The 143,273-nt window shown below is 32.2% G+C and overlaps 10 protein-coding genes and 1 non-coding gene across 26 annotated transcripts in view; 8 read left to right on the forward strand and 3 right to left on the reverse strand.

Moving 5' to 3' along the window:
* LOC103500218 (CASP-like protein 4C1) overlaps positions 1 to 693 on the forward strand; it is a 13,842-nt gene extending 13,149 nt beyond the window's left edge. For both annotated transcript variants that reach the window (XM_008463449.3, XM_008463448.3), the window contains exon 4: positions 1 to 693. This exon is cut by the window's left edge and continues 47 nt beyond it. In XM_008463449.3, coding sequence (XP_008461671.2) covers positions 1 to 163 — 163 coding nt within the window. In that variant the 3' untranslated portion in view covers positions 164 to 693.
* A 1,774-nt stretch (positions 694 to 2,467) lies between these two features.
* On the forward strand, positions 2,468 to 6,142 carry LOC103500214 (UDP-glucuronic acid decarboxylase 6). Of its 2 annotated transcripts, none has more exons than XM_008463444.3 (13): positions 2,468 to 2,611; positions 2,999 to 3,111; positions 3,751 to 3,837; positions 3,934 to 4,021; positions 4,132 to 4,223; positions 4,314 to 4,378; positions 4,485 to 4,573; positions 4,662 to 4,739; positions 4,835 to 4,928; positions 5,006 to 5,072; positions 5,181 to 5,244; positions 5,332 to 5,372; positions 5,658 to 6,142. In XM_008463444.3, exons 2-13 carry the CDS (start codon positions 3,022 to 3,024, stop codon positions 5,835 to 5,837), a joined length of 1,035 nt encoding a protein of 344 aa, XP_008461666.1. In that variant the 5' UTR covers positions 2,468 to 2,611; positions 2,999 to 3,021; the 3' UTR covers positions 5,838 to 6,142. The 2 variants fall into 2 exon arrangements, with proteins under 2 accessions (XP_008461666.1, XP_008461667.1); XM_008463445.3 differs by lacking the exon at positions 2,468 to 2,611 and adding an exon at positions 2,727 to 2,838.
* Positions 6,143 to 10,296: 4,154 nt separating this feature from the next.
* On the forward strand, positions 10,297 to 42,446 carry LOC103500216 (uncharacterized). Of its 6 annotated transcripts, XM_051091388.1 has the most exons (19): positions 10,642 to 10,772; positions 11,679 to 11,879; positions 14,403 to 14,482; positions 21,198 to 21,248; positions 23,183 to 23,701; positions 23,858 to 24,115; positions 24,940 to 25,050; positions 26,050 to 26,229; positions 29,351 to 29,402; positions 29,501 to 29,785; positions 34,330 to 34,440; positions 35,235 to 35,423; positions 35,787 to 36,062; positions 37,430 to 38,053; positions 38,658 to 39,160; positions 39,263 to 39,323; positions 39,423 to 39,491; positions 41,018 to 41,644; positions 42,009 to 42,446. In XM_051091388.1, the coding sequence occupies exons 2-18, from the start codon at positions 11,724 to 11,726 to the stop codon at positions 41,102 to 41,104; spliced, it is 3,612 nt and encodes a 1,203-aa protein (XP_050947345.1). In that variant the 5' UTR covers positions 10,642 to 10,772; positions 11,679 to 11,723; the 3' UTR covers positions 41,105 to 41,644; positions 42,009 to 42,446. The 6 variants fall into 6 exon arrangements, with proteins under 6 accessions (XP_050947344.1, XP_016902743.1, XP_050947345.1 ...); XM_051091387.1 differs by lacking the exon at positions 11,679 to 11,879 and having other exon boundaries at positions 10,297 to 10,772; XM_017047254.2 differs by lacking the exon at positions 11,679 to 11,879 and having other exon boundaries at positions 10,298 to 10,772; positions 24,940 to 25,005.
* Positions 42,447 to 44,331: 1,885 nt separating this feature from the next.
* Positions 44,332 to 49,312, forward strand: LOC103500219 (ras-related protein RABE1c-like). Its single transcript, XM_008463452.2, has 9 exons — positions 44,332 to 44,490; positions 44,588 to 44,695; positions 45,394 to 45,466; positions 45,759 to 45,859; positions 46,637 to 46,702; positions 47,915 to 48,012; positions 48,218 to 48,280; positions 48,564 to 48,656; positions 48,776 to 49,312. Exons 2-9 carry the CDS (start codon positions 44,623 to 44,625, stop codon positions 48,857 to 48,859), a joined length of 651 nt encoding a protein of 216 aa, XP_008461674.1. The 5' UTR covers positions 44,332 to 44,490; positions 44,588 to 44,622; the 3' UTR covers positions 48,860 to 49,312.
* A 602-nt stretch (positions 49,313 to 49,914) lies between these two features.
* LOC103500220 (protein INVOLVED IN DE NOVO 2) lies at positions 49,915 to 57,399 on the reverse strand. 2 transcript variants are annotated; one of them, XM_008463453.3, is made up of 8 exons: positions 56,935 to 57,399; positions 55,280 to 56,225; positions 54,961 to 55,142; positions 53,717 to 53,806; positions 53,341 to 53,619; positions 52,731 to 52,958; positions 50,791 to 51,037; positions 49,915 to 50,480 (listed from the first exon to the last, which is right to left on the reverse strand). In XM_008463453.3, the coding sequence occupies exons 2-7, from the start codon at positions 56,205 to 56,207 to the stop codon at positions 50,813 to 50,815; spliced, it is 1,932 nt and encodes a 643-aa protein (XP_008461675.1). In that variant the 5' UTR covers positions 56,208 to 56,225; positions 56,935 to 57,399; the 3' UTR covers positions 49,915 to 50,480; positions 50,791 to 50,812. The 2 variants fall into 2 exon arrangements, with proteins under 2 accessions (XP_008461675.1, XP_008461676.1); XM_008463454.3 differs by having other exon boundaries at positions 49,915 to 50,477; positions 56,935 to 57,354.
* Positions 57,400 to 69,339: 11,940 nt separating this feature from the next.
* Positions 69,340 to 76,586, forward strand: LOC103500221 (AP3-complex subunit beta-A). 2 transcript variants are annotated; one of them, XM_008463455.3, is made up of 11 exons: positions 69,340 to 69,792; positions 69,943 to 70,019; positions 70,244 to 70,493; positions 70,696 to 71,322; positions 72,041 to 72,214; positions 72,884 to 73,010; positions 73,079 to 73,188; positions 73,514 to 73,714; positions 73,953 to 74,926; positions 75,229 to 75,498; positions 76,047 to 76,586. In XM_008463455.3, exons 1-11 carry the CDS (start codon positions 69,577 to 69,579, stop codon positions 76,414 to 76,416), a joined length of 3,396 nt encoding a protein of 1,131 aa, XP_008461677.1. In that variant the 5' UTR covers positions 69,340 to 69,576; the 3' UTR covers positions 76,417 to 76,586. The 2 variants fall into 2 exon arrangements, with proteins under 2 accessions (XP_008461677.1, XP_008461678.1); XM_008463456.3 differs by having other exon boundaries at positions 69,733 to 69,792; positions 69,943 to 70,024.
* A 2,681-nt stretch (positions 76,587 to 79,267) lies between these two features.
* LOC127151526 (small nucleolar RNA snoR143) lies at positions 79,268 to 79,418 on the forward strand. Its single transcript, XR_007824575.1, has one exon. It is a non-coding gene; the product is annotated as a small nucleolar RNA snoR143 (small nucleolar RNA).
* Positions 79,419 to 82,338: 2,920 nt separating this feature from the next.
* LOC103500224 (expansin-A4) lies at positions 82,339 to 85,164 on the reverse strand. Its single transcript, XM_008463457.3, has 3 exons — positions 84,949 to 85,164; positions 84,067 to 84,385; positions 82,339 to 82,966 (listed from the first exon to the last, which is right to left on the reverse strand). The coding sequence occupies exons 1-3, from the start codon at positions 85,100 to 85,102 to the stop codon at positions 82,657 to 82,659; spliced, it is 783 nt and encodes a 260-aa protein (XP_008461679.1). The 5' UTR covers positions 85,103 to 85,164; the 3' UTR covers positions 82,339 to 82,656.
* Positions 85,165 to 106,362: 21,198 nt separating this feature from the next.
* Positions 106,363 to 107,579, forward strand: LOC103500225 (NDR1/HIN1-like protein 6). Its single transcript, XM_008463459.3, has 2 exons — positions 106,363 to 106,729; positions 107,086 to 107,579. The coding sequence occupies exons 1-2, from the start codon at positions 106,413 to 106,415 to the stop codon at positions 107,483 to 107,485; spliced, it is 717 nt and encodes a 238-aa protein (XP_008461681.2). The 5' UTR covers positions 106,363 to 106,412; the 3' UTR covers positions 107,486 to 107,579.
* A 20,431-nt stretch (positions 107,580 to 128,010) lies between these two features.
* On the forward strand, positions 128,011 to 132,306 carry LOC103500226 (telomere repeat-binding protein 4). Of its 4 annotated transcripts, none has more exons than XM_008463462.3 (10): positions 128,011 to 128,328; positions 129,034 to 129,172; positions 129,260 to 130,076; positions 130,203 to 130,418; positions 130,524 to 130,580; positions 130,683 to 130,762; positions 130,950 to 131,194; positions 131,337 to 131,654; positions 131,743 to 131,806; positions 131,887 to 132,306. In XM_008463462.3, exons 2-10 carry the CDS (start codon positions 129,092 to 129,094, stop codon positions 132,076 to 132,078), a joined length of 2,070 nt encoding a protein of 689 aa, XP_008461684.2. In that variant the 5' UTR covers positions 128,011 to 128,328; positions 129,034 to 129,091; the 3' UTR covers positions 132,079 to 132,306. The 4 variants fall into 4 exon arrangements, with proteins under 4 accessions (XP_008461684.2, XP_008461682.2, XP_008461683.2 ...); XM_008463460.3 differs by having other exon boundaries at positions 128,013 to 128,328; positions 129,257 to 130,076; XM_008463461.3 differs by having other exon boundaries at positions 128,013 to 128,328; positions 129,046 to 129,172; positions 129,257 to 130,076.
* A 443-nt stretch (positions 132,307 to 132,749) lies between these two features.
* LOC103500227 (actin-related protein 5) lies at positions 132,750 to 137,785 on the reverse strand. Of its 4 annotated transcripts, XM_008463463.3 has the most exons (12): positions 137,533 to 137,785; positions 137,362 to 137,432; positions 137,035 to 137,159; positions 136,651 to 136,695; positions 135,816 to 135,918; positions 135,494 to 135,603; positions 134,949 to 135,058; positions 134,772 to 134,862; positions 134,239 to 134,679; positions 133,999 to 134,126; positions 133,458 to 133,800; positions 132,750 to 133,385 (listed from the first exon to the last, which is right to left on the reverse strand). In XM_008463463.3, exons 1-12 carry the CDS (start codon positions 137,631 to 137,633, stop codon positions 132,891 to 132,893), a joined length of 2,163 nt encoding a protein of 720 aa, XP_008461685.2. In that variant the 5' UTR covers positions 137,634 to 137,785; the 3' UTR covers positions 132,750 to 132,890. The 4 variants fall into 4 exon arrangements, with proteins under 4 accessions (XP_008461685.2, XP_050947315.1, XP_050947316.1 ...); XM_051091358.1 differs by lacking the exon at positions 137,533 to 137,785 and having other exon boundaries at positions 137,091 to 137,159; positions 137,362 to 137,403; XM_051091359.1 differs by lacking the exon at positions 137,533 to 137,785 and having other exon boundaries at positions 135,816 to 135,923; positions 137,091 to 137,159; positions 137,362 to 137,402.
* Positions 137,786 to 143,273: the final 5,488 nt, after the last annotated feature.

A 143,273-nucleotide genomic window follows, 5' to 3' on the forward strand; every position in this document is an offset into this window, starting at 1 on the left:
GGTTCTAAATATATGTAACGATAACGAGCAGTACATGGAGAACATCCATTATATGTACAATGTTCTTATTGTACCTGCTCTAGTTCAAAGGAGACGTCCTCTAGTGCAAGAGTCCAATCAATTGGAAGAAGTTGTCCAACACGTGGAAGAAGTGCCTCTGTGACACAAACACAGACACAAAGCGAGCATAGTTACGTTAGTCCAGTAATGATGATGCCAACATTTGGAACGACATATTATGATTCAGGAGTCAATCAATCGTCAGACTTTGGAAGAGGATATTACAATTCAGAGGCAGGTCCATCATCAACGGACTTTGGGCAACAATACTATGATTTAGGGAGCGATCCATCGTCTTTATACATGCATGGTCACGGACGTGGTCGTGGAGAACATAATGAATATTTGTACTACGAAGTGCTTGCAGCGGTACCCGAGCAATCAGATGAGCAACAGCAACAAGAGAATGCAGCAGTACCCGAGCAATCAGATGAGCAACAGCAACAAGAGAATCAGGAGGAAATACAACAACAAAGAGTTCAGAGTCGATGACGACAACCAGCTAGAAATCGTCGACGTCCAGGTTGTGGAACACATTGATTTTTTTTTCTTTGAATGAAAATTGTTAAATTATTGTATTAAACATTTTCATTCATATTTAATTATTTTACAATAAAAAACACTTACTACAAATTTACGGCCTCCAATTAATAGACAAATATATTTTTATTTTTTGTATAGTGAAGAGATGCATGTAGAGTATATTAGATCATCTAAGTTTATAATACGAAATCCAAAACGAGCCAAAAAAGAATTAGAAATTTCCAAGGTTTTGATTAATTTCTAACTCTTCAAGATTTTGATTCATTTGTTAAACGATAAATATATATTTTTCTATTGAATATATACATATGTAGGGTTCAATTAATAATGATTTAGAATTTTGACTTAATTGGATGAGCTAAATAATAGGCACAACCGAATGGCAAAATAAAAGTATTATCTAACTATTCACTACAATGTTCCAAATATTAATTCCAACATATATCAATTCTCACGTATTATTCTTTTTATATATCTCCACTTTTTTTATAACAAATTACAAACCCTAAAATACAAACATAATTATATTATGATCCGAGATGTTTTCTACTTTTTTTTAAAAAAAATATACAAGGGCGAGTCTCGCCTTAGTTCAAAAAAAAATTTTAAATCAACAAGGGCAAGTCCACTCGCCCTATTTTTTTATTTTTTTTCTTTTAAAATATATGAAGGCGAGTCTCTACCTTTTTTTTTAAATCAACAATGGCGAGTTTTCAAAACTCGCCCTACTAAAAAATAAAAAAATGTAAACAACATTATTTTGGTAATAAGTTTTCAAACAAACTTATTTTGGTAATAAGTTTTAAAAATAACCATATTTTTGGTAATTACTCTATCAAGAATAAGGCAACGTAAAATATTTGGACAAAAGTAGGATGACAAAGTGATGTACCCATATTATGCAAAGTCACAGATTTGGTATACGACCCTAAAGTATTATACATGCGTCCTAAAATGTTACAATGTTAACTAATCTAAACAAAACGTTTGAGAACTTATACTCAACATTTCAAACCTAATTTTGAAATATAATTTCTTTATAATTTGGAAAAATTAAAAAATCTAAATGAGTATCAAACCATTTTTAGTGCGTAGATATTAATTTAGTCAACGCGGTTATTATTAATTTTGTTTTAAGAATCCAATTACCCACGAGATTGTGAAAATAAAATATTTGATTTCAAATTAATATCTAAAATATACAGATAGTATCAACACAATCATGTAGTGTTTTTTATATGTGGAATAATGTTTCAAATCTAAACAATCGTGTTGACCACGAGGAAGGATTGTATTGATTATGGTTAGTGATCGTTTAAATCATATCTACATTCATACAATGATAAGTGTTCATATCCATACAATCATTTATACCATTTTAAATTGAAAATTACCTCGAATTTAAAGGATCTTGATATTTTTATAAAGAAATATGGGATGGAAGATAAATAAAATTAATCTAATATTTATTTTTTGAAAATGTCTAAAATATTTTATACTTGTATAATTAATATTAGGTATATTTTGAAGGGAAGATGGGTAAAAATAGGACCTTTCGACAAAATTCAATATCTACATAGTTTGGTCAATATTTTATATTTTCTAAAAAAACTCATATTTTAATTATAACAAAATAAATCAAATATTTACTAATAATCTTATTACGCTTAAAAACGAATCAAAATCCACAAAAATTGTTTCTAATATATTTTATTTTGATCTGACTATAGTTTGGAATCTATAAAAAACAAAAAGGCAATATGTGAAGAAAAAATATCTATTTTAAAAGTATATATATCACAGATCCTTGTTAGCCAGCCAATCGTCGGATGACACGTTGACAACTACGACATGTTATGCCGTATAAAAATTTCCATAACGCGTATAAATATGGCATCATCCTTTAACCTTAACCCTTCTTTATTATTCGTCTAATTCGTAATTATCTCAAAACATAACAAAATCCTTAATCTCCCTCGTGGTAAACCCAGATTTCTATCTCTCTCAGGTAAATCCTTTGTTGTTGAATGGAACTTTTCTTAATTCTCACGTTTCTTACTTTCCTTTTTTTACAACTCAATTTCATTAATTTTAAATTTTTGTTGCTTTTTATTTAATCTTTTTTGGTATAAAAAAAAAAAAAAAAGCCTTTGATGTGTTGCAATTTCGTTCAGAATCATATATTATAATCAACAATTTTCTGGGCATTGCAATTTCGGTATTTGCTTTTAAAGGGTAACATAAGATGATTTTTCACTTTTCTTAAAACCCCTTTATGATTTTCCTTTGATTGGCCCATTTTGTTTGAGATTGAACAATAGTTGGGTGGATTTTGTTTTTGACCCAATTCAGGTTTATTTTGAGTTTCTATCTTTTGATCAATTTTTTTTTTCAGAAATTTGAAGAGAGGTCTCAGCAATGGCTAAGCAGTCTTCAAATGGAGATTTTAATACCTCTACAAAAGCCCCTCCTCCCCCTTCCCCTCTAAGGAGTGCTAAGTTTTTTCAGGTAACTATTTCTTAGCCTCGTATGTCTGTTTGAATGATGAGATATCTATGATCAGGTTGACTTTTTTTATGGATCCTTTGTTGAGTGTGATTGATATTTTTGCAAATGTAGCTTTTTCCTTCTCTTTAAGAAACTTCACTTGATGATGTTGCCATTGAAATTTCCACTATGAAGTAATTGGATTGAAGTCTCTTTGTTTGTTGATCTTAGCTTGTTATTGTACATTTTGGGATTGAGTTTGAACGGATTTTTTTTGGGGGTTTTCATAGAGGTTTACCTCTAACAAGTTTGGAGAATACTGCTAAGAGAATTTTGTGATTATAATAATAAATTGGGATTCAAGCATGTCTGGGAGTGACTGGCTCGATGTAGTGACTGCTGTCAAATGACATATCTTATCAATCTTAACAATTGATATGAAGTTTTTTTTTTTTTTTTTTTTGAAGAAAATTGAAATTTGATTGACTGGGAAGTTTCTAGAACATCATCTTGTGTTTCCATTTTCATTTTTACTGTTATGTTAGAATCATATGCTCTGCCTTCTTTTTTGTCAGTGTCCAAACCAATAAAATCCTTGTATCACGATCATCTTAGTCGAACTCTGTTTTGATGATTTAATGTTTTGTGTTTCGATGGCAGGCTAATATGAGAATTTTGGTTACGGGAGGAGCAGGATTTATTGGCTCTCATCTAGTGGACAGATTGATGCAAAACGAAAAGAATGAGGTATAGAAACCTCGATGGGAGGAGTTTTAAGCAAAAATTACTGCGAACTGTATTGTTTGGAAGTTCATGTTCAAAGTCTGTTTTTCTTCTCTTCAGGTTATCGTTGCAGATAACTATTTTACTGGTTCGAAGGACAACCTCAGAAAATGGATCGGCCATCCTAGATTTGAACTCATACGTCATGGTACTAGCATCTGTTTTCTATCTACATACTTTGTCATCTTTTATTTGTTTGCCCTTTTCTGCTTGTTACCCATGATTTATGACGACTCTTCTTCCTTGTCACAATGCTAGATGTCACTGAACCATTGCTGGTCGAGGTGGATCAGATATACCATTTGGCATGCCCCGCCTCACCCATCTTCTACAAATACAATCCTGTTAAGGTACTAGAATTTGAACAACTCTTTGGGAGGTCAAATTGTTGCATTCTTATTGAAAGCCTGATGTTTTAACTTTTAACTCATGGTGTTTAGACAACGAAGACAAATGTCATAGGCACATTGAATATGTTGGGACTTGCCAAGAGAGTTGGAGCAAGGTTAGAACAATGACTTTCATGGATTGGGATTAGTCATCTGTATCAACTGGTTTAGTATATTTATATATTTTCTTTATATCATTAACCATATAATAATGAAAATTAGGATTTTGCTTACGTCGACTTCAGAGGTATATGGTGACCCCCTCGTTCATCCTCAAGACGAAAGCTACTGGGGAAATGTCAACCCAATCGGTATGTTGGATATTCTCAAAACTGATGTCTGAGGATCAATTTAGATGTCCCTCGCTGCCTTGTAACTTGAGTTCTATATACATGAAAGGTGTTAGAAGTTGCTATGACGAAGGAAAGCGTGTGGCGGAAACATTAATGTTTGATTACCACAGGCAGCATGGGATTGGTGAGATTTATGGTCTATTTTTATACCAATATTGTGTTCTTACTTCATCCAGTTTGATGTCAACTTAATAACTGAAAGAAAATTTCTTGTAAAAGAGATAAGAATTGCTAGGATTTTCAACACATATGGACCGAGAATGAATATTGATGACGGTCGTGTTGTTAGCAACTTCCTTGCTCAGGCAATCCGGTAAGTTTCAATGGGCTGGAATCTCTACTAGTCTGCTTTGCGTGAATTCTCACATACACATGCTCTTCGTAATGCAGTAGCGAACCATTGACTGTTCAGGCGCCTGGAACACAAACCCGGAGTTTCTGTTATGTTTCTGACATGGTATGTGATCAACAACTCTGAAATTTAGTTTTTTCATTGGTTTTCCCTTTGTGTTTGGATATGGTGCGGGCTCTCGACTCATGGTTTATTACTTTTTAACTCACCAAGGTTGAAGGACTAATCAGACTCATGGAAGGAGATAATACTGGGCCGATCAACATTGGGAATCCAGGTTTTGTATATAACTTAACATAGAACTATGAGATCCAGGTAGGCAACTGTTCAACTGTCGTTAGTAACCCTATCATTGTTGTCTTAGGTGAATTCACCATGCTCGAGCTCGCTGAAACTGTGAAGGAGGTATGATATGTATCTCTCTCCCTTCTTTCTCTAAAGCGAACAAAAAAAGTTAAAAACAGGAAGACAATCTAAACAATCCCATGTGAAGAAAACATAAAGTGCATGTTTGAATTGAATTTCCAAGTGTTTGTAACTCATAAATGTAAAAAAAAAAAAAAAAAAGGAACCGTTTATAAACGCATATAAAGTCAATCCAAACGCACTAAAAGTTATATACAAGCTTATATTGCCGAAGCTTTCGATTCATTGCTTTAGCTAACTCCCAATGTCATTTGGTTTTTGCAGCTCATCAATCCGAATGTCGAGATTGTCATGGTTGAGAACACCCCGGACGATCCAAGACAGAGGAAACCAGACATTACAAAAGCAAAGGAGGTTCTTGGATGGGAACCAAAGATCAAGCTGAGAGATGGACTGCCTCTGATGGAGGATGATTTTAGGGCAAGGCTTCAGGTGCCAAGATAGGATGAGTAAATGGCATTTTCTTAGGAAACAAACACTATTTTTCCCTTTTTCTTTTTGTTTTTCCTGTGGCCTTTTTCATCAAAATCTTTGCAGCTGCTTCATGGTGAATGGGAAACATGGTTGAGAGCTAAGTGAAGATGTTTTGATGATGAGACTTTGTCTTTTACTAGGTTGTTAATAAGAAAGATTATTTTCAATTTTATTTTATGAAGTTAATTCTTCAAGGAGAAAGAATAAAACATTTATCATTATGGATTGTGAACAATGTTGGATGAACGATGAGTTAAAATGAGGGGCGTTATTTATGTGGATTCTCTCCCTTTCCATTCATTTGCTTAACTAATTTATTTTTCTTTTATAACTATTTATCTTTGACTATTTTTTTCTCTTTCGATGTTTTACAAGTCATGCCAGTACTTTGACCCAAATGGTAACATAAGACAAAAAATTGTTTAATTTTTTAAACGTATATCTTGTACATTTCATGCTTCCTAAAATAACACAAAATTTAAGGGTAAAATTCCTAACTCGGATAGATGTAATGATGCAAAAAATTTAGTATGAACATATATCATGTTTTATATCTATAGTGTTATATCATACTCATGTACTGATTATATATATGGGTTTATGTGTTGCACTTTTTACCATGCAATTAGTTATTTTAATGATTTCATATATTTTGTGAGATATAGTGGACACTTGATGTAAATGTGTGTATTAGTCTAACATATTTATTTTTTTATGGATTTTAGTCTGGAAATGGATCAAAATTTTTATCCTGATTGCTCTTAACTATGATACCTTAAATTAAATTAAATTAGAGTTGAGAGAAAATTTATCTTTGTAGCTCCTAATTTGTCTGAAGTCTTCACACAAACCCGGACTATCATTAATGATGACCCGTTATTCTTCGGACTTAAAACCGGTTGTAGGATCGGATGAGTGAATGATTTGAGACCTGGTGAGTGAAGGATTTGATAGAAATTGTAACGCCCTGAGTTTAGGAGGGGACATGAATGAATCGATATCATATTTGAACGAGAGGGATCATAAGGACATGAAAGTAAGATTAAGAAATACTTTAAAATAATTATTAAATGTTGGTACCTATACCAACAATGTGCACCTTTCTTTTCGGTGGTTCGATCATAGAAACTTCAGCGTTAAGCGCGGAATAATTCTATGTTTGGTGACATCTTAGAAATTTTCCTATGATGCATGTGAGTGAGGACAAAGCATACTAAAAGGTTTTTCTGTTGGTTTGTGGAGACAACTTTCACGATATATGGATGAAACTTTATTATAAACAATTTACATGCAATTGATTCACCAAAACCCGATATCTCATAATCCACTATCTCTTAGTGGGTTTTAGTGGGATTAGTGTTGATGCTATATGAAACTCACTCAAGCCCATTGAGAGTTAATAGAATTATCCAACAAAATGTGGCATTTTCCCACTAACTTTAGTCGGAAAGCAAAATGGTCTTTTCACCATTCTAATCAAAGTCAAGCCAAGAGTTGGCATTTTGAGTTTTTACCATTTGTCCGTCTTAACTAATCCCAACCTCTCGAGCATGAATCCACATTCATTTTCTGAAATTTAGATCACATTCGAATATAAAATTGATTAAAGTTTAACTTTTCAAGATCGAAAGTCAATCCTTTGACTTTTTACAACTTTAACAATTTCCGTAATTTCTAAGCTTCCAAATATGAATCCACACTCATATTTTTTATATTTAAATCATATTTAAATATAAATCTCTATCTCTAGACTGATAGCCGACCGCTATATCACATATACTCGTCGGTTTCTCTCTCCTTATCCAATTTAAACTAATCAAACATACTGTTCTAATTAGTTCCATATGAGCTAGCATAATAACCTAATGAACCTATAGATCATCGACTCGAACAATCCACGATTAAATAGTTAAAGCCTTTTAGACCGAGTTAATCAACATTTGTTAACTAAAAGGTCATTTCAATAAAGTTATGTAGTTGCACTCCCCTCACTGTAAACATATTTGTGTTCATATGGTATAACCATGATTGGTAAGTTAATATTTCACAGGTTGTTTATAATATCGACTAGGTCAAAATTGTCGTTTTACCTCCAAGATTACATCTTGTTCATTAAATCCCACCGACCCTCTAATGAACAATTAGTTTAAGGTCCAACATATAAATTGAATCCCTCTCGAGCCAATGAGAGGGCATGGTCCCTTGTTTAAGACCTAAATTCAATGCTTATGAGAATAACTTATCTACTAACCCTATAACTAGTAGGAGTAAATTCCGTATTGCACCATATGTTCCTAAGTATCGACATGATCTTACTCTTGAAATTGGGAGACTTAATGGGCAAACACCAATGAATTATCATCACCTATGCAAATCTAAAGATAATATTGTGTGAACAGAAGTTCATAGTTAGCTCGAGATTAGGATTAAGTTATCTAGGTCATTAATAATCGAAATAGTCAACGTTATATATGCAAAAGTGACTATTTCATGGTTCAAATCTTATGTAAACTCTTTACATAGTATGCTCCTCCTTTCATGTCTTCACATAAACGATTTAGACTCATATCGTTTGTACTAATTGCAGAGTGGACCGCATCTATAGTATCTCCAAAATAAGGCTCCCAACCTTATTCCCATACTATAGACCGTTTAGGTTATATATTCGAATTTGTTCCACATTTTATGTTTCTACATAAAGTTCAAGCTTACTCAAGATAGCCTAGAGATCTTAGTTTATTGGATTCAAGATTATAATATTCAATTTTACAAATAATTTTTCGGTAATAACTTTATTAAACATAGTTTGATTTTAAATTACAAATAATGAATTTTACGACATAAATTCCAATAGTCTTGATATACCAAACTAAACATATTTTACAAAAAGTTTATCATATCAATCAACAAAATGTTTGGCGTTTGAATCTCCCTTTGTATGTACTCAAAATATATTATCCATTTCAAAACTTATAAAAACTACAAAAAAAAAAAAACGTGTTAATTGAACCTAAGAAGTTGATTCAAACTATTTCATAGTTACTTAACAACCCTTTTAAATATATGTTGAATTCTCATATTACATTACAAATTCCTTTGTAGTTTGTAAATATTTCCAAATTTCCTATTTCAATAAATATGTCCAACAAACAAATTCTTAGGCATCATGAAGACATATAAACACAAACATCTAAATATTTAAATTTATTAAAATCAATCATTAAAATTGTTTATGGATTTCCTTAATTGAATAATTAAACATTGAGGTCTAATTAGCAATTAGAGAGTGTGTACGAAACCACCCTTAATTAAAATGAAACATACTAATTAATGAAACAACAAAAACAAAAACTCTACACACTTTAACAAGAAAAGTGAACAACTATAATTAGATCGAATAAAACCATGATTAATAACAAATTGACAAAGCCATTAATAACTATAAATTGAATTGACAACATTTATATTTATTTTAATGTTATACTTTTTGAATAACAACGGCTAAAAAAATGTTTTCTCGATTTATTTTAGCAATAACCATATACTATATCATATTTATAGCAATCACCTTATTTTAAATACATATGAATAATAAGTAACAAAATGCAAAAATACCCATGTAAATGTAGTTATCCAATTCAAAACAATTGCAAACATAACCCAATAAAGGAATATGTAAGTATGACAAAATTTTAGACATAATTCTTGAAATATTTCGAAGATAGATTATACACCGATAGAAGACTATTAATGATAACCGATAATGTTTATTTTGAATATATTTTTCAATATTTGTAATTATCTAAAAATATTTTTTTATCTAGTTGGTATATCTAAAAACGTTATTAAATACAATTTTATCTTAATAAAAAAAAGTTTAGCTAAATTGGTATTCGAATATACCAAATCTCAATTATTATAGTCAATAGAAAAAAGCGGTAAAATGGCATTACAAATTTTTGTCTATACTTATAGTTTCTAACACATTTTGGTAAAATAAAGATTTTAAGCATGGTGAATCTTTCTTATTTTTCAAATTATTTTCAATTAAACCAACGTGTCGTATTTTAATTTTAAGATTAGCCGTTGGATTTGATTTGGATAAAAGTTAATTAGGATGAAAATAGATCAAAATTGAAAGTTAATAAAATTTCTGCATTTCAGAAAATAGATAAATGGAAGGAAATGTGTGTATATGTATTATATATAGTTTTTTAAAAAATGTAAATTAAGAAAGGGCATGCTTGCCAGCTAATAAGCTTCATAAAATTACGCCCATACGGACAGCTAATTCCACTCTCGCGAATTTTAAGATTCTTTTTTCTTCTTCTTACTCTCTAAATTCTTTCATATTCTTTCTTTTTTTTTTTTTAATTTTATTTATTTATTACAATCCTTCCTAATTTTCGAACTATTTTTTTTCTTTTTTTTTTTTGACAAAATATTTTAATTTTCTTCTTCTTCCCTTTCCATTTTTTCACTCTCTCTTTCTTGTCTGAAACTTTCTCACCGGCAGCGAAGCCTCAAACAGTTTCCTTCTGATTCTGTTTCAAATGTAGAAGAAACAATAACACTTTCCTCCGTAACATCTCTACAGCTTCAACTCCTTCCTTCTTCTTCTCCTTCTTCTTCTTCTTCTTCTTCTTCTCCTTCTTCTTCTTTTTCCCTTTTTCTTGTGTTCTTATGTCTTCCACCTTCAGTCCTTCTCGGAGCCCAGGGAGTTCTCGGCTCCAACAGTTGGGACCCGTATCTGGAGTCTCTCGCTTGAGATCTTCATCGCTTAAGAAGCCTCCTGAACCGCTAAGAAGAGCCGTCACTGATTGTCTTTCTTCTTCTGCAGCTAATTCGCATCATGGTGGTCCTTCTGCTTCTGTTCTTGTTGCCGAAGCTTCCAGGACCCTCCGGGTGAGTAATTCTATGGTTTTTTCTCTTTATTTCTTTTGGATCTTGTAATTCTGCTTGGATTACTTCATTATCTGCGTTTTTCTGATTTGTTTTTTTTTTTTTGTTAATTGTGACTTTCTGTTCGTTTGACTCGAGTTGTTTGGTTTGAGGGAATTTTGTTGGGTCTGAGCTTAATTTTTTTTTGCCTTTTCCTTGTTGAGAGATGGGGTTTGTGAACTTTGGTGGGTCTTGTGACTATGATTGTTTGTTTTGTTTTCGCTATTGAATTGTGCTGATATGAATCTGGGCTGGTGTTTTCTTTCGTTTTTTCATGTTGGTTTTTTTGGGATTGGACATTGGGAGTGTCGTCTCAGTTTTTTGTAGCTTATTGCTGACATGAGAATAATTGCAGCGTTCAAGTGGAGGTGTAATTATGGCAATTTACTTCTTTTAGGTGAATGTGTTCCCGTCAATAAATTACGTTTAGGGAAATAAATCACAACTGAAATAGGACGTTCAAACACTCATGTCGTATTGCATTATTTAAAAGTTGTGCTCATTTCTGCTGGGGTTCATTTGCATCATGGGTTAATTCTCCTATTTAATTATTCTCCAGGTGAATCGGTATTATTTTCATCCTCCTACATTTACTCTTTTATTTGTTTAGTTTATGCATTTTTATATCTGCATAGAATTGTGCTCTCTCTAACAATGACATAAAATATAAAACGGTAGTGAATGCTGTGATGGCTTAGTAGTACATAGATTTTGATTCTGGTTAAGAGGCAAATTCGGTGGATTAGAACCAATACTGCTACTGCTCAGTTTGGAATGTTTGGGAATTTCAGACCCTGTCAATGTAGGGACAAGTGATTAAATGACATGTTCAAACCTCTCATTGTTTATTCCAATTGCTCATCGTTGCAGCAGGGTTCACTTTCATTAGACTAACCATGGCCAATCTGTAATTGAATGCAAATGATTTGCATTACTTATCCTGTCTTTACCCATCTTTCTACAAAGATTGCCGCTTCACATCAGTTGAAATTAGCTGAGAATTCATCCAGTCACAACCTGACCGACCTTTTTCCTTGTAGTTTGTCTCAGTATTGGAACTGTTTGAAGAAGGTACCCTCATTACCATTCCTTTTTTTACAATTTTGATGCCTTACTATTTTAGCTAAGCCATAGCCACTCGAAACTCCTGCATTTGGACTTTAGATTAGTAAATCAGCTAGCCTCAGTAGTTGCTAACAGGTCTGTAATAGCATGAACTTTAGATTTTATTAAAGTTTCTCTAATTTTAACTTAATGAGGATGATTTCTTTGGAGTTTTATAGTTTATCACTTTTGAGAAGGCAGAGCTTTTGAAGGTTTTTTTGTTGGGTACAAAACATAGATGGACAGATATTTTAGCTGAAGATGGAACTATGAGTTCACTAAGAAGTCTAGTATATGAATGCTGTTGATCAGTCCTTCTGGGATGGTTGTGTTGTTTGCCTCAAATCCAAATGTTGGCAGTGAGTTATTAGAAGTGTTTCAGCCAAAGACTGATCTTCGAGTATTCAGTTGGAAAAGTTAATGCATAAAAGATGAGCTAACTTAGATCCTCACTTCAAAATACCAGAAAAAGGATCAGTGAAAATGTGTCAATACCGGGCTACATAACAAAGAAAAAATTTGGGCGTCATGACTTTTGTTTGGAGAGCCAATTGTCAAGCATTTGGGCTGGCAATGATGCTGAATATACATACTAATTAACGGTAAGTTATCAGCAAATTGGATGGATGTGGCAGTACTTGCTTACCGCATTTCTAACTTTCAAAAACACCCTACAAGAGGCTTTCAAATTTTTGGTTTTTAGCTCAACACAGGGACCTCAGTCGTATGGTCGAGGGGTTCCTTCTCCATCATCTCTTTTGTGAAAAGGGTCATCTTCTGTGGTTTGCAGCAGTGTGTGCAAGTTTATGGGTTGTTTTGGGGAGCTGAACAACAGTGTATAGAGGGATGTAATAGTTGGAACCCCGTTTTTGGTGGGCTTGGCTTTTTGTATATCATTGTATCATTTTTTCCAATAAAAATTGGTATTACTGTAAGCCAATGAAATTATCCTGCTGTCAACAACCAATAGAAAGGAAGATCATTAGTTGAGGTTGGAGCCTGAACTTCAACAAAGACAACTGTGGGTGCACACTTGGCAAGTTAGTGACGAATATGGTCATTTGACTTCCGCCTGTTATTATTGCTTTGATGGATCTTATGCAGGAATACAATGACATCAAGCCAACAAGGCAACAACCCATATAGATGCATCAAATTTAATTTCAAAATTCTATTGGTGTATTAAGTGCAAAAAATCCTAATTCTACTAAATCAAAGATACTAATCCTAATAAACCATGGAAACTAATCCTAATTCTAATCAATCAAGGAAATTAATCCTAATGCTAATCAATCAAAGATTTGACAAATATACCCTAATTCATTCTAATCCTACTACATTATTCTGTCCCTAAAAAAAAAAAAAAAACTCGTCCTTGAGTTTCAAAAAGCAAATGAAAAAGACAGAACATTTTTCTTTTTCTTCTATGAGTTGTAAAAATCCTAAATAAAATAGTTGGCTTATGGAAATCTTGCACTGCAACTACAAATATCGAACGAGCCTATAAAAATCAAAGAACTATAGAGCTTGACCCTCATCAATTTTTTTTGTTGGTTGCTAAGAACTATATACACTCCTGCCACCAACATTTTAAAATGGAAACAAGACCTTTACAAAAACTTTAGCCAAGTTGGAGTACTAAAGCAACCAATAAACCAGGATTTGAGCAAAACGTCGAAAATGGGGAGGACCTAACATGGGTTGGGTTCCTACAAATTTGAAGGGTTTAAATTGCATGCAACATGCCAGGATTTGAGCACTAAACGTTGGGTTGGATCGCGTGGGTCGACTTCAATGGGTCATGTTGATATATCATATAGCCTAATTAGTTTCAAGGAATAAACCTCCAAGAATCAATCATACGAATAGTTTATCAAAGTGATAAATTGTTTCATACAAGAGGGTTATGCTATTATTGACTGAGGTGCTCCCAGGTTAGCTTCTTGGCTATATTATGGGGAGTTTGGATCGAGAGAGACGGCAGGATGGTTAGAGAGGTGGAGTTGTGTGGTGAAGTCTAGAAGGTTGTGAGTCTCATATTGGTTTGCAGTGAGGCAATCATAATTTGTATGGTGAGGTTTGGAAGGATGAGGTTTGTAACTATGATCTTAGATTGATTTTGTTGGGTCGAGATCCCTTTTTGTTTTTGGTTTGGGTCCTTGTATATTCTTTCATTTCTCTCGATCAAAGAATATATAGTTAATTTTTTGTTTTTGGCCTTGGGTAGGATTTTTTTTGTTGACTAGATTCTTTGTTCTGTTGCTTTCTTAAAGGTGTTTGTCATTCCTTGTGGCTCTTGTCTTGACCCTTTTGGTTGGTTAATTTTTTTCTTTTCTCCTATTGAAGGCTGTTTCCTTGAACTTCCAGTATCTTTTCATCTTTAAATGAAAAATTATCTTGGTAAAAAAGAATTGCATATTATTAATTATTAACAAGCCATCATCTCATTAGAATTTAATTCTAACATCAAAAGTTTGATCAAAATGATAGGACTATTTGGCCGCACCTGCAACAACAGACCTAGCATATTGTGTAATCTTGGAACACACAATTGCAGAGAGGGAACGAAGGTAACCAAATTTTTTAATGATGCTGATCTAACTAGACTTATGAACTGTCTTTTTTGCTTAAGATGGTGATTCCTAATGGAAGATGATTTTGTACTATATATCATAATTTTCACATTCTTTTTAGTTATTGGCAGATGAATGCAAGCATCAGGATTTTTTTTCAAACCATGTTTTGACAATTACAATTTTTTTAATTACTTTTGTTGATAGAGTATGCTAGTAGCCAACTTTCAACTATTTCTTTGCAATGCCATTGCGTTTGGAGGATAGTGAATATTTTCTTACCTTTTTTTTTTTTAAAAAAACATTTTTGTATGAGCACATGTGTGAACCCCAACCCAGGTGAATCCAAGAGTCCATGCAACTCTCTCATTACAGCTAGGCGTGGTTAATACCAAGATCTTAAGAAATTAATTTAGTTTAATGGCATTCGCTAGGGGGAAAATCTTTTGTATTCTTCTATTAATATTTCTTACCAGATACATCATTGACATGGCTAGATAAAAAGACCAATTAAAGATCATCTGTATTCTAGTATTATTATTACTTTGCTAGATACTTCATTGCCATGGCTAGATAACGGCAACTGTAATTAAATATTTGGAAATTAGAGAACTAAAATGATGTCTGATTTATGCTTGTATTCTGAGAAGGCATTATATCAGTTACCTATATACTTATTTTGAATAACCATGGGTGTTAAATGCTAGCTAACACACATTGCGTATTTGACTAGCCTCTTTTTCATAAAAACAATTATTAAATTACGAATTGACCCAAAAGCTTAAGCTAGTGGGGAAGGGTAAATTTAATTATATATCACTAACATTACCTATTAACGAATAAAGACTGTTGAAATGCTACAGTTACTGTATAGTTGTTAAACTGTTAGATTGTTAAATTTCTGTTGTACAACTCTTAGTTAGTATGTTAGACTGTTATTAGCTAGCTAAGCCCCTACCAAGAATCTATATATATCAAGCTTGGTTGATGTAAATAAATCACTACAGAGAATAAAGAAACTCACAGCTATTGGTGAGATTTTCCCAAGTTCTGCTTTCTCTATTATGGTATCATAGTACTTTCCGCAAAGAAGAATTGCAGAACAGAACCCGTACGCCCTTCAAATCTTGTGCAGCCCATAGTGATGGCAACACCAGAGACTTCGACATCTGGCAGTTCCAACCAGTCAGTTCCCATCACATACCCTGACCTTGATCCCCAATTAAACTCCTTCATACTTCACCATTCCATCACCCCGACTACCAAACCTTGTTTCTACACCATTACCTATCATGGAGCAGAGCAATGATGATGACCTTATCTGGAAAGAACAAAGTTGGATTTGTTAGTGGCGCCATTAAGTAACTTTCAGAAGGTAATATGCTATATGCCTGTAAATGTAACAATGATGTCATAGCTCTTGGATTATCAATTCTATTTCAAGGGAGATAGCAGCAAGCCTAGTTTATAATGGAAATGTAAAGGCGATGTGGGATGAATTGAAAGAAAGATACAAACAGTCCAATGGACCTCATATATACCAGCTGCGAAAAGATCTAGTAACTACTACACAAGGGAGTTTATCAGTTGAAATATACTATGCAAAAATTACCAGCATATGGCAGGAGCTTGTGGAATATCGACCTATGGACGAATGCACCTTTGAAGGATCAAAGAAGATGATTGATTTCTTGAATGCTGAATTTGTAATGACCTTTCTTATGGGGTTAAATGAGTCCTATTCACAGACTAGAGCCCAAATCTTATTGATTGATCCTTTACCTCCCATAAACAGAGTTTTTTTCCTCATCATCTAAGAAGAAAGACAAAGATCTATTCAGTCTTCACCATCCATTGAAAGTATCACATTGATGACTAATTCTGAAAGAAGATTCAGCTATGATAAATCCAAGAAAAAAGATACAAGACCTATATGCTCCAACTGTGGCTATAAAGGGCATATTGCTGATAAATGCTACTGACTACATGGCTACCCACCTAGACATAGACTTGCCAATAGCAACAATTCTGTTCATCAGAGGCAAAACCATACAAATCAAAATACAAACGAGAAAGAGACAAAAATTTCTAAGAGCAATCAATCTACCTTTTTTGCTAGTTTTAATAGTGACCAATATACACAACTTCTGAGCATGCTTCAAACTCATCTCAACACACCTCAAAATGGCGAGAATCTAAAAAATGAGACTACGCATATAGCAGGTACTTGCTCTAACTCGCTCAATGATTCCTTAACATGGATTATTGATTCTGGTGCCTCTTCACACATTTGCCACAATAAATCTATGTTCACAAATCTCCGTAGCACTCAGAACATGTACGCTATCTTGCCCACTAAGACCCGTCTAAAGGTTGAGCATATAGAAGATATTTTCATATCAAATGAGCTAGTCCTAAAAGATGTACTTTATATCCCTAACTTCAAATACAACCTGCTGTTAGTAAGTACACTCCTCAAGGATAAGAAATTTGCGGTATCATTTTCTGATTCTAATTGTCTTATTCAGGACAAGTGGCTTTCGAAAATAATTGGGAAGGCTGAATTAACTAACGGGCTCTATCTACTCAGAATGAAGAATGAAAGAGTAAACTGCATTTAGCATATTACACTAATGTGTAAAGCCTCAGCTTCTATATGGCATAAACGGATGGGACACCCCTCTATCAGCAGAATAAAGGAATTAACTAAAATGATAGAAATTTCTGACTTTACAAACTATAAAGAAATGTGTCACATTTGTCCCTTACCTAAGCAAAGACGTCTCTCTTTTCTTGCATTGAATAATATTGCTGAAAATACATTTGATCTTGTGCATTGTGATATATGGGGTCCCTTTAATACTCTAACACATGCTGGCCGTTCATATTTTGTTACCATTGTAGATGATAATTCTAGATATACTTGGATATATCTTTTGAAACATAAGAGCGACATCCTACAAGTCATTCCCAAATTTTTAAACTAATTGAAACTCAAATTTCAAAAGTTATTAAGATCTTTCGATCTGACAATGCTCTAGAGTTGAATTTCAGGGAAGTTTTTGCCAAAACTGGAACAACTCACCAGTTTTCATGTGACTACACTCCTTAACAAAACTCAGTAGTGGAGAGAAAGCATCAACACCTTCTTAACGTGGCAAGAGTTTTAATGTTTCAATCAAAAGTTCCTTTCAACTTCTGGGGAGAATGTGTTCTAACTACTGCATATTTGATCAACAGAACACCTATGGTATTATTGTCAAATAACACTCCCTTTGCTACCTTGTTCAAGAAAGAAGCAGATTACAACATCATCAAGACCTTCAGATGCCTTGCCTATGCCTTTACTCCCTCAGTAAATAGGTCTAAATTTGATCCTAGAGCACAACCTTGTGTTTTCCACCAGGCGTAAAAGGCTATAAACTGTTTGACATTGCCAAGAGAAAGTTTTTCATTTCCAGGGATGTTCTATTCTTTAAGAATTGTTTCCCTTTCATTCTATCAAAGAAAAGGATATTCCCATTTCCCATGTCTTCCTTGAGCAATTTGTCATACCATGTCCCTTATTTGACTGCCGAGAAAAGGAAGCTATCACCAATCCGTTTACTGATGCAAGACCTATGACAGAGGATACCCTTGAAGAAAGCCACGGTGTTGATGATCAAAATCCATATATCAGTAACTTAGAAGAAACCAGTAACACTAACCAGGCACCAATTCCCACCATGACCAGAAAATCCTCTCGGCCACACCATCCACCCTCTTATCTAAAAGACTTCCATGGTAACCTTACCTCCCAAAACTCAACTCCCTTTCCCCTTAATCAACACCTATCCTATATGCCTACTCCCAATACCATAAAAACTATATGTTCAATGTTACCTCCATTTATGAACCTACATACTATCACCAAGCTATGAAGCATCAAACTTGGAGAAGAGCCATGGCCGAAGAAATAGAAACTAGGGAAAGAACCAAGACATGGACCATTGTATCTCTTCCTAAAGATCATCACACCATTGGTAGTAAATGGGTATATAAGGTAAAGTACAAACCGGATGGTACCATTGATAGATACAAGGCAAGGCTTGTAGCAAAAGGGTATAGCCAACAAGAAGGAATAGATTTTTCAGACACCTTCTCTCCAGTGGCAAAAATAAGCACTGTGAAAATATTCTTAGCCCTTGCTACATCTTATAATTGGTCCATAAGCCAAATGGACATAAACAATGCCTTCCTCAATGGAGACTTATTTGAAGAAGTGCACATGACCCTACCATTGGGTTATCAAACCTCTTAAGTACCAAAGAAAGGAGAGAAATTGGCTTGCAAACTAAATAAGTCCATTTATGGTCTTAAACAAGAATCAAGGCAATGGTTCCTAAAATTTGCAGCAGCAATATACTCACATGACTTTATTCAATCCAAGGCAGATTACTCCTTATTTATTAAGGGAAATGGAAGCAGCATTATTAGTATATGTTGATGGCATATTACTGACAGAACTGTCTCCTTCAGTTATCAACTCAGTCAAAGATACACTAAAGGCACACTTCAAATTAAAGGATCTAGGGCAAGCAAAATATTTCTTGGGTTTGGAGTTATCAAGGTCTCAACAAGGACTTATGCTTTCCTAAAGAAAATATTGTCTTCAAATCCTAGAAGATATTGGATTTCTTGATTCTAGACCAACTGCAGCACCTATGGACCCTAATATGAAGTTATGTAAACCTGAAGGAGAACAACTATCTAAGGAAGACGCCACTTGCTATAGAAGACTGATTGGTAGACTAATATACTTACAAATATCAAGACCTAATATTTGCTTCACTGTCCATCTGATGGAACTCCAAATTCAATTGGTAATTGCTGACTTTATTGAATTACTACAGCTCAAGAATAGGATTGTTGAAGTTACAATCCTTGAATACAATGCTATATTCTGTTCTTCTCTCAACCAGAAGAATTCAGAATTAACTCTCACAATTTCCCTCCAAAAACTTGTCTGCTACTTCCTACTCACGACACTGACTTTATACACTAATTCCCGCCCAAAAGACAACTGTCATTCCTCCTACTTTCCCGCCCACCGACCTATTTAAATCACACGTGTGTTTTTTTACTAACAAACATCTATTTCCTCACGTGCTCATTAAAACAAAATCTATTTCTTTCTTCTAGTATACACTTGTTTGATAAGGGGTCTAACACCATCGCTTAAGCCAATTCCTGCACAGCCTACTAAAAACCACCTAGATGCTGCTCATCATCTATTGAAGTACCTTAAGGGCTCCCCAGGACAAGGTATCTTAATAAAACCTATCAATTCATTTCATCTAAAAAGCCTTTGTTGATGCTGATTGGGGATCGTGTCTCGACACTAGAAGATCAATCACAGGATTTCTGTATTTTCCTAGAGGATTCTATAATCTCTTGTAAATCCAAGAAACAAGCAACTGTCTCAAGATCCTCTGCAGAAGTTAAATATAGAGCCTTGGCAGCAGTCACCAATGAGCCAATATGGATCACACAGCTCCTTACTGATTTTAAAGTAAAGACCTTAATGGCAACCACTGTCTTTTGTGACAATCAGGCAGCCATTGCTATTGCTTCTAATCCAACATTCCATGAACGGACAAAACATATAGAAATTGATTGCTATTTTGTCCAAGACAAAATAGTTGGAGGATTTCTAAAGGTTTTACCTATCAAAACTAGCCTACAACTAGCTGATATGTTTACTAAAGCACTACCTTCATCTACTCTGAACAAGCTTATATCTAAGTTGGGAATGGAAGACATCCATCGTCCAACTTGAGGGTGAGTATTAACAAATAAAGACTGTTGAAAGGCTATAGTTTAAACTGTTAGATTGTTAAATTTCTGTTGTACAGCTGTTAGTTAGTATGTTAGATAGTTATTAGCTAGCTAAGCCCCTACCAAGCATATATATATATATCAAGCTTGTTTGATATAAATAAATCACTACAGAAAATAAAGAAACTCACAGCTATTGGCGAGATTTTCCCAAGTTCTGCTTTCTCTATTATTATCCTCACTTGTAGATTTGAAATATGAGAAAGACCCTACAAGTGGAAATGAATATTAATTGGAGAGGAACCAATATTCGAAGGACTTGAGAACAAGACCTCCTTATATCACCTGTTCTGATAGACTGATACTGTCTTAAATCACCGATTCAATCCAAAAGCTTAAGCTCATGGCTAAGGATAAATTTAGTTATATATCACTAACAACAAAAGGAAAGAATGAACGGACAACAAAAAAACCCAGCCCAGGGAGCAACTCTCCAAAAAGGGCCTCTAACCCTGTATAATAATGCCTTTCAAATAATTATAAAAAGTCTTTGTAGCTGAAGCTCATTTGACTAGTCTCGCCGAACAATTACATGACCCAATGACCCTAGAACCCCTGACATCAAAAAACTCGTGAGATATGACATGCTATGTAGGTTTCTATAAGGATTAAGCCATGGCCTGAAAAGCTTTGGGTTGGAAGTTCTTTTTGATCATTCACCATTATCCTATTTGCGTGGTTACTTGCTAGTAATTTTTGTGGAAAACATTATTTTTATTCTGCATGCACAATTGTGTTAATTTTTCTTGTCTCCAGCTTTTTCTTTGAGCATAGATGTTCTGCATTTCCAGTGCTATTGCTGCTTTACAACTCATTTGGCTTTTTCTGCATCCAGCCCAGCTGTAGTTGCAAGGTCTGTGGCACTTTTGAAACGCTACCTTCTTAGGTATGTTATCAAATCATCTTATATTTCAGTAATACTCTAATACTCATTGAACGGGGTTGAATGTCATCGTGAATCCTTCTTTTTTTCCTTTTAATTTTTTTTGGGAAGCAACAAGGTTCTTTATTTTATCAATGAATACAAATACAAATCAGGAAAAATATAATTCCTTCTGCCCACGGTGGATTACAGAAAAAATGATCTCCCAAGAGCGTAGTCTTCCACCTAGGTCATGTGTTGGTGTAGATGTATATTTGCACCAATAGCTAGCATTAAAAATATCCCAAAAGGTGAATTTAAATAATTGAAGTTCCTATTATTTCTCACACCAAAGGATCTATCCGAAGGGTTTCATTATCCGCAGAAATTGAATAAAGAAAATCATGTATATCGTCCTGCATTACCATCTAAAATAAAAAGGTCATAAAATCAATTTCCAGAAGAAAAAATTTGCCTGTGATGGACTTTATTCTCCTTCAATATAGGCATTTCATTATTTTAGCTCAAAATTTGCTTCTTATATCACGAATTTTGGTCTACCCAAGCCGGGATACGTTAATGGGACTACTCACTGTCCAAGTCCATCATGTGTTTTCTTTTTCTTATCAAGAACAGAAGATAAAAAAAGGGGGTGAGATGAGATATTCTCACGCACCAAGTTACAAAAAAGAAGCCCAAATGGTGTGTGTAAATATGAGTTTGGCTAAAATTACAAATTAGTTAGAAGTAGAAGACAAGTAGAAGCAGAAGTAGTGACTAAATCCCAACATATGTCCCTATATGAGTAGTGACCATGAAAAGTTCTCGAAGTTCTTTCATACTATAGCTTCCAATGAAGGGCGAAAACTCCATTAGACCAAAGAATTTTTGCCTGAGCATGAATACAGGGACCTTCAATAATCTGAAGAAGGGAAGGGGCTTATGCCTCGTCTTGAGTGTTTGTTAATAGACTCTTTCATAACCATGATCTTGCTTTGATTGTTCGATATTCCCCTTGTTTTTTGTCTGGATGTTTATTGTGCTTTTAACTTAAATTATTCTTTTCTTCTGGTACAAACTATAACTTCTCCCCCTCAAACACCCCCCTTCAAATTTGACCCGATCAAGTTCTTTTTTCCCACAAATTAACTATCAAATAACTGTCGTCAAAACTTTTAAAATTTAGTTACATCATTTTTCTTTAAAATGTTATCAATTTATTATGGTAAAAGTATTTTTTTAACTCAATGTATGCATACGAGAATACTTTTTTAAAGAAAATTAATTTAAATGACAAAACTGCTAAAAATATTTACAAATGTAGCCAAATATCACAGTCTATTTGCGATAGACTACTAACTGTGCATGTCTTGAACGATAGATAGAGATAGTAGTTTATCGCGGGGTCTATCATAGATAGATTTTGTGAATATTTTTGGTTCATTTTGATATATTTAAAAACAACCCTTTTTAAATGTATTTTCAAATGAAAACTTATTCAGAGGTTAGGAATTGCAATAGTTTTTGAAGTTTAAGGTCAAGATTGTAAACTTAACTGCACTCAGCTGCAATTTGGTGAAACCAAAAGTTTAGGGAAAAATTGATATAATTTGACCGTTCAAAGAATGGACATTAATTTTTCCCCAAAAAAATCAGTATGGCTGACTGGAAAGAAGTACTATTTTTGTAGCATCTCAAATGATGCAAGGCTGGGTGAGCTTAACTCTAGATGAAAACAAGTCGTTCTAGCTTCCTACCTGACAATTTGCAGCAGTTTTTTTTTTTTTTTTTTTTTTTTTTTTCCTGTTCTTTTTTCTTTGCATTACGCAATTCTACTGCTCCTGGATGCTCTTCTATTCTCTAGTTCTCCTTAAATGCCTTTCTCAACTACTCATTTGTTGGAGGAGCCGTTCCTGCTGTTCTTTGATATGAATTTATGGTATACTTTATTTTTGCAGATACAAACCCTCTGAAGAAACATTAATGCAGATAGACCGGTTTTGCTTAAACACAATTAGTGAGTGTAGTTTTAGTCCAAATCGAAGGTCATCACCATGGTCTCAATCTTTGAGTCAACCATCTGCTGCACCTACAACCTCTTCTACTTTTTCTCCATTGCCCGTATCAAGTATTGCCTCTGGAGCTCTTATAAAATCACTGAAATATGTTCGCTCCTTGGTGGGACAACACATACCAAGGAGATCATTTCAACCAGCTGCTTTTGCTGGTGCACCTTCTATGTCGAGACAGTCGCTACCTGCACTGTCATCTATGCTGAGTAGATCGTTCAATTCACAATTAAATGCTGCAAGTAGTGCAGAATCTTCAGAGCATAAAGACTCTACAGTTTTATCTATATCAAATTTATCTAATATTGAAGAAGTTGATGGTACGGTTGACCTTGAATACATTTCACTTGATGCCTTGAAATGGCGATGGCTTGGGGAACAACGGTCATCTCTTTTTCAAAGAGAGAGGTAATTGGCTTGTTAAATAAGCTTCATTTTCTTTATGCATTTTATGCATGTCGTATAAGTTAATATACTTATCTTGTTTCCTCTTCAAAAGAAAAAAAGTCAGGATGTTTATTCTGCATTCGCTAAATTAAATGCTGAATCTGTTTGATGGTGCAGTGATAATTTTGCTAATACCCAAGACTTGAGAACACGTAATCTTCTAGAGGTAGGTGCAGCAGCACTTTTAGTGGGAGATACAGAAGCCAAAATGAAAGATCAACCTTGGAAATCTTTTGGAACAGCTGATATGCCATATGTTGATCAACTATTGCAGCCTTCACCCGTAGCAACTATAACCAATTCTTCCTCTGCCCGTCTTCACTTGAGGGCTATAACTGCATCAAAGCGCACAAAACCAGGCTTGCATCAGATCTGGTATTGGTTTTTTGTCTTACTTTTATTCTTGTTTCCATGTATTATACTTAGCTTCCTCATGCTTGCTAGTCTGTACTTAAAAGATACACTAGACATTGGCTAAACTGAAGTTCTGGTTTCCCTACTACTACTAGAGGATGTCCACGTCCCTGCCCCCGTTTATGGATCTTAGTTTCCTTTCTAGCTACTTTATTTTGTTGCACTTTGGTCCTTGATGGCATGTCCTTTGGCAACAATAGCTGTGATATTTAATAGAATAACCATGGTTTTATTATTTAAAATGTTGGATGAAGATCCAAATTGGGACAACAAATTATTAAAAGATACTGCTGGAGACTGGTAAACATAAGGAACTCTGGACAAGCGTATTCATAAAGAAAATGTTCACATACCAAATTTTGGTCTTCATTGAGATTTAAGAATTGTATCTAGAAGTCAAATGGTCAGGTGGGAAACACAATGGACATCAATCAGGAGGATTTTCATTCTGAGTTTACTTTATGCCTTTATCCATATCAAGGATGTTGGATAGAATACACTCTGAAATAGCAAAGTTGTTAGAAAAAATACGAACTAAAATACTTTAGATTTCCAGGATCCCACTCCTAAAAGTTGTAAGAAGTACAAAGATGGGCTATGGATCTCCCTTTTCTTGCATAAGTGTCAAGTCTTAGGCTGCATTCATCATTAGCCTGGAAAAAAACATTTTTATTAACTATAGCTCTCCATAATTGATATTAACCAAATTATTTAATCAAATTATACTTAAAGAAAGGTTTAACTTTTATAAATTTGTTTCTTGATATCTTAGTAATGTCATTTAGGGAAGATTCTCCTGGGAGTACGTTTCGACCAAAGGCTCGACCACTCTTCCAATATCGTTACTACAGGTACAAAACGGTATATTCTGACATGGAACCCTGTAAGTTCATAAGGTATAGAAAATCATTAAGCCAGTACTTGCTTATTTCAATTTGTAAAGTCACATAGAGTGTAAGTTCCATTTTTTAATCATGCAATTGATCATTGCTAACATGGAGTTGCTTGTGAATGATGGCCTTGTTATTACAAAAACTAGTGGTCTCATTTTCATGCAATATATGAAACTTACATGCGTTTTGACTTTCTACATTAACGCTTTTGCTTTCTGTTTGATATCTCTTCCAGGTTTTTAATTTATGATTGTATGGTATATCAATGAAAAGTTTGGTTCATTTTAAAAGAAGGATGATTTTGGTTCATTTTGTAATTACGGCCTTTCCATGATTTTTAACAACCTGGAAAGCTCTTCTACATTGGTCTTTTTGGGTGGGGTTTTCTCAACCCTGTGCCGTTAGGTTCTTCTCTACACTTATTCTGTTTGAAAATATATCTCTTTGTTTCCTATCAAAAGTTTTTTTAAAAGAAGGATGTTGTATGTTGTTGTTGAAGTGGTATGCTGGATGCTACCATATCTTAGCGTCTGTTTCATGCCATTATTATTATCCTTTTTTTTTTTCAAGGAATTATGAGGGTCTGGCATGAATATTGATTTAAGATACTGGTGCACATGAGTTCTTTAACACAATTTCAACTAGCTATGACATATTCCATCATCTAAGAGGTCATTTGTTCAAATCCCATTCTCACATGTTATTAAACTCTAAAACATAAGCTCTTTAATATTTTGTTCAAATCCTCATTCACACATATTATTGAACTTCCAAACATAGCTCTTTAATCTGAGGCTCTGAGCAACATATGTGCATATAACATTTTTGCTTTCTTGAAGGTATATTGTGAGGCTCCACCATGTAATTATTATTAAACCTTTTAATATTACCCAACAGTTGAAAGAAAAAAAAGTTGAACTCAAACAACTAGTTTTTATTAATCCTATTCATAACATCTAGTAGTTGCATTGTACCTCACAAAATTAATTTTATGCCCATCAGTGAACAGCAGCCTCTGAGACTGAATCCTGCTGAGGTGTGCGAGGTTATTGCTGCAGTTTGCTCTGAAATGTCGTCACCCATCGCTAATCCTCTTACAGTAACATCTAGGTTAAGTACAAATAGCGGCAAGCCATCAATGGACGTGGCCGTAAGCGTTCTCGTAAAGCTCATTATTGACATGTATGTTGTTTTTTTTCTTTAGATGCTTAAATTAAATTACATCAAATGTTGCATATTTTCATATACTACTTCTGTATTTTTGTTCATAGCGGTAAAGAAAATAGAAACCTAGTTACGTGAAAATTTGAGTACCGAGAGAAAAATCACGATTTGACTTTCTTATTAATGTCTCATATAAACAAAAGATACAAAGGGGAAAATAAATAGACAACAAGCTTATGATAAAAAAGAAAGGAAATTAGGGTAAATCCTTCCTTGGGCCAATCCCACTAGTTCTAACATTTTTCAATCCATGGTGGCCACCTACATAGGAATTAATTTCCTACGAGTTTCCTTGACACCTAAATGTTGTAAGGTCAGACGGGTTGTCGCAAAAATATGCTACTCATTATTACTCATTCATTTGATCTTGTGTGCTGATATGTTTTTATTACTCATTTAATTCCCTCATGTGCACATATTTGGCACTCGCACCAACAATCTTTTGTGCTTAAAATGTTAGATAAAACCGTTATGGAGTTATGCTGTAGTATCAAATAGTCATGTTGTACCAATAGGATAAACAGTCAATATTGTTTGCTTATGTTAGCAGGAAAAGAGGAGATATGGAACTTTGGCCCCCTGTTTGGTTCATTGGACTTGTGCTTAGGTTTTAACATGGATAAAAATTATCTAAGGAAAAGGATGGAACTTTTTTCCATAGATATTTTATAAAGAGGGAGAGTTAAAAGTGGGCATGGAGAGTTAAAATAAACTTGATTTGATGACTTTGATCTTATATGTTTAACATGTATAGATTATTTTGTTAGGGGAGAGTTGAAAAATAGGCATAGAAAATTTTGATGCCTTTGATGTGTTTCCTCTTCTAATTTCATTCCTCTTCCAACAAATGAGTTTTTCAATCTGGATCCTTGCTTGAATGAATGGCTCCATGGTTAAGAGACAACAGGCTTTGTATAATGGCCATCCCCACTAATAAGAGCAACAAGTATACGACAAAGCAAAGGAAATGCATTAGAGACCTTTTGCAATTATTCTTTAGGTTTGATTCTGCATAGTTGGGGTCCCTTATTGTAGAAAGTTGCCTCCTTTTTTGCGGGCTCGGTTTTTTGTACGTGTATTCTTTCATTTTTTTTCCTCAATGAAAGTGGTTATTTTCATTAAAAAAAAGGGAAATGCCTTAGAGAAGTTCAGAAACTAGAATCCTTTATCTCTTATGAGAAAAAAAGCTAAATTTATTCTTAGGGAGGGGTCTCTTTCGGCTTGATTGTGGTTGTGTCTTTTTGGCCCTCACCATGCGTTTGTGGATGTTTGCTACATACAAAAACGTCAATTTCCCTCCATCTTGGAAACTGTTATCTACCTCCTTGGTCTCAATCAATATGGTTATTATCTTGATTGTTTTTGACCAATATGTGGATCTTTTGGAACAAGTTTTTGCTTCTTTTTCTATGGGGTGCTTCTGTTTGAAGATCTTTGGATTGTAGTTTTGTTTAGATCGTTCCCATCGTTTCATTGTTGGGTTGGCTTCTTGCTTCATCAACCCAGCTTTCATCTTCTTTTATTTAATCACATTTTTGTTGTTTCCCTCCCCATCGGTTTATTTTATATCTTTTCTTTTCACATGGGTTTCTTCTTTGTATCTCACTGGATATTTTCATTTATCAATAAAATTGTTTCTTATAAAGCAAATATGTATATCCAAACACATACATTTATTGTCCTATACATTTCTTGTGGGCCTTTGGTCTTGCCAAAAGAAATATCTGGTATCCTGGCATTAGTTGCATATCCAAATGTATGTGTTTTGTTGCATAGTTGGAGCCCCTTCTTGTAAGTAGAGATCTCTCCTTTTTTTTTGGGCTTGTGTTTTATATGCCCACATATTTTAAATAAAAGATGTTATTTTCATTAAGAAAAAAAAAAATTTAGTATCTTGGCATTAGTTTTTGTGGGTCATCCCTTCCATGGTAAGAAAAAGACTTTTTGGGTGGCCTTAAATTGAGATTTCTTTAGATATCTTTTGTATAAGAGGAATGCACACATTTTTAGGCATATCTTCACAACCCTTGACTGTCTTTTTGAATTTTGATTTTATTTCATGTTTCTATTGGTGTGAAAATTAATACTAATGTTAGTGATTATAGTCGTTCTCCTACACTTTCCCATTGACACGGTTATTAGTACTTTATATTTAGGTGTTGGGATCGTTTTAAGCTCCCTTTATATTATTCATTAATGGAGTTTGTTTATCTTCTAAAAAAAAAATACATTTTGATCTCTCGCTCTCTCTCTTTATGTTTATTATTTATTATTATATAAATACTAATTATTTTTTATAATTGTTTCTTGTGACTAGAAGGCTATTTTCTGTTAATTTTACTGGTAGAGGGTTGTCTCTTCCCCTTCTTCTTTAGGCACTTTCTAAATTTTATGTTCTTTATATATCTTCAGATTTATTATTAAAAAAATGAATGCTGATGTTGAAGGACATCTGAATTTATTTTGCCTTTCTTTATTCTTGAATTATTTCATTTGTACTCATCTAAATTCTTAGGTATAACAACGTGAACTGTTCCTCTTATTTTGAGATGACTTTATCCAAGAAACAACCTGATAGATCAGAATTTTACCGTCTCTCAGGAATATAATGATAACCTTAATCCATGTTTCCCTGCATTTCTTAAGTTCAAGGGTTTATGAATAATTTTTATTGAGCCAATTGATGTTCGATGTATTTTCCTTTTGTATGCTTTTTATTCTTTTTGAAGGGGAGACAAGCCTCTTTATTAATAATAATAATAAAGCGAGACTAATGCTCAAACTACAAGAGAGTTATATAGAGAGTAAAAGGGCTAAAACAGATACAAACAATAGCTAAATCAAACTCAACAATAACAACGAGCTAGACAAAATCCTCTATCCTGGAAGCACAGATGAAAACTAGAATATAAACTAGGTACAAAGTAATCAATTAAAACAGAAGTCAAAAGGAACCCAAATTAAGCTGACAAAATGCCCGCATAAGCTTTGAGATGAGTGAAGAGGGAACACCAAGAGTTTTGTATACTTTTTTGTTTGTCAAGCATGAATGAAATTATTCAATAATTTTCTCGTACAGGTATGTTCTGGATTCTGGGATTGCTGCACCTCTCACTTTATCCATGCTTGAGGTGAAATATCAGTTCCGAATCGATTTATGATTAAAAAGTTATCCAAATAGCATATTACTTTAACATTATTTCTTAATATTTTTTTTTTCCTCTTAAAGGAAATGCTCAGTTCTCCAAGATCAACCTGCAAAGTTCGTGCATTTGATTTAATCTTGAACCTTGGTGTTCATGCTCACTTATTAGAACCAATCACGCTTGATGAAAATTCTACAATTGAAGAAGAGTATTCTCAAGAATCATATCTTGCAGAAGAAGCCCAATTAAATTCACAGGGGAAGAAAAATCTTGATTCTCCTGACAACATCAGTGCAACTTCATCTATTAACAAATTTGAATGTTGGATTCTCAATATCTTGTATGAGATACTGCTTCTTCTTGTTCAGGTATGAGTTTATTTCACTTTGCAAAAAAGATTCTTTCTTCAATTATGACAGCTCAGTCCAAAAGTACTAAGATGATTTTCAACATCAGCTTCTTTGAGGAAATTTGGCAGAAGCTTCTGATTTTTGGAATGTTCTGGAATTCAAATAAGTTGTTCAACAATTGGAAGGCTCGCTTTTTTTTTTTTGGGGGGGGGGGGGGGGGGGGGGGGTGCCCCTTGCCTTTAGGTTGTTCTCCCCTTTTTAGTTGGACATATATGTGTTTCCTATCCGACAAAAGAAAAACTGAGTGCTTTGTCAAATGCAATACTAGCCGTTCTTGTGGGAAATTTGGCTAGAATGAAATCTCAGAAGTTTCAATGAAAAAGCTAGGAGTCTCGAGATTTTATGGGAGAAAATGTTCATTGATTCTTTTTCCCCGAGCCCTTTAATAAACTTATAAAAAAGCTCTAGTCAAGAGTAAGGACCAAACACCGCTGTTAGAACTCTTTGAAGATTCTGCATCCTCTTGTATTATTTTTTGTGTGCTCTTAGTATTCTTTCTTTCTTTACTCCAAAAGTGAAATCTAGTCATCCGCTCCTAAAAACACTTCAAAGGACAAAACAATTTAGCAAAGGTTACGCACCAACCTTCCTTAGATACTGAAAGCACCCCTCACAAAAGGCAATATATCTCTATTGGAGCAAGTTAGCGTTTTAGGCCGCCCAACCTACCTTTGACAATGGCATACAAAGAGCTCTTTGTATTTGTGTAAAGGGATAGTTAGTAGCAAACCACCCACACTAATCCCCTTACTTCACCATCTAGAGGAACGGAAAGTTGAATGAGAATCTAGCGAAATGTTATTGTGCGCCGAACAATTGACCGATTTGATGATTTTGATAATAACATGGTAAAATAGTGCCTAGAGAGTAAATACAAAAAGCCTTTGAAACCAAAGCGCTAAGAGAAACATGAAATGTCACCAAAGACCGAACTTTATTAGGGTCCCTCTCCACACCCTTAAACACTTTATTGTTTCTCTCTCCATAGATCCCACAACAAAGCACATACCTTCACAAACCAAAGAAAGCACCCTCTCTAGAGGGTGGATGAAGAAGGAACTCCCTTTGACTAGCTAGCAAGACATCAAACTCTTGCAAGAAATAGTTCCAAATGAATCTTGCAAACTAGCACTCCAAGAGAAAGTGATCCAAGTTTTCCTTCGCCAAAGAAGGCAACAAAAAGGTTTTGTTAACAAAGAAAACTTTCTCAAAACCTTATCCATTCTGTTCTCACGACCAAGCAAAACTTGCCAAACAAAGAACCTAAGGGGGTGTTTGAGCCTTAGATTTGCAAGGAATGAAATAGCCCACTTCCTGTTTGGGGCCCGCTGGTATTAGGGTTTCTATAATCCCCGTATTTCCTCTCAACCCTTCCCTAATCCTTCGTGTATTTCCTCTCAACCATTCCTGTAATTCGGTTCCTACGCCCTTTAATCCTTCGTGGTTTTTGGTGTAATCCTTCTCCTTTCTCCCTCTTTCTCTTGTTCTTTCTTTTTTCTCGTCATTTTCCTCTCTGAATCTCATATCTTCGTTATTGGTTTTGTTGAATGGTCCGTTTTCAACCCTTAACCTCCAATTCCCTTCTCCTTCTCCGTCAATGGTTTGGTTGAAGGTTGGGTTTCTAGACCTTGCCTCCGAAATCCTAATCGTTGTCCGTCGTTGTTTCGTTGATGACTTCGTTTCAACGCGTTGTCTTCGAATCCTTTCTCCTTCTCCCTCTTTGGTTTCGTTGAATGACTAGGTTCCACCCGTTGCCTCTGAAACCATTCCTTGCATGTTCGAAGAGGCTTCTTGATGAACATGCAAGGATCTCTTCCTTGCTGCTTTGACTTCCCCCTTGCTGCTACTACTTGTCCCCCTTGCTGCTACTACTTGTACCCCGAATTTGAAGTTTATTAAACACTCGGGCCAAATTTGCCACGAGAGTCCTTTAGTTGAAAACATAAGCATTTAGGTTAATTGTTCTCAGGTCATTGTGACCCCGAGATGCACCAAACTGAAAAGGAACAATTATGTCAATGATCCCGGACCAAAGTTGACCCGAGATGGCCCCGAGCTAAAGAACATAAGCATTATGTAATATGCTCTCGGCCTAAAGTTGTCTCGAGATGTCCTCAAGTTTAAAAACAGAAGCTAAAATGGAAACTAAAAACTAAGACCTAAACACTTTTTAGTCATTTTTAGGGAAATATCTTAGCCATAAATTAAAGAAGATGACCAACGTGGAAGCTCCTCCATCAATTTTTATTTCATGTACCATATATATGCATGCAAAAAAAGAGTAGTGAAGAAGCAAGATTGAAGCTAAATTTATGAAATGAACATTGTAGTTAACAAGATTAAATAAAATCATTTCAAGAAAAAAATTTATTTGATGTACCATATATATGCATGAAAAAAAAAAAGAGTAGTGAAAAATCAAGATTGTGGCTAAATTTATTAAATGAATATCATAATTAAAAAGATCTATTAAAATCAAGTTAAGAAAAATGTATTTCTATGTACAGTATATATGTAGAAAAAAAAGAGTAGTGAATTCATATTATAATAGTCTTCACCCCAAACACGGCTTATTATACAGATTATCATAATCTATACCCCAAACACAGCTTATAATAACACAGATTATAATAGTCTGTATCTCAAACGCAGACCATTGTAATACCCAGACTATTATAATCCCCAGATTATTATAAGTCACTCCTCGCCCCCAACGTTTCCTAACTTCTTTTAGAATCTCAAGCCTCCATAAAACATCAAACACTGACCCAACAATAGTAAAGGGATCAACTAAATTCCTAAAAGAAAACTTATAAGAGGAACCCTGTCAAATTCCTAAAAGAAAACTTATAAGAGGAACCCTGTCGAATTAGGACTCCAAACTCGAACATTTCTTCTCCTCAATCTAAAGTTAAAACCATCAATCAAAGAAAGAACAGAGGCCACCTCCTTTGATTCCCTATGGGACTAACACTTGATGGAAACCAAAGGAGAAAGAAACCGAATTCCTTGACCAAACGAAAATATTTGACATGAAACAATTTTTCAAAGAGGGTAGATGGTATGGCCTAGGAAACACTGATGAAGAGGGGTCTATCCCCCACCCAATGATCCTCCTGGAAGAATGTTTCCTTTCCATCCTCCATAACATAGAAACCAAATGAGAAAAATCGAGAAATTGAAAAGAAATGTCTTTCCAAAGATTTCGTGTGTTCCTTTTAACCCCTTTTGCTACCCACTCAAAGGGATGGGAACCATGCTGCTCACGATAATTTTCTGCAACAAGTATTTGGGCTCATGGGTAAAACGCCAAAGTCATTTAGCCAACTGAGCTTTTCTGCTAACTTTAAATTACGGATCTCTAACTCCCTTGATTCACCGACTTCCCCTCAAGTTCCCAGCTAACCAAATGAGACCCCTTCTCTTCTGCCACCCCTTCCTAAAGGAAATCCCTCGTGATCTTCTCAATGCTCTTACAAACCGAAACTAGCGCACAATAAAGAGAGAAGTAATAATTGGGGATATTGCCAAACACTAATCTGATGAGCATCAACCTCTCAGCTTTGCAATGAAAGCTTTTCTTCCATGAAGCTAATCTTTTCGCTTCCATGGGGATGTCCCAAAAAACAGATAGCTCTCAAATTGCTTCCAAGGGGAGGCCAAGGTGGGAGGAGTGGAAGGAACCAACCTCACACCCAACCAGGTTCACTTATCTACTAAGTTTATCATCATCACTGTTAATATCCAAAACCTGACATTTGCTCCTATTAATTTTAAGCCCTGATGTTGCCTCAAATAACTGCACAATGTAGTTAAGAATAAAGAATTCCTCTTTGCTAGAGCAGAAGAACGTAGTGCCATCCGCAACTCGCAAATGCATAGAGCCACCTCCTTAATCCCCACCTTAAAGGGCTTAATGATGCTTCCATCCTCCCGCCTTATATAAATGATACTGCTTAACACGTCCACCACCGAAAGGAATAACTTATTGAGCCCTTCAGAGAACCATTAATAAGGATCAAATAATTCACATTCCTAACACAAGCCTACATCCACATTCTCCACTTGTATCCATAACCTTTTTTCTCCAACACCCTGACTAAGAAATCTCAATTGACATGGTCATAAGTTTCCTCAAAGTCGATTTGAAAGATCACCCTCCTTTTTCTTGGCTCTATTATTTTCAATAGCCTCATTTATCTCAAAGAAGTTCTATTTTACCTATTTGGAAACTCTTTCTTTAGTGGGGGGTTTTTGTGGGCTTGGTTTTTCTGTACTGTATGCCTTTGTATTCTTTCCTTCTTTCTCAATGAAAGCAATTGTTTTTATTAAAAAAAATGACAAAATTTGTGCTGACATAAAATTTGTTTAAAGGTTACTTCTTAGAAAAGGACTGTGATTATATGAATAACCCAACATAAGATGAAATGGAAGATGTGTAACTACAATAGCTCATGGCCATTATTTTGTAAATATCTAAAACATCCATTTTGTGATTGCAGATTGAAGAGAAGGAAGAATCTGTCTGGACGTCTGCTTTGAGCTGTCTACTCTACTTTGTTTGTGATAGAGGCAGACTCAGGAGAAGCCGACTAAAGGGCCTTGACATAAGGGTGAGTTGTTTGTTAACTTGCCTCAGATATTGTAGGAAAAAAGAAAACATTGGGGGGTGGCTGAGTGTTGTATCTGAATTCCTCCTTTACTCTGGAGAACGATTGTGCAGTCTGAATTTCAGCCTTGAGCTTGTTGATTTACACACAAAAAAGATACAGATAGTTGTGTGAACATGTAAATATTTTATCTTCGATTTTCCTCACGTATGAAAAGGAATTGCAATATAGCTCATATCAATTGTTTTGGTGGGGGGGGGGGGGGGGTGGATTTGGAAGAATGATATTGTTTTTCCTGTTAATATAAATATACTTCCCTAAATAGATTAGGGTTGAGAGGATTAGACCAAGGAACTCAGTCTCACTGGTGGACAAAATAAACAGCCATATGCTAAAAAACTAATAAAGCTTCAATACAGTTCCTTCCAATTATATTTCTGTGGCTCTTTTTGTTTCTTATGAAAAAGCTTAGCAGGTGTATAACCCATGTAGTTCATGTGTAAATTATACCTTTCTTCCTGTGGCAAATACATTGTGCCTACTGGTCTGTTCGCAGTAAGGAAATGTAAATTGTATAATGCTATTTGTCATTAACTTGTATAATACAAGTGGCAAAGACATCAGACCCTCCCCTACTTTCTTGTGATCTTGAAGTCAGTCATAGCCATTGGTTTGTTGTCAATGGGGAAATGTACATTGTAATAATGCTATTCTTCATCATTCTTGTGCTATTTTTATTTAGCTACATTATTGAGAACACGGATATGATGCTTTATTTTCTCTTTCTTTCCTTTCAGGTTATTAAGGCATTCCTGGAAACTAGCAGAAGAAACTCTTGGGCTGAGATAGTTCATTGTAGGCTTATTTGCCTGCTAACAAACATGTTTTATCAAGTCTCAGAGGATCCCACAGAGGGTGCTTCAAGCCCCATATTTCTTGTAGATCAAGTGGATCTGGTTGGAGGAACTAAGTTTATTTTCTTAGAGGTATGCCAATTTGTTTACAGTTCAGCAGTACGGTAGACCGACTCCTGGGAAGAAATTTTGATGTACTTCAGCTAATGATAACTGCAAGAAATCTCGTTACTGCATCCATGTTTGTTCTTGGGAAGTTACCTTAGAGATACCCCAAGTTAATCCTTAATTTGTTAGTTTAAACTTTAAGATGTTTACTAGTTTGTCGTAAGTTAAATTGTTTGACTGGCGTGTTGACGGTCTAGTTATTTAGAATTTCCTCTAGACTAGAAGTGGCATTCATTCCGTTTTTTTTTCTTGTTTGAGAAGTGATGATAACTGATAAAAAATGATGTAAAACTGTCTGACTTTTCTAGAGTATTTTTTTTAATGCAGTATTCTCTAGCAAACTCAAGAGAAGAGCGGAGAAATCTCTTTCTGGTGCTTTTTGATTATGTTTTGCATCAAATAAATGAATCTTGCATCACTACTGGAGTTATGGAATATGGTGATGATGAGATACAGCCCCTTGCAAACCTGTTCACTCTCGCCAATGCACCTGAGGCTTTTTACATCTCAGTTAAGCTTGGAGTGGAAGGTGTTGGAGAGATTTTGAAAGCGTCTATCTCATCAGCATTGTGTCGATATCCTAACAGTGAGCGACTAAATATGGTATGGGTGTCAGTGTAAGGTGTCAATTTGCTTTGGATGAAAACAATTCTTCTTGGGATGGAGTTATAAATTTATCTGGAATCGCAGTGGTTGCTTGGCATGCATATTCTTGGGAATTTCTTGCTACATTATTTTAAATTGTTTTTACTCGATGAACATATATATTAAATATTTATTCAAACCCTTTCGATCCACTTCTTTTTACTTCTAAGTTCTATCTCCATCTGTCAACCTCCACCTCCCATTTATTGACATCTGCTCCCTCTCGCGCTCCTCTCTCCTTGTCTTTCTGTTTCTGGAAGCAAGAAACTTTTAGGTATCCACGTTCCTGCACTCAAAAAATACAGAAATACTCCCAAAAGAACACGCAAACACCACCCAACCGGGGGGTATTGGCCTCCCTGTGCAATACTATTATATATTCACAAATGGTGTTTTAGAGTTCAAGATCTACAAGTTCAAAATAACACTAAAATCAGCAAGAAATATAAGAGAAAAATAGCAAGGAACTCCCCAAGAAAATCGGCTATTTGAGAGAGCCGCCTTTCCTATACTTGAGCTGTCATTCCCCAAAATATTTTACCTTCACACTATATTCCAAAACCCTACAAAAACCCTTTTTCTTCCATAAGCTTTCATAATAGGAGGTATTGTGGAAACCTATTTGCATATTCCATTGGATGAAGGAAGGAGGGAGAGTTGGTCAGTTGGAAGACGGATGAGGATTTGTAGTGTGATTGGGGTTGAGGAAGGGACATTTTAGAAAATTTCCCATCATTATCTAAACTTATTTTGGTATAAAATTATGAACAATTATGATGGGGACAATGTGGAATGCAAAATCCAAAGCAAATATTTATTAATCTCCTTTAGTAATTACCATTTAGAAAGAAAGGGAGTTCCTATATGCAACATGGACAATTAAGCTAGATTGAACCTGTTCAAGAGTAGTCTGTAATTATGTTATCGTGAATGTGTACTCTAGCATCTGTAAAATGGGAAAGTAAGGTACTGCGAATTAGTTATTGGTGCACGTTGCTTATATATGTCAGAGAGGGGATAAAGGGAGAATATTGGTTATTTTGGAAGGAGTAGCATCTTGGAGAGTTCTCAGCCTGCCCTCTTGAATTGACTCAAGGTCTTGTTGGGTGATTTTCACCCCTTGCTCTTCTACAAAAAAACATAATAGTGTATGATACCTATAAGAATGCTATCTTATTAGTCAACTGAAAGTCCTCTTGTAAATTCCCTGGCTTTAGGGTGGTACAAATTATTCTTGTTAGACTTTGAGATCAAATGCATTTTCCTCTTAATTTTAAGTAACTTAATCTTGACAATGACATTTGATTGTTCGTCTTCTTTTGCAGCTCTTGGACAACATAATGGAGAAATTTAATACAATAATCAAATCATTTACTCATTTGGACAATGAGTTCTCTTATATGATACAGATAACCAAATCTCTCAAACTTTTTGAAAGCATTCAAGGTTCTATGTTAAGAAATGGTGTTAGCATGAAATCCAAACTATCATGGGCCACTCTGCATTCCCTTCTTCATTCAGAGAGAATTGCTTATCGTCAAAATGGTTATGTTTGGCTAGGGGATCTTCTTTTTGAAGAAATAACTAGTGAACGGGATGAAAATATGTGGACAAATGTGAAAAAATTGCAGCAGAGAATCACATACGCTGGTGTAAATGATTATTCAACTACTTCAGACATACCCCTTTCGATCTGGCTCATGTGTGGACTTCTAAAGTCGAAACACCCCATCATTAGATGGGGGTTTTTATTTGTTGTAGAAAGACTTCTAATGCGATGCAAATTTTTGTTGAATGAAAATGAAATGCGAAATTCTGGCAGCAATGATCTTGGCCAGGTATCCAAAGATACCCGTCTTGAGAAAGCTAATGCAGTGATAGATATAATGTGCAGTGCACTTTACTTGGTCTTTCAGATCAACGAAACAGACCGCATCAATATTTTAAAGGTACTTCTTTAATGGTATTTACAGATCATCAGCATATGCTCTTTGCTCTACATATTAAAGTCGTAAAATTGAAAAACTGAAAAACTCTAGAGAATGATGCACCTATGAAACGTCTGACATCTATGATGCTAGGTAATATATTCATATAACTTATTGCAAGATCTAGCAAACCTTTTAAATGTTCTCTAAAAGAGTAAACCTTTTAAATGTAATTTTGGATCAGAGAACTCCTTATAAGGAAAATTCGAGTCTATTACATATTTTTTCAGCATGAATGATCTTATTTCTAATTTTGGTATTGTTTTAGATGTAATATGCTTTTGAAATTTGCAAATGGATATGTTCTAATAATATCATTTCTGATCCTGCTGGAGCATTAGAAAATTTTAAAGAAGTGATGAGTATATTTCTTCTGTATAATCTGTTGTGTTCTTGATTTTGATATTGCTGACCATTTGACTTTTATATAGCATTTCGTGTATGTGGTGCTCATGGAATCTGAACCAATATTTGTTTATTACACTATTTTATGGGCCACTCCAGTGATGGAATCTTCTTTTGCACCCTTGTTATCTGGTACTTAACTAGTGTTTTTTGTGGACAGATGTGCGACATACTCTTCTCTCAATTATGCTTGAGAGTGCCACAAGCTTCTGACTTACCAATTGGAGATGATCTGCCACACGGCAGAGTTATAGATTACTCAGGTGAAAGTAAAACAACAGGAGTTTTTGAATCTGAAGCTAAACTGGATGGTAATTTCTTTGGTGAGCTAAAGGAGGAGAAAGGCAGATACAGTAAAACTTATAACAATCCTCTTGATCATGAGACAGCCTCCATGGCAGCATTGCTGCTTCAAGGACAGACTATCGTCCCCATGCAATTGATTTCGCATGTTCCTGCTGCCCTTTTCTACTGGCCATTGATTCAACTTGCTGGAGCAGCAACAGACAACATTGCTTTAGGTGTTGCTGTTGGAAGCCAAGCAAGAGGGAACCACCCAGGTGCCGCCTCTGACATCCGATCAGCTCTGCTCTTACTCCTAATTGCCAAGTGCAGTTCTGATTCATGTGCTTTCCAAGAAGTGGACGGGGAACAATTTTTCAGGTGATTCATCATAGCTTCCCCCCCCCCCCCCCCCCCCCAAATCTGTCTTCTCTGTGTGGATATGTTTGACAGTGTTTGTGTTGCTTTGTTGGGTTTTTACAGAGAGCTTCTAGATGATACGGATTCAAGGGTGGCCTATTACTCTTCAGCATTTCTGTTGAAGGCAAGGAAATTTCTTTCCACCACGAAATATATTTGTATGATATTTCAAATTTCTTTTTCCTTCTGTCAATCAATGAAGATTTTTTCATTTTATTTCCAGCGTATGATGACGGAGAAACCTGAAAAGTACCAACACATGCTTCAGAATCTTGTAATTAAAGCTCAGCAGGTGATGTTATCACGTTTGTTGTCAAATGCAGATTCTAGTTTGATTTATGTATCGGCAGAATATCATCGATCTATTTGTATTAGGCATTCACATTATCTTTTCTATTGTTCCTCTGCATAAACAAAATGTTCCTTCTTTCTTTCTTTCTTTGTTATTTTTTTTCCTTTCTCCTTTTCATTTGAAAAAAAATGAAGGGAATACAATGATAAGCAAAAGTCCCCAACAAAAAACTGAGGGCAAGAGGCAGATCAGATCATTTACCAAATGAGTGGGGAAAAATAAATGAAAGAATTTTCGGTCTTTAGGGTAGATGATGCACACAAGTGAATGAAATACTTCAAAGTCTTATTCAATACCCCAAAATGTACAACATGCTGCCATATTCATAGACTGGCACAAACGAATTGGGATAAAACTGGCTGTGAAGGTAGCTGCTTGGTGGATTAAATATATCCACCAAAAATACAAGAACTTGACCAAAATCTTAAAGAAATAAAACTATTCAAATAAAGCTTTACAAGAAACAACAGAAGAACAAACAAGAATGATCAAGAAATGCCAAGAATATGAAGATGTCGTATTTTGAAAAATTTAGGCTTCACATATCTTTAAAGTTAATTTTTGCTCGCACAGCATTACCTGAAGGCAGTGGTGTGCCTTTGTCCTAGCAGATTCTTTGATTTGGCTGCAGCTTCACGTCTCTTTCCCTGTGCAGTTTTTATTTTTAAGGATAAACAATACTTGTATTTATAAGAAAAGGGGGAGGGAAAGGAGAAACCCAACCGTCCCTCACAGAACTTGGGGGATTGTTTATTTTTTGTTTCTCTTTTTAATATATATATATATATATATGGGTTAGAAACCGAGCTTTCACTGAGGAAAATGGAAGACTGTATAAGGACATACAAAAAACAAGTCCACAACTACCTACAAGAGTGAACTCCAATCCAAAAGAATGATATTTAACTGATAAAATTACTAGTCTGATAAACATACAGCCACAATGAGACACTAAACCTCTTCCGTCCAAAGCTCCTCCAAAAACCTCTTCATCCCTCTAAAAACTGTACTGCTCCTCAATCCACACTTCCCACGAAATAGCTCGAGTTTGCCACAAGATCCTGTCCTTATCACGAAACAGCGAGTTCATCACAATCTCTTCAAACAAAGACCTCTAGAGGTTTTGAGGATCGGTGGCAGTGCTCTCTGGTCTTAAGAGTTCCCTGAAGAAATGAAAAGATCAAAACTTAAATTTGTACGTAGTAATTGATTGATAAATTTAATTCAACTGTATACTATTTAGTTTATATAAAAATTTAATTTGTTTGTAGTAGCAAAAGAAAAAAATCTACATCACATGCATCGTTGTCCGACTTGATTTTTTATCTTAATTCACGCATGTCAAATACACCTTCAAGTTTCTCACTGTATTGCTAGAATTACTTTTAACCAAGATGGTCTCTTCGTTTGATAATTGAGCTGAAAATTGCCGACATGCTTCCTTGCTTTCTTTTCCCACCATGCAGAGCAATAATGAGAAACTGCTGGAAAATCCATACCTTCAGATGCGTGGTATACTTAAGCTGGCAAACGATATGGGTGTTGAGTTGTGATTTACTCTGATTTTCTGGAAGCATTCTGTCTGGATACATCACATTTGGCGGTGTACAGAAAAAGTTTTGATTCGCATGGTGTTTCGATCTCTTGCTTTAATTTATATCTTTGGAGCATATGAAGAAATGCGCCTGACAAAGTGTACATGACAGAGCTCATGTCCTCATATGGGAACTTAATTTAAATCATGCTAGGAGAATGACTATCCGTTGAGAAAGGCGATAGTGAAATGACGGGATGATCTTGTTTATTCATAGTTTTATCTTACCACTGTACAGTTGGTTCTTGAATTCAGCCATCAACTCTGTTTTCTTTGCTAAGCGCTCACGAAAGAAGATGGTGAGCTAATTTGATGACTGGCCCTGCAGATTAGCTTTTGTAGAGATCCATCCTCGGCTATGCCAAATAACTTTCCTTTTCAACCACACGTCAAGGAGAAAGCAACTAAGGCATCCGGGAAACCCTTCTAGATTACTCATTTGTCTCCCCTCATTCTCCCCCAAATCATTGGAAATGGAAGTCTTTTTATATTTCATCAGGTACGACCTATTATCTCCATGCTTATCTTTTCTTTTTTTTTCATTTTCCCAAATAAATAGTCTTCTTTTTGTGTTGCAACATGGAATATCAATCTTCTTTGAGGAACTATCACTTGTTTTCAAAATGGAAAAGTACTTGACTGCATCCCAAGTCTAGCACACACTTATCTTTGTGCATTCTACCAAATTGTCTTATCATAACTTGCCATTTAGCAAATTTTTCGTACATCTTTCTTTTTATATATCTATTTTGTGCTTGATGAAAGTTAGATGCATAAAGATAGGTTCGTCTTGAGATGCACCCAAGTATGGCTTCTTTTCAATATTTCTTGCACTAATACGTCTTCTTTTTGGTGAAAAACAGCTGTATGTTGTGTATAATGTTTTCGGACGACTTGCAAGTGAAACTTGAGAAGATTCATTTCATTTGTACAGAAAACCACATTACCTCCAACAAGCCTTCTTCTGTTTTTGTCATTCCTGAAGGCAATCTTTTAACCATGTTTTTTTCCCTTCTAGAATCTTCTTTGTTTTTACCAAGTTTGTAAAGTCAGCTTAACTGATGGAGAAAATATCATCAAAATGTATCCCACCATATGGCTCACTAGTCTCATTTTTCAGAGCATTGCAGGTGTCCGATATTTTTAGGACATTTAATTGCCTGCTTGCCTGGTATGGGTTTTTCTGGAAGCTATCTTTTGTGATAATTATTATTTTGCTTCTTTAACATTTAAGTTTTTTTTCTGCTAATTTTTCCCCCAGTCTTAGTTCTTGGTAATCGAAATTTTCATTTTTACTCTCTTGTATTATTGTATTGTTATGTTGCTACTCAAAAATGTTAACCTGCAGTCTCCACTTTTTGTCTATGTAGAGAAGAAGATTAATGCTCATTTTTGGTTTTATTTAGATATTTATACTGCTGTTAATAATTTAAGTTTCATTAATGTATTTGTATATGTATGTGTGTATATATGTTTATGTATTTATAATGGGCTTGTATGGATTAGTTTCGCTCTTAATTTTCGAGTCAAGTTTTGGAAAATGAGAATGATGATGGTTTGTAAAAAGTAAAAATTCAATTGTCTTTGGAATTTGGGTTAACTTTCCTAAAAATCAAAACACACCTAAGGGGTGTTTAGATGCTCGTAACATTCCAATGTAATGTAATAAAAATTATTGTTTTGATTAAGTGTTTCGAATCCGAATTGTTATTAAAACTTATCCTGTTCGTGACAGTTTTCAATAAACCATATTGGCTCTTGTTTTAATGCTTTACACAAATGGTTTTCAGAGTTTTCTTTCTTTGACAATCTTTCAACAAACTATTTTCCAGGATGGCGAGCTCAGTATTTGGGTATAGTAAGTAAATGAGTTTACAATGTAATCGACTACAAGAATGAACTATTTAACGTTCAATTAACTATCTTTTCAATGTCTGTTAAATGATTGCCTTTCTAACTTGACTATTTTTTCATTATTTTTAAACTCTATCATTTCATTTTGTTTTTTTATTTTTGGTAATTCTGATTGCATTTTGACTCTCTAAAAATGTGATAAATCCTTTTTAATTCTTATAGTGATATAATGTCACTGAACAAAAAAGAAATATGATAAAGATTTGCTCAGCAAAAAAAAAAAAGAAAAGAAAAAAAGAAAACACTTGCATATGTATATAACAATTGGGTAATTTTGTTTAGTTTTTCTTTTATTTAAAAAAAAGCTACAAATGTATTATGTATTTGGGTGTATACATGTATATATCATGTGTATAATTCTACTGTTTATAATTTTAATGTAACCTTCACTTTAGCTTTCTATGCCTTGTATTTTGTGTTTTAATTTGTCTCTAATATCATGATTAGTCCTATAAATTCTTCTACTCATGATATCCACAAAAGAAGAATCTATTCAAAAACTCAACTCTATCAATCGATACGATGTTTTTTGTACATTGGTTTAAAACTATTTAACAACTTGTTGGTTTTTTCATTATTCCTTCAATTCTTCAAAATCCACAATGATAAATATCAAATTATACAATTATTAAACAGGCCATAAGTTTTAGAAAAAGCACTTTTTAAATTCCAAATGCCCATAAAAGAATTCATATTTGTTAGTTAGTCTTCTCCTCTAGAAAAGAGTTGTTTTGCTTTAAAGGTTTTGAGGTTACTTGACTATAAGTTCATCTATTAATACTAACAATCAAATAAAACTAAAGGTACAATAAGCATATTCCAAAAAATGAAATGCAAAATAAAGAGAGATTCTCCTTGCATAAATTAACCATGACATAATTAGGTGAATGAATAAACAAAATATTACATCAAACCTCTTTTTTGCAAATAGTTTACTCACAAAATGATATGTTAGAGTCAAAATGAACATAATGCAACTAACATAAGATATTACCATTACATATATAAAAGATTGCTATGAACTTATGGGCAAGTATAATACTTTTTGAGACAGAACTTATGGGTAAACTCATTTTTTATATATTTAAAGATGAAAACACTTAGATATATGTTTTATTTTTAATTGGGCAAAAGGGGGAAAAAGTGATGCATATTTTGTTTGTTTCTTCTTGGCAGTTAATTAATGAAAATAAAAATGAAGAAAAAGAATTAGAAAAACAAACCAATAAGGTAATGATAATCGTGTGTAGCCGAGTGTAGGATCAAAATCAGTGAGCTCATTTGGTTAAAAGAAAAAGCGCTTTTGGTATAACACGCGTCTCGGTGCAGTCGATCGGTCCCAATCGGCCAATCTCCGCGCGAAATCATAGAATCTGTTTTTCATTTCTCTCTGCGTTCGATGTCGCCGACGACTTCCTAAGCTTCGTTAAGGTAATTTCTCTCTTTTCATCTCTCTGTCTTTGATCTTTTGACGGTGGTATTGTTTGATTTCATAGAGTCATTGTTTGTTTGTGTCTGTTCCTTGAAGGGAAATCAAATTTCGTTTTAATATACTGGAAACCGATGGCTGCACCACCGGCAAGGGCTCGTGCTGATTACGATTATCTCATTAAGCTTTTGCTTATTGGCGATAGCGGTATTTTCTCAATCCTTGATTTTTTTTTTTTTTTTTTTTTTTGAGTTTTGAATTTTTGTGTTTGATTTGCTTGTTGGAAATGGGAATGGAAATGGGAGCTGATGTGAAAGATCTGATCAGTGGGTTGTATGTAGTGTGTTATGGGATTTGGGATTTGGGATTTGTTTTCATCAATGTGATTTTGAGATTCCTTGTTTGGGTGGGGGTAAATTTGTTGCATGTTCTCGGTTTGTGTTTGGATTTCTCCTTTTGATTTGAAAATGGTCGATTTGTGTTGATCTCTCCATTTATTTGGGACGATATTTTGGGCTTAAGTTTGGCATTCTCGGGATGTTGTGTTTTACGTTTAATCTTCTGGTAGAATGATCCTTGGTTTTGTCTGTAACGACGTTGTATGCCTGGTTAAAAAGGCTGTGATTTTTTGACGCCCAACAAGGGAAAAAGCAACATTTTTTCTGATCGCTAATATTGAGTTTTATGCATAATCGACTGATGTTGTGGCTCCCCAAATGCTTAGTATGATAAAGTTGTGGGTGTAACGTTTGGTCTTTCTGCTTCTGGCTGATTTAAGTTCTTTCATGAAAGAATAGCAAGTTTAATTATGGAAATCTCATGCAAATCTTGTGCCAGATTTGTGTGCCTATCCTTGTTGCATAGTTATAATTTTCACGTAAGCTTTCTCCGTTTTTGTTTTGCAGGTGTGGGCAAGAGTTGTCTGCTTCTACGTTTTTCTGATGGTTCTTTCACAACCAGTTTTATCACCACTATTGGGTGTGTAGCCTGTGTACCCTTGACGTTTGCATGTTGAAACAAGTATTGGATCAATTCAAAAATATTCAAAAGGTTTAGTAATGGTCATAGACTCGTGGTTAGGACTATTAACTGAAATTAGGTGCTAGGGTGGTTTGGAACAATCAATATCAGATAGCTGGTTTGACATTTTTATACACTGGTAATCATCTGTATGATATTAATAAATCTGCACAATGAATTTATATGTTTTCTAAGTACGAGTAGTATGGAAGCATCTCTTTAATATCAGATAATGTGCATCTTATGGCAGTATTGATTTTAAGATAAGAACCATTGAACTTGATGGGAAGAGAATCAAATTGCAAATCTGGGATACCGCTGGTCAGGAGCGTTTCCGAACTATCACAACGGGTAAAAATCTGATATTTCCTGCTGTTTCTTCTAGATATTGTTTTGGGACAGATGCTCCTCTATGAATGAGGAGCTTCTGACTGTATGATCGAACTTTTGTATCATTTGAATGTAGAGAGGAAATTAGGGGTAATGTTGGCCTTCTTAAATGTAGTTGGGGGTGTACTTCCAAAAAGTTCTGTAACCATTCAATCTCTTCTATTTTAGCCCATTGGAAACTGGTTTGGAATAACGTTTGAAAGGGGAAGTGTTAGTAACCAAGGTAGTATGGTTGTCTTTGTCCTACATTGGTTAGAATGGGGTGGCCAATGTAGCGTGACCAATGTGGCACCTAAGTGGCTTGACCTTCCACCACAATAACTGGCTTTTAGGGTGTGGTTCTCCAAGGTGCTTTAAGTACCTAACAGAAAGCTATAAATTTTTAAAAATAGTTTGATTCATCTAGGGAGAATAGCTTATTTCAATGTTTATTTTGACATTAAAACATTTCCATTTTTCAATTTACTAATGAACGGGATTTCTCTCCTTGTACTTTTATTTATTTATTTAACATAGTAGTTTCTTGTTTCTCAAGTGTCCTGATAAGTATGAAGGAAAATAGGAAATAAGAGAGATATGGATTTTTTTTAATAATGCGCTAATTTCGACTTGTGGTAATGAAGTAACTCCCCTAAGACCTATTTTTATTTCAATGATAGTGAGGTAAAAACTTTATTTTGTCTGTAATTTTGATGATTATACTTTGAATGTTTGTTGTAATTTTGTTTCACCCTGTAGCTTACTATCGAGGAGCCATGGGAATTTTGCTGGTCTATGATGTCACTGACGAGTCATCTTTCAACAGTGAGTTATTTTATTGTCTATTTATATAAAGAATTGATTTCCAATTGCTACACTATATAAAATCTTAAATCTTTGACCTTGATGGGCTCGTAATTCATTCTGTCTACCATTTCATTCAAGATTTTTCCAACTTGGTCAAATTTGTTTTATAGCCATCAATTTTCGTCAAGGTGGATATGTTTTACTCTTTGGAGCGTTAGTTAGAGCATTGGGGGTTGTTAAAAACAAAGCAGTTAGTGCCTTGGGGGTATTAGTGGATTGGGTTTTTGTCCTTGATGTCAGATTAACCTATGTTTTTAAGAAAAATGACCTGCCACCAAATGGATCAAAATTGGGTTGAACCAACCACAACTGACCATCTATCAAAACCAAATCAATTAAATGATTTTATAATTATATTTATGTATCAAACTGAACTGATTAAGACATATTGTTCAACTCCAAACCAACTAAGAGTGTTTGGCTTAGCTGCTCCGGGACTTGGGATGGCAAGAAAACATTTTTTGAAAAACAATTTGCAAAATTTGGCAACAAATAAGTTAAGTTTTCGAAAAACCTGATTGCTTTATACATTTTAAAAGAAATACCTTAAAGTTTCAAAAAGTAATATTTAAGTGATTTACTAGGGATCCCTTTCGAAATCCTTTTTAATAATTTGATATGAAATCACCTTAAGACGAAGTGACCAAACAAACCTGGGATTGAATTTCACTCTTAGGAAAATGTAACCAAAGAAATAAGTATTCTAATTAAAACAACTTTTATGAATTGGGGCAACAAAGGCTAAATTGGAAAAATTACAAAGAGGGGAATTGTCAAAAATAGTATAGTGGACAAAATATTTACATTTCATAGCAAAATCAAGTGAAGTGAATTTGTCTTTTGCTATAAGTGTAAATAGTTTGTTTTTTTATTATTTTGGAAAAAACCCTAATTAAAACCACTTTTAAAAAATAAAATAAATAAAAAGAAAGAAAGAAAAGAAAAATATTTTCTTTTTGTGAATTTCATTGAGGAATTTCATTCCTCAATGAAATTTAAACTAAAAAGTATGTCAAGCTCACGCTAAACCAATTTATTTTGGTTGATATCTTGGGAGTGTCTCTGGATTTTTTTGGGTTCTCAATCACACCCTTAACTTTGGTGGTTTATATCCCGTTCTACAATTTTGCTATAGAAATCTTTTATAAAATGAACTCTCTTTTTATTCAGACATTAGGAATTGGATCCGCAATATTGAACAGCATGCATCTGATAATGTGAACAAGATACTCGTAGGAAACAAGGCTGATATGGATGAAAGTAAAAGGGTAAGCATTTTGTATAGCTCGATTGCTCTCCAAAGTTTTGTCTTTCCCATTGTTTGGCATCAAAGTATTACAAGTTCAATAATTTAGAATGCTCTAAAGTTCGTACTTAGCCTTCAATGTAACAAAGTAGAAATTAGTTTTAATATTTCACAGTTGATGTTATCCTTTATTTACCTTGTATCTTTCTTTTTTAATTTTGTCACAGGCTGTGCCTACTTCTAAAGGTCAAGCTCTTGCTGATGAATATGGAATCAAATTCTTTGAAACTGTAAGTTAGAAATGCTTCAAGATCAAATCAGTATTTTTAAAAGCCCTCCCAGGCGCAGTAAATGCAAAAAAAAAAAAAAAAAAAAAAAAAAGGAATCTTCATAGTTCCACTTTAACTGTGATCTCTCTCTTTTATGTAGTACTTTTACATATAGTTCTCCTCACAAAGAAAAAATCTGCACTTCTTTTTGCGCCTTGCGTTGGATCCCAAAAATTCTATTTTGGATCAAATAAAGTTAAAATGTTTGTTTGTACTTAGTTCTTGGATTTAACATATTCTGCAGAGTGCAAAGACAAACCTGAATGTCGAGGAGGTTTTCTTTTCAATTGCCAGGGACATTAAGCAAAGGCTCGCCGACACTGATTCGAAGGCAGAGGTATTTACTTTGTTGTTTTCAGTCCTAGATTTCTTTGATGAATGTTCTTTAGCCCTGTATGAAGAAATTGTTGTCACCAATTAAAACCATAATGTGGATGAGATCTGTTGTTAATACAGCCTCAAACAATCAAAATAAACAAGCCAGATGCCGCAGCCGGGGATGGTCAAGCTGCCCAAAAGTCAGCTTGCTGTGGCTCATAAAATGGTAGAAGAAAATCAAACCGATTGAAAGAGCGAAAAAAGATAAACGCTCTTCATATTGCAGTGGTGTCTTCTGGGAATGAAATCAAAGCCTGGTGAGATTTATGGTGGGCTTGTTCGTCTATCCCAGCCGTCGCTACTGTGAATCATCATCATCAGTTTGTGTGTTGAATGTTTTCTTTTTGTTCCTCTATTTTGGCAAAAGACAGTCTGATTTTCCCTTTTCTTCTTAATTTTATATATTGGAGGTTGGGATTTAGGACTCTTCAATTATTTTACATGTGTTTGGTGTAGATAGATAATGAGGATTATTAAAGCATGTTCTTCCTTCGAGGAGCAAGAAAGAATGTTGGTCTCTGACTTTCTGCATCGGTCGGCTTTGTAATTGGGATTATAAGACCTTCTTAACGCCCAACTCTAATTGGAATTATTGAATGTTAACTTTTGCTACCATGGTCAAGCTACGCAATTACTTTTGTTGGCCTCTTGGATTATTCTACTTTGAATTGAGTGCTTCTTCAGGAGCGAGAGCATACGTCATTTGTTGTGGAACCGCCGAAGTTCGTTTTCGTGTAAATTGTTATAAATCATTTACATAAGCATTATTTACCAAATTTACAAAAGTTCAAGACTGACTATGAATCAAAATATTTTGGAGTCGCCTTTGCTTTTGCAATTTGCCTAAATGATTATTACAGTTTAGGAACTATAATATGTATTTGAAATATCAAAATGAAATTATAATTCAATCTTCACGAATGCTTACCCTTTTACTTTCATCCATATCAGCCTTGTAGTTCCATACTCCCTCTCGCAAAGATGAAAGTAAAAGGGTAAGCATCTTGTAATTTTATGGACACAAACAGCTACAAGAATTAAATGGTTAAAAAAGAAAGTGAAAACAAAAAGTTACCAAGAATTAAACTACGAAGAATGAATGTATCAAAATCTTTAAAAAGAAAGAAAATTATCTTCAAAGCAGAAACCGAAGGGTTGCAAACCATATAATGACAAGATATGAAACCTTATTTTGGTATGAACAACGAGCATAGAAATGCACCAACCATTATCATGGAGTCTTTCTTTATTCGGACATAACTTAATTTGCATAAGTTCGAAGAAGATCAAAGTCGTCCTCATAATCAAGCTGAGTTCAACAACAAATGGCTATCCAAGCTATTCATAAAATTGCTCAGAAGCACTTACATTATTGAATCATGAATAAGATAGCAGCAATCACTCAGTCTCTAGACTGGACATTACATGTAGGTTACAACGGTCGAAGACGAAGTAGTTTTAAAGGTTTTTCCGAACAAATTAAATAGTAAGATCAGTAACTGATAATAGATAAGCAGTTCTGCATTATGGAAATCTCTACGATCTGGAAATAATTGATACACAGGAGAGTATGACTTGAAAACATACACTGACATGACTTATTTGGCTCATATTCCATCTCCTGCTTAGACATCTTATAATTGCAAAGAAGTGAACTTCATCTCCTTGGCCCGTTTTTGGATTTTCTGTAAAGAAAGACGAAACTCCATACGAGAATTCTGACCCAACAGAACGCATTGCGTTTTATTTCATGGCAATGATGTTGGTTTGATCGTCATGGCTGCTGCAGCAGTTCAATAAATCTGATGTTATTGACAAAAAAATGCAAAACAACGGCCAAGCAAATGACTTCAAGAGATTAATGTAAGAGTAGGAATGCCTTGAAAGGATTCATACTGACCAAACAAGTTCTAATTTGAATGATCATGTTGTAACCAGTTTGGATATAATATATTCAGCATTCGCACACAAAATTGGTAACACTGCGTTATTTAGCATTATGTACAAAGTGCTAAAGCTTCTCATCTGCAATTTTATTCTAATTTCCAGCAAAAAGACAGTAAATTTTATCAACCACAACATTGAGTACCAACCTTCAGGGTGTGTTCCCCTTTTCTAGTTGCTTCTATTCAGCTTGTCGAGTAAAAATCTTACTCCCTCTCGCAACGTTGCTTTCCTGCCCTCTTGGTAGTTCCATAGCTCTGATGTGATGTATCGTCCACTGGGATTGTATTCATTTATCTCCATTAAAGCTGAAATCACAGCCTTGCAAACTTCCTCGCCATAATCCTTTTTCAGACCTTTCAGTTTCTCATCTTCATCATCCAAAATTTCAATTTCCTAAAACAGCATAATGACTAATAGTTAAACATAAGCATCAAACGGCATCTTCAGGTAAGGAAAATGTATGTAGCTCGAGAATGCTGGCAAAGAAAAGCATGAAAAAAAGCCAACATAATCGCTGATTTTCTTCTACGCAAGCAATGAATCGTCCCAGTGAGCCAAAAATCAAAAGATAAAATTAAGAATCTCTATGAACACATAAATGTACTAAATATGAAGCAAACATCAGATATTATCGCTGTTGTGTGTAACATATATTACAATGATAAACATCCTATCAGCAGCTCTGTGTGCCACTAAGACAGATGACTGGAATAACATTGACTATGGCCAGAATTCCATACTAGTCTGATTTCAACCTATCAGTAATATTTAAGAAAATTTTGGACCCTATGGACGTTATACCATACTAGTTTGATATCAACCATATCAGCAATATATAAGTACAATTTGGAGCCTACATAATAAAATAATATACCAACTAGTCATGTGGCTTAATATAAGGTGGGAGGAGGCCATGCAGTTGTACTATAAACTTTTCCCCGAAAGATGCAGAGATAATAATATGCCAAGATTACAGTGTATGGAGTACTATTTGTTAGTTATTTGTTTAATTTTAATAAATAAAGTCCAAGCTATCGTTGAGAAAATGAGAGATGTACAAGGGCATACAAAAAAAAAAGTCCAACCCCAACACAAGCTACAAGAACGGACCCAAATTCTGAATTCAAAAATTGGACCAAGCTGATACTTCAAATTTGTTGAAGCTATTTTGATCATTTTGGGTTTAAATTGAAGATGGAATTTGAAGCACTGAAGAACACAAAGCAAAATAAATTACTTGCACGGGTTTTCTATGCATAATTGATTCCCTTGAAGATGGGATTTTTAGAAAAACATGTACAAAATAAATTAGGCCCATTTTGTAACCATTTCGTTTTTTTTTAAAAAAAAAAATTAAGTCTATTTTTCCTCCGGGACTAACAATGATTTGCATGTTTCTTAAATACAATGGTTTAATTCTTAGCCAAATTCTAAAAAAAAAATAACTTTTTGAAAGCTACTTATTTTAGTTTTCAAAATTTGGCATGGCATTTTAAACCAATGGTAGATGTAGATAACAAAGGAAAAAAGTTGAAGGTGGAAGTAGTGTCTATAGGCTTAATATTCAAAAATAAAAACAAAAAGAAATGGTTATGAAACGGAACTTTATGTTACATTTCTGACAAATTAATTTTTAATGGAAATTTCATTTGTTTAAAAAGTTTTAACATTTAGAAAACCAGAATCCAGCAATGATTTAGTAGGAGGACAACAAGAAACAGAATAGTCTCTGCGTGTAATTACATTTCTATTTCTACAGCAACAAGAGACATACATATCGAGTTCTTCTTCCATTTTTTTCTTTTTCTATTTTTCTTTTTTTCTTTTTTTCTTTTTTTTTTTTTTTTTTTTTTTTTTTGTGGGGGGACACTGGGAGGTTGTGAATTATCTAATTAATGAAAAAGCAATACTGGCACCTAATATGTAAGAAAGATAAATCCAAGATGCATTTGCCTAGGGATGGCATATGAAACAGTAAACTCACTTGATTCTAAATACATATGCAACGTCAGGTCCCACAAAAACATGCATACATTTCTGAGTTGCAATGAACAAAATTGAAGAAAGGAACTAGCAAAAGAATCACCTTTTCTTTTCCGTCTGGAGCATCTTTTGCTTCTACCTTAATTACTCTGAAAGGATGCCAGTCTGGGTCCTTGAGATATTCTGCCCACAATGAGCACAGCTCTGAAGCTCTCTCATCTGCTTCATCCTCATTATATATTTTCTTCATTGCTTCATGGAACGGTTTTGTATCTAATTCGCCCATTCTCTTAACACGCAAGTGCGAGCGGCCAGGCAAATCTTTAAAAGCCTAAGAGACGAGAGAATTAAACAGTATCAGGAGTTCAAAATTTTTAACTAGAAAAAAACTGTATTTTAAAAACAGAAGAAAAGATATCTGTTCAGCTACATGAGTATAATTATATAAAACTCATGCTAATTTTAGTTGGCAAAATATAAAACTCCAGTAGATGCATTGACACAAAAGATGAATCAAGTTGCGTGCAACCTCCCTCATAATCAATTCTTTAAATTCATATTTGAAATATATCAGACCTTTATAGGATGACAAACACGGCCACCAGACATGCTGCCTATATGGTAATTTCAAGTTTTCCCACTAGTTAAACTCATCGCTTTCTATCCTGTATGCATGACTTAGAAAGTACTTTGCAGTAAGAAAATATTCTTACATTAATTATCTCTTTACGAGCTTCTTGGAGTTCGTCATTACTCTTGCGCTGCTTTACTATCAGTGCTTGGTTAAGGTCATCAAGCTCTTCAAGGTCTCTTTCCTTTTCACTCAATTCTTTAAGTATTGACTCTGCCTTCTGGACATCCTCAACATCTTCCATGTGTTTCATAACATTCAACGTCCCACGTAGACGCTCAATTTCCAACTCTAGTGCTTGCTTGGCATCCAGTTGTTTTTCCAGTCTGATTATTCTATTATGTAGGTCCTCCTTTTGTTTCTGAATCATTAGAAATCATAAATAAGTATTCCCTATTCTCTAATTTTGATAATGAAATATTCTAGTGATTAATATGCACACGCACACAATCACAAACCTTTTGATCATCTGCCAGCTTCATAAAATCTTCGTCAGCCTTCTGCTGCTCTAGCTCAGCCAATTGGAGAGAACTATTTCTCACTTCATACTGAAAAGAAAAAAGAATACAAGTTGAATGGTAAGAAACCTCTCCATCCCCGATGAGTGGAGACATATATTTCACATAAAATAATAAAATACAATGAATTAGTACCTCGTTGAAAACTCTAGAAGAGGACACACCACCGCGCCCCCCCCCCCCCCCCCCCCAAAAAAAAAAAAAAACACACACACAAAGCACATACACGAAACAATAACACATTGAGTCATACAGTGCAGCACTTTGTGTCAGGTGGGTTATCTCGTGAGATCAGTCGAGGTGCGTGTAAGCTAGCCCCACAACTCACAAATATATAAAAATATTAAAAAGAAAAAAGAAAAAAGAAAAAAAAGTTTCTGAACAACATGGACCATCCCTAGAACATTGCTTCAGGCATCAGCACAACATAAAACCACCACCGTGGTATGCAGCCTGATTTTGGATTGTGTAGAGACGAAGTTGCATAAACCTAAGCTTATACTATCCGTGTTTGATTTGTGAGTTTGGAAGTTGTAACTTCTGAGTGTACAAGTGCAACATAAGCAATGGATATAAGATGGTTGAATTTATGTTGTAAAAAAAATGAGCACTGCACTAAGTAGTGAAGCTAAAAGTGAGAAGCAATTGAAAGAACCATAAGAAACATTTCATTGATTTGCTAACTTATAGATGCAATCATGCAACCCCTTTGCCAACTGTGAAGACCATGGGGTGCAACAAAGATCTTGCTCATAACATTGTTCAGCTGTAGTGCGATTGAAAACTATGCTTAAAAAAATAAATGAGTAAACAACTGGGGAAAAAATAGGAAAAACAGAGACGTCAGGTATTAATTTATTTGAAAACCAAAGTTCAGGCAAATTGGAATGATTGTTCAATATACAGTAGCTCCTAAAACATGTCTGACAGTCAGATTAATGACTATCTCAAGCTTTCACATCCATAATTGTCATAACTACCTACAAAAGCTGTTGAAAGATGAGACACCTTTTCAAAGGTGACACTCGTTTTTCCCTTCATCACTGCAAATCATGAGCATAAGAATAGTTGCGACAGAATCAATCATTAAAGAAAGTACCTTTTCTTTTTGTAATTGCTTCACACTATTTAATGCATATGTTATTTTCTGCAATTAAAGGAGAAAGAAAGAAAGAAGTATGTACCTTTTCGATTTCTTCAGCCAGATACTTGCTCTCATTTTCATTTTGTGCTTCACGCTTCTCCAATTCTCTTCCTCTTAACTCAAATTCTTTTTTCTGAGATTCCAGTTGCAACTTTAGTTTCTCGTGATCACTGAAGATCTTCTTAAGGTGATCCCTGGCACCCAGTTGGATCTTTTTTATCTCTGTACATGTGAGAAACATTATGTAAATTCAATGGTACAACTTGGAATATCCATGAAAGAAAAAGTAATATGTAATGGAAAACATTTCCTGGTTTTGAAAGGCAGGAAAGATCATTTTAAAGCTCTATATAAGAAACCTTCGTTATAAGCATGAAGTAATTTCTCTCTCTCCCCCATTAAATTGTTAAGGGTGGTGGCGGTTTCAGTGCATCTTTTCTCCATCTCTATCAAGTGTTTGTTCTTGAGCTCAATGATACTTGTAAGATTGGACACAAGTCTATCTTGTTTCCGTGCTTCCTCCTGAATAATTTCAGATATGGTCTTGAGGTCTCCAATTTTACGTAAATGTTCCCCAACTATATTATTTGTGTTGTAATCATCTGCTCGAGCAACCCAAGCATAAATTCCTAGTTTCTCAGTAGTACCATTAGCCAGCCAATCCTTTTTCCCATGACGATCTGCCTCATAAGCCCTCTCAAAAGAAATAGCATTATGCAAACCAGGCCAATCTTTGTTAAATTCCACAATAGCACAACCTGAGTGGCCCCGATAATTCCACAAAGGAGTAACCCTTGTGGGATTAAATCCTCTTTCTTTCAACTCATCCCTAAACTTCGATCCACTTCCTCCCACAAATCGCCCATCATCTGTACGCCTAGTTGGAATGTTTACCACGATTCCTCTCCAAGGCCACACAAACTTTTCATCATGATTGCAATCCATAACAGGATCTTTATTGCTAGCAGTCGCAGGTTTTGATGGACCAACAGTATCAGCTAGATCTTTCTCCAAATATTTCAATAGAGCTAAATGATTAGCTTTCTCTTTGGTACTCCGTTTATTTGAAGGACTATTTCCTACCCCAGAAGCATGCTGCAGGAGATCCTTGTATAAGAAATCCCTCTTTCTTTTTTTCGTACAGTAGGGGCAAGTAAATGTCTCGTGCGAGAGCTTCACAATGCGTTTTCCATTTTTCAGTTCATCATATGACTTGCTTTCCCGCTCATCCATTTCGGATTCACTCACATCCGTGTCTACATCAGAATCGTCGGTCGAACTTTCCATAAACTTGATGAAGAGCACCTAGAGGTAAAAAAAAATCTTAGGTGACATTCATATTTATATGTAATTTTGCGGTGACAATTGAATCAATGCAATCAAAGACGGTAGATGGCACATTTGATGCTTCACAGATTATAGGATAAAACTGTGAAGCAGAGAGAGAGAGAGAGAGACATAGATAGAGCAATTTTAACTGGAGGCTCACATCACTCGGTCAAACATTAAGGTTTCACCATGCTAAATAAACAAAACACACGTTCAAATTATACTGATCATAAGGAAAAGAAAATTTCTCTAGTGAGCTCTTACCACTACAACAAACCCCTAACCCCATTAAAGCCATCCTAAACCACAATACATTGATGGAAAAAGTAGAAAGAGATCTAGAAAATGCCACAACAACTGAATCCACACTTCCCACATGAAAGGAGGAAAAGTAAACCCAGCAATGACAACAAAGCCCGAACACCAGAGCAAGATCAGTCAAAAAGAACAAGAACGATGGGTTCCAACCCAAATGTCAAACATCGGAATATACACGAATCTCAAACCCCCAGCTCAAAAGAGAAATGCATTGTAATTATAATCATGCAAGAGAAGCAAAACCATGCATGAAATGCTTCAGGTAAATCTAAACTCAATAATCCACCCCAATTCAAAAAGAAAAAACAAACCCAAAATCCAGAAAAGGGTAAAAACAAGAACAAAACTTTCACAACATAGAGATCACCTGACAACAATCGCCTAACCCAAAGGAGTCTGATGAAGAAAAACAACCAAGTGAAGCGTTCTCTGAGCTGAGAAAGAAAAAGGGGGTAATTGAATTCGAGAATTGAGAGCGAATCGAAGACTCGGGGTTGAAGTAAGGACTGAGTTTAGACAGTGGAAAAAAGTTGAGTCACAGGAGAAATGCGACAAAGGCAAAATGAGGCCCGGGGCGGGGTCCGCAACATAGTAAGCAGAGGCTTAAAAATGATGAAAATGAGACGCGCATGTGGGCGCGTTGGTTTAGGGAAAGAAAATGAAGAGAGAGACTCAGCTCAGACTCCAAAAGCGTAAATCTCCATGGCTGAAGTTGTGAGCTCTGACCATGAAAGTTGAACTTATTGACTTCTGAGCCTTACGAAGTGGCGATGCGAGCCACCATTAGGACTTAGGCTTGCGCCTCAAAAAGAAAAAAACAAATATATATATATATAACTTATATTTGGAGGATTGCGGCCTGCACGCAATTTAATTGACTTCAATAATTGTCCTTCAGCTTCCCCGTTCTTGACCACGACAATTACTATTTACTCCTCCATTTAAATATTAGATTGAATTATATAAAAAATAATATATCTTCAATTTTGTCGTTTGCTTAAAACGATATTACACTAATTTTCACAAACCATTGTTTCAAAATATCGTTTGAGTATAAATTTTTTACCATTTGAATTAAAGTTTAGATATGAGATAGTGTAGAAGGTGATACGAAACCAAAATTCCAATCATCACATTATTTTAGGTCATTTGTCACATAATTCTAAATTTTTGTTTTTGTTTAAAATTTTATAAAAGTTATACTTCAAAGTTCATAAGAATTTAAGGGTGATTTGTAACGGTTGAATGATATAAATATTTTTTAAATTAAAAAGAAGATGCAAAATATATGTTATAATTTAGTCGTTTAAATATTACCCAACTAATTACAATACATATGAATTTTAATCTTTGAGTCTATTCACTGTTTGTAAGATTATTTTCTACTCAAGTCTAAAGGTGGAAGGTACTAATATAATTTTTTATAAGATCGTTTAGTATCTTTAAAATAATATACTAATGGTTTTAGTTAGTGTACTAATAATAAGAATACTCCTAACATTTTTCCTAACTTTCGTGATATTATTAAAAAAAAGAAATTTGTTTTAAATGACAAAATTGCTGAAAGTATTTACCAATATAACAAAATTTTGTAATTTATCAGTGGCTGATAGATATTTATTAGTGTCTAAAAACGTCTATTACTAGAAGTCATCGGTGTCTCTCAACATCTGTCGGTGATATTTTATTATATATCTAAATATTTTGGTTCATTTTACCATATTTGAAAATAAATGTATTAAAAATATTGAAAATTCAAATTTATCTTTAAAAGTAAATTCTTAATGGTTTCCATCCAAATAGACGGTAAGAGCGTTTTTTATTTTTTTCGTTTTAAGTGTATTAGGGTTTAGGTATATATTAAAACTTTTAAAAGTAGGTTTGAAACGAATATCAAAGTGCATTCCTGCTTACATTGATTGATTGTAAGTGGGTAATGATTGTAACTTTGGATTACCCACTTGATGATGTAATATTAGGAAGAAATAGACAATTAGTTGTCAATGTTAAGAATATATTCACGTTTAATTTATATATATTTAATATTGGATATCTCTTAAGACGTTGTGTTTAACAAAATGAGTTGAGTTGGTATATTATATCAACTCTTTGTTTGGCTCACCAACAATGTTGGTACCAACTCACCCCAACTCTCCACTCTTCCATTATTTTCAATGCTCCATTTATTGGCCACATTCAACAAGAATCATTATCTCACACTTTGAAAACCAACTCTAATGACCACTTTCACATGTCCAATTTCAATGACCAACTCGACCTTCTGACGACAACTTCGACGACTAATTTCAGGCTTCGACAATCACTTTAATGACAACTCAGGCAATTAACCATTTTCGTGTAACCTATCTCAACGATCAATTATTGTCCACGACATTCATCTTCGACAACCAATTTTGGGCTTCATGTTACCAAATTTGCTGACCAAGTTTGATGTTTATTTCTTGTGCACGTTCAACCCATATGTTTCTATGACTCTTAAAATGTATTGTCTAATTGTTGATTATATATAATTGTACTTTGTCTACTATAAGTGCAATAGCTATATGTAAAATGAATAGTATTTGGAAAAGTATGTACATAGTATAATGGTGGAACAACAAATTAAGAAAAAACAAACAAAAACTCAAAACAAAAAATAACAACAAAAAAACATTTTCTAGCAAGAAATAATGAAAATCCTAGATAATATAATCCTCCAGATAATTTGGAGGAAATAAAAGTTAAATTGCTGAAAAAGAAGAAGAGTAATATGACGAGTGAAGAAAACTTTAGAATATTTCTTTTTTCTTTGGTTTGCCATTTTGTTTAACTATATTCCCTACACAAAAATCAGTTGGTTAATTTTTGTTTTTGTTCAACACAGAGGAAAAAAAAAGGATAAATTTTCTAAAAATTTGCAATTGGTAGAATTATTGAGGAAAAAAAGTTTCAAAACAAAAATAATGATTGCAAAAACATATTAAGAAAAGTTCAAAAAACTATACTAAACTATATCAGTTCAACCCTCCAAACAACACCTTGAAATCAGAGAAATAAATATATTATTTAAAAGGAGTCAAGAGGGATAGAAAAGACTAAATATCACCTCTTTTTTTTTTTTTTTTTTTTTTTTTAATACTCGTATTACACCATGAACTAAAGCGTGCATATGTAAGAAATCCATTCAAATAATGTACGGTTTTTTTTAGTATGAAAAGTAAATATAGAATTTTGGGTCATTCAGTTTGTTCCTTTTTGCTCTTTTTCCCCTCCCTTTTTTGAAAAGTACTGTGGTCTCCTTTGCTTTGCACAGTCATTTAACTTACTTTAACCAATGAGGTACAAAAATATATTTTGAATACGACGCCCTTTCAATGAATATAAATAAAATCTCTATTACCTCCTCCACCAATGACCTTCGTATCGCTTTTGTGTTATTCAAAAGTAACAATAATGAATAAGAAATATTGCATAAACAATCAATTGGTTACAATGTCACTCATTCATTTTTCAATTTGCTTAATCTGTAGCCTTGTAGTTTTTAAAGGGTTGCAATCATGAATCCCTCTCTACATTAATTTTTTTTTTTTTTTTATTGATTTAACTCACACATGTTAGGGAGAGGTAAATTTAATTTGTAATAGAAAAAAACTTGAAAGAGAGGGCGAAAGAAGAAGAAGAAAGATGAAGAACATTTTCAGCCACAGATCAGATGAAGAAACAACACTTTCAACCACAAAAGCCTTCTAGAATTCCATTTTTCATAACAAATATTCCAACAAAAAGAAAAAAGAACGCTTACGGAAATATCTTGAACATGCTGGAAAAAATGTCAAAAATATATATAAAAAAACTCCGATTTCATCCATTTACACCAAAACTAATCGGGCCGGATTCAAGATCTTAAAAGTAAAAAAAAAAAAAAACCCAAAAACTTGATAAGAATAAAGACTCCGAAGATGGCGATGCTGGTGGTAGCAAACTCAAGGTACGACGGTGGTGATAGCTGGAATGGATGTGCAGAATTGGTTGGAGAGAGAGAGAGAGAGAGCAAACAACACTCCCAAAAGAGAACCTCTCATGACCGTAAGTCTGCAACGGCATATTACGGCGTGACTAAAATGGAGGCGACTATCAAGGGAGGCGGTCGGGGATTTGAGCGGCGGCGGCGAGCGTTGAGGTGTTGTGTATGGAAGGGACTCAAGGGAGAGAGAGATCATGTTACAGGTTTGGTTCTTCAACTTCTCCATGTTTCATTTTTTAATTTTTATTACAATTGTAACTGACCCCTCCATTCACGTATGAGTTTAATTGTTTGTTATTCATATATTTTAAATAGTTTTACAACTTAAAACAAATGGCCAACAGAAAAATGGTATTTGTGAAGCTAAGTGTACCCTAACTTAATTTTGTTCAATCTTATTTAAAATTAATTTTTACTTTAATTTAACTCATTTTGAGAATTTTGTGGTTACCTACATTTTTCCTATAAAAAAAAAGGTATTATTTAATTATTTTTAAAATTTTGTGGGCGGTTAGAGTAACTTTTTTGAATTTGGTATTGTTAATAAACGCTCTTTGAGTTGTATGTCAAAGTTGTTATTGTTTCAAATTAAAACAAATCTCACTATTTTGAATTTTTAGCCATTTGAAGAAGCATTTTTTGCTATAAATAACTCCTCTTCTTTATCCACACAACACATAGAGAAAAAGCCACAAAAAAATAAAAATAAAAACCCTAGAAATTCGAAATTTCTACTACCTTCACATTTCTCTTCTTCATCTAAATCTCTACTCTCCGTAGCCACTACTTCTCTTAACCTTCATATGTTCTTTAAATAAAAAAATAAAAAATATTTACAATATCCATTTTATCTTCTCTTATAGCAACTCCTAAATCTTCATCTTTCTCCGTACCAAGCCAAGAATCCAACACACACACAAAAAAAAAACTCTAACTTAGTTGGAGGTGTATAGTAAGGCTTTGATCCCAATGATCCAAACCTCAAACAACAAGTGAGTTGGGTGTGTTGAGATTTCAACCTTTTTTTTATCATCTTCTTCTTTTTAGTTGGTTTATTTTACTTCAAAGTTCTTTATTTTTGTTTATTCTTACTATTCTCATTATTTTATTTTTTTTCAAGCTTCCAAAAAATGCAAAAAAAAAAAAAAAAACTAAATGATTAAATATTTACTTATTATTATTGTTTTTATTTCTCTTATAATTATTTATTCATTATCTTGTAAGCTTTTCTTTTATAGTTTTTATTTATTTATTACATATTTCTTCGTACTTTGTTGTTATCTATTTTTTATTTATTATTATGTCCTTCTTTTATTAATTTGTTCTTTAAGCTTTATTTTCTATATATTATTTTTTTACTTTTTTATATATAATTAGTATTTTTATTTATTTAATTTTTTTTATAACATTTATTATTGCTTCATTAGCATTTTCTCATTTTGATTATCGTTTCTTTAATATTTTTTTCATCTTGATTATTGCTTATTTAATATGTTCTTGTCTTTTATATGTTATTTAATATTTTGTTTTTTTCCTTTTTGTGGTAAATTTAATATGTTATTGCTAATAATTTTTAAGTTTGTTAACATTTTAAATTATTTTTCTTTAAAAAAAATCCGACGATGGAATCTAAGAAATTTGGGAGTCCAATTTCTTAGAATTTTTTAGGTGAGGAAACCGATTCTTTGGAAGTCCGAGATCGATTTTCAATATGTTTTTATTAAAATCTCAATATGTTATTTTGTATTTGCATAATTTATTATGATGCTTATGATCTACTCTTGTTTCTACCTATCTAATTTTCATATCAAGTCTCATTTTATTTCATATTTAAAATTTTCAACTCTTTCCAATTAAATTTTACAAGTTTTAAAATCCTTCTAATTTAAAATTCTCCAAGTTTTAAAATCCTTCCCAAAACACTTTTTTTTAAATCATTTAGAATTTTTTTCTTTTAAAGTTATAATTTTTCATGTGTTTCAAACATTTAAAATTTAACTTGTGATTTCATAAGGTTTATTAATCAATCTTTTCTAATAACTTATACCGTTTTTCTTAAACAAAATCCTAAGACGAAATCTAGTAAATTTGGGAGTTCGATTTTCTAGAATTCTTGAGGTGAGGGATCACATGTTTGAGATTCCAAGATTTGATCCCAAGAAAAAATTATTTTAATTAATGTTTTTAAAAAAATCTCTTTATTAGAAGGTTATTCCTAAGACGAATTTTGAGATTATACTAATTTCTCACTTTCTTGATGTGAGAAGATTTTCAAACATAGTCTAATTGATTGAACGTTTTCCACTTATTTTATGAGGTCATTGATTCAAATATTTGAGCAATTAAGGGTAAAATAACACATTAGTTTTTAAAGAAATTAAAGTATATTTTCAATTCAAGATTTGGACTTTGGCCAGTGTTTTCTAAACAGGTGTTGTGGGGTGTTAACACCTTCCTCATACACAAATGACTCTCAAACTCAACTCTAGTTTTTGTAGACCAATTTTTTATGATTTTATTTTCAAATTATTTACTTTATTTCGGTATCCAATCACACCGTAAAAAGGATTGTTTGCGACTCCTATTTTGTTTTGAAATTAACCTATTTGAAGGACATCAGCTGCTACGCATCGTTTCGGACAGGTGACGACATGTACTATAGTTAGGTAAATGTGTATATCTTCCACCAAAAATATTATGGCTCCGAGTGGTTGGGTGTTTCTTTAGATGAGAATGTTTGTTGGAAGAGCTTTGTCCATTTTAGTGGGAATATCATTTTTCCTGATATCTTTATTACTTTCCACCTTGCAAATCAGTGGATTTTTTATAATTATTTTTCTCATGTAAACTTCTTTTTATTTTATTATTATTTTAACATTTTCTTAGACATTTATAAAACTTTGAACCAAACGATTTCAATGGAGGTATTTGTTTTGAGCGTTAGGATTGGATGGATTAGACATCCTAAATATAAGCTCAACCTTTATTTGGACAACATTTTAGAAGTAATAGCTTTCTACCCACTTTTCCATGGGTTTGAATAGAAACCTATGAGTTACCTTTTGACCATTGACTCTGACAATCATTGTAGACCAAACTTTGATTGCCTCCAATCAATCTTAAAAATATTAATAGACATACTTTTAGTATATTACAAATCAAATAAAACTTATATATAAGTATTTTTAGAAAACAGCTCCCAAACACATTTGTGTTTATTTGAACTTCTGGTTAAGTTTTTAAATAAAAATAAATCTATGAAAAAAAAATCTAAGAAAATCTAATTAAGTTCCTAGTTTAATCACAATAATAATTTTTAAATTAATTTTTATAAATATAACAAACTACTAAAATATTTACGGCATGTATAACAAAGCTCATAAAGTTAGACATTTTTTAAACATTTCAGTTTTGTCATTTTGTCTTTCCTCTTCATTTTACTGATATTTTTTTAATCATTTTTCTTCCTTTCCTCTTTTTCGTTGCGATTTCTTTCCATCGTCTTTTTTTTTTCTTTTTTTTTTAACGTCATTTAGATTTGGTACAAATCTGATTTTTTTCTATCGTTTTTCTTCTTTTTCTCTCTTATTTTCGCTATGATTTCTTTTCATCGTCTTTCTTCTTTTCGTCATTTTTTTTACATTGTTTAGATTAGGATAACCAAATCTAAAATATCGTGTATAAAGAATATTGAACAAATCACTTATATTGAAGTAAAAAGATAACGATTGTGTATCAAAAGAATTTTAAAAAAATCATTTAGCCAAATCTAAATAATCGTGTACCAAAAAATCCTGAAAAAATAAACGATCCTGTACCAAAAGAATTTTAAAATTTTTCGTTTAGCTAAATTTAAATGATCTTGTACCAAATTTGGAAAAAAAATCGTTTAAGTTTGACAACGATCTTGTAACCAAATCTAAATAATCATATAACCAAATTAAACGATATAATTGAAAAAAAATATACCAAATCTAAACGACCAACAATCATGTAAACCATTAGCCAAATGTGTACCAAATATATTAAACTCGTTATTGATATCGTGGTTGACGAGGTATTTTTTGTATTTTCCATTATGGGCTTATGAACTTTTTCGTTTTCAAAATTGTTTTACACAGTGTAAATATTTTGTTGATTTGTTATATTTTATTTTTTAAAAAACATTTTCACTTTTTTCTATATTTTTTTTTCTTTTTGAGTTTTTTACCGTATTGTAATAAAGTATCTTTTCCAATTATCTCACTTAGCTCTTTGTTTTGTTTAAAATCAATGTTTCTTGTCTTGCAGGAGATTTTGTTTATATTTTCTTATATATTTCTCTCGATCACTTATCTATTGCAATATTGTCTATAAGTCAAATATATTGGTAATATAGTGAGAAATGTAAATATATATTGCATATACTATTGTTTATGTTTTAATTTAATAACATTTTCATTTGTTCGTTGATCAATTTAACTAGAAGACTCGTAATTAATTTTAATAGTGAATTTTTAAAAATAGAAAATTTGATAAAATATTTACGCTTCATAGAAAAATTAATATATTTTGTGTGATTTTTGAATGAAGTGTATATAAATTATCAATTTTCCTATTTTCGAAAAAAAACATTTTCTTTTTAATTTAAAGATTAAAATATTGAAAGCAATTTAGTGACTAAATAAAAATAAAAATAAAAATTCATACTTTACAATTACTTTTCACTAAATTGAATAATTATAATGAGTATAAATTTTTAAAATAATTATTAAATATGTAGCTATATTTTAAAAAATTTGTAAATATAGCAAAACCTATCAATAATAATGATAGATTTCTATCATTAATAGATTTTTAGGGTCCGTTTGGTAATGTTCCTATTCTCTGTTTCTTGTTTCTTTTTCCTTGTTCCCTGTTTCTTGGTTCTTCTTTTTTTAGAACAAGAAACAATAATGCTTTTGATAACTATTTCTATAAGAAACAGAAACAAAAAATGTGTTTGATAACTATTTCTTGTTTACTGATTTTCTTCTAGATTTATTTTTTTATTTTTCACATCTACTTCAATTAAACATTAAGCAAAAATATAGGTCTATCCATCAAACATAAAAGATAAAATTATCAAAAGTTTATTCATTTAATACGAAGAAGTATCAATGCACGAATAAAAATAATAACATAAACATTAAATTATATTTATCCTTCAAACGTTGCCAAATTTGATTGGCAATATCATCTCTTACTGAGGCCATTTATCTTCTTAATCCATCAATTTCAACAACCTCATCGTTATTTCGTGACATGTAGAATTTAATATTAATTTTAAATTAAGTTATTATGTCTTCAATATTCAGAATTGAAAGAAACAAAACAAAATTTAACCTTTTAACTCTACTACCTATGATGCTTTAGAGAAAAACCCACAACGAAAACCCAGATTTGCACAAAGAGGAAGACAAAAGCTATGGATCCGACGAAGAGGAACAATTAGGCAAAAACTATGGATCCGACGAAGAGGAACAGTCTAGTGAAGAGGAAGAGTTCAGGTTGTCGAGGAAGACGATAAGAGGTGAAGAGGAAGACAGTGTGCAGAGAAAAACGATGAGTGAAAGAGGAAGAGGATGATTATTTGGGAAAGACGGTGGAGATAAAAGAAAAAGAAAACCAATAACAATAATTAAGAAAAAGGAAAATGAAACAAATAAAAATAATTGAAAAAAATAAAAAGGAAACCAATAAAAATAATTGAAAAAAGGAAAATGAAACAAATAAAAATAATTGAAAAAAAATAAAAAGGAAACCAATAAAAATAATTGAAAAAAGGAAAATGAATCAATAAAAATAATTGAGAAAAAAAAAGAAACCAATCAAAATAATTGAAAAAAATTAAAAGGAAACCAAAAAAAATAATTGAGAAAAAGAAAAATGAAACTAATAAAAATAATTGAGAAAAAGAAAAAACCAATAAAAATAATTGAGAAAAATGAAAGAAAACAAATAAAAATAATTGAGAAAAAGGAAAATGAAACAAATAGAAATAAATTGAGAAAAGGGAAAAAATATAAGCAATTGATAAACAGAACAGAAAAAACTATTTTTTTTTTGTTTCCAATAATTTATTATAAAATGAGAAACGTTTATATTTTTTAGAACGAAAAACAACGAACGTTATCAAACATCTCTGTTTCTTAAAAAATGGAAACAGAAACAAGAAACAGGGAACAAGAACATTACCGAACGGACCCTTATAGTCTATAAATGATAGATCAACATTTGCTATATAGTCTATGAATGATACTTTTAGTATATAACAAACCAAATAATTAATGTGACAAAAATCTATAAAATAATATTATTATTTGAGTCAAATCTCTATTTTAAAACTTTGAGAAAATATATATTCTTTTTGTTTATTTAAATTGAACTATATTTAATTTATTAAGATTAAAATTAAAATAATTTAAAACCAAAACAATGGTTAAATAAAAAAAAATTATATATTTTATAAACTCAAGAATAAAAGATATATGCACTCCATTTTCAGGTTTTTCCTGCTCCAAACACAACCCTAGTAATCTAAATCTACCCCACAAACACGTGTTTTTTTTAAATCCAGGTTACCTAAATCTTTCAACCCAACCTTAGATTTAATATTTCAAACATAAATATTATTGCAAATTTATTATATATTTTGTGAAGTTATAGAATAATATGTATGATGTGAACAAATAAAATGAAATTTTCAAGTGATAAACCAAGGGCTGTGACTCATGTAAGAACATAGTTATTTGAGATCGTAGTGTTGAGTTTTATCCTATAAAAATCGTGTTCCCTTCTTTAAATGCTTGATATTTGGCAATCTTATCATTAATTACTTGGCATGAGAAGTTTTCAATGTCTGATAATTTTTCCAATATTCCTCTCATTCTATTGTGGGAGAAGATTTTGCTGGATGAGATAATGTTATCATTGCAATTGGTCATGGAAACAAGAGTTCCTAAGTGAAAATATACATGTTGAATAGAACTAATATTAAGTGGATGTGGTTAAGTATTGAATTTCGATGGAACACAGTTCAATAATTTAAAGACCACAAAGTTTATAGGCAAAGGTAAACGAGAAAATAATTGGATCTGATTGTTTGCTCTTAACAAAAGAAATACTGTAAAAACATAATGTGAGAACAATAAAATTCAAAATTGTTTGATCTCAAAGAAAAATTGTGCATGTAATTAATTAGTTTGCTCAATTAAACTTTGACACATTCGATATGGCATGCAACTAAGATTTACTTGCATATTCCTTTTTCAAAGTGATATAGGTTAAAGTACGTAGTGATATTGCAAACATGAATCAAATTCAACACACACTTTTGTTGGATTTGATATCTTAAATCTCATATATCTCATAGTTTACATTTTGAGTTTGTCTAATAAATTAAGAAGTATTTTATTTGATATTTAAGTTGTATTAATTCAGTCCAATAAACTAAGACTCAAGTTATAACCTAAGCTTTTGTAATCCTCAAATATTTAATTATAAAAATTACATCCTTAAATTTTTACCAATGTTAAAATTAAACTCTAAGGGTGTGTTTGGGGTGGGGTTTTAGGGACAAAAGAATTAGGAAATTGGGTCAAACCGTGTTTGACCCAAGGAATATAATAAATAATCATAATCTCTAAATAACCCTATCTTATCTTATCTTAACTTTATTACAACTCTACATTACCCTGCCCAAATAACCCAATCTAAATTTTATTATTATTTTTTAAATTACTACAATTATAATCCTTCCCCAAACACATATTATTATAACATTTCTATCATAATTTCTTCCCCAAACACATACTATTATAATACTACCTTTTATATTATTTCCTCCAAACACATATTGTCATAACACTAGGATTATCATAATTCTAGGATTATTATAATCTTTTTCTCCTGTAACTCTTTCTCTCTCCCAAATGCACCCTTAAACTTATAATAATTGTAGAAATTAGATGTACATTTAATAAAGATTGAATCTCAAACTTATATAAATGTTAAAAAAAATTATATGTATATGATTAAACTATATAACTATATAAATTTGAAGATCTAATTTAATCGAATTATAAGGTGCGAGGATTCCATTTTAAAAATTAAGGGAGCGTTTGGGGCGTGAAGTGAGTTATTATAATCTGCGGGTTATTATAGTTTGTGGGTTATTATAATCTGTGTTTGGGTGTAGATTATTATAGTCTGAGTTATTATAATATGTGTTTGGAATGTAGATTATTATAGTCTGTCAATATCAATAGTGTTTTTTTCACTTTTTTTTTTGCAATACACATTTTATTTCAAAATTATTTTATTCAATCTCATTAATTATGTAGTTCGTTAAATAAATTTAACTATAATCTCTATAATGTAATTTTCTCATTCATTAATAATTATGTAGTGTTTAACATAATTAATTGTAGACAATCGAAATTATATATTTAGTAAACATCATAAGAATGACATAAATTTAGAGTGTTCTTAGTGCATACATTTCACAACACGTTAGCAGTTTAGAACATATGACAAAATAATTTCAAGCGATGATAATAATTAAAAGAATATTAAGGTAACAAAGTTTATGGGCTAAATACATTAATATATTAATATATAGAAAGAATTAACAAAGCAAGATTAAAAGTAGAAACGAGTAGTAGGGTATTGATCTTTACAATTTCCTATTTAGATTTAACTGTGACGTTAAAAAAACCATTATTCTTACCCAAAGATAAAATAAAATAAAAATCCATCGTACTTCCACTCTCCCTTGCGGCAAGCCGCGCGGTTTCTTCAATAAACTCAAACGCAATGGCTCAGTAATACAATTCGTTCTTCAATTCACCCAACTGACCGTAATTAACTGCCATCGCCGGCCAAATTCTCAATCCACTTTCGTGATCTTGACCCAGTTTCTCTTCAGATACTTTGCAATTCGTACGCTGGAATTCGAATCTAGAAATGTTCACTCAATTTGGATCAACTTCCGATACGCTGAGTAAGGCTTCGACCATGGTGTTTCGGATCGGCACAGACGCCCACCTCTACGACGATCCCGAGGATGTGAACATCGCTCCCTTGCTCGACAGCAAGTTTGACTCCGAGAAATGCGAGGCACTCAAGCGCTTACTTGCTCTCATTGCTCAGGGTTTTGATGTTTCCAACTTCTTTCCTCAGGTTCTGTTTAATGAAGCATAAGTTCTTTCTTTCTATAATTATGAATTGTATTCACGCTCAATTTCTTCAAATTTGGCAGTTAATCCGTTGAGCTTTGGGGGTCTTAGTGGTTATATATTCTGAATACGTTTGGTTTGATTGCAACTTCAGGTTGTTAAGAATGTTGCATCGCAGACATTGGAGGTGAAGAAGCTGGTTTACTTGTACCTGTTGCATTATGCTGAAAAGTATGGTATATTTCGGATTCAAGTTTCTGAATCATAAATACCTTTCTTCTTTCATCTAGAGTAATGGTTGTGTTGTGGACGATTGTGGCTTAAAATGTCATAATTTTAGTATGTTAATATGGGCTATATTCGATCATCATGAGGTGCTTGTGTGTTGTGATTTTTTGTCCATTGGTGAATGTTTGAGGTGTGATATTTACGTAAGTTATGTTTTGCACTTTTAGGCGTCCGAATGAAGCGTTGCTGTCTATTAATTGTTTCCAGAAGGATTTGGGGGATACGAATCCTCTTGTGAGGGCATGGGCTTTAAGAACCATGGCAGGAATTCGCCTCCATGCCATTGCACCTCTTGCTCTTGTGGCAGTGAGGAAAGGTGCTAGGGACCCTTCTGTGTATGTCAGAAAATGTGCAGCCAATGCTCTTCCAAAGCTTCATGATTTGCGCTTGGAAGAGATTTCCTCGGATATTAAAGAGGTTTGCTTGATTCTTGACTTGTCAAGTAAAGTGTCTGTCATTATATCATACATGCTTATTAGAAGGTCAAATAAAGGAAGAAGTGTACATATGTTTATTCTTTACTTGCTCAACCCTGATCTTCAGTGTTCCTACTCCTAAGAAGGTCATTATGTTTACTGGATGCTACTGCACTTTTAATTAAGTTTGTAATATTTTGCAGATTGTGCTGATATTGTTGGGTGATTCCTCCCCTGGTGTTGTTGGTGCCGCCGCCGCCGCCTTTGCTTCTATCTGTCCAAATGAGTTGACTTTGATTGGAAAAAATTATAGAAGGTTGTGTGAGGTCTTACCTGATGTTGAGGAATGGGGTCAAATAATCTTGATTGGAATCCTTTTGCGCTATGCTGTAGCAAGTATTGGGCTTGTTAGAGAATCCATTATGTATTCTCTGCAATCTGTAGAGGATTCTAGTTCAGAAAAGAATGACGTTGCAAACAATTTTACATCAGCCAATGAAGATAGTGAGATGAATGGATTTAATGAGATGGCATTAACAAATATGATATCCAGATGTTATAATGAAGGGCCAGATGAATATTTATCACGACTAAGTTGTTCGAATGAAGTTTTTCCTAAACTGGATGATGGACATTTTGTGTCTATTGAGGAGAATGATGATATCAGGATCTTATTACAGTGTACCTCACCTTTGTTATGGAGCAATAATAGTGCGGTGGTTCTTGCTGCTGCTGGCGTGCACTGGATTATGGCTCCAAGGGAAAACATAAAAAGAATTGTTAAACCGTTAGTGTTTCTACTCAGATCATGTGATGCTGCAAAATATGTGGTATTTTCTTATTCTTGATATTATTTATCTAAACTTATTTTTCAATTGGGAGGCCAAATATTATAAATAGCTTCATTACCTAATTAAGTTCATACACATACTATAGTCCACTTTGAGCAGCTTAGACGATCCTCCAATAAGTGAATTATATACACGTTCTTCAATCATGATTTTCATTTGGAATAATGATAAAGTCTAATAGTTAAATTAAATGACACCTCCAAAGTCTGAAGATCTCGATGTTACATTTGTATAAATCCATATGAAGATTTGAGATGATGGTTCCAGACTTCCAGGGGATGTTATTTTCATCTCAATTGGCTATGCTAAAAGGGATTTGGAAAGATGGTAGGGAGTGAATGTGCTGCAAGCTTAAGTTATTGCTTTTGCATATTTTATCATGACACACACATTGGGTTTTTCTTTTTTAATTCAACATGTGGAAATGGGGACTTAAACTTTTGATCTCTAGTTGAGAATTTAGCCCATGACCAATTGAGCTATATGTTAGGATACCACATGACAAGAAACTACAATATAATATAGCCTTTTGAGAGTAAGAAATCCCCATTAATTTCAAGCTATATTGTAGTTTCTTGATATAGGAAGATCATGACAAGAAATATCATCCAGTAGATTTGCTTGTGTTTAACTGCAATTTTATCATCCAGTAGTTTTCCATTGTCAGATGGTAAGAAATATCAATTGACCTCCACAGGTTCTCTGCAATATTCAAGTGTTTGCTAAGGCAATGCCTTCACTCTTTGCGCCTCATTATGAAGACTTCTTCATCTGCTATTCGGATTCGTATCAAGTAAAATCATTGAAGCTTGAGATACTATCATCTATTGCTACCGATTCATCTATTTTACCGATCTTTAATGAGTTTCAGGTAATATTTATGCATTTCCTTCCTTTTTTCACCCACCATTTTATTTTGTTGTTGTCATGTGGTGATTATAAATTTAGTTTACCTCCTAAACTTTCGTAACAAGAAAGAAAAGAAGACAGGACTGATAAGAAACCACATCCTCAACATCACCAAGAAATAAAAAAAAAGTCTCTCCAATTTTCTGGCATTTAAGTAAATGAAATTTAACAACCTTGTGAGAAAAACCATCTAGAAGCTGGAAATAGAGCTGGATGAAAAATACCAGCCAGATTAAATTCACGGTAAGTCACTATTTCCAGATTTGTCTAGGGGGCCAATTCCTTGGCTAAAGCCCTCTCTTTGAAAAGCTCCTCGAGATGAAATAAACCCCAAAAAAGGGTTGCTTATGAGAGCTCTAACTCGGAAGCTAAATACTGAATATTAGTGATAAAGATACATGAAGTCCCTAACATATGTAAGGTCTGGCAAGCAGTAATTTGTTGGGGATTAACGAAGTAAATTGGAATATCTAGTTAGTTTGTACCTCTTGGTAATAGTCATTTCCCATCTTCTCTGCTTCATTATCATTGAACCCAAGGAATTTCAGTTGTTTATATTGAGTTTTATTTTCTTTGGTTGCGTAAGGCTTCAGACATTTGATGTTCACAAACCTTTCTCTTTTGTTTCTAGGATTACATTAGAAACCCAAACAGAAGGTTTGCTGCTGATACGGTTGCTGCAATTGGCTTATGTGCTGGGCGGCTCCCAAAAATAGCCAAAATGTGTTTGGATGGGCTGTTGTCTTTAATAAGACAGGGTATGCAATTCTGCTTTCTTTAAAGTTTCTTCCTTTTCTTGGTCCTACTCTGAAATGAAAGTTTACAGACACTTCAACTTGTGACAATGGAGCCATGGATGAAGAGGCAGCTGTACTGACTCAAGCAATTACATCCATCAAGTTTATTGTAAAGGAAGATCCAGCCAGCCATGAGAAGGCACTTATCTATCTCTTTGAGCTATAACCTTTTGCTTAATATCACTTTATTATTTTCTAACTTGCTATTGACTATGTTGACATATAATATACATTAACAGGCCAGTCATTTCATTGCCGTTTATAGTCTGGTAGTCATTCTGGTTTTATGATTGAATTTATAATTTTTATAATTCTTTTCGCATGAATGATAGTCTTGGAAAAATTTCGTCAATTTGCATGTGGAGGAACTTCAACTTTTTCATACCTATTTCTTGTATGCCCTCCTTAAAAATGCATAGTATATTATTTGAAATCTGATTTCAAGTACTTTACACTTTCTGCAGGTAATTATTCAGTTGATTCGTAGTTTGGATTCGGTCAAGGTTCCTGCAGCCCGTGCCATGATTATTTGGATGGTAGGGGAGTATAGCACTTTGGGGGATATTATTCCAAGGATGTTGGTTATCGTGGCTAAGTATCTTGCAAGATCATTTATTTCAGAAGCACTGCAAACGAAGCTTCAGATACTGAATACAATGGTTAAGGTATTTTGAGAAATTGCATTTGGCATTTGCAGATTTTGTTTTTCATATTTTATTTTTGAATCTATATATCTTCTATAAGCCACTCTTCACATTTTGAGTTCATCTAGTTCAAGGGTTGTGTGAGAATAAGATGAATGAAAATGTTAGATAACTATTTTTGGTCTACTGTTAATCAGTTTAAGTAATATTAAACTATTAATTACATAATATCCTTTTATGGATTCTGCATTTACTGTAGGTCTTATTGCGAGCAAAGGAGGAAGACGTGCTAACCTTTAAAGTAATTTTAGGCTATATGCTTGAAGTGGGAAAATGTGATTTAAATTATGACCTTCGTGACCGTGCAGCCTTTATTCAGAAGCTCCTGTCATCCCATTTGGATATGGAAGCTCCTGAAGAGAGTCTATCCAAACCTAGAGATCAGTCATGGGAACTTGCAGAGCGCATTTTTGGAGGACAACTAAAACCAATACAACCTGAACCTATCAATTATCGATTTTATCTTCCGGGTTCTCTTTCACAGATAGTTTTACATGCAGCTCCAGGTTATGAGCCTCTTCCAAAACCATGCACCTTGGATGAAGCTGCAAGTACATCAGGTGATGGGGCAGTTGAGAGTGATTCATATGAGACAGATAATACGGAGTCATCTTCTGGATCCTTGGATGAGGAGGACAGTGCTTCAGATTATAGTTCTCAGCATTCTTTGAGTGGTTCTAGTGGCAGGGATGAAAGTTACGGGGCAAATCATCAACATGAAAATGCTGGTGCTGATCCTTTAATCGAACTTTCCGATCATGGCAATACTCATAAGATTCAGAATGGAGCCTCAGCCTCTGGTTCTGCAGAGTTGGATGAATTGATGTCAAAGAATGCCCTAGAATCATGGCTGAATGAACAGCCAAATTTAGCAAGTTTAAGTACCTCAGAGAAGGCTGAAGTTCGAAGATCCTCTGCTAGAATATCTATAGGAAATCTTGGGAAACATGTAGTACGTAAAAACTATCAACTTTTGGATCCTGCTACTGGAAATGGCTTGAAGGTGGAGTACTCATTTTCATCTCAGACTTCAAGCATATCTCCTCTTCATGTTTGCATTGAAGCATCGTTCAAAAACTGTTCTGCTGAGCCAATGACTGAAATTATGTTGACTCATGAGGAATCCGACAAAGTTGTAGATTCAAAAGAAGAAATTCTAGTGAGAAGTGAGAGGTGAGATTTAGTTTAACACGTTTTTTGGTCATTCATATCATCTAATAAAACTTTGCTGTCAGATCACGTTTTCAACTACGGGCTGCTTCTAGTTAGCATGGATAAATCTACATATATATTAAGTTGTACTTGTACATGCATGTCTTATTTGATTTCTATGCCCAAATAGTAGTGAGGCACTCTACAACTAATGCCTAACTTCTTTAGTTCAATCATGATTGTAATTCATCTATTCCTCTACGACCCTTCATTTTTTTTTTCCACACAGAGCCTAACTTCTTTAAAAATCGTTAATTTTGCAGCTCCTCAACATCTAATAACACTGTAACAACACCAGTTTCCATGGAAAATATTACATCTCTGGAACCTGATCAGACAATCAATAGAATTCTTGAGGTTCAATTCAATCACCACCTCTTACCTATGAAGTTAAATTTGTACTGTAATGGGAGGAAGCATCCCGTTAAACTGCACCCTGACATTGGATATTTTGTGAGACCACTGCCTATGGACATTGAAGCTTTCACAGCTAAGGAGTCACAGCTACCAGGGATGTTCGAGTACATGAGGAGGTTAGTAGATTCTGACCACCTTTCATTTTACCATTAGCATAAAAAATAAATTGAATCGACAACATGCATTTATAATTTTTTCTTTTCTCTTTACCCTCATTTTGCTAATTGATGATATTTAAGTATTGTACATATTATAAGCATGCCAACCATCGATGTCATTGGTGGTAAAATAAAAGGTCACATATCACATATACGTGCATGAATAAATGGTTACCTTCTTTTAAGCTGGATTTGCAAGATCCATCTTTCCTCTTCTTGGCCTAGTTTTTCTATGAAGCCCCTGCGCCCCTTTTTGATTTTTTAGGTTCTTGTGGTATTTATATTTGTATATGTTTATGTTCTACAATTATTTCCCTGCATTCTTAAACTTTATCCAACTTTGAACCTCCTATCTCGAAGAAGTATTTGTGCATCCGATAAGATGAGAGAACAAAAGAAATTGAAGGTGGCCTGATTTTAAATTTTATCAGTATTTTAATTCTATAGCAAATGAAAGTTGTCAGGAATAAGTAGATGATTTAACTCGGCTGTTCTGTGTTCTTCAGATGTACATTCACTGACCACCTTGGGAAGTTTAACGATGAAAAGAATGAGGGTCCAATAGAAGAAGATAAATTTCTTCTCATCTGCAAGAGCTTAGCATTGAAGATGCTAGGCAATGCAAACATTTTCTTAGTATCCATGGAACTCCCAGTGGCCAACTTTCTTGACGACGCAACTGGTCTGTGTCTTCGGTTTAGTGCAGAGATTCTGAGCAACTCAATCCCGTGCTTGGTTTCACTGACCGTTGAAGGAAAATGCTTAGAACCTTTACATGTAACTGTGAAAGTAAACTGTGAGGAAACTGTATTCGGGTTGAATTTGTTGAATAGGATAGTGAACTTCTTAGGCAACCCATCTGCCCCCAACCAATAAACGGCAAGTCTTCAATTATTTGTTAATCAAAATTTGTGCTGTTTAATGTTTTAGTTTGTTCGAAATGTTGTTTTTAAGAAGGATAAGTCTTGTCCTTTCACCTGTACCATATCATGTCTTCATTCGTTTGTTAAGTTCTATTAATATATATATTTTTAGAATTTGATTTTGATCGGTGGATTCATAATCATATGCTATTATAATAAATAATTTTCTCTAGGGAAAGGGAGGAAAATGGATATTAGTTATCCAGGGTGCTAGTAAGTTTATATTGTTGAATGTGTGAGATAGAATGGCAAAAATTGAAAGGAGGATGTTGGAGGATTTCATACATGTTTGTCCTCCATTTTTTAATGAGTTATTTTTTATATCCAATTTAAACTTTAAATACGGTAAAATAACTGAACTAAACCTATAGAGTTTGGTTATTGTTATGTTAATATATTTATTAAAGTTAATAAAAATTTTGATAGGTACAAAAGGCAAGACAACAATTCACCATATAGTCAAGCTACTCTTAGCTAATTGCTTGTAGCCAAAGTACTCTAAAACATGATTTAAATAAATTAAAATCGACTTCGTTTTAAGAAAATTGTATTTAGAATTGAAAATTCTAAAATACGGTCATTTTTAGTGGATAAAAATGTGTGGTGTTTTATAGTGATTTTGAATATGACAAAAGTGATTTTGATTATTTTAAAATTATTCCCAAACATGGTGGAAAAAGTTTCAAAATAATATTGTTTTTCAAAACATTGACAAAAATATGATATATCTAAAAAAAATAAAGGGTTGAAACGAAATTATTACCAAAAGCAAAGTCCTGTACTCCGGTAGATAGGAATTGAAATGGTGATTTCAATTTTAATAGAGAAACATAATTTTAGGATTAAAATTTGGGATTGGAATATTAAATAATATATATATATATATAGAAAATTAAAAAAAAAAAAAAAAAAAGAAAGAAAGAAGTTTGTGAAAATGAGAGAGATAAAAGGCAAGTAGGTAGTAAGAGTGAAGGTACGGGATACACGACTTCACTGACCTACTTCATGGATTCTTTCTTTTTTACTCTATTTTTGTCAATAAATATTAAAATAACATTATTTCAAAGTAAAAATATTGTAACATGGCATCCTCGTCTTATAATACTCTAATATCATTTCCATCATATTTAAATTACTTTTCTCTATTATTAAAATAAATTGCTATTGTTACAAAAAAATTTATAGTTATAAATACGCTTCATTTCATTTTATTAAAAAACTTTTGTCAAAATTAGTAATTTTGAATTACAAAAATATTTCTAACCATTTTTCTCCACAAAAATCTCAACCCCAAAATTTCACCTTCAATTTCTATCTCTCAATTTTCTTCACTTAACGAGCTTCATTATGCGGTTATGAGTCTAAAGAAGAGCGGATCAACACTAGTGCTTATTCCCGATTCAAGTTTGTGAGCAAATTTTAAGGAACGAGAAGCTATGAACGTATTTCCTTTAACCCAAATTTAGTCTAATTAGAATAATTTTTAGTGTTACATGTTAATTATTCAATAATTTGATGTAATTAGAGTAAAATAGTTCATGTTTTTTTTTTCTGCTACGCATGTCTCATGTTCAATCACGTGGCTCAATTGAAATAAAATTCTAAAAAATTACTTAATTTTTTTGTTTTCAGTAATAACTAGGTGAAAGAACATAATCTTATACCACCTTTATATCCTAAATACAAATATTTTTTTTAAGTCATAATTACAAATGATAGAAGCTAAATTCTTACCTTCTTGAACAAAATTTTGTAATTTAACAAAAATTAGAAATGTAACATTAGTATATATATGTGTATAATTGCAATAGTGCAACATAACAAATTCTACAAACAAGATAGCTCCACTAGTTTCTTGCTTGTACTTTTAAGATAAGAAAATTTTCAAATCTCCCCATCTACGTATTGTCAATAATAAATAAACATTTTTAAAAGAAATTTAAAAAAACAAACATAGAAAAATCAACCAACTTTTTTTTATAAAAAATATAACAATAATTTGCTATATTTTTAGCAAAATTTCCCAAAATTTCCATCAGAAATAATAATAATAATAATAATAATAAATACATATTGTGAAGAATAAATAAATAAATAATTCTAAAAAAATAATAATAGTAATAACAATAATATTAAGCATACCGGATCTGTCGTTCAGCAATACCGGTTAAAATAAGAAAGAGTCCAACCCAACTATTTCGACATGTCGTCAAGGATCGTGAAAAAACCCTAGCACTTCAAATTCGAGCCCAAAACTCTCTCTATTTAATCTCAGTTTCGCCGACTTCTTCAACACATAGCAAAAAGCTTTCAATCTCAGATCTCTTCTTCTCCACTCGTAATCGCCATTTCTTTGAATTTCTTGCTCTAATCTGCCATTATTCGGGCTTCAACTTCTTCTCTCTCTGTTTTTCCCAGACATGTATGGGCTATGATTAGAAAGAGAGAGGCTCGAGTGGGATTCGAAATTGAAATTCCTCTTCCGACTTTTTTCCGAGAAAAGCGATCGATAGAGGAGAAGAAGATTGGTTCAAGGTGCCGCCGTCTTCTAATGATGGCTTTGGTATCTTCTGAACTTTCTTCTATCTTCTTTCGCATCTGTTTTCTTGTGATTTCTTTTGGATTAGGGTTTTCTCTCACAGTGACGGGTTCCTTTAAATTTCTATACACTTGATATGAGCCCTAGTTGTTCTGTGTTTTGATTTGATTTGCATTCGTTGTGTATTATATGAGACAACGAGATTTTATCTGTGGGTTTTCTCATTGAACAACGAATGCTATAACGAAAGTTTGATTGCTCATTCTCCCTTGAATTTTCTCGGGAAAGTAAAATTTTCCGGGAAAGGAAGCAAGGGGTTTGGGAGATCAGGCAGCGGCCAGACAACCGTAGGGATGGTATCCACAGATGATGGGTTTCTTTTATCCCATTTTGTCTACTGATTCCATCTCATATTTCTCTCCATTTTCCCCCTTCACTTTGGGTTTCTTAATAGAATTCAGATTCGTGAAAATGCTTTTTGGGGTTCTTAGTTTTTATAAAAATTTGGTTTCGTAAATGTTATAATTTTTACTCTCGAACTTCTGTTGGTTTAAAATTATTCGTTCTAAATCTCGATTGAAGTGCCAATCTTGAGAATGAGTTTTGATTTAGGTTTTAATAAGAACTCTTGGTTCTTGATTTAAGCTTCAAATTTGTGACAATAATCACTAACTAAAAAATATCATGTTAATTTCTTTTACAATGTGTACTGTATCATGGAGAATTTTTATTCCCCATGTTATATGCCATTGTTCAGAAAGAGTAAGTTGAACTTGTTGAGCTCGAAATCTGAGGGACCCGAATGCAAAACCAAATGAACTCCATGGACCAAAATTTCCATTTTTAACAAAAAGTAATTATTTCCCATATCAAGATAAGTAAGCTTCCACAAATTGTGAAATTAGTAATCCCCTCAAGACAAGCAGAAGGATAAAATAAAAATGAAGAACTAATTGGAATTTTAAATTCTCGAAATCATAACAATTTCATATTCTTTGTTTTGCTTTGGTTTTAATGTGGATATGAAAGAGCGATCTATGTTAATATTATGGAGGAACCAAATTTGAGTAGTGAAGTTAGTATTAATCTTAATATTGGCAAAACAAAAGTTGTTAGATTTATTTAATATCTGAACATGAAGGACGGATGAATTCACAACATTTTTCTTTTGTAATACAACCTTTGGAGGGTAGCCATTGACATGAATTATCTCCCTTGAGCGTTGGGTGGAGTTGGGTTCTAATTATGCTTAATTGCAAATATAGCAATATTTTTAAAAATTTGTAAATATAGAGAGATAATGCATGACAGATATATGATAAACCAATTTCTAAAAAAATAATAGATTACTGATTAGTATAGATATTGAATGTGACTCACTAAATCCAAAAAAAAGACAATGTTAAGAATACAATGCAACAATCAAACAAAATATCATCTACCAAACTTTAATATGAACTTTCTCAAAAATAAAAAAGGAAGATGTGGACTAAGAAGAAGTAACCATATATTTGTAAAATTAAATGACAATTATTAATATCGACACTGAAATGAACGTTGAAACTGGAAGGATTTTGGCTCGACAAGATTGTTAAATGTTTTCATAAGAACTCCAACTTCATTAGATTGTATAGTTGGCCATGTTTACATGTCATTCAGATAAAAGGATTAGTTGAAAATTCAAAGTACAATTAGTAGTGACAATCTTGAACATTTAGTCTTAAAAGTGATCTATTTTACAAAATATTGTGCTAACCGTTCAAAATAGATTTTAAAACAACTTCAAAGTTTATTTTAAATTTGACCATTTCAAATTTAAGTTATTACTCTATTAACATCTCACCTTTGTACTTGGAGGTTAGAGATTGAATCTCCACTTTCTAATTGTATAAATTTTTGGTTTCATAAGGAAGTTATAAAATATAGTGCATTTTTAAATAATGATAAAATAGGGTAGTTTTGTAAATATGATAAAAATAAGGTAGATGGTGAAATTATCGTAAAAAATAAGGTAGTTTAAGAGTGGAAAATTTATGATTTAAGTACGTAATCTAAATTAGAAATTGAAGTTTTTTAGTCAATATTATAGTTTAAATACTTCAAGTTATAAATATAGTCAATATTACAAACATTTGAAATCATAATTAAATTTAAATTTATTGAATTTATTTTGCATCCAGACATACATGAAAATTCATTTATAATAAACACCTATAAACAAGAAAGAGAAACCTAAAGTCTTTTATCATCGTAAACCATTTCCCTCCTACCTATCCTTTTATCATCACAAACCATTTTCCTCCTACCTATCCTTTTATCATCATAAACCATTTTCCTCCTATCTATCATGTGCTCCTCCTTCCTCTTTCTTTACCTTTGTCCTCCCTTCCAGCAAGCTCAGCGTCGTCGTCGTTTCTGACTCTCAATTGATTTAATGCTTCCATTGTCGTTTGTGTTTCTTCTTGCAACTTGTTTAGTGAAAAAATAGAGGAGTTGTATTGACTTTTTTTGTTTTGATTTCTTAAAACGAAATCGTGTACTGTATATACAACTTCATGCATCCATTTTACACGTAATCGGAGTTGAATTAGAAATGTGTACATCATAGCGCACTAATCCTACCCATAGTTGAATTAGAAATTAAAAACATCTTGTAATGCCTAATTATATATTCCATGTTTACCAATGATTACATTATTAGGTGGCTTTTTTTTTTTTTTGTGAAGAGTAGTAGTTTTCCGTTTGAAAATTAAACAAAAGATTGTTAATCTAATTCTTAATTACAACTTAAGTTTTGTTATCGAATAACAAAATTAAAATAGTTCTCTTATCCGAAGGATGGATGAAAGATGTGTTCAATCTACCTTCTACTTCATCTTAATGTTATTGTCATTCTCCATTTTGGTAAAACTTTTAGGTGTAAATCACTCCAAACTCCCAATCATATATAAAATTAAAGTTGTAATTTCAAACCTACTCGTAGTAAAGTACAATTGTCAGTGTGTTATTATGTTCAAAATAAAATATCATTTTACTCCATATATTCTAAGTGTTACTCTATTTTAGTTTCTATACATCGAAGTACCAAACTTAAGATTAAAATAAAATATCTAAAAAATAGAAAGAACAGAATGGTATTTAACTTCCCTAACATTATAAATGTCTAGTAGGGTATGTGAAATTAAAAAAACAGAGTATACGTTAATTACCATCACATGCAATAACAAATTTCTAGTAGGATATATGAATTTAAAATTTGTTTAGTACAAAAAAACAAAATAAATGTGTAAAGAGTAACCACAGTAATAACGAAGGCTATTAAACAAAAGAGATGCCTTAAAGCAAAGAGCACTATTGTATATATAATTATGTTTATATAATAATAATAAGGAAGCTGCGGGCTATACTAATTTAGCAGCCACTTTCAGCCATTTTCTCATTACAACAAAGTAACAAACAACAACAACAACAAAACCCCCTTTTTTTACCTTTTTCTTCCCCCTTTTCCCATAATAACATTCCCATTAACAAAACACACACTCCCATTTCCTCCAAGTCAAAAAGTATCCATCTCCCCAAAACTACGCTCACTTTTCTCTCAATTTCTCCCACTTTCTCGCCCTTTTAAGAACAAAGAAAGTAGAAATTTTGAAATTAGACTCTGAAGTTCTTGCCGGTGAAAGTTTGGCCAAATTGCCAATTGGAAGGGACGATGTTCCAAGAAGTGGAAGTGCGACGGTCACTGGATGTTACCCTAAAAGAAAGTGACTGACCTACCAAAATGGCGTTTGATTGCCAGTTTTGACCCCAATTTCTGCTCATGCTCATCCACTCTGTTTTGCTGCCTTTTACGCTTGCTTTCACGATGTCCCCTGCTCCTGCCACGTTTGTTATTAGTATCAAGTTGAAGTATCGGAAGCCGTTGATTGTGAATCTTATTCCTCCTTTCTTCCGGCATGGTACCCTGTCCATTCATCAACATCCATCAAATTTCCTATTCAAGTGATTAGAATGTGACGCACAAAGATCATTTGTAAATAATGTATAATCTTTCTTTTTTAGGAAATTTAGAAAAAGAACCACACTCATTCCATGTTTCAATTTCTATATAAAAATGAATCTAAAATACTTTTTTGTCCAGAATTCAAAGGTATTCTTTTCAATTTATACATAATACTTTCATCCTTTTTCTTTTTCCTATCAAATCACTATAGTTTTGACCATATGCTGTAGAATGTAGAAAAGTCACATATGGTCACAGATGAAAAGCAAATTAACAAGAACATGAAAACGTTGAAGAACAATGGACAAAAGGGATTTTAACATTTTTATCAATATGGTAAAAATGGAACAGAGGTTGGGATGATCTAAAGACGAAATGGCCAAAAATATATTTAATGGGTAGACTGAAAATCCCGAGCCCATTTTTCATATCAAAAGCAGAGATTCGGGCTGATTGTGGGGCCATGTACATCCATGATGGAGAGGCATGGGACAATAAAGTCATGAACTAACTACAAATTTTTCTAAACTATAGTCAAATGAACCATACTTTTACACCAAGAGTAAAGAACCTAATACCCTGTAGTACCAGAAATCTTTTCAAAGAAAGACAAGACAAACAGATTTAGATTGTATGGATAATAAAATTTGTTGAATACACTTTTACTATTTTGAATTAGTACAATACTCGAGTCCATTCTAAGATACACTTATCAAATGGCACATTATGATCAAATAATTTTATAGAATTGACAAAAACAAATGCCATCCAAATCCACGTTTTCGTGCAAAATATTTAGGTGTAATACATCTAACTATTCAAATCATGTAACAATTTTTGGGATGCATACAGATACATGCATCAATGCATTACCCTTCTTTGGTGTACCCAATTTTCTAATTTCAATTTACGTTGTAAGGTACCAAAACCCAGTAACAGCGAAAATCAGACGGTTGAGATTTCTCCAGTTCATACACAGATCTGATTTCTCGCACGTGATCTATGAGTATCTAAACGACGCCATTTAGGTACTGAGAAAGAAAAGGAGTGTTTCTTTGTACCTGCGGTAAGAGACGGGAACGATTCCGGCTCTGTACTCGGCGATCTTGAGAAACATTGGCATGGCGAGGTCGAAGTGAGGACGGGGAGGGTTGCACCAGCCGCCATTGTCACTTGGAAGAGCGTAGTTCGGCGGGCAAAAGTTTGTGGCTGTTATGAAAATCGACGGACTCCCGGAATGGCACCACTGCGGATCGTTAGCGCACTTAAGTTCGAAGCAGGCTCCGCAGCTCAAACCGTTGTTGAACAGAGCAGTGCTTAGCGCCGCCGTGTTTACGCCGTAGCCTTGGCTGTATAAGTTTCCGTAACCGCAAGCTCCTCCTGAATCAATTAACATTCACAATTCTCTCTCAAGTCAATTCAATCCGTCGTTCGTAATTAGGTTTCCCAGAGAAAATTAATTTGATCAAAACATCAAACGAACAACACTTGAATCAATTATACAAAATAACTAGGTTAAATGCTCTTATAATCAATTCAATTTGAACGATTATTCTTCACCAAAGAAACTCAGATTGAAAAATGAAAACACAACATTCGAATCAAACACACAAATTCAAATTATCATCCACAGAATCATAACTAGCTAGGTTTCTCGGAGACTATTCCATAGTAGAAAGGTAAAAAATAAACGAGTACGAAGAATACTCTAACTATTCGGATGATTATTCTTCGCAGTTAAGTTTCTCAGAGAAATTCCAATTGAACAAAACACACACACACACACACACACACACAAAATACGAACTCGAACAGGGTCTCAATCACAACTAGCCAAGTTTGTCAGAAAATGAAGGGAAAAAAGAAATGACAAGATATTGAGACAGAAGAGGAAAGAAAATCAAGAAGAATTCAATGGAAGTAAGAAGAAAGAGCGTAGATACCCATAGTTCCGGAGGCGTCACTGCCGCCATAAAAAGTAGCATGAGCGCTCTGCCACTGGCCACCGGAGTAAACTCCGGGGATCCGAGCGTGAACGGTGAGAAGAGAGAGGAGAATGGGGAGAAGAGTAAGAGGAAGAAGGGGAGGAGGAGGCATTGTTAGAGGAATGAGAATTGGAAGTGAAGCAAAGAATTTTGATTTGAATGTGAAAGTGAAGAATGGAGGGTTTGGTATTTATGGAGGGAAAGAAAAAACCAGAAGAGAGAGAAAGTGAAACGTCAAAAAAGATGATTTGAATGGGGAGACGACATAATCACCCTTGATTAATGGTGTTTGGTCTCGCCGCTCGCATTACACTAAACTCTACATTTCTTTTTTCTTTTTTACTTCTTTTCCTAATTTCATCCCTTTTTACCTTTATACTCATTCTTATTTAATTACAATCTAATCTTAATCTATACCATTATACAAACTCCATTTCACAACCAAATCCAACTTTCTATATAGAATTATATTTACCTCTTAGTAATTAGTTTTTTAATACTTTATGTTAAATTGAGTTACATTATGTGATATGGTCTCTCTTTTATGTACATTTTGGGTTCCCTTCTAATTCTAATTAAGTCACTACTTTTTTTTCTCTCATTTTTTAAAAACAATTTTCCCTCTCTTTTTGGTTTACGGTTACTTTTCTTTCAACGGTCATTATTGCGATTTCCTTATTAAATATTTCCAAGTTCACCCAATGAAACAAAATCTCACAAATTGATATCATAATTATATTACTTTTTAAAATTTCTTCGATACTTCCAAAATTCTAAATTTGGCAAACACACAAACATAAGAAATAACAATGTTATAAATTTATTATTTCTTTTTCTTTTTCTTCGAATGAATAAATTTAGTTAAGAAAGTTTTTGTCAGACTTTTGTTTATGCTTATGGCATAGTTAATTGATAATTTGAGTTTTGTTGAGATTAAAGTATGTGAATAAACTATGTTGACTTTGCTTTTATTCTTGGACTTTAGATTAAATTTATAAATATCAAGCAATTTCAACGTGTGTATATGATTCGACTTTATAACTATCGACCAATATTAAATTTATAATTCGATTAGACTTTCGTTTTTAAAAGTAGTGATTAGATTGTTATTTTTATTTAATCGATTTCGATTAAAAAAACATAACTTTGAGATACTAGATATTTAAAATTGATTAAAATTAACTAAGACGAGTAATTTGAATGTATGATTGAAATTTAAAAAACTCAAATGTAGATATTTTAACCTCATATTCATGTCCCTGATCTAACCACGTCAGTAGGATCCTAGTGCATGCATGTGATTCGTAGTTGAACTCTATCATAGGTGATGTGCTCTAGTGAAAAGAAGGTAGTCCATATAAAAGTTAAATGAGATAGATAACTACTTGAGGGATCGAAGACTCGATGATCATTTATTCAAGGAGATGATTGTTGAGAATATGACCATAGATTAACTACATAAGTGAGATGAATATGATCATATAAGTGAACACAACTATATTTGTTTGTGTGAGATATTTTGAAGTAAAATCTAATAGCAAAAGTAATGGAGCTTCTGTATGAATGTAGTAGAAATTGGGTAAAAAACGAGAGATGACCCAAATTTTTTTAAAATGTTAAATGATCCTTTGTTGACGTTAAATTAGTCATGACATCAGCAGAAGGTCATTTGAATTTTTTTATTAAAAAATGGGTCATTTAACATTTTGGATTTCTAAGTGGGAAGTCGTCAAACCTTCTAAAAAACAATAGCATAAATGGTAGAGCAAACAATATCATACAATCGTGTGGTAGAAAGTTGTTAATAACGGTAATGTCACTCACTGTATTTTTAAAATGTATAGATTACAGGCTCAATTACAATATCTTAAAAAATGCATATATAAAATATTTTATTTAGAAGTTAACCTTAAACTAAGCAAAATCTAATAAATAAATTACTGTAGAAATTTTTTAAAAGTAAAAATAATTAACAATCTATTTATCATATTTATTGTATATATATATATCAACTTTGAAAAGCAAAAAGAATAAATCAGCATGAATATAAATTTGGGAAGTGTTTGTTCCTTCGAAAACAGTAATAGTATTTGAAATGACCTTTTGTCTTTTGGTTTTTCAGAAATGACATTAATACCTTCGGAGGAGCCTAAGAATCGGTGAAAAAGAGAGGGGTATAAGCGTAATAAAAGTGGGTTACAACTCATAATAAAACGGGGTGAGGGTGTATGTATTAAAACCATTTTGCTTGATTCACAAGTCCCCTTATTCTCCATTTTGGTATCCTATGGAACGCCATAATTATAATTATAATCATACAAATACAAATGGGATTTTTCTTCTACTTTCTTATTTCTTTTCAGCCCTTATATGTAAATTAGAATGCCTTCATTTTATCCATCTAATATAAAATGAACATGTTTATTATTATATTGTAAAAAGAGAAAGAAAAACCAAATTTCCATTTTAATTTTTTTTTTTTTATTTAGCTTCCATTATTTTAGTTTAAAAGAAATAGAATTCAACAATTTTATGTTCCAAGTTTACTGTTTGTAACACATTTGATTTGATCCCTCTTTCTTAGTCCACTTCTTGATTTCCTCATTCTCAAGGTTACCACACCATATATGGCTTTACGATTTTTTTCTTTTGATTCTCTTTCTCTCTTCTTCTGTCACGTTTTAACCTTTTATGGATAATCATATTTATTTAAAAAATAACCTGGATGATGGTGGCAATAGCAACCACGAGAGGAGGGAGGAATAATGAACAGTAAAAATATCAAGTTTTTAATTTGTAATTAAAAGCTAGAAAATCTTTTCATTAATAATTAGTGGGAAACTAGCCGAGGGACTAAGAATACCACCAAATACAAATTTTAGGGATAAATTTTAAGATGGCAATAAATATTTTATTCATTCACCAAATTTCAATTATAAATATTATAAGTTATTACGATATTATATATACTATTATAATTCTAAATAAAGTTTTCAATATCATCTACTATTTAATAAAAGAAAAAAAAAATAGAAAATTTTCTTCACTAGTGTTTTATATTTAGCAGTTCTTCTAAATGGACTCATTCTCTTGTAAAAAAAAAAAAAAAAAAAAAAAAAATTCCAAGCTCATTTTTGATCAACTATATAAAGCTCCAAAACAAAATTACACATTCTATTTTGAAAACATTTTTAAAATCTTAGTCAAAATTTACAAGCTCCTCTTGAATATGTGTTGTAAGAAAAATTGAAGGTTGACCCAACATTTCAAAAGGTTTTTTTTTTTCCCTAGAAAAAAATATTTATTTCTTTTAAGTATAATCAAATAAAAGCAAGGGCTAGTTTTAAAACAATTAAAATTATGAAGAAAAAAAATAAATCATGAAAAATTTCTTATTACAAATTTGGAAGGAGAATCGTCAAATTACAAAATTTAAAGAGTAATTCAAAATTGATGGAGTAAAAATATAATTTAAAAATTGTATATAATAAATTATAGATATGGTTACATAGGTATTAAGAGTGAGTAAGATCATAAAATAAAATAAAAGGATTTTGATTTTGATTAAAAAAGAGAAGGAAAAAAACAATAATAAAGGAATTCAATTTAGGAGTGGTTGATGTCGCAATTTGCCCAACAGCCCGCCAAGACTTTTCATATTTATTTTCCCTCCCTTAAAAAAATATTAATAAGAAAAAAAAGGGCTCGAAGAGTGGCGGTAGGTCCCACGTACCCGCATTTAACGGTCCACGTATTACGCCGTGCATTTGCCGTACCTTAAATATATGTTTGGATTCGTTCTCCGTTCTCTTTTATTTTATTTTTTATTTTTTATTATTAATTGAGATTATCTATCACGATAATATAACATAACCTACATTTTTTTTTAAGAGGAAAACCTAACCTATACTTTTTATGACATTAAATATATCAGCTAAAGTTATATAATTTTTTTTAGTTCTTTAATAATAATTATTATTCTACTATTTGTTTGGGAATTTTGAGAGAAATTAACTTCTTCTTAAATTGGATATGCTTAATTTGAGTTGAGGAACCTTTGTCTTTAGTCATTATTTTCTTCCCTTTTTTCTTCATATATATATTTTTTATTTTTCCAAATTTGAGTTTATCCAAAACTCTCTTAAAAGTATATATTATTTTGAGCAATTGAATAATGATTCCCATCTCCATGTTCTGATTAATTATTATTAATTTAGTGATTTATGTTTGACTTTATATAGCCATTACTTTTGAATTATTTTTCTAAATAATATGAATGAGTTCTTTGGAACTTTAGCCTATGGGTGTAGATCAAATTAATATATCCATTCATTGATGTTTTTGTTATTGTAGTTGCAAATATCTTTATGCTTTTTATCCCAAAATGAAACTTTTTGACTTAAGGCATAGTCCTTTATACCAAAGTTCTCTTGTGTTCGATGAATTCTTTTTTCTTCTTTATTCTTTGATTTGTTCAAATAACTAATACTTTTAAATTTTTTTAATACCTTGAGTCATAGCTAGGTATGAATTCGATCCTTTTTAATTAGCATCCATCTATCATAATTAAGATTAAAAAAATATTTTTTTAGTTTAACGGAAGGGAATTCGGACCTCTAACATGAATTTAATTGTCAAATTAACTAGGCTCACTTTAGCCAAAGGAGGAAACAAAAAACATTCAAAAGTCTTATCACTCGGTCAAGATTCATGTCTTTATTTTTTTTCTTTTTTTTGCAAGTTCTATCACTTTAGACAAAAGAGAGAAAAATATGTTTCACATTTCATAATTCATGCTACTTTTTTCCTTTTGACTTTGAGAGAATTGTACAAGTTTTCTTTTTTTTTTAATATAGTAGATTTGAACCATAAATCTCATAAATGTGAACACATTATTTATATATTAATATAGTTTCTATCGTATTTTAAGTTATAATAGCTTATTGTTTAATAATATTTTACAATAATATGACACTGAAATTATTGTATGAACTCTTTTTTTATTCGTGATTAATTATTTTTGCTTTATAGTTTTTTTCCTTTTACTTTTATCTTGATCTCATGTCGTGTGATCTCTAACTAGAAATGAAAATCCTACCAAGAAAAAAAAGGTTATATAGGCTTTTAGAGAAGCCAACAATTAGGGCATGAAAATACAGTTAGGGTTAGTTAGGCAACTTTAGAATATTTATTATGATCATATTTTTCTTCTTCTTTCTGATCATAATATAATTTGAGAGTTGAGTAAGGAGAAAGAAGCAGATAATGATAAATTAACTTTATAAATAAAGAGGAAATAAAATGTGATTAGATTTGGCCACATCATCAAAATATTAATTAATATAAATGTAGCTAAGGGTAAGTATATATAGAGGATATGGTTCAACAACTTCATACCAACCTTCAACCTCCCTAACATATGATCCCCTGAGTTTTAGGACACTGTGTGACATTTTTTTAATAAAAAAATCCCATTTATTTTCTTCATGATTAAAAATAAATAATCATGTTTTTATAGTCATAGTAAGGTAATTAATTATATTAAATAAAGGTTGACTTCTAATTTTTTTTTTAAAAAAATATTTTTCACTTTAATATAACTTTTTCTAATAATTCTCTTAGTGTAGTAAACGTTTTTTCGATAAGATCAATTGAATGTAATATACATGTGTGTCAAAACGAACATAACTCAATATATATACACATCAATATCAATTGAAAAGTTTTTATAATGCAAAATTTATATATGAAGAAATCAAACCTCTAACCTTAAACGAGAAACTATATATCAAATATTGTTGAATTAACTCTACGATGAAATATATCATTTCAAAAGTTAATAGTCTAAATTGATGTGTTTATGCCTTAATTTATTTTTCCATAAACATATCAACCCCTTGTGTTTAATAGAAAGCCATCACAGGTATTGAGCTCATCTATCACATATTCTACGAAATAATTTGAATCTCCATTTAATATTTGCTAATAACACAAACATAATAATGAAAATTAAAAAGAAAAACAAGAGAAAGAGTCAAGTTTTGTCCGAATTAATTATAACCAAATATACTAACTCCTCGAACACAACTGATAAAAGGAGTACATACATATGCATATACCTTTGTAGGATGTTCAAATCTTGCAATCTTACAAGTGGTTGAAAAACATGCCTCTTTCAAAAGTAATAATTAAGATTATAGCCATGTGACGCATTTGTAATGATATATGTCCTTAGTGCACCATATTGTTGTATACTATGATCAACAAATTGAATTGAAGAAAGGTTATTACTAGCTACATGCAAGCTTCAGAATTGCTTCAACTTTAGTGGACCTAATGTTACCAATATTTTGATCATATTCTTACCTTTTTTTTCTTTTTTTTATTTCTTTAGATTCAAAAAAATGTGCTGAGTTGTCTAAGCTCTCTCACCCAAGCTTTACGCAACCCCACAAAGAAAAACCAAGAGCACAATTCCAAGTTTCTAATACAAGCAAAGTTATTTGAAATCATATTCTTCAATTTTGTTTCCCCTTTCATACATTCTTGTCTCCCTTTGTAGGGATCATTGAAAATTTTGGTGTGGTTGGTTTGGAATTTGATTCGGTTTAAGAAATGGAACGTAGATTTGAATATTAATCCATGGTTAGTAAATAATTTTTCTTTTTTGTTTTATGTTTCATTATTTGTAACGCGATAATTTTGAAGCTAATTATCTTAGTTTTGTTTAATTAGATTCAATTTATTGGACGTTATTTTGAATTTATTTAATAAGAATTATTTGATTTTTGTGAGAATTGAAATTAATTAAATATTTGTTGGATGAATATTTAATTAACTAGAGGTTTTGACATGTGGTGTTTGTTGATATTTTGATTAAATGGTAGATTAAGAGGATTAATTAAAGTTCTTGAATTTTAGTGTTGTTGAAGTTGAATTAAATTAAATAATTATGGATGTTATTTCATTAAACTAATGGAAAGTTTGTTAGAGATTTGATAATTATATATATATATATATATATATATATATATAATTATGTGAAAGTAAAAGATAATTATATTTTGGAGAAAAGATATTTATTAAGGGAAAAAAGAAAATAACTATATTTTGGGAAAATATAATTATTTGTAAAAGGATAATTATTTTAGAGAAAGATAAATAATTTTGTGGAAGATAATTAATTATTTTAGAGAAAGATAAATAATAATTAATTATTGTGGAAGATAATTAATTATTTTAGAGAAAGATAAATAATAATTAATTATTTTGGAAGATAATTAATTATTATTAATTATTTTGGAGAAAGATAAATAATAATTTATTATTGTGGAAAATAATTAATTATTTTGGAAAAATATAAATATTAATTTTGTAGAGGAGTTGTTATGATTGAGTAAATAAAGAAAGAGAAGGAATTGAATTTATTTAAAAGAAAATTGATAATTATATATTGAAATATAATTATTGGGAAAAAGCATTGTAACATCCAAATTTTTAAGGAGTTTTTATTAATTATGTTAAATTATTTAGGTGTTATTTTAAGGATTAGAACTAAAACTTAATGGATGGGTTAAGATAATTCATGTTGGAATTTTACGAGTGATTTATTGGAAAAAATTTGATTGATTAAAAAGAATTAAGGATTTAAGTTAATTTGAGATCTTGGATGGAAAAAATATTTTGATGGAATTGGATTTAATTGAGTGTATATATATATATATATATAATTAATAATTTGAATTTTTCGTGGAATATGATATTAATTATTTGGTTTTGTGTAAATAATTAATATGGAAAGTGAAGTTAATTATATGACGGAATACAATTATATTTATTTGAAAAAGAAGATAATTCATGAGGAGAGAAATGATTGATTTAATTGGACGAGAAAAGATATATTTATTCAGAGGAAAGAATGATGATTTAAATAAATATATATGTTTATTTTAGATTTTTGGGGAGAGAAAAATAATAATAATAAAGAAGTATTATTTATTATTATTATTAATGGTTATAAATACTTAAGATTTTGTGCATAATTTATCGAGGAAAGATAATATAAATAAAGATAAATGTATATTTTAATATTATATATCTATCTTAAAAAGAAAAGGAAATAATAATAATAAATATTATTGTTATTATTTGGTTTATAAATAGAAAATACTAAGTTGAAAAAAAAGAAAAAAGAAAAATGTTCTTCATCTTCTTTACTAAGATAACTCTCGCCGCCTAACCAGTTTTAGTTATGATTGGTCTCTTTGGCAAAGCTTGAAGATTTAAAGTGATGAATTTTTCCATTAAGGATAAGAGAATTTTTCAACATCCATTTGAGTAACTTTGGTAAGCTAAGGAAATTAAATTAATAATTTGTTAATTTAATTTTGGATCGATTTCTTTGAATGTTCAATTGACTAATTTTTTAAGATATAAATCTTGGATTTTTCCCAAGTTGAATTGGTTTCAACCCCACTTTTTGGAAGTTAATTAATTTAGGAAAATTTTTGGATGATAGTTAATTGCTAATTTTATTAATGAAGATACCGAATTCTTCTTTTATGATTAGGATCAAATCAATTGGATAAAATCTACCGGTAAAATATTATATTACTAGACTTTTGAACTGAAGTTAAAAGCTTGCATGTAATTTTTCATTATGCATTGATGTAACTGAGATGCATAATGTAGAGATGACCGATGATGATGACTGATATTATTTTGATGATTGATTTACGTTGATGATGATGCATGGTAAATTAATCACATGATTAAGGACGTTAAGATTAATATTCATGCCATGTTTATGATATTAATAATATGTTACATGCTATGGATAGAGTGTACTGTTAACTTTATCTATTAGAGTTGTACTCACATGAGTGTCCCTCGGGATCACCACCTTTTTTATGACTATGTAGTTCGACGAGATCACCAGTCCAATATGAGATGATATGCATATGAGTGACTCGATGGGGTTACTCACAGCCCAATTGTTTTAGTGTTTCTTTCGAGTTCGCTAAAAACCAGTTTTTCATAAGTGTTCTTTCCAGTTTATCGAAGATCAATTTTGTTTTAGGTGTTCCTTTGGGTTCACCGAATACCAAATGCGTTCCTACGAGATCACTAGATTGTTTGTGTTCGGAAATGCACCAGTTTAGGGGTATTTCCTTACGAGACTCTAATGGAAAGTTAACAGATACTTAGCGAGATTAGTAGTGGGTACCTTACTATGTATATGTTTAATATTTTCTATGTTTAATATTTTCAGGTAAAGGTAAAGGTAGAGGAAACCTGACGAGCGACAGTGAAGGATCCGTGGCATGCCATATGGGGACTCAGTTTTGCTTCCGCGTCTATGTATCAGTGTTTCAATATTCTGTTTTTAATTAAAATTTAGTCTTCCTCTTTTCAAGAAAGTGTCTCTTATTATTGTTTCTTTTTAGTAATGACCCCAACTTATTATAAAGAGTTTGATCGTTACATTATTGTTTCCCTCCTTTCATATATACATTCACTTCTCCCTTGTAGAGATTGAGTATGTATGTTTGTGTGGTTGGTTGGAATGTTTTATTTAATTTTGGCAAAATATTAGAAGAGTGGTTGTCTGAAAAAGATCAAGAAGAAAGTGATGAGTTTCCAAGCACTATAAAAGAAGTTTATGCATTTAGTTTCAAATTGCCCCATTATAAACATTTTAAGGCAATTGCTTTTCCAACTCGAGGTATATTTCTTTTATATATTTTCCAATTTCAGAATGAGATTGATGGAATGTGATTTGTAATAATTTTTCACATAATTGACATTTTTTAGTGATTACAATCTACTTCGATATTTCTACGGATGATTCTATTTTTTTGGTTGAAAAAAAATAAAAAATTATTAACAAACAAACTCAATTAAAAAAGAACAATTGCTGTAAATAGCAAACTAGTAAAACTATTTAAAAAATCTAGCAAAAACTTTAGATTCAATTAATGGTAGGTCATGAAAAACTTTTGTCAATATCTATAAGTGCATTGATAGACACCGATAAAATTTAAAATTTGCTATATTTTATAAATATATATATATATATATTTTTGTTAATTTTGCTATATTTAAAAATGAAAATAAAAAAGACAAAATATTTTATTTTATATTAAAGTTGAATACATAGGGATAATTAAAGATGGTACTAAAGTAGCAATTATGGTAAATAATTTCTCTAAAAAATGATAGTGAAGAAGTTGTGGAATAAAGAAAAAATTATTACTTTTGGAAATTGCTTGGTGGAAACTATAACTACCAACCAAACATCAAACTACCCCTCCAATATATATACCCATCATAACCGGCGGATCTAGCATAGGCCCAGGGGGGGCTCGAGCCCCCCCTCAACTTTATTGCTATTATATAATATATATAAAAAAAGCTACTTAATTTCAATATTTACTATTAGCTTAGTGGTTGTTGTGATTGTCAGCCCCCCTTCCACCTAGGTTCAAATCTTACCTATGTAATTTATTTTTCATATTTTTCTTCCAGCCCGCCGTCAATATATTTTCTAGATCCGCCACTGCCCATCATATATATATATATATATATATATAGTTATGTATCACTTTTTCTCACATATTTCTCTCTACTCTAAGTCATGCTTTCTTCAACGAGAAGAGAAATTCAAAGGGCCATTCATTTTTATACTTTAATATCCCTTTTTCTTTTTTTGTTTCCCCTCTTCATATTTAACACATTGATAAATATATTTTAAAAGTTAGGCTTTTATAAATTCAATGACATCAATGAGAACTAATTTGAAGGAGTTGCTTTCTATCTTTTAAATGTTTGTGTGTGTTTGGAGTGAGAATGTTTAAATTTAGTGGTTATAATTTTAGTATATTCTTTAATTGATTATTGTAAATAGTTTGATTTTTTTTTATCAAAACACATTTTCATAATAAAATAGTTAAAATATTATTTTGATCTATTTAGTTTGTGTTTTGTTCCATCTTAATTCATGTTCTTTGAATTATCTCTTGTTCTAATATTTTCAATAAACTTGAATTTCAATAGATTTTTTAATTGAGTTATTCAAAGTTTTTTTTTTCAATTGAAATTGGTTAAATATAATATACATTTTGTACAATATAATATATATATCCTTTAGCATTTTTAATACTATGGTATATATATTTGTTGTTCGGAGACAAAACCAATTATTATGTGTGGAGTATGTATTTGTTATTTAGAGAAGTGTTAGAAGAAAAAAAAAATTCAATCTATAAAAAAAACCCAAATTTTATTTTAAATATAGAGACAATTACCAATTCAAAACAAACGTGGAAATAAAAATAAAAATTTGAAAGAAAAAATGTAAAAAAAGAAAAAAAAACAATGATGGAAGTAATATAAACTGAACCAAATAAAAAACCAACTCATTCATTAAGGTTTTGATCCATTCTTTATATAAAACCAACTATTGTTATAGATTGGTACTTAGATTGACCTCAAAACTAACCAACCGAACGAATTATCGATCTAAGTTTAAGAAAAGAAATCTTATAACAATTCAGTTAAGCTCATTTTGATAAAAAAATATTCTTAAAACAAACGGTGAACAAAAGGATATCTTAAGCTAATAAACCTTATCAATACTACATCTAAAATTTATTGATTTTACCGTAATAATTTGGACATTCTATAATATATAGAATTGTATTAAAAAAAATATGAGAATAAAATAATATTTTATTATTTAGTTCTTTTTAATGAAAATATTTCCAACAATAATGTAGAGATTTAATTTTTTTTAACTTTTTATTTTTAATATATGAGTTTTGAACCTATATGCTCTTTTTTTGGTATCTAATGTTCTCTGATTTTTTTAATTGTTTATATACATGATAACATTTTTATTATTCTACTCTTTTAAAAGATTTTTTTTTTCTAATTTAGTCGGTATGTACAATATTTTTTTCATTGTCAAAAACATAAATGCACTTCACTGCTTAAAAGAATAAATGAAAATCATGAAAAGCTATATTAAATTTAATATATTTATAAATATAGTAAAATATCATAATTTATTAACGATAAATCATAGTAGATTATTATTTGTTTCCATTTATAGCCCACATAAATAATATCTATTATAAATAACCAATGATATTTTATTATATTTTAGTTTATTTTATTATATTAAAAAATAACTCAAAAATATTTTGAGATTAACTTTATTTATACAAACATAAAAAGCCAAAATATAAAAGAAAAAAATCGGTAATTAAGATTATTTGGGCAGAATGACTTAACACCACCCTACCTTTTTCTCTCTGTTAAAGATAAATGGTGGGGTTAATTATCTTTAATTATTACCTATTCACTTAACTACCCAAATTATATCTCTTAAAAAACAAATGGTAATTTTTTTTCTCTTTAAGCAAAAATGGGTGGGGTTATAATTATCTTTAATTATTACTTGCTTTTATTTGAATTACATTGGTTTTCCGATTCTTAATTGTTCATATCTTCTCTCATAAAAAAAAAAAAAAAAGAGAGAGAGAGAAAGAAAGAAAGAAAAAGAGTTCATATCTTGATGAAAACAGCTTTTTGGAAATAAAGATTAATCAACATTTAATTGATTAAATTTGATTTTTTTTTTTGAGAAAAGTAATTAAATTTGATTTTGATTTTGATTAATTTCCTTCCATAATTATTTGATTTGGCTGCCATTTTTTTGCCCCTTTTTTCTTCTTCTATTTTTGTTATGGCGTTTCCTAAAGCTTTTAATGAACTATTATAAATTGAGGAATTATCAAAACTTAAAATTAATAAAATATTAATAACACTAATAAAGTGCTTCCATATTATTTTTTGTTATGCAAATCAAATAATACAGTAAGATTTAGAAATAAAATTAAAATTTACCCATCAATACTCTATTAACTGCTTCACAAATAAAACAAATAATTTAATGCCATTACTATTTTATAAAAACATTGCACATGTCAAATCAAAAGAATTTAAATGTAAAGAAATTATTTAAATAATTATAAATCTTTTTTATTTTTGTTTATATTCAGGTCAGTAAGATTCTATTGCTTATTCTTTATATTTTATTTAATATTTTTTACAATATAATAAAAAAATTGATGTATTGTTTAAGATAAAGTGGAACTTATGAAAGAAACATTTAAGTAAAATTTATTAATTTAATACCGAATAATCCACACCTTTTTAAATAAATAAATAAATAAATAAATAAAATAATGATGAGAGGGAGTAAAGTATAGATATGAAGTTGGGCCTTTTAAGTTACTGCAAGGCTTGGGCCTATTCAACAACATTTATCTTCAATTCAATCAATGTACACCTTTTTTTTTTAAACAAATATTTCCCCAAAATGCAATTTTACCTGTTTTTTTTTTCTTTTTTTTTTTTGGCTATGTTTGGTAATAGGGTCTTTTTAAAAATATAACAAAGCGGTAAAATATTTACATTATATAGAATAATTTCAAAAACGAAAAAAGCCTACATGTCCATAATGGAAAATACAAAAAATGTTCCGTCAACCACGTACGTAATATATTTGGTATACGATTGTTTAGATTTGACTATTGTTTGGTACACGATCGTTTAGATTTGGCTATCCAAATCTAAACAATTTATTCTTTTTAATTATATCGTTTAATTTGGTTACACGATTGTTTAAATTTGATTATACGATCCTTTAGATTTGACTACCTAAATTTAAACAATTTTTTTTTCAAAATTTGTTACACGATCGTTCAGATTTGACTAAACAAAAAATTTCAAGATTTTTTTGGTACGCGATCATTTAGATTTGGCTAAACGATTTTTTTTAAAATTCTTTTGATACACGATCGTTTATTTTTTTTTACATGATCGTTTAGATTTGGTTACTTCAATCTAAACGATTTTTTCAAGATTCTTTATACACGTCTTTTAAATTTGGTTATCTTAATCTAAACGACGTAAAAAGAAGAGAAGGAAAATGAGAAAGATGATGGAAAAAAATCGCAGCGAATAAAAAAAGAGAAAAAGAAGAAAGAAAGAAATCAGATTTAGTTACCCAAATCTAAACGACGTAAAAAAAAGGAGGAAAAGAGAAAAACGAAGGAAAGAAATCATAGTGGAAAAAAAGAAGAGGAAAGTAAGAAAGATGATAGAAAAAAATCGCAATGGTGAGAAGAAGAAAGACGGAAGGGTAAACCTAAAATATTTAAAAAATAATTAATTTTATGGGTTTTGTTACACGGAACGTAAATATTTTAGTAGTTTGTTATATTTATGAAAATTTACCTTTTGTAAATAGTTCCATTTTTTTTGCTACTTAGGATAATTTCTCTTGTTTTTTACTTGATAAAAAGAATATATGTAAATGCATATGTGTTAAATATCATTTTGGTTTCACGGTACTATAAATTTTATTTGATTTAGGTTATGTGTTTTTAAATTTTAAATTTCTGTTTTGAAAATAACTAATTATCTTTATGCAATGTTGTACGGTATATGAATATCTTTTCCTCTTAAAAAAGTTATCTTTCATATCTCATTCTCATCCTACTCTCTTTACTCGTTTAAGACATTTCAGCTTCCAAAATGGCATCTTTCAAGCAACTACCAAATCTTGTAAAGTGGAGTGCAAAGAATTTGTTATTTCTTTGGACAAAAATCCAAAAATCCTACTGGCTAACAGAAGTAGGGGCTCACAAATCATTTTCAGTCCCTACCATCATTGACTCCCTGGATTCGTTGAGAAAGACTTTCAAAACACTACTTGCCATCCCTAAGTCCAACAAATTCTTTCTTGAAACTAGGTTTGAGGACTACTGCTTTTGGGTTAGAAAATAAAAATAAAAATGAAAATATGGCTGAAGTCTTCCGTGTTGATACTCATGGGAGAAAGTGTTGCATTTTAGTTCTTGAAGGTTTGGAACAAAATGGTTGGGTCTCTTTCCTCTCTATGATCAGTCCAAACGTGGAAACTAAGCCAAAGACAAGGCCTCCATTGGAGATTCTAAAGTCCCAAAGCCCAAATTACTCTCCGTACTCAGAATCAGACTCTTCCATGGGTTCAGACACATCTAGAAGATCAGACTCCTAGAAACGATCGTATGTTAGAGTGGTCTTAGAGGGGAATAATAGTGATTCAAGCTCTTCAAATGGAGGCAAAAAAACTTTTCTCAGTTACCAATTCAATTGGAACAACACAATAGTGGTCACAAGAAGGCTCTTTCACGATGATTAGGAAAAAATATTACTTGCTCCCAGAAAAAAAACAAGTGCCTCTTTCACTCTCAAACCGTTCCATTTTGAGAAGGCTATTGTCTCTTTCAGTGATCCAATGCATGCAAAAACACTTTGCAAGAATACCAAATGGTCTACAGTGGGCAACTTTTACGTTAAATTTAAAGAATGGTCATCGGATAAGCATGCAATGCAAAAATTATTACCAAATTACGGTGGATGGACTTCATTCAGAGGCATTCCTATACATGCATGGACTTATGAGATGTTTGTTAAAATTGGCAATGCTTGCGGTGGGTTCGTGGCAGTTACTAAAGAAACAACGAACATGTCTGATTTAGTTGAAGCTCGAATCAAAATCTGTTGTTTTATTCCAACGTTTATCACTATCTTCGATAACAAAGGCAAAGATTTTACTATCCAGATAGTCCCTCCCTCCAATGGAAAATGGCTTATCAAAAGGGAAGTGAAGATCCACGGGTCCTTCAAAAGGGAAGCAGCCATAGATTTCGATGAATTCAATTTGAAAGCTGAAGAGTACAAGTTCATCGAAAATGTAGCTTTTGCATCAGAGATTTTTGAATTCAAAAGAAGAAAAGAATTAAATGTGGATAAAAGAATTGATGAAGATCTCCCGAAAGCCTAGGTATTAATGGAAGAAAATCCTTCCAAATCGGGCAAAGGCTCTACAAGGAGAGAGAAATGGGTGGAAAGGCAAATCTATTTTATCTTGCAACGATGAGTGCTTCGAAGTAGGGGAATCATCAATGCATCCATTAAATATTAGTGTAAAGAGGATCCCAAAAAGCAACTCAAGGAAGAGAGTCTGCTTTACTTCACCCACCAATAAAACTTATATATTCAACCTGGATTCGACGCCCACAAAGAAATTAAATTCTAAAGTAAATGTTGCCATTAATTTGGACAAGTCGGCCGCCACACCAACATCAAATGTAAATTTCTCTCCACAACGAAATGATTTGCCAACAGAGGGTAACTCATTTGAGAATATGTAAGTTGAACCCCTTTAAATGGTTTTTCACCAGAAAATCGAAAAAGAAGGAGAATTGATTATTGACCTGGGACATACTGATCATTTCGAGAATAAAATGAATAAGATAGGCAGTAAATAAAAAGACTCTCTAGATAATGATTTTCTCTCAGTCCCTGATATCGTCATGGAAACTCCACCATAACATTTGGTGAAAGTTAACACACCCTTCAAAGCTTTAAGATCTAAAAATACCAAGACAAAAAATCAGGTCAAGAAACACAGAAACAAGCCTGAAGTTGGGAATGAATTCAAAAAACAACTTGTAGATTGCTAAAAGAGAACAACTTGCAACTTGCACCAACACCCTCATCGATCAACAACAACAACACCAACTTTATTCTTGTTAATGATTCTACAGAGGTGATTAATAAAACAAGGGATCCTTTTTTAGGAGACACGACAGATGTTGGTTTTAAATGAAAATTTTAGCATAGAATGTACTCGGGCTAGGCTCTCTCGCCAAAAGAACCCTAATAAAAAATGCTATTTCAAATTAAGATCATCCTCACATTGTCATCATCTCTGAAACAAAACTTCAGTTTGTAAAGAACTACATTGTCAAATCAATTTGGGGAAAAAAGTATCAAATGGCTTACAAAAAGCTCTTTCAGAAGTTCGGGAGGAATTCTTCTTCTATAGGATGATCTATTCTGCCGATTACAAAATTATTTGATAGGCTCGTTCACAATCTTGGTCAACTTCAACACTTCAAATAATCATGACTGGTGGTTAACTGCAATATATGGTCCAACCTATTGTAGACAAATGAGGGTCTTTTGGAATGAATTAGTTGAGTTAACAAAAACATGCACAAAAGCTTGACTTCTTGGAGGAGATCTAAACGATTTTAGATGGAAAAAGGAAAGCTCCGCTGTTAATCCAGCTAAGGATCCTTATCTAAAAACAAAATCTTATTGACCCTCCTTTGACAAACCACACTTTCACTTGGTCAAATTTGCATGAATCTCCAATCTGTTCGCATCTCAACAGATTCCTTTACTCCCCTCAAAGGGAATCAATCTTTAAACCCCATCTCTCAAGAACCCTTCCTAGAACAACCTCATAACACTTTCCCTCGGTCTTGGAATCAAGTGAAATAAAATAGGGACCCTTCCCATTCAGAATCAATGCCTCAACCTTAAACAATGAATTCTTTAAGAAAAATGTTGTTGATTGGTGGGCTAGTACTGTAAACGATGGCTACCCTGGTTATGCTTTTATACAAAGGCTGGAACAACTTGCCAAACATGTGCAAAATTGGCAAAATTCAATTTAAAAGATCACAACAAGAATCAAACAAAACCTCATCTCTGAGCTGGAAGCCATAGATAAGAAGGAAACAGATCTCAGCCTAAATTCAACAGACAACATTAGAAGAATAGTTATATATCAAGTCTGATTTAGCAGAGTTGAATCTCAAAGAAGCGCAAGACTGGTCGCAAAGAGCAAAAAATCTATGGATCAAAGACGGGGATGAAAATATAGTTTTCTTCCACAAAGCGTGCACTACAAGGCAAAGAAAAAACCTCATATCTGAAATAGAGGATGACCATGACAACAAATCCAGGTTAAATTCTAAAATCGTAGATACAATTTTAGCTCATTTTAAGGAAATCTACATTGAAAAAAAAATTGACTTCCTTATAAGCAATCTGGATTGGAAGCCTTTTAGCAACAGTCATCATTCCAGCCTTTGTGCCCCTTTTCTGAAGTTGAAGTGAGGAACTCAATATTTTCATTCAACAACAACAAAGCTCCTGGTCCAAATGGTTTCACTTTGGCTTTTACAAAAAATTTTGAGTTGTGCTAAAGAAAGACATTATGACAATATTCGCTGACTTGCATGTCAACCACTCCATAAACAAAAACATGAACAACACATACATCTCTCTAATTAATCCCAAAGAAAAAATGTTGCTCCACAGCAGTGGACTATAGACCAATCAGCCTCACAACTTCGATTTACAAAATCTTTGCAAAAATGCTCACTAACCGCCTCAAGGCTACTCTTTCCGAAACTATATTTGACAACCAACTTGCATTTGTCAAAGGGAGACAAATAACATATGCCATTTTAATGGCAAATGAATCTATTGACATCTGGAAAGCAAGCAAATCAAAAGGTTTTGTAGTCAAGTTGGACATTGAAAAAGCTTCCGATAAGCTCAATTGGGACTTTATTGACCTCATGCTGAACAAGAAGAACTATCCCCTAAAATGGAGAAAATGGATTCAAGCTTGCATAAAAAACGTCAATTATTCAATCCTAATCAATGGGAAGCCACATGGGCGTATATAACCCAATAGAAGCCTAAGACAAAGTGATCTCATTTCCCCATTTATCTTTCTGCCGGCCATGGATTATTTTGGTGCACTCATGTGCATCACTTGCAAGTCTCACAAGCTATCAAAGGTGTGGTCTTTGACGAGAACTGTAGCTTAAATCATATCATATTCGCGGATAACATTCTTGTCTTTGTGGAAGACGAAAATTTAGCCATAAAAAACTTCAAAAATGTGATTTACCTATTTGAAGAAGTCTCAAGCCTTATCATCAATTGTACTAAATCAACTTTCACCCCCATAAACATTGATAGCAGCAGATGTTCTTTTATTGAAAAGGATTGGAATATCTAAAATCAATTCCTCCCTTTAAACTATATTGGTGTCCCACTAGGAGGAAAACAAAGCTCAAAAGCCTTTTCGGATAATATAAAAGAAAAAGCGGAGAAGAAGCTAAACAATTGGAAATACTCCCAAATCTCAAAGGGGTAAAGCCACTCTCATAAAAGCAACTCTTGCTAGCCTCCATACGTACCAACTTTCTTGCTTCAAGGCCCCGATTGTCATCTACAACTCCATTTAAAAAATTTGGAGAGACTTCCTTTGGAAATCAAATACGGATGGCAAGAACTCTCATCTCATTCAGTGGGATACTGTGACTTCCCCTATATGTAAAGGAGGGCTTGGACTAACAAAATTGAAGCTCACAAACTTTGCCTGCCTCTGCAAGTTGTTGTGGAGACTCCATAATGAACCAACTGCACTTTGGAGACAAATAGTCAAGGCTAAATAAAGCGAGGCCTATTTGGGTGATATTCCTAAAAAGGGCAAATTTTGCACAATCAAAGTCCCATGGATGTCAATTATCAAAGGGGTCAATTGGTTTGAAGAAAGATGTAAATGGAATATCAACGATGGAGAAAACTTATCTTTCTGGCATGGTCAGTGGAATGAAAAAAATCCTTTGGCAAAAAGCTTCCTAAGATTATATGCTATTTGCCTTTTAAAAGATGCTACGATCCTACAAATGTGGGATGATCATCATAAAGTTTGGAACTTCCTTCCAAAGAGGCCCTTAAATGACAGAGAACAGCAAACTTGGAATAGTATTGTTGAAATTCTCCCAACCCTACATCCAAAAAATGACAAGAGCACTCCTTCTTGGCCCCTAAAATAATTCTCAATTGCCTATGCCAAAAGAGCTCTTCAAGATTCTCCTCAAGGTTTGAGCCCTTAACTTGATAATAAAATTTTCGAAAACTTGTGGGAATCCTCAATTCCAAAGAAATGCAAATTTTTTCTTTGGACAGCAATCTTTGGAAAGCTAAATACCATGGATGTGTTGCAAAGAAAATTGTCAAATACTTGCTTGAACTCAAACTAGTGTGTGCTTTGCTACTGCAACATTGAAGGCTTGGATCATCTTTTCATGCATTGCAAAGTTTCAAAGGGTCTATGGGATAAACTCATTTCACAAGTTGATGGAAATTTTGACAGAAAAAGTACCAAAGCTTTCTAAGCTCCTTAATCTGTAAACTCAATCAAAAGGTTAGAAAGGAGCTGATCAAATTCAATGCAGCTTCAGCCCTTCTGTGGACAATTTGGAATGATAGAAACAATAGAATCTTTAAGGAATTCAAGAAAAGCACAGTCAACATGTAGGAAGACACAACAATGTTTATTGGCATTTGGTCCAGCAGGCATAAATCGTGTAATTCATACACTTCTGGTATCATTTCCCTAAACTTCAGGGCATTGTTAAGCTAAAGCTTTAGGCTACCCCAACCTTTTCTTTGTAACAATGCAACTCTTACCCTTTGTTAATAATATTTCTCTAAGACCCTTCAAAATACTGCGATATTTTGAGTGGCTCCTTGGATCGTTTCTTGCTATATATATGTTTTCAAAATTTTAGTGAAATGCTCATCGATAACAAAAAAAAAAAAAAAAAAACTTTTCTTGCAATTAGTCCATCTAAATACATTTGTGAGAAAGAAGATTTTTTTTGGATTATATTTAGTTTCAATTTATTTGGAGGGGTCGATTTTGATGCTAATTATCACTTATCACTTAGTTAAGTTGAATGTTATCAATAAAGATTACCCATATGCAGGGTGTTGATTTGGTGCTTTGAGATTATTTAGGTTTGTCCGTTTGGTTGGACAAAAATTCAACCATATATTTAAAACCGAATACCCATTCGTTTGGTTGCACCTTTTCAAAGTGTTTTTTTTTTTTTTTTTTTACATGCAAGCTTGTTTTGATTCAATATATAATAAAAATGGTTTGATGAATGTTAATACTATAAAGAATGATTTAAACACTATAATTAATTCTAAAACACTTTCATTGGTTGGAGGAGTCATTCTTGTTGGTGAACACAAGGTGGGCTGTGGTAACCATATGAGATAGAGGACTAGTAGTGAGAATACTTTATTGATTTTATGTAACTATTAAAATTAAGAAGAAATTAATTTACTCAAATCAATTTATTCCATAAACATTTTTCATGTTGGTTATGAGACACTCTATTTCTTTTTCCTAAAATGTTTTTTTTATGAGAATATTAAGTTAGTTAAAAGTTAAAGAAAACACACCTAAATATGTTATATGAAACATCACACACACAAAAGTTCAAATAGTAGATCAATATAATAGAACTTAAACTTAAAATAATGTTTATGATCAATGGTAAGTACAACTTAGCTGAACGACCCCCTCCCATTTTCCTTTCTTATAAACCTCTGTTTGGTGAAGAAAAACAACAAAAAACCAATCTCTTTTTAAACACTTCAAATTACAATTTCTATTTCATGAAACCTTCTTAATTTCAATGGCCCTTGTAGATCATCATCAAAAAATCCACCCACTAACAGATGTCGAACCACCACCACCACCACCACAGTCATCAGCGCCGCCGCCGGAAAAGGCTGTCCACCACCAAATTATTCTCCCTCCAAAAAAGAGAAGATCTTACCTTTGCAGATGCTTATGTTACTCCTTCTGTCTCATTTTACTTATTCTCATCATCCTCGGAGCTGTCATTGGAATTCTCTATCTCGTTTTCAAGCCCAAGATCCCGACGTTCTCCATTGACTCCTTGAATATTAGCGATCTTCGACTTAATTTCGACATGTCACTCTATGCCAGGTTTTCTTCAATATATATACTTTTTATCAAAAAGAACTTGAGGATTCCAGACCACATACTCGTGATTATTTCAGTTTATAAAATAAAATAAATTATATTTATTTTTTTATTCATATTTTAGATCATTTTGTCAGTTTTGATTTCCTTTAAAGTTTAATACAAACATCTATGTTTTGATTTTAACTATTCCAAGTTTCCAACTTTATTTTCTTAATAAAAAGAACAAACAACTTAATTCTAACTTTAAAGCTTAAAAAGATCTCAATAAATTGGATATGTTTAGTATCTAAATTAGTTGAAATCTTGTATCTAACAAAAAAAAGTTGTATTAAATTCATATATTAATTTCTTAACAGGTTCGACGTGAAGATCACGACGTACAACCCAAACGAGAAGATCGGAATATACTACGAGAAGGGAGGAGTTTTGAGCGTTTGGTACACAGAGAACAAGCTTTGTGAAGGGTCATTGCCAGCATTCTACCACGGCCACCGGAACAAGACCGCGTTGGATGTGGTTTTGACCGGAAGGACGGTGTATGGAAGCACTTTGATGTCGGCGTTGGTCGAGCAACAGCAGACTGGTCGCATTCCGCTGCAGCTTCGGGCGGTGGCGCCGGTGGCCGTGAAAATGGGGAAAATGAAGCTTAAGAAAGTAAAGATTTTGGGGAATTGTTTGTTGGTGGTGGATAGTTTGACTGCTAATAATGCCATTACTATTAAAGCTAGTAATTGTAAGTTTAGGTTAAAGCTTTGATTTTTATTTTACTTTTTGCATTTGAAATTAAAATTTCTCAAGGGATTTTCTCCATGTCTATCCCCAAATTTTTATGGATATGTGTGTTTGATTTTCTAGTTTTTAAAACCTACCTTTTTAGTATTTAGGTTTATAAGAACAATTCCATTTCGAGATGGTAATTAGTTTTCAAAATATACATTTTTGATCGTTGAATTTTTAAAAGTAAGTTTAAAGTATTTTTTATTTGATTTCTTAAGAATAATTACATGGTCTTTTTGAAACTAGAAAAAATAAATTAAGAGAGAATATGATTTTTGGAAATTATTTTTCTAATTTAAAATGTCATATAATTATTTAAAATAAGAGTAGAAAGTCGTTTGAATGACTTTTCAAATCAAAATTTAAAATATTAAAAACTAAAAAGATATATTTTGAAAACTCGAAAACCAAATGTGTATGTTCTTACAAATATGAAGATTAAAATGATACATTTTTAAAACTCAGAAATCAAATGCACACATTCTTCGAAACTTGGGGACTAAAAAAAAGTAACTTTTCCTTAATTATTTTTACTTTTTATTTTAATATGGTTATTTTTGTGAGAGTAAGAATTGGATCATATGATCTTTAAAATACATGTATTAAGTATAATGCATTTATTGATTGTGCTATGTCTGTTTACATAGGATATTTGAATTAATATCTATATAGGTTCTAGAGGGATTTTTTCTCTCTCATTTGTTTTATGAATCATTTAATGTCATGTATAATGTGATCAAGATATATCTTTGTAATTTCGTGTAGATTTAAATATTGGATTTATTTTGTCGCCATCATTTTAATTAATAATAATGTTTATAAAATATTTTGAAGCAGACTAAATTTAGAAATTAGAAAAATAGAACAAAACGTTTGTTTGTTTGTGTTTTTTTTTTTCTTTTTTCTTGTTGAGAAATTATAATCTTTTTCTTTATATATATCCTCTAAATTACTAGTAGTTGAATATAAGGAGATTAGCCACATTAATTCCTTTGCTTATTGGATGTAATTTCAACTTTTCTCTTTCATTTTTATTATTTGTATATTATATTTATGATATAATAGGAAAATCTTTTTTAGTATTCATGTCAACTATTGAATCCATACAGATAAAAATATTCATGAATTGTGAATATGTTGTTGATGGAAATTTTAGTTTTCAGTGTTTTGAATATGCAATCAAAAGAGATTTTCTATAAGTAGAAAATAAGCCCATCTACTTATTAAAATTAATTTTCTTTAAAAAGAAAACTGGTTGAAATTTATGAAGAATTCAAAAGTGTGTATATATATATAAATATAAATTAATCATATTGTGAATAAGTTAAAATGGTTGAGAAAGAGGACCAACTAATAGCATTTGGATTTTGGAGAATAGGTCAGTCCATGGAATTTGGTTGAATTAATTTATAATAATGATGTTATTATTTAGATTAAAATTTGAGAATAATTCTAAATAAAGGCATAAATAAGTGACATACTAAACTCATGTGAATTTTAAAATAGTTAGAAATTGACTGACACTGATTAATTTAAGTTTAATTAGGTTAGGTTTAGAGAATAATTAAGTTAAGAAGTGGTTTAAACAACTCAAATCCCAAAAACAAATCTAGATTCACATTGGAAATTTCAAAGGGGCAATCATACTTACCTTCTGTTTTATAGTAAAAGCCTAAACCAAAGTTCAAAGTTAATAAAAGCAAACTAATTTAGGAATATTATTATTAGAAATTTTAAAAAATAAAATTAAAAGATGGGTTTGGTCCTTGCACCTATTTCTAAAGTAAAGAATCAATTCCCCTGCTTTAACGTAGAATGCTGTTGGAGTAATTATTTAGACCTCGTTTGTTGATCTGTATTAAATCAATTCTTTGGATTTAGTATCGAAGTCCTGCCGTTCTTGCTTTCAAGGAAGTGGTCTATTCTATTGTACAACAACGATCATCTAGTCTCACATTTAGTTTTTGTAGTTTCAAGAAAAGTTACAATTTATTTTTAAATGGTTTATAACTTGAATTTAGTCTATACAGTTTGATTATTGATAGAGACTACTTACGAAAATTTTATCAAATCATAGGAACGATTTATAATTTTTCTTATCAAGGTGTAAGAACTAAATTTTTTGCAAATCATACGACAAACTTTAAAATTGAGTTGTTAGCCAATTTCTATAAAAAGAATAAGTTTTTTAAAATTAGTTATAATTTTATTTTTTTACTTTGATTTTGAAAACGTATTCGAGTGAATAACAAAATATAAAATAATAGATGAAACAAAGTTGTGAAATTCACTCTTTTTCTCGTCCAAGGAGTTCATGGCTTCAAATTTTAAAAAACATAAATTTTGTGTTTTATTAACATATTACATTATTGTACATGAGAGTAAGGCATGTGGTGTTGTACAGTCGATTTGAGCACCATTGATATATTCTCGCACCCTGGTTTGGGTGCTCAAATTAGATCGTAGAGTAGAGCATGTTCGCCAGGGGTCACAACTGATGTTTAATGTTAATGTAGCTCATCACCAACATAATTTAGGGGTTGAGTTGGGCATTGTCGTTAACAATGAATGGAAAAATTTGGTTGCGACTCAAGCTCTTGTTTGTCTGGCCGGTTGTTTGGAAGTTAAGGCAGGAGAGGTGATGGTGATTCTGATGGAGTTACAACTAGCTGAAGCTTGTGGTTGTGAGACTATTTTGGTTGAGTCTAATACTAATGTGATTAGGAAAAATCATACATGTCTTTTACCCTTTTCATTCTTGGTGTTATTTTATACAGATAGATACACAGACTTGATTTGAACAAGGGGCATCAATCAAAATCTGAACGTCCCATCTACTAACTAAAGTAGCTTGCAAAATGGGCAGCTCCATACTAACCTAATGAGACCCTTGTAGTTGTTACACCCAACTCCTCGCCTTGGAGAACTCGTCCATGTAATTAACCACCCATTGACATTTCACCTCTGAACTCGCTGCACACACCCTTTAACGCACAAAGTATTCCGATCATTCCACAAAAAACCATAGCACCCAACATACCACAATTCAAAATCAGAGTTAGAAAGCTCATTAAACAACGACAGAAAACACAATTACCTGCCAAACCTATCAGCAAGACAGGCTAGCTAGTGCCGAGAAACAGTTGTGAAAAGCCTTTCACATGAAAGCTTTAATTTTCGACGGTATACACAACTTCCAAACTCCAGTTGATCGCCAGTTTGCCACCAAAGAAACGTCAGTGCTACACCAATCCAAACACTACGCTTCATATATAATCTATACCCACTCCGAACACTATACGCCCTCTTAGAATCATAATGCCTGAACCTGCAGCCACCACTTCAACTTGTCATATTTTATATGTATTACTTTCACATTTATTAATAGAGAAAAAGTTTAAATGTTTTAGGATGATGTAAGCAAATTAAGATCTAAATTATAATAGAGTTTGAATGATGATGCTGAAAGGAAGGTGTGGGCATAGATTGAGTGTAAAAGGTGTGTTCTTTAGGCTTAAGAAATTGGCACATTGATTGTGGGATCAACTTCAATGGTTTTTTTTTTTTTTTTTTTTTTTTTTTGCCATTTAATATTATTCCCCCATATGCATCTTTTCAAAATGTTTGATTTCTTTCAACATAAGTTAAGGAAGAAAAATTAAATCATGATTCATGATTTATGATATAGTTTGCAATTTCTCGATATTCAATTATTTCATGAATTGAGTAAAAGTTAATGTATCATATAAACATCATGGATACTTGATCTATTGATAAATTAAAAGATATGAATTTGATGAAAGGTTAAGAGAAAATGGATTCAACCCATAACGGACACTTTATTTATGATTTAATAATAGTGCAACAAATTGTTTGGTGGGATTAGTCGACGTACACATAACTTGACTCATACATGCACGAATATAAAAAAGCACACACATAATATGTTGTTTAGTTAAATAGAGGAAGAAAGACTTGAGATCTCTCGATCGCCAAACACGTTATGTATTGTCATAATTAAAGTATTTTTTGAAGATATTATTCTTGTAATTAATCTGTATATTCTGTTCTTTTGTGGTTTTTTATTTTTCTATATGTAGACTTGAACATTTCGTAAAATATCAATGAAATACAGAAATACTCAATAAAATTACATGGTATCAGAGACCAATTAATTTAGGGTTAATTTAAATCAATTGAATCCTACTACGCTCATTTTGACAAAAATGCAAGAATCATGTGTCAATTACCATCGAAACTAAAATTTATTTTGACGAAAATTAAAAAACTATAAATCTACATACATATTTAAACATGTGAGTTTGTATATTATAAGTTACAATTTTGTTAACGTCAGTTATAAATTTCTTATTTACGAAACTTATGTTGTTCATATGTTTTTTAAGACACATTAATTATAAACCTAAAAAAGTTGAATGTATGTTTCTCAAGGGCAAGCATCTTTAACTTTAACTCTAAATTAAATTCAAAATAAATTTTTTTATTAAAGTGGCAAATTGGAAGTGAAATATGGGATAAAATGTTTATTTAATAATAACTTGAAATTGAAATAGTTTTAATTTTTTAATAACATACCTTTTAAAAAGCAATTAAAAAAGTAATGATTATATATCGATAATGATAATTCTTTTTTACCAATATAGTGACTTAAAGTATGGTGAGTGGTAATTTTGTATGATTTTGAAAATATAAAATAATGTCTGATTATATTTAAATAATAATAATAATAATAATAATGATGATGATGATGATGATGATGATTAGTTTTAATTTAGGTTATTTAGAATATATATGGAAACGACAAATCTCAATGGATGGATATTGTGATTGGCCAATGAGATGACACTCCAACTATTTATTTAATATTCACACCATACCCCCTTCCTACTCTTTTTCTTCCTTTTTTAATCAAATTAATTCTCAAACAATCATATATAGCATTGCAACCCCAATTAACCTTTTCAAAATACCCTTTTAACCAAAGACATCTTTATCGATTAATCATTCTCTTTTCATGGCTGAATTTTCTAACTTTGTTCCCAAAATATTCTTTCCGAGTACTTTCTGTTAAATAAAATGAAAAATTAAAGGATTGAAAAGACAAGGAACTCATCATTTAGAATATATATCATATACGCATGTAGAAAACTAATTGCACTAAAAGTATATAAAACTAATCTCAAAGTCACAAGTCGTTAATTATTTGGTATATATATTTTTAGTACAATTACTTCGTGGTTGGAGAGATTCTATGGTTCAAATTAAATCTCCACCTCCTAATTTTGCACCCAAACAAAATATGAAATTAATTAAATCTCAAAATTCACTAGTTATTTGATTATATATACACAAATTATTATTGTTCATTTTGTCTTTGAAAGTTAGAACTCTTCCAATTCTAACTCTTCTATTTGTACATTTTTAGAGCAAAATTTATTTCAAGAAGTCATCAAAATATGACAAATAACTTTGCATCATTAAAGATATATGAGCGAGATAATATGTGAATGTATCTCTAATAATTTTGTATCTAGTAGTACTTATTAAGATATGCATAACTTTTTAACTTAAGTTCGATAATTACTAAAAGGCAGTTGCGATATAATACGTTCCATCGTTAATTATTCTTATTGTTTTTTTTTTTTTCAAAATGAATTCCACCTCTCTAACATCCACACCTAACATATATGTGGGAAAGATCCCAAGCAAATCTTAAGATACATTGAAATTTTGACTATTAATTAGGTCTATTAATCATACAAAGGGCAAGTGATTAGTGTTACAATTTAACAAAAACACAACATTATTGATAGATAATGTGAAAAGATTCTATTTTATAACATTATATTATTTTTTTTTCTTATTTCATGTGTTTATTTAAAATTCGAGGGTTTTATTTGATACATTTTTGCAATATAAAATTTTAACAACAAAAGAATCCCATTCTTATTTAAAAAATGAATAATTGTTTTGTCCTTATATAAGTGGAACACAAAGCATGAAAGGACCATAAAGTTTGTGCATCAATTTTGGTCTCATCTATACAATCAAACAAGCAATTATACTTTGTTTTAAAATTAGATTTAAAAGAAACACATTGAAAGATAAATTCAACTTAGAACACATGTTTGGATGGAAGGATTTCATTCATCTCTCAATAAATATTTTTATTTAAACTATTTGAATAAAAGAATTGCTCAAAATAGACCTCGGAAGTGTTTTAAAAGTCCCTTATCAAACAATTCTATTATTTTTTTTTCGAATGACTAGCTTATTTTCAAAATCAAACATTTGAAAAGTTAAATCAAACACATTCTTATTTTTATAAATACCAACAATTTGTAAGTTTAGAAGATGCTTGATTATTATGGAAAATTTAAGTGGTGGTTATGAGTTATTATAATTTATGATTGACTTATAATAGTTTATGTTTGGGGTGTAAATTATTTTAGTTTGGATTATAATAACATGTGTTGTAGTGTCAATTATTTTACTTTGAGAAGAAAATAATAAATACTGTAGCAAATAGTAAATGAATTATGAATGTGAAACAAAAGAATTTTGAAACAGCGTCACCGTAGCATTAGTGGTTATTATAGATATTGATGAAAAGTAATTATAGAAATTTTGTTTTTGGATTACAATATAAATGTAAAAAGGTCATATAAGACAACCTTAAAATTGAAAAGAAAAAAGAAATAAAGAATTAGCAAAAGTGAGATTTAAAACTCAATAATTGGGATAAGAGAGTGAGAAAGTGAGAGAGAGAAGAGAGATGAGAAGAAATATTTAATTTGAAAAATGAGAGAGTTTTAGAGTTGGAGTATTGGAGAGGCAACCAAACCCACCTTTTATGTGCAGCTGTGTTTTGGGTATTAATTATAAAATTAATAATATATATATATATATAAAGAAAGTGTTACACTTTGCTTTGGGTTAGCTCATATTGGTTAGGTATATAGCTGTATTCACAAGCAATCACATGCACTTTCACCCCATCCATCTATCTATCTTCTCTTTCCCCCCCTTTATATAATATATATAAACTTCTTTTTTCTTTTTTCTTTTTTCTTTTTTCTTTTTTCTTTTTTATTTCTCTTCCTTCCATCTCTTAATAATAATACTCTTTCACATCTCTCTCTATTCTCTCTTCTCTATCTTTTCATTTTCTCAACTTCCCCTCTTCCTCTTCCTCTTCCTCTTCCTCTTCCTCTCTCTCTCTCTCTCTCTCATTAGACACACTAACAAAGATTTTGACTTTAGTTATGCATTGGACTCTACCTAAATGTATCTGCACCTAAATCATAGGTCTAGATCTCGAATTTTTTGGTATTTCTAACTATTGAACATTTGTTTTAGTACAACGATAAAGGGTAAATGTAATAGAGATTTTAACTTTTGAGTGGTGCTCGCGATTTTATGATGGTAAATTAATAGATATTTCAATTTGTATTGAAAAATTGTTAATAAAATATTGTTTGTATATATATCTATATATATATTGGTATTTATCTTTTCTCTTTTAAAAAAAAACATATTATATTAGATGTACAGGTAGAATATAGAATATTTGGCCTACAACTTTTTAGAAATGTTGGAACTACCGAGCTAAGCTTTTGTACTACATAGATATACACATTAATTAATTAATTAAACTAACATAGTAAAATATACCAAAACATAATAATTTTAAATTTTATCAATAATAATAATAATAAACAGTGATAAAATATAAATTTTTATTATATTTTAAACTGTTTTACCCATTACAATAATTTTCAAAAACTTAAATGTAGATATTTTAGTATAATTAAAAAAAAAATTTGACATGCTCACACTTTTTTTTTCCAGAAAAGATCATACTGGCACTTTGGATTGGTTTTAAAAAATATATATTAATGGGTGTAGCACACTATATATGGTTACATGTCTTGTCAAAAACAAAATAATGAATAAAACCTGAGTATTCGAAGATTTAGGGGGTGTTTGGGGTTAGGGTTTGGGCTGTGGGGTTGGGTTAGCCCAACCCTAACCCCCGTTTGGGCCCAATGTTAAGGAAACCCTAGTTTTAGGGTTTCCTTAACACGATTTCATTTCTCCTTCGAACGCCGATAACGCGTGTTCGTGAATCCGGTTTCCTCCTTCAGCGCAATCCGTCTTCGATTTTTCGTTGAAATCGATTTCATCTTCTTCTCAACATCAAATTCCTCGATTCGATTCATCCTCAAACCGATTTCATTTCGTCCTTCAGCGCAATCCGTTTTCGATTTTTCGTTGAAATCGATTTCATCTTCTTCTCAACATCAAATTCCTCGATATTTTTCCTTTTTCTTTGTTTCTGTCATTTCCCGCATGGAAACCACGAACCGTTTCGTCTTCTACCTCATGTCTTCTAGGGTTTCTGTAGATTTTACTAATGTCCGGTCGATTTTTGTTTTCTTCCTTTCATCCTCTAATACACTCGTTCCGAAAGGGTTTCTCCCTCAAGTTTTGTATGGTTTCTGTTCGTAATATTTTGTCCGGTCGATTAGGGTTTTTTCCGTGGAAATCCTTTAATCCATTCGATGGTTTCGTCTTCTCCCTCGATTAAACCATTATGCCCTTGCGTTTTCGCGATGAAACCGGATTTCGTTACGCCGAATCTCTCTCTAAATCTCTCTCATCCGTCTCTCTCACTCCGAAAGGGCTTCTGTGTTCGTTGAAGCCGACGAATTCGTTGGCTCCGAACACGATTTCCTTTTTGGAATCGTGGCTTTTGGCTCCTTGAAACCTTCTTGCCGCCGTGGTGTTCTGTATGCTCTCGGGTCCTTCGATTGGCAATAGGACAGATTCTTCACGTACCCATTGGAGCTTGGTAGGGAGGTTTGGAGTTCTCAATCCACTTTTTTTTAAAGCCGATGATGAGTAATAATTTTTGCTGAATTGTTCTCTATTGTTTACCAATGTCTTATGTGTTCTGTATTGTTACCTATGTATTATGTGTTGTTCTGTATTGTTACCTATGTCTTCTGTGTTGTTTTGTATTCTTACCTATGTCTTCTGTGTTGTTCTGTATTGTTACCTATGTCTTCTCTGTTGTTCTGTATTGTTACCTATGTCTTCTGTGTTGTTCTGTATTCTTACCTATGTCTTCTATGTTGTTCTGTATTGTTACCTATGTCTTCTCTGTTGTTCTGTATTGTTTACCTCTATTGTTGTAATAATCTTACAATTGTTGAGTTCATGATGAGTTCAAATTTCTGTACAATTGTTGAGCTCTATTGTTGTAATACTCTTACAATTGTTGTTACCTATGTCTTCTGTATTGTTTTGTCCGGCCATGATGAGTTCAAATTTCTGTAATACTCTTACAATTGTTGTTTTTTGTTTACAATTGTTTTAGTATTAGCTCTCTGTGTACAAATGTTTAATTTCAAATTTGTTACATTAATTTTCAATTCTTCTATTGTTCTGTATATGTATTCTTTCTATTATTTTGCCATGTCTTATTGCTTTACTGTTGTCTCTTCCATGTATTTTTAGTCTATGGATTTGACTTCACATTTCCTTACAAAATTAATTTCACTCTTCTATTCTATTTAATTGTTCTGTTACAAAATATATTTTAATCTTCTCTGTATTCTTTCTGCCCAGTGTTGTCTCTTCTTCCTTTCTGTCCAGTGTTGTCTCTTCTTCCTTTCTGTCCAGTGTTGTCTCTTCCATGTTTTTGTAGGGTATGCTTCTGTTATAGGTTTCAGTATATAGGCTTTGACTATGCTATGCTTTATGTCAGTTGGTCTTTATATTTTTGTTGACCTCCCTCTAAGTCCTATCAACTTGCCCCATCTTTCCCCTATATATTGGCACCTTTCCTCTTTTCATTCACTGCATTCTTCTTCCTCTTTGTATCATCTCTGTGGTTTTAAGTTACATTCTGTAAGTTCTCTTCTTCTTTACTGTTACCATGTGTCTTTTGTACCCTCTATGTGCTTGTAACTTATCTTTTGTATTCATTACCGTTACCATGTACGTTGTCTCTTCCATGTCTTTTTAGTCTATGGTTTTTGCTATATGTTTTCTATACATTTCTGTCCTTTATTTATTTTCCTATAACTATGATGGAATTCCATTCATTTTTTTGGAATGGAATCAAAACTCTGAGGCTACTAAATTAAAATCAATCTTGTTTTTACGGTTTCCCGATTCAATCTTCATTTGGAGTTAAATTTTTCGTCCTAAAAAGGTATGTATATTTAATTTTTTTTTCATACGTTTTCTATTGTGTTTTAATTAGAAATAATAATCATATTCTTTTCTTATGTAGGACGTTGCGACGAAGGAGTTCGAAATTATTTGAAGAGGTACTCTTGTAATAGCCGTTTGTAAGCTTTGATAATGTATTTTTTTTTTTTCGTTTATTTCCGATTTTGTATAATTTTATAATAAACATTTTGTATATAGAACATTCGGGTTAATTTGTTACATAATGTATCCTTTTAATTTTCTGTTTTTTAACAATTTTTTTTCTATATAGTAATAAAGTTTGTACAAATGTGTTTGAAGCTTTCAAAATTTAGTACACACGTTCCAACGTTTAATCACATTTTTTTTTCGTAATTTATTCCAAACCGTTTTAAACATAAATTATAACTTTTATTTTTCTACCAACAAATAATTAAAAAGTGTAATAAAAACTATTGTATATAGAATTCAGAGTTCGTGGCCAAAACTTGTAAGAACTATAAAATGGACATAGTTTGAGAAAATAGAGATAAAAAATATTTTGTATTTTGTTAATTTATATTTGAAGATCAAATGTTGAGATTAGTAATTATGAGGAATATAGAAGTCATAAAAAAATTCCTATACATTCTAAATAATTAGGTTATGTAGCATATTGTGAAATAATTAGGTTAAAAAAAAAATATACATTGAAAATACGTTTTTTCCTAAAAAGAAAAAATAAAATACGTTATGTAGCATATTGTGACGTTAAAGAAAGAAAAAATGTTGGTGATTTTCAAACTTTTTTCCCATTTTCGATTATAATGTTCTTAAGCCTCATTTTAATAAATACCAATTTTTATATTTAATTTCAAAGTAATGAAACTTCAATTTTTTATAAAGTTATTTTATTCTCACACATTTGTATGAAATTGTATTTTAACAACAAAGTTATTAATATGTTTTGACCACATACTTTTTTATTTTATTTTTACCTTATTTATGTTTCGTTCAATTTTGTTTTCCAACAAATTTCATTTCTATTTTTAAAATACTTATTTTACAACTAAAATAGATTGTAAAAATTGTTGAAATAACCTTCTTTATTGTTTGGATTTCAATTGTTCAAATAATCTAATTTTTTTGTTCTATGTTTATAGTTTTACTAAATAGGGATATTACTAAGTTTACATATTTTTTTACAATATATCGATATTGTACTAATTTTAAATAGTACATGTTTTTAGGGAACTTTACATACATTGTAATGGATGAACAAACACTTATTGGAGTTCTAACTGCATTCACGTTGGCCCAACGTCAGATTTTACTAACGTTGGAGCTATTAATGAACAACAATAAGCGTCTCCCACATACACCGCCCGATACACGCCATAGAATTAGGGAGCTTGCTTACTTTCGCATGATACACGAGTCAGATCTTGTGTGTCGGCAAAGCACGCGGATGGATAGGCGAACATTCGCAATTCTATGCCATTTACTTAGAAATGTCGCTGGTCTTTCTTCAACTGAAATTGTCGATGTTGAGGAAATGGTAGCAATGTTCTTGCACGTCCTCGCTCATGACGTGAAGAACCGCGTCATACAACGAGAATTTGTACGCTCCGGTGAGACAGTATCTCGACATTTCAACATCGTATTGTTGGCTGTTCTTCGACTGTACGAGGAGTTGATAAAAAGTCCTGTTCCGGTAACAAGTAACTGCAATGATCAACGTTGGAAGTGTTTCGAGGTGGGCATCCTACAAGTTCACTATAATTGACCTTTAGGTACATCGCAGTTAATTCATTGTGTTCCTTTCAACCTGCAGAACTGCCTTGGCGCGTTAGACGGGACGTACATAAAGGTGAACGTCCCCGCAGGAGATCGGCCTACTTTCAGAACGCGTAAGGGGGAAATTGCCACAAACGTTCTTGGGGTCTGTGACACGAAAGGGGATTTCGTTTATGTCCTCGCCGGTTGGGAAGGATCTGCAGCAGACTCGCGGATCCTACGTGATGCGATTTCACGAGAAAATGGACTACAAGTGCCAAAGGGTATATAATTTTTATAATAAAACACCGTCGCTTCTTACTTACCTATTTAAAGTTCATAAACAAACCATTTAATAACAGGATATTATTATCTGTGCGATGCTGGATATCCAAACGCGGAGGGGTTTCTCGCCCCGTACAGAGGCCAGCGGTACCATTTGCAAGAGTGGCGTGGTGCTGCAAATGCGCCAACAAATGCAAAGGAGTACTTCAACATGAAGCACTCCTCGGCAAGGAATGTTATTGAGCGCGCGTTCGGTGTTCTAAAGGGTCGTTGGGCCATTCTTCGTGGAAAGTCGTATTATCCCCTGCAAGTCCAGTGTCGCACCATTCTAGCATGTGCGTTGCTTCACAATTTGATCAACAGGGAAATGACATATTGCGACGACGTTGAGGACGAGGACGAGGGGGACTCCACGTACGCAACGACCACCGCTTCAGAAGACATTCAGTACATTGAGACAACAAACGAGTGGTCTCAGTGGCGCGACAACCTAGCCGCATCGATGTTCACCGATTGGCAGTTCCGTAACGCTTAGCTAAGACATATTTAGATAACAAGTTTTTTATGACTTCGTCGCAATTCTATCGTCTCTAACATGTACTGTAAAAACTAATATGGGCTGTTGCATATGTATTGTACGCGTGCCATAATTTGTATCATGCCTATTTTACTTTGGAGTTTAATGGTGAAATTACTTATGTACTGCATGTATTTTTTCTAATTTCTGATTCTCAGTATGTCAACCTCAAATCGTGCACCGAGACATGTTTGGACGAGGGAGGAGGAGGGGACTCTTGTCGAATGTTTAATGGAGCTAGTGTCAATGGGGGGCTGGAAATCAGATAATGGTACATTTCGCCCAGGATACCTTGCGCAGTTGGTACGCATGATGGCAGAGAAACTACCTGGATGTCAGGTACGAGCAACAACTGTAATTGATTGTAGGATCAAGACACTTAAGCGAACGTTCCAGGATTCGAGGATTTCGTAAAAAAATATGCAATAATTTTTTTATGATATTTACAATTGAATTTAAAAATATTATACAACATAAAAAATTAATTAACCCACCCCATTTAACAATTTTCCCAAATAAAATTTATCACAAAATCCACATAAACCTACCCACTTAACCCTTCCCCCAAACACATTTTATCATAAAATTCCCATAAAACTACCCACCTAACCCTTCCCCCAAACACATTTTATCATAAAATCCCCATTAAACTACCCACCTAACCCTTCCCCCAAACACATCTTATCATAAAATCCCCATTAATCCTCCCCACCTAACCCTTCCCCCAAACACATTTTATCATAAAATCCCCATTAACTCTTCCCACCTAACCCTTCCCCCAAACACATATTATCATAAAACTACCTTTTTAAACCCTTCCCCCAAACAAGGGTTATGATAAAACTAGGTTTAACTTAACACTAGTTTTATCTTAACACTAACCCTTCCCTAAATCAACCCTTCCCCCAAACGCACCCTTATTGTTTTTATGTTGTTTTGACAACTAACATTGTACCTTTGATGTATTTAAGAAAATGATGTTACTTACTTTGGAAAAAAAAAATTGAGTATTAAATTCTTTTTATGTTTTTTAGTTCAACGTAATCATGGCGGATTCAATCAAAACTATAACATATTAATTAAATTAAAGTTTTATTACAAGCTTGCAACAAGAGGAAGGATTGCCTAAGAATCTTGTAATGTGTTGTTGACAAAGGTACGAATAATAGTTGTTGGTCCATGGAAGTTGGTTATAGCTTTCCATCTATTTTGAGTAGTGATAAGTCAAACTAGCATGACAATAGTGTGATTATTGACAATAGAGAAAGATGTGTTAACATGCACTAACTCAGTAGTAGAAGATCGATTCTTAGACATGGAAATGCAACCACAAATCAAGTTTCGTTTCGTTCGATTATTACAAAATTTGGTGATAGGTAGTATAGTTTTATGGGTTGTCGATGAAGTCAATTATCACATGGTTTTATTATTTAGCTTGCATGTGATTGAAGAATGATTTACTCCTATCTGTTTGTTTAATTTTCTAGATCTTTTTAAATTTTTTAAAAATATAAAGATAAAAATTGAATTTATGGAACTTTACTATATAAGTATATATAATATATTTACTCAAAAAAGGTAGTTTCAAGTTAGCACTTACATTTATTCTATACTATGAATTTCATATTTAAAACCATTTATTTTGGTCTCAATTTTGATTTTGATTTTTAAAAAATTAGGCATATATAATCATTTAATTCTTGTGTTGCATTTAATATATCTTTAGGTCATATTCATTCTAAAAACGATACATGTGACTCAAACCACAAGTCCACATGCCATCTTTTGTAAAATTTTCTTTCTTTTTGTTGAATGTATTATTGTAGAAATTAAATAATATGACTAAAATATAACTTTTTGAGAAAAATAATTCAAAGATAGTATTTGTATTTGTAATGTTATATTTGGAGGTTCAAACAAATTATGATCAATAGGAATGGTGAAATTGGTTTAAGGCTCTAATTAAACATGTAATTAATTAATATATAAGATACAATCCAATTACAAAATATTTTATTGGCAAGATTCTTTTTCCATTAGAACTCAATTATTTGGGCAATCATGATCTTAATTCATTTTGTTCTTTGCATTATATTTTAGATTTCCATTGCATATATGTTTACTTTCAATTGTAATTTTGATTTTTTTTTTTAACTTTAATATAGGATAAACTTATTCCATATATTTTTAATTAATCTCAAATTCATGTTTTAAATTAATTGATATTTATCAAATTAGTGGTAAATAATAACAATATTTTTTCTGTAAGAAAAGATTACTATAATTTACAAATTTTATAATGAGAATGGTTATTGAATTAATTTTGTATTTTTCTAGAAAAAAAATATGAACAATGAACTAAGTAAAGATCTATGTTTTAGATTCATAGAAAACCGAGTACACAGACCAAAATGAGATTTTAACTAATAAAAACAAAAATAATAATGGCATAGTTAATTATGTTAAATTTTTACAAACATGAGTATAGCTTAATCAATTAAGACAATTTATTCTGGAATAAAAACTTAGAGGTTTTACTCAAAAAAAAATAATAAATTCTCAACTTGTCATGGAATTAAGAAAATTTTCATTTAAAAATATGAAAAAAATGTTAATTAATTCAATGTTTACAGTTTTATATTAAGATAAAAAAAATGGTTACAAATATAACAATTAGATCTAAAATATCTTTATATATAATATAATACAAAAAAAATTCATAAATTACAAAATTTATTTTGGAAGAATGATAAAATATAGGGAAACTTTTGTAAACGTAACAAAACATCGAACTATTTATGGTTAACAAAGTCTATAAAGTTGGAAATTAGTTTGCTCTTCCATCTTTCTTCTTTTCCTCGCGACTTCTTTCATGGTCTTTCTCTTATGATTTCTTTCATCATTTTTCTTCTTTTCCTTTTTTTCTGTTGCTATTTTTTTCCATCGTATTTTTTCTTTTCCTCTTCTTTTTTTTCTGCTACGATTTCTTTCTATTGTCTTTCTCTTTTCTGATTTTTTCTTTACATCGTTTAATCTTTCTATCCTACGTATTTCTTCTTTTCCTCTTTTTTTCGCTGTGATTTCTTTCCATCGTTTTTCTTTTTTTCCTCTTTTTTTACATAATTTAAATTTGGGAAACCAAATCTAAACGACCGTATACAAAAAAAAGTAACAAAATCTAAAAGATCGTGTGTAAAGAATTTTGAAAAAATAATCATTTATATTGCAGTAGCCAAATGTAAACGATTGTGTAAAAAGAATAAAAGATCGTGTATAAAGAATCTTGAAAAAAAATCATTTGGATTGGAGAAGCCAAATGTAAACGATCGTATAAAAAAAATAAATTATCGTTTAGAGAAATCTAAATGATCTTGTACCGAAAAAATTAAAAAAAAATTAGTGTACCGAAAGAATTAAAAAAATTTTGTGTACCAAATTTTGAAAAAAAAAAATCGTTTAGATTTGGGGCCAAATCTAAAAGATCAAATCTAAACGCTAACCAAATTAAATGATCGTGTAACAAAATTAAACAATAGAATTGAAAAGATAAATTGTAACTATATCTAAACGATCGCGTAACAAACAATAATCAAATCTTAACGATCGCAAATATATTAAGCGCATTGTTGATGACATGGTTGACGGGGCATTTTTGATATTTTACATGGTGGACCTCTGGGTTTTTTCCGTTCTTGGAATTGTTCTATAAAGTGAAAATATTTTGCTCCTTTGTTATATTTTTTAGAAGACCCAAAATATATCTCTAATAGGAACTTATTACAATTAGATGTTGCTATATTAATTTTTTTTAAAATGCTGAAATTGTTAAAGGAAAATTTTCATAAATATAATAAACTACTAAAATATTTACGGGCCCGTGTAAAAAAACCCGTAAAGTTAGTCATTTTTAAATATTTCAGGTTTATTCTTCCATCTTTCTTCTCTCTCGCTCCAACTTTTCTATCGTCTTTCTTTCTTGCCTCTTCTTTTTCAAAGATTTATTTCTATCGTCTTTCTTATTTTTCTTTTTTTTTTTCACCATCTTTCTTATTTTTCTCTCTTTTTTTTTTCACCATCTTTCTTCCTTTTCGTTTCTTTTTTTTCCCTGTAATTTCTTTCTATATTTCTTTTTAAGTCGTTTAGATTAAGATAACCAAATTGATTGTGTATAAATAATCTTGAAAAAATTTTACGCTATTTAGATTTAAGGTAACAAAATCTAAAAGATTGTGTATAAAGAATGTTGAAAAAAATTGTTTGGATTGAACTAGTCAAATCTAAACGATCGTGTAAAAAAATAAAACAATCGTGTATCAAAAGAATTAAAAAAAATTTGTTTAGCCAAATCTAAGCGATCGTGTACCAAAGAATCTTGAAAAAATAAACGATTGTGTAAATAAATATAACGATCATGTACCCAATTTTGAAAAAATTCGTTTAGATTTGAAGCAACCAAATTTAAACAATCGTGTGGTTAAATCTAAGCGATCGTGTAACCACGATAGAATTGAAAAAATAAATCGTTTAAATTTGGTTATCTAAATCTAAACGATTGACGTATACCAAATGATAGTCAAATCTAGACGATCGTGTACCAAATATATTACACACGTTGTTGATGGTGTGGTTCACGATGTATTTTTAGTATTTTCCATTGTAGACTCGTAGGTTTTTTTTCATTTTTTGAATTGTTCTATACCGTGTAAAATATTTACAATTTTGTTATATTTTTTTAAAAAATCCCACCGTTAAATATTGCAATTATGCTACTAATAATATATTAAAAAAACAGTGGTTTATGAAAAAAAAATTCTTAATCATAATAATAAAAAAAATTAAGGCTTTTTTTAATACTATACTTTTAACTAATTAACCTTTTAAATTTCGACTATCATCTTTACATTATGTTATTGTTGATGTTGACTAAAACGTCACACTTTTTTTTTTTTTTTTCCTTTTATTGAGATATGTCAAAGGTCATTTTAGCATACATATATATATCCGAATAATTATTAAATGTCATTCCATATTTCTCATATTTCTTAGAATAGTTATATATATATATATATATATATATATATATATATATATATATATATAAAGTAAGTTTTATACGTTAAGTAAACATTTCAAACTTTATTTAGTAAATTCTAAATATAAACATATTTCCCTTTTACAATTCAATGTCTTGATTATTATCAAATGGTCAAAATGGATGGGTTCATCTAATAAATAACAAAAAAAAAAAAAATCAACTTTTTATTTTAGACCTTGGAGTATTATCTTTTAAAGAGTATTTAGATTTATAATTTAAACATCATCCTCTATACTCTTGTTGGAAGATACTTATATTATGTAAGTTTTTTTGTTAGGTAATACAAACTGAAATCTAGAGAAAGACCAAAAAAAAAAAAAAAAAAAGAAAGAAAGAAAAAAGAAAAAAAGCAAAATAGCAAAATTTTCAAAAACTATTTTAAAATAGTGAACCTACCAAAAAAAAATTGTGGTCTATAAACCCTAAACCCACAACAATAAATGTTTAATAGTAGCTATATAGTCTATAAAGATTAAATAAAACCTCAAACCTTTTGAGTTCCATTATTAAAGGTCTCTAATTAACTCAACCAAAATTGACCACAAAGATGATAAAGATTGAAATATAGACATGTTGGCTCTTCAAGTCCTAAAATAAAACCAATTAAAAATGGAATATCATTTGACATTAAAACTTTGAAATATGTTCAATTTTAATTTTTTATCTTTTACTATGGTCTAATTCTTGTTCTTATATTTAGACTAGTTCCTTTTTTTATATTTTTTTTTTATCTGTGACACAACTATTTAATTAATTTCAATAAATGTTAATTTTAAGTGATTAAATTTAAGATCTAACAAAAAGCATATAAGCTCATATAAAAATTTTGATTTTACTTTCTTTTATATTCATGTTTTAAAAACTAAAATCAATATCTAAAAATTATTGTGTTTTAAATCGGGCTAAAATGACAACTTCTTTATCTAATATTCAATGCAAATCATAGTAAAAATAATGAAAAAAAATAGACGTAATTTTTCAAAAACAAAACATAAAAGTCAAATGGTTACCGAACCACAAATATAACCTAAAAATTGAAAATTATAAAAAGCATAAAAACTAACATGGAAAAAACATGAAAATACATCAAAGACATTTAAACCAAATAGTAATAATAACAAGAAGAAGAAGAATAATATTCGAAAAGAGATTCCAAAATGTATGGAAACCCGACCCGAAAAAAAGGGTCCAGGGGAGGGAATGCGGGGCCCAAAAGAGACACGTGGTGACAGGGGAAGGGTCTATCCAATAAAAAAACAATTGGCGTATAGTAAAGCGCGCTTTATCTATCCACCTGTCTGGACGAGACGTGTCCCACACGGATAATGCTAAATTCCTTTTCTTTTTTTTTTTTTCTTTCATTTTCTTTTTTTCAACTATTTTATTTTATTTTATTTTTCTTAAATAAAAAAGAAAAGAAAGAAAAGAAAGGAAATGAATGGGATATCCGCAAACCACTTTGGTCCACTCGTCTATCCATACTCTTACGCCTCTCTCTTCACCACATTTTTTTCTTCAATTATCCCACTTTCTTTTTTAATTTCTTTATGTTTTCCTTTTCTTCTTCTAATTTATTTTTCCAATCAAATTACTACAATTACCATTCATAATTATTATTTTCAAATTAGGTCCACCAAATTGAAACTCCCCCTACTTAACCTTGAATATGACTACACAATGCACCTCCACTAATCAATCTTATTTTATTTTCATGCACAATCATTTTATTTACCCATTTCTCTTTCTTTTTAATCTATACCATCAAAAACCCTTATGGGTATAACTAACCAACCAAATTAAACAAAATTCTCCATGAGTATTTAGGGCTACGAGAGAGTTATTATAGCCCTAGATTACTATAGTTTGTGTTTGGATGTAGGTTGTTTTAGTTTGAGTAAGGTGTAAGCTATTTTAGTTTAAAAATTAAATAGTAAAAACTATATTAAAGAATAAAAAATTATAAATGTAAATTAATAAAAATTGTAACAAATAGTAAATAGGATAGCAAATTGAGGATTTTTGAAATAGTTTTTTGTTGTAGATAATTGAAGACTTTTAAATAATATTTACGGTAGCAAGATTATATAGTCAAACAACCATTTCTCTAATTGATTAGAGATCATTCTCATAATTTTTTATAGAACAAAAAAATTGGATTTTGATTAAAAGGATGAAGGAAAAGAAAAAAAAAAAAGGAAAGAGAGAACCACTATATATATATTTTGTTTAAAATTTTTAATATGTTGGTTTATTTGAATAATAATTATAATAAGAGAGAGAGAGAGAGAGAGAGAGAGAAGAAGGTTGCGTATGGGGAAAAAAGGAAGCCACGTGGCAAAAGGTAAGTTGAAAGGAGTGGGAGTTATTACGTTAAGAACCAGTCTCTCTCGATTTTTACACGGAAAAATATGAAAAGAAATAAAAAGAAAGGGTTTTGGTGGGTTTAACCCGATATAGCCGGTTACCGCGATGGCTGTCCACCGGATGTGCCGGTTTCGTGGTCAAACATTTTAGGATATATGTCTGTAAGAGGTTTTAGCCACTGTTTATGTTCTTCCTTTTTTCTTTTCTTCACAACACCACAGGGGTTTTTCATTTTCTCTTCTCCAATTCTCTCTCTCTCTCTCCCTCTCCCTCTCTCTCTCTCTTACCCAAATCAAATTTTAATTCTCAAATTTCTTTCTTTGGGATTTGTGTTCTTTAAAATTTTATGGATCTCTTCCCTTTTCTCCCCACTGGATTTTGGATCTTCCCTTTCAATTCCCTCTGATTTTCTTACATTTCTCTTCTTCCTCTTCTTCGAATTTGAAATCTTAGCTTGAATTTGGATCTGGCTTTGATTGAATCATTAGGATCCTTCTTCTACAGGTGAGTTTTCTTTTTTTCTGCTCAGAGATTTTCTCGGAGTTTTGGATTTTATGTTTTGGGTCGTGTTCTTCGGGTTGTTTGGTTCTCGCAAAATATGGGAATCTGTCTGGATTTTGGTTTTTTTTTTTCTTTTACATGGGTTTTTGGGTTGTTCGTGGTATTTCTGTCGGAATTTGAACGATTGGGTCTCTTCAGAAATTGTCCCAAGTTCGTAAGCTATGATTTTGGGTTTAAGATCGGATCCAGTTGAATTGTTTGAAATTCGTTTGGTTTTGGTTGATCCGATGTTCTCTGTTTGGTTTATGTGTCTCTTGAAGCAAGTAACTTATGAATTGGGGTTTTTGATTTGGAGGTTTTGGAATTGGGTTTTGTTTCGGAATTCTGAATTCTTAGTGGGTTTTCCATTTCTCCAATCTCTAGTTGAAATTTTGATTTCCAGTTCGAGTTTATTTGAATGTTTCTTTCAATTCTAAATCTGGGTTTTTTCTTGTTTTTTGTTCTTGCTGACATTGTTAATTTTGGGAAGTCTTCCTTTGCTTAGATGGGGTTTAACAAGGGAAAGATATAAGATCATTGCTTTCACATTGTTGTTGTAAAGCTAATTGTGGCAGCCTTTTTGTCTTTTTCGTATTCGTGTTTGTGTATGATGTTTTGGCTGCGTAGAGTTTCAAATTTGAATGATTCTGTTGTTTTGATGATTACCAGTGAAACTGGCAGATCTCTCTGCGTTTGATGAGTTTTTACCACAATGAATGCCTAAGATATGGTGATGAAGAAGAGATTGGATAATGGATTCAATGGCTTTTCGAATTGGACCGTGCCGAGAGGTCCGAGATCTCTTAGAGTGAGTAAAATTCCATCTTTAGATCTCTCTGTATATCTTTTCTGATTTGTTGAACTGCAACTCAAGTTTTGTCTTTGATTCTAGAAGAAGGTTCATCGAAAGAAAGATTTCGAAGATGGCCAGATCTGCGCAATTGAATTGCTGGCTTCTTTAGCGGGGAAGCTTCTGCAGGATGGCGAAAGCACAGCCTGCAGTAATACGTCGGATGGAGATCACTCGGTGATTGGCACAAATGTCGTCAAGGAAGAACGGTCGAGTGAAGAGAAAGCTTTTAAGGTGGAATGTTGTGATGGTGGTAGCAGCCAAAGTTGTGATCTTGATTTAGAGAAGACTGATCAGAAGCAAAATCTGAACAAACTCCAGTATGTAGATAATAATACTGTTTTGGATTGTACTTCAGTCGTCGTAAATTCTAACAGCTCAGACGAGGCCTGTGGTGATGTTAAGCCTGTGATTCACAAGTCGGAGTTCGAAGATTATAGCACGAAACCAGAGGAAGACTCCCCTGATTTTCTAGAAACAACAGATACTGGTATGAACATTGTTAATGAAGAACATGAAGCCAAAGGATTTGGAATCGGATTTCAAAAGATAACTGATTCACACAATTCTAAGGATTTGAAGAAGTCCTATGGAAAATTATCAACTATGGTCAATTCAAGCTTCAAAACTAAATTGCCCTTGTCAACAGATGCCATTCGTAGTTCATTTTCCAGATATAGGAATTACCTTAAGTTAGCAAGTAGAGATGATGATGAAAAATTTAGGTCCAATAAATCTAGCATTCACTCAAACACGTATAGGCCTCCATCGCGAATTGCAGGTCGACGAATAAGGAAATTACTGAATTCGAAACACTGGAAAGTAGCTCCAAAACTGAAGGATTGTGAGGTTGCCAGATCTGGTGAGATTTCTTGTTGTTTCTACCACTTTTGAGGTGTCTGTGTGAAATAGTTTGACCACAATGTTCAAGTTTTTGTCTTAGACTGAAATGTCTGTCTTTATAACTTACCATTCGTTTTTGCAACAGAATCTATAGGCGAAGAAGCAAGGAACCCTTTTCGCAAGAGAAAACTATATTTTAACAGTGAGAGATACCAGGATAGTCTTTACAAAAGGAGGAGATTTTTCGACCGAAGCTCCATGGTGAATTCTGATGGAGGAATGAGCAGTGAAAGCGTAACCAACTCTCCTGAAAAGAGCGTCCACATCGATAAGTCTAGTTTAGCTGCAATATTGCATGGAGGTCCTTAGCTAACTTATTACTTGAATTTTGTAGTCCTTTATGAATTGTCAAACCAGCATTTCTGTTCTCCAGTAATCTCATAAATTTCCTTGGTGTATTATGCAGCAAGTGTTCAACCATCATCAGGTCAACAAGCATCCTTTCTCTCCAAAGATGCTCATGGTATGAACATTTCCTTGCAACTCAACATATTTCTTTTGTCCATCTCGCAAATTTGGTAACATACGGTTGGTTTCTCATCATCTGGTTGGGGTTGTTTGACAGTAAAATTTAGCATTAGATCATTCAAGGTGCCAGAACTATTTATTGATGTCCCCGAAAACGCAACTGTTGGTTCCCTGAAGGTAAAATGAAGTGCAGTTCACCTGATAATTTTTTTTTTAACTTGTAAACAAAATGTAACTTTCTATTGATGAAAGTGCCAAGAAGCCATGAATTTGTACATTGAACTTCTTTAAGTGAATGAAGAATGTTGGTAAAGGACCTTGGAATTTTCCTAAAGCAGTTTTTTTGTTATGTTACTTTCTCCAGAAGATAGTACTTGAGGCAGTAACTGCTATTCTCAAGGATGGATTACACGTCGGGGTTCTTGTTCACGGGAAAAAGGTTAGAGATGATAACAGAACCCTGTTGCAGACAGGACTTACCTGTAAAGATAATTTGGATACTGTCGGTTTCACGCTGGAGCCAAATCTTGTGCATAATACTACACCGGCTTTGTGTTCTGAGGATCCCCCTCAGATATTAGCATGTGACATGACTGAACTTCCACCCAGGTATTACCATTGCGTTTATTTCATTCTATCTCGAGATTTCAGAGGGCTCGGGAAACATTTGTAATTGTTTCTAGTCAGTTCCTATCCTTGGATTGGGGTAGCTTCTGTCTGATGGCCTATATGCTGTTCAATTTCTTTACAGCTCTCCTGTAAATCCTGTTTCGAGCTCGGTAATACTAGATGTCGCCTTACCAAATAATTCATTGACCAACTCCCAAAACCAAGATGAAAATAAACACGAACTGATTACTACCAGCATTGACAAGTTACCTGACAATTCTTTACAAGATTGCAAAGCTTTGGTTCCTGTACCAGAAATGACTATGGAAGCATTAGCTGCAGTTCCCTTGAATCCAAAATCTAAGCGTTCAGAAGTTATACAGCGTCGAACCAGGAGACCCTTCTCCGTTTCAGAAGTAGAAGCGCTGGTTCAGGCTGTTGAGGAGCTAGGAACTGGAAGGTTTGACAATACTCTCTAACAACATAATTGACCTTGTGCACGAAGCATGAGTTGAAACCAATCTAATCAGTGTATTACCTTTTTGCAGGTGGCGGGATGTTAAATTCCGTGCATTTGAGAATGCAGATCACCGAACTTACGTGGATTTGAAGGTGGTTTTCCGTTTCCTTAACAAATATGTGTTATGATTACTCTTTAAATAAAATTTTAACCCGATGAGGATGTGTTGCAGGATAAATGGAAAACCTTGGTTCACACGGCAAGAATATCGCCTCAGCAGAGAAGGGGAGAGCCTGTCCCGCAAGAACTTCTGGACCGGGTGCTGGCTGCACATGCTTATTGGTCGCAACATCAGGCAAAGCAACATGGTTCCAAGCATCTTCAAGCTGGAGTCGTGAAGGCCATTGAGGGCTCCAGCAGTTAAGCTTGTCGTCGAAAAGAAATTTCCCACATATAATGTAAAAAGGAATAGTAGGTATATTTGACACTTTGCTGTAATCAATCAAGGCAAATTGTAAGCATGATTTTAATTTCTTGTATTCTCTCACACTTCGATTCATTGTTTAGATTTCCCATTTGGGAAGAATTGTCATTTGTAAATATGATTCTTGTAATAATGAGATTCTAACAGAATTCTTTCTGTGTTTAGATATTCAGTGTATTCAGTTTTATTGTAGTTTATCAATATCATGAAACTCAACTGTAAATCTAAAGTCTCTTATTCCTTTTATGATTTACTGAATTATTATACTTATTAAATCTTTGTAGCATTCTTTTAAGCTAAATATGAATATTTTTAGGAATGGACCAAAGTGAGATTGTGTTTAACATTGTATATACTTTATTAGTTAACTAAAAAGGCGGATTTTGAAACAATATAGATATTAAGTTTCTATTCATGTCATCACAATCTCTAATTCCTTAGAACTTAAGGGCATAGTTGTACAGCCTAAAACATAGATCTTGTTCAAGTAAGGTAGTGGAATCTCAAGGTCTAATTTTAACAAAGTTAAACTTTAAAACCAAAATTAACTGCTCAAGTACGACATTGAAAAATGAAATGTTCACCTAAAAATAAATAAATGACTACTGAAATGGCAGGTAATCTGCAAAGAACATGTATTAATTATCGACATTGTATATTGAAACATGTCAGATCATGGGACAGTAAGTAGTATGCATCAATTACACATGAATTATCAAAGATACGGCAGCCATCATCAAACTTAAAATTTACTAAAGAGAGTACCGTAATTGGTATCTGCGAAGCCAATCCTCCCCCTTCTCATAATAATCCAACCTACTGAAAGTCTGTGTTGTGAATTGTGAAGCAGCAGCATAAACAGAGGCCCCTCGCCATGCATCGAGAATTGGATCCAGCGCTCTGACCACCCTAATAGGTGATCCACATGGCCTAATCATCCGAATTCCAGCCTCTAATCGTTCCCTTATTCCAGGAAAAAGACAACTCCCTCCTGTAATGAGTATTGAATTGGTTAATCTTTCTGCAATATCGTCACTGTAAGATGGCAACCTACGTAATGAGACGCCAGTCATTTCATCCAATCCTGTCTGGTCAACTCCAATCCAGTTGGGATGAAATAGAATTTCAGGACACCGAAACCTTTCGACCCCCATAACTATCTGGAAGTCTTCCTTGGTAAGTGGACGAAATTTTGGCATTTCGGTTGTTTGAACATCTGACTTTGGAACAAAAGTGGGGTCTATGTCCTAATAATAGTAGTATGATATTAGACTTGAAATCAGTAATAGGAAAAGCAGACTCGGTAAGTGGGTACTGACCTGAAGCCTAGATGATAAACGAACCAATTCAGCTTCATCCTCATCGGGGCCTTCATCGTCTTCGTCATTGTTATCTTTGCTCATAAGTTTATAAAGCTGCCAGTCTTCATCTCTTGCACCAAAGGTGTCCTCACCCTTCCCACGATCAAAGGCTGCTGTTGTTAAAAGCCGCATTCTCTCTCTCTGGGCAGCATTCAGTCTCTCACCACGTCCTACTCCTCCAGACACATTATGCCCATTTGTATGGCCTCCATTAGTCTTGAGTCGTTTTCGCTGCTCCACTTTTTCAGAAAGCTCCTTGTATTTGACACGCAGTTCCTCTAAATAAAGCTCAGGATTCTCCCTAGAAGAGAAGAAATATGAAAGGAAAAGAAGGCATTAAAATAGTAATTCATAGCAACAAATCCAGTATAATAGCATCGTAGTACTGGAACCCTTTAACTGAACAATGGTAACTTCCAGCACAGCAAGCACAATATTATTAATAATTTGAGTCCTCTGAAGACTAAAATTGTGAAGGTTGGAAGACATTGGTACGCACATTCTCCTTTCTTCATCTAGCTGGTTTCTCCTTTCTCGTTCCAACTCTATTTCATAACGTTTCTGCTTTGCTCGCTGCCGTCCTTCCGATGTGGTTTTGAGAAACAATTGTCTTCTTTTCTCCTTGAGCTGCCAAGGAACACGATCATGTTTATACAATGTATGACAGTGGTGAACAATAAAAATAATCAAATACATAAAATATTCAGGCCCTTATCATGCATATACAGCTTTCTTTTACCTGCTCAGGTGAAAGCACGTCATCAGGGACATTGATGAGATGAAACTTCTCATTTATAGCATCAGCATGATCCTCATTTTCTGCTTGCTCATCCTTCGGTTCACCCTTTGCTTTCCGCAAAGATTGTGTTGCTTTGGTCAGAGCAGACTCAATTTCTTGCTTAGAGATGTACCCAGTCTCTGACAAGAAAGATGGAATATCATCCTCTGCCACTTGCACAAGCTGATGCAAAAGAAACTCCAAACCACGCACTTCATTTTCTAGCTCATTGATCCTCGAAGATCTTTTTGCTTCAGCCATTTCTCTCAATCGTTGCCCTTGTTTCTCCTTAATTGCAGCCTTTCTCGCAATCTCTTCTTCTGAAGGAGGCTCTTCAGTAGGTGGTGGAATCCATGGGAGCTGCCAACACCTAGTTTTCTCTTCCGCTTCCTTGGTCCCTTTCTGTTCGTAGACATAGTATTCATAACTGAATGAAGGGATGGATACACACGCAATGGTGGCAATAACAATAGCAATAAAGCCAAGAAGGCTACCTGAAACAATTGAGCCTCTAATGCATAATCTGAAGCTATATAGCAATGCTCCATCTTCAGATCTTCAACCTTCTCCCACGTGAATCGGGCCCTGTTGCATGAACTATAAGTATGACTTTTTTTCCTTCCTTTTACCCAACTTTCACCCACTAAACATGTTAAATGAATTGAACTTACATGTGATGAGGATATTTGAGTGAAAGAAGTTGCTTTAGAGAATCAGTCACATGGTATCCGCCAATATTTGTTCTGCAGCATCCTTTATAAACAGGCTCCCCATCAATGAACTGATAATGATGACCAGTGATAAAACTATCAAAGACTATTAAAATCAAACGTCGAAGATGCAATTCATAATAGCCAATAATAAAAATTATGCATGATTAGCACAACTAGAAACATCATTGTTGAGAGAAAATGGAATAAAACATAAATGTTGAAGAAAGAAAATGCAATAGACACTTGAATCATAAGCAAGAAAGTTTGTATGGACTAGAAATGATATCATTACCAACTCAAGCATTGATAAGGTCAGAAAGATCAATAGGTGAATCAACACAAGCAAGTACGCTCATACACACAGTGACAGCCGGCATAGAAGTAGGAAAACCAATTGACCATGTATTTAACCCTTGTTGAATCAGAATCAACAACTTCACTCAAATGATAGAAAGTAAAACAACTCATGAACTCTAGTAAGAGGATTAAAGAACAAAGCAAACCGGAATAACATGGCTTGCGGTAAATCCTGGGCATATAGCAAGGCCATCTTTATCGCATATCCCAAGTTGTTGGTTGTACAAATAGCTGAATGCTGCATCAACACCAAATGCTGCAGTAATGGCAAATAAGGTAAGTAGAGCCATTCCGCCAAGTATTATAAATAAATTTAATTATAGCTTATGTATAGAGGTACAAGTCAAACATAATATCTTAAGTTTTAATCTGTAGCAGCAGAAAAGGACGGCCACAGCAGTAAAGAGCTTGAAAACACTACTGCAGAAAGATTACGATTCTCAACCGTTAATTCAATAAGGACCATACCTATTGAAGGAACTCCATAGGTTTCAAATAAAAGCTCTGCCATTTTACTACGAGATTGAACTGGATTGCATACACATTCTGTTATCAGGACAGGGTGATCAATCTGCTCTGCCCTCAAAGGAACATAAATCAAATTAAGAAATTCATTGAAAAATAAAAGTTAGGGAAATGTAAAGAAACATTATTTGAAATTATAAGGAAAATAGATCTTCAAATTAGTGGTAAAAAGAAAGAAAAAGATTAATTGGAGTTAAACTTGTAACACGAAGAAGAATAATGAATATTGAATCATAAAAACTAATGCCTACCTGTTTCACCAAGTTTAAGTTGTATTCTATACCATCATTAATGTCTAAACTATTTGAAATTTCAAATCCAAGTAAAGATTATGAATTAAAATTCATCGCACCACATATAAACTCCGAATCTGTTGTTGATCATTGCAAAAAGAAATAACATAATTTCCAAAAGGAATTTTCGAATAATGCACCCAAAGAGAGAAGTCATGCTAAAATACATAAAATTTCAAATCTCTTCCCACAAAGCAAATCCTATTTAGACCCGATGTTCTTTCCTATTTTTTCACAACCAAATATTCCAAAGAGCACAAAACCAATGCGCCCTACCCAAGAAAGCTTACTCCATCATCATATATGTCTAAGCAATGAACTAAAGATATGCCAAAAGTCTACCAAAATAAAAGGATTAATGTGAGAAATCAAAGGTACACACAAAAAGCTTGCTCCATTATCATATATGTTTGAACAAGAAAGCAATGAGGTACAACAGAACAAGGTACCAGAAAGAGGTTGAAACTTAATGTTTGCACAATTACCTCTGCTCCACTTGCTCCCAGCCGATCAAATCCAAAGTCAAGAACCTAGAAGATGCAAGGAAATATTAAAAAGCTACAACCTTATATTCTCCAGGTTCGTATAAGTATACACAGATATGCACTAACACCATTATTCCTTCTCCTAATATTTTTTACACATTTCTTCTCTTTCCCACCTATGATTATCTTTGAGTTACAATGAAATTAACAAGTTCAGACAATGCATTTAATTCATACATGTAGGTCATAATTTTCCTTTTCATTCAATGAGGCACCTCTTAAATGAAAGTGTTTGTTTTATACCTCAGTTGAATTATGCTTATGTTGGCTTGTATACAGGTTGTTACTAGAAGTGGCAATAGATAAAACAATAATCCAACTTACGTATTCCATAATCTCAAACTGATAAACAACATTGCCATCAAAAGCAGAGCGAGGACCTGAACGTGTGCAATCAAAGTATTTCATCAAAGACGGATCATGATCTCCAACTATAGTAACCGTTTCACCTGAAATGCAATAAGAACAACAGTAGATTACACTTCAATAAAGAACAATACATTTTCCGCACAAGCGGAAGTGGGATAAGAATGAGACAGTAACATCTCCACATAAATGGACAAGTAAAACTAAGCCCCAATTGTAAATACCCATCAAGGATTCTTTCTTCATTTTACTTTGAAAGTGTAAATTCTTCAAAAGTAGACATACCAGTGGCTTTGTGGCGAGGTCTCTGGACAATGTTACGGAAAATAACGCGAGGGTCGGACTCTCCAGCCCATCTGAAAGAATAACACAGAACACAGTTTAATTGAATGTAAAAACAAAAAGAAAGATTGTGGTGCTTATCCTAAGAGTTGAAGCCATGAAAACGGAGACTACCCAATGCGAAAAGCGGAGGCGCCATTGTCGATAACGATGGGAGTGGTAGAAGGGAAGTGATTGAAATCAGATTGTCTCTGAATTTCCGATACGAATGGCATGTTTAACGAGTACAAAAGCTGAAACAGAAAGAAACTGGGAGTTTGGAAGAAGGTTTGTTCTTGTTTGCCCTAGCTTTGCAGCGAACTGAAGAAGAAGAAGAAGAAGAAGAAGAAGAAGAAGGAACAAAGACAAAGCTGAAGGATTCTTTTCGGTTGTTGGAACTTGGAACCGAGCTGACTGGCACGGTCAAGTTGGAAAAAAACCGGCGGTTTACTTGAACCGGTATTTGGTAACTAAAGAAAAAGTCGACATTTGAATATTCCGTGTCTTTGGTTCATAATTTAATTGACGGAGCTATGTTTAACTTTTAACGTGTCGATGACGGAAATTTCAATCTTGATTTTATGGATAGTTTTGAAAAGTTTTGCTGATCACAAGAAATTTTATCTAATTAAAGTTCGTCACGTCATCACACCAAAAATCGAGTCATAGTGGTAATGATAATTTATTTGGTTTGGTTAATTAAATTTTTTTATATCAAACTCAGGCTCCATATACAAAAGTTGAGCCAAGGAAGAAAATGAGCCCAAGCTCAAGCCTATCAAGCAAATGAGTCGAAGCTCAAGTCCAACAAGCAAATGAGCTCAAACTCAATCTCAATAAATAAGTAGATTCAAGCCTAACCTTAAGCCCAACAAAGGGATGAAAATTCTGTATAAATAGTAACTTTGTCATTCTTTTAGAGGATCTTTAGTTGGAGAAAGAATTGAAATTCTGAATGATTTAAAATTCGAATTTCTAAAGTTAAAAGTTCTTATCGACCTCGAGATTACCATCTTCTGAAATATTGAAAACTCGAAAGATTAAACCTTTTTTGAATTCTAAAATATCTTCTTTAAATTTCAAATGATTGAAACTTAAATTAACTTACAGACACAACTTCCTAAAGATCGAAGACCAATAAGTTCTAAGTTTTAATTTATATTCGAGAAAAAACATCAAATGAGTAAATATTAGAGATTGTATCCACTACATTATCCATGAACTACATTTCTCTCGAAATTCCGTGTGAACAATTGGGATAAATTAAAATACGTATGTCAATGAGCAATTTATGATTGTTTATTTATTATGTTACGTGAATTTTTGATAATATAATAGAAATATTGATTCACCTTTTATACCGTTGTTGAACTTATGAAAAGTGGATATATGAAAATGTTAATAAAAATTTAATGTCATGGTCATGTTATTATGTATTAAGTTGGTCTTTTTTTAATACAACAATAATGGAAAGAGGGATTGAACTTTTCACCTTTAGGATCAAAGGTCATACCAATTAGCATAGATCTAAGTTCACTTAGGTATATATATTAATAAAATTGGTCTCTCAAACATTATCTTACATAAATTGTGGAATTGATATTAATATATAATCTAAAGAGTTGGTTGTCATATTCAATCTATAGAAAATCAAAATAGTATTCACACTTCAAGCATAGCTAAAAAGTCAACCATTACTAGATCATATTAATGAATATTGATTCCAACATTTGTCTCGATAATACATGCATCGAAAGAAGTTTATAATATATCTAGAACAAATTTATATCGGTATTTCTAACAATTAAGTTACTCAAGAAAGTATAGGTCTTAATTAATGCAACGAGTGATATAACTCTCAAAATTTAACTATATAATTAATATTTTCAAATAAATATAAATTAAACTTGTTAATAAACAATGAAATGTCATTCTGTTCGAAACTATTCTTCTAAGAGTTGTTGCAATATCATCCATACTATTTTATAAATATTTCAAATTATGAAATTGTGACATAGAAACTAACCGGTTAGAATTTTGAATATAGTGTCATTGACTCAAAACAAAAATTGAAATATGAGTATCATTACATCCATTTGAGTCTCAAATTTCCTTCAAAATTCTAATGATTTTTATTCCGATGGTAGTTTTAAACCAATTGTATGGAATGTGCTACAAAATCGACAAATTAATAATAAAACAAAAACGTAAAAGAATTGATGCACATATTTACATAGTTTATTTATAGTATGTTAGCTATGTCTACAAGCAGAGAAACATCGATATTATTAGAGAAAATATTTTTAGAATACAAATGGTGTCACTAAGGCTAGAGAGTTTATATTATATTGTATGCTTTTCTAAATCTCGGGATCTAATCATAAAGATAAATAATTAAATTAAATATGTTGATACGATTTTGAATAGGTTGATTGTTCGTAGAGCCAGATATATAACAAATTCAAGACACATTCCAACAAAAGGTCGATGCATATTGCAACTTTGAAAACAATAAGAGAACATTATTTAAAGCGGTAAACTGGTTATTATAGTAAATGATTATTATATATGTGGGTTCTAAAACTTTTTTTTTTTTTTTTACATTTATCAACATTTTGTGTCGAATAATATGATATTAAATTCGTCTTTGACCATCGATTCAAATTTTTGGATCAATCAATAATTTAAGACGGTATAAGGACAATATACTTCAAGATTTTGCGTAAGAAATGTCTTTTCTAGTCATAAGTCTTTTATCCCTTTTTTCGTTTAAAATTGAAAAGGTACATCAAAAATAAAAAGTTAGAATGTAACTCTGTGATTTAATAAAACACAAGAGACTATGTTGAAATTTTTTTAGGAAAAAAATTTATCCCGTAAAGTACAACTCCATCATTGTAACAAAAACTTCAAAGAAATGGAGTTCCCCAACTAACATCTTGTCTACATTATGTCATTGTTGTGGAAATGCCAAGTTTTCAGGGCCTTTGGAAGAATTTTTTTAATCCTAATTCTCTTTTTCACTACCTGAGATAGAAATGGTTAGGTTTCTATCGATAATTTTGGGTAAGATTATTAATTTAATTACAAGTGGTTGTTGCAAAATTTAAGGCACCCTTTGGGAGGAGAAAAGGAAAAGACTTTCTTTCCATGTTTGGAACAAGGAACGAAGAGAGAGAAAAGAATATAGTTAATCATATCTTAATCCTCTCTTAATCTTTTTTAATTCTACTCTTTCTTTTCGTGAATCTCTTCTTGATATTTCTCTATCTTCTTCAAAAGTTTGATATTATTATTATTATTATTATTATTATTATTATTATTATTTTAAATTAAGAAATTTATTATTGTTATAATTGTTATTATTAATATTTTTATTGTTTTAATACTATATTTCAAAATAGAGTTATACGATATAATTGATGTTCGTCGTTTAACTACATTCGAAAAAAAAAACATTTGTTTTCAATGCTATTACGTTGGTCATCGTTCTTTTAAATCGATTGTTAACGATGTAATTTTTTCGATATTGTACTTATCACATCAATTTAAAGAAAATACATGTAATTTCTTTCGCACGTAACGCATTAATTAATTTTTTGGCACAGAAAGTTTGCGCACAAAATATTCAAAATTAACATCGTATTTACAAAAGCTAATGGAACATGTTTTCGAATAAAAATTCCAAATTTTGGTAAATAAAATATGAATATTTGAATATTGAATTTACAATACAAATTAAAAAATAATAAATTTTTTTAACTCGATTGTTAACGATACACAATTTCTCAATATTGCACTTACAACATCAATTTAAAGAAAATATATGTAATTTCTTTCACACGTAGTGCATCAATTAATTTTTTGGCACGAAAAACTTACTTACAAAACGTTCAAAATTAAAATCGTATTTACAAAAGCTAATGAAACGTGTTTCCAATAAAAATTTCAAATGTTGGTAAATAAAATATGAATATATATATTTGTGCATTTGATTTACAATACGAATTTAAAAAATATACATTTGTACGAATTAAAAATAATAATAATAAACTTTTTAAAATCGATTGTTAACGATACACAACTTCCCAGTATTGCACTTACAAAATCAATTTAAAGAAAATACATGTAATTTCTTTCATATTTAATGCATCAATTGATTTTTTGGCATGAAAAACTTGCGTACAAAATGTTTAAAATTGACATCGTATTTACGGATGCTAATAAAACATGTTTTTCGATAAAAAATTCAAATTTTGGTAAATAAACTACGAATATTTGTATATTGGATTTACAATATGAATTTAAAAAAAACATTTGTACTAATTTAAAAAAAAATAAAAAAAATTGTCATATTATTCCTTCCCCCAAACAAGAATTATAAATAATATTCCATAATCCTCCCACTTATTTCTTTCCCAAACATGAATTATAAATAATCCATTATAATTCTTCCACTTATTCCTTCCCCAAACAAGAATTATTATAATCATTTCATTTTCATAATCTCCCTTCTCCTTATTTCTTTCATTTCCTCAAACATCCCCTAAATTCTATACATCGTAGCATTTGTGGGAGTATCAAAAGCATATATATCTTTCGAGAAGATGACTTTTTAACAAAGTTGTTGGAATTGACACGTGCTTTTATTAAGGAGAGCTTTAATAATGGATCTTATACTAATGCTTAATCTCTTTCAATATCAATAGTTGTCAAAGTAAGTTCAACCTTCATAATTAATGATGTATTTACATGTAATGTACTGCATAGTTGAATGTTGTTGGCACAAGAGGACTTGGTTGGGGCCATGTTAAAGAAACCATTGTGCTAATATCATTAAGGTCAAAGTCTCAAGAGGTGATCAAATCTTTCCTCTATTCTTTTGTTGAATGGGTGAAAACCATATACTATTGTAATTTGTACAATCATCGTTGAAGACCAAAAAGTTTCTCCATAAGCTTCCTTAGCGAAAGATGCAATGTATTATTGTATCAATCAATTGAAAAATGTTACATAAATTGTATACCTTGTTAGATTGAAGACAACTTTGCTTATTGACTTGTTTTACATCTAGTTAAACTTTTTTTTTGTATTTCTAGAGATACACACAAGCTAAGCTCACTTTACAAACCAAATCTACAATTTAATCGGGGAAAAAACATACGACCGTTAACATGGACCACTAAATTAAGATATATTAAAAAAAAAGAACACCATGTGTCATAATCAAGAGTAAAATATAATTAACACCATGTGTCATAATGAAGGTAAAATATAATTATTGTTTTATTTCCTATGTTGGTGAAAATATTATTGAAAATAATGTCTACATTGAATACATTTCCAAATAGAAATCAAACAAAATAAATTCCACAGTAAATAGCATACTTGTATTGAAGTATTGATTAAATGAAATAGTAAAGTTTTTTCTTATCAATTCACCGCATTTCCATTTAATATTGCGAGCCAAACCCAAGGCATTGATAAAAGCAATTAATCACTGCCGCTAATACACAAAGGCGGGAAACACACATCAATCCAACGCTCAAGATTCAAAACGAAACTTCTAGCAACCTCTTGATTTCCCGACACGTCACTAATCCCAAATTTTTTTTTTTTTTTTAAAAACAGAGTTTCTTCCTTCCCTTACACGTTCTTTGGAATGTTATCTTCCACGGCAAGTTCCTCTTATTTCTAATCATTATAAATTCCACATACTCATTCTCTCATTTTCTCTAAATTTCCTCAAATTTAACTTTCTCCGATAAAAATTGCAATTCATGGCGGAGGAGACAGTGGAACTTTGCCGGACGCCGCGACGGAGGAGTTGCAGGATTCCGGTGGCGGTGGCGTGTCCGTCGGCGCCGAGGAAGAAG

The sequence above is a fragment of the Cucumis melo genome, chromosome 10 (genome assembly GCF_025177605.1).
Source record: "Cucumis melo cultivar AY chromosome 10, USDA_Cmelo_AY_1.0, whole genome shotgun sequence".
In the NCBI taxonomy this organism is placed as follows: Eukaryota; Viridiplantae; Streptophyta; class Magnoliopsida; order Cucurbitales; family Cucurbitaceae; genus Cucumis; species Cucumis melo.

What these genes read in the sequence shown, in the direction of transcription:
- LOC103500216 (XM_051091387.1), top strand. Translation starts at nt 10,551, where the DNA reads ATGTCTTCCACCTTCAGTCCTTCTCGGAGCCCAGGGAGTTCTCGGCTC. An exon ending in TAAAGGGCCTTGACATAAGG is followed by an intron (nt 34,441 to 35,234) that starts GTGAGTTGTTTG and finishes CTTTCCTTTCAG; the next exon opens with GTTATTAAGGCATTCCTGGA. An exon ending in GACGGGGAACAATTTTTCAG is followed by an intron (nt 39,161 to 39,262) that starts GTGATTCATCAT and finishes GGGTTTTTACAG; the next exon opens with AGAGCTTCTAGATGATACGG.
- LOC103500226 (XM_008463460.3), top strand. Translation starts at nt 129,092, where the DNA reads ATGGTGATGAAGAAGAGATTGGATAATGGATTCAATGGCTTTTCGAAT. An exon ending in TCTCTCCAAAGATGCTCATG is followed by an intron (nt 130,581 to 130,682) that starts GTATGAACATTT and finishes GTTGTTTGACAG; the next exon opens with TAAAATTTAGCATTAGATCA. An exon ending in CAACTGTTGGTTCCCTGAAG is followed by an intron (nt 130,763 to 130,949) that starts GTAAAATGAAGT and finishes TACTTTCTCCAG; the next exon opens with AAGATAGTACTTGAGGCAGT.
- LOC103500221 (XM_008463455.3), top strand. Translation starts at nt 69,577, where the DNA reads ATGTTCACTCAATTTGGATCAACTTCCGATACGCTGAGTAAGGCTTCG. An exon ending in CTGTTGCATTATGCTGAAAA is followed by an intron (nt 70,020 to 70,243) that starts GTATGGTATATT and finishes TTGCACTTTTAG; the next exon opens with GCGTCCGAATGAAGCGTTGC. An exon ending in ATGTTCGAGTACATGAGGAG is followed by an intron (nt 75,499 to 76,046) that starts GTTAGTAGATTC and finishes TGTGTTCTTCAG; the next exon opens with ATGTACATTCACTGACCACC.
- LOC103500220 (XM_008463453.3), bottom strand. Translation starts at nt 56,207, where the DNA reads ATGGAAAGTTCGACCGACGATTCTGATGTAGACACGGATGTGAGTGAA. An exon ending in AGCTGGCAGATGATCAAAAG is followed by an intron (nt 53,620 to 53,716) that starts GTTTGTGATTGT and finishes CTAATGATTCAG; the next exon opens with AAACAAAAGGAGGACCTACA. An exon ending in CTCGTAAAGAGATAATTAAT is followed by an intron (nt 52,959 to 53,340) that starts GTAAGAATATTT and finishes CTCGTCTCTTAG; the next exon opens with GCTTTTAAAGATTTGCCTGG.
- LOC103500225 (XM_008463459.3), top strand. Translation starts at nt 106,413, where the DNA reads ATGGCCCTTGTAGATCATCATCAAAAAATCCACCCACTAACAGATGTC. An exon ending in GACATGTCACTCTATGCCAG is followed by an intron (nt 106,730 to 107,085) that starts GTTTTCTTCAAT and finishes ATTTCTTAACAG; the next exon opens with GTTCGACGTGAAGATCACGA.
- LOC103500219 (XM_008463452.2), top strand. Translation starts at nt 44,623, where the DNA reads ATGGCTGCACCACCGGCAAGGGCTCGTGCTGATTACGATTATCTCATT. An exon ending in TTTCCGAACTATCACAACGG is followed by an intron (nt 45,860 to 46,636) that starts GTAAAAATCTGA and finishes TTCACCCTGTAG; the next exon opens with CTTACTATCGAGGAGCCATG. An exon ending in GAATCAAATTCTTTGAAACT is followed by an intron (nt 48,281 to 48,563) that starts GTAAGTTAGAAA and finishes CATATTCTGCAG; the next exon opens with AGTGCAAAGACAAACCTGAA.
- LOC103500214 (XM_008463444.3), top strand. Translation starts at nt 3,022, where the DNA reads ATGGCTAAGCAGTCTTCAAATGGAGATTTTAATACCTCTACAAAAGCC. An exon ending in TGCAAAACGAAAAGAATGAG is followed by an intron (nt 3,838 to 3,933) that starts GTATAGAAACCT and finishes TCTTCTCTTCAG; the next exon opens with GTTATCGTTGCAGATAACTA. An exon ending in GATCAACATTGGGAATCCAG is followed by an intron (nt 5,245 to 5,331) that starts GTTTTGTATATA and finishes TTGTTGTCTTAG; the next exon opens with GTGAATTCACCATGCTCGAG.
- LOC103500224 (XM_008463457.3), bottom strand. Translation starts at nt 85,102, where the DNA reads ATGCCTCCTCCTCCCCTTCTTCCTCTTACTCTTCTCCCCATTCTCCTC. An exon ending in TGACGCCTCCGGAACTATGG is followed by an intron (nt 84,386 to 84,948) that starts GTATCTACGCTC and finishes TAATTGATTCAG; the next exon opens with GAGGAGCTTGCGGTTACGGA. An exon ending in GTTCCCGTCTCTTACCGCAG is followed by an intron (nt 82,967 to 84,066) that starts GTACAAAGAAAC and finishes ATGAATGGACAG; the next exon opens with GGTACCATGCCGGAAGAAAG.
- LOC103500227 (XM_008463463.3), bottom strand. Translation starts at nt 137,633, where the DNA reads ATGCCATTCGTATCGGAAATTCAGAGACAATCTGATTTCAATCACTTC. An exon ending in ACCTCGCCACAAAGCCACTG is followed by an intron (nt 137,160 to 137,361) that starts GTATGTCTACTT and finishes ATTGCATTTCAG; the next exon opens with GTGAAACGGTTACTATAGTT. An exon ending in CTATGGAGTTCCTTCAATAG is followed by an intron (nt 135,604 to 135,815) that starts GTATGGTCCTTA and finishes CCATTACTGCAG; the next exon opens with CATTTGGTGTTGATGCAGCA.